General features: G+C 41.0%; 3 protein-coding genes and 1 long non-coding RNA gene across 20 annotated transcripts; 2 read left to right on the top strand and 2 right to left on the bottom strand.

Annotated features, from left to right (window-relative positions):
- The first annotated feature begins 10,263 nt into the window (after window positions 1-10,263).
- On the top strand, window positions 10,264-15,452 carry LOC140649227 (uncharacterized). The gene is made up of 3 exons (XR_012041533.1): window positions 10,264-10,592; window positions 12,119-12,268; window positions 13,457-15,452. It is a non-coding gene; the product is annotated as an uncharacterized lncRNA (long non-coding RNA).
- Window positions 15,453-16,781: 1,329 nt separating this feature from the next.
- ZBTB2 (zinc finger and BTB domain containing 2) lies at window positions 16,782-26,393 on the bottom strand. Of its 2 annotated transcripts, none has more exons than XM_072856104.1 (3): window positions 24,458-24,725; window positions 21,747-21,930; window positions 16,782-19,773 (listed from the first exon to the last, which is right to left on the bottom strand). In XM_072856104.1, exons 2-3 carry the CDS (start codon window positions 21,917-21,919, stop codon window positions 18,411-18,413), a joined length of 1,536 nt encoding a protein of 511 aa, XP_072712205.1. In that variant the 5' UTR covers window positions 21,920-21,930; window positions 24,458-24,725; the 3' UTR covers window positions 16,782-18,410. The 2 variants fall into 2 exon arrangements, with proteins under 2 accessions (XP_072712205.1, XP_072712204.1); XM_072856103.1 differs by lacking the exon at window positions 24,458-24,725 and adding an exon at window positions 26,021-26,393 and having other exon boundaries at window positions 16,784-19,773.
- A 6,516-nt stretch (window positions 26,394-32,909) lies between these two features.
- On the bottom strand, window positions 32,910-58,376 carry RMND1 (required for meiotic nuclear division 1 homolog). Of its 14 annotated transcripts, none has more exons than XR_012041529.1 (14): window positions 56,289-56,578; window positions 55,293-55,470; window positions 54,334-54,851; window positions 49,612-49,720; window positions 46,589-46,664; window positions 46,195-46,234; window positions 42,605-42,705; window positions 41,240-41,346; window positions 39,107-39,171; window positions 38,150-38,226; window positions 36,854-36,974; window positions 36,503-36,673; window positions 35,963-36,079; window positions 35,689-35,709 (listed from the first exon to the last, which is right to left on the bottom strand). XR_012041529.1 is itself a non-coding variant. In XM_072856095.1 (13 exons), exons 2-13 carry the CDS (start codon window positions 55,303-55,305, stop codon window positions 33,289-33,291), a joined length of 1,374 nt encoding a protein of 457 aa, XP_072712196.1. In that variant the 5' UTR covers window positions 55,306-55,470; window positions 56,289-56,578; the 3' UTR covers window positions 32,910-33,288. The 14 variants fall into 14 exon arrangements, 9 of the variants coding, with proteins under 9 accessions (XP_072712196.1, XP_072712195.1, XP_072712194.1 ...); XR_012041528.1 differs by having other exon boundaries at window positions 36,503-36,668; XM_072856095.1 differs by lacking the exons at window positions 35,689-35,709; window positions 36,503-36,673 and adding an exon at window positions 32,910-33,318.
- Window positions 58,029-125,375, top strand: LOC140649224 (coiled-coil domain-containing protein 170-like). Of its 3 annotated transcripts, XM_072856089.1 has the most exons (16): window positions 58,029-58,266; window positions 59,260-59,365; window positions 59,905-60,146; window positions 61,671-61,836; window positions 62,816-63,538; window positions 83,723-83,854; window positions 85,509-85,691; window positions 87,180-87,436; window positions 91,889-92,033; window positions 93,849-94,034; window positions 104,091-104,408; window positions 111,706-111,906; window positions 113,702-113,875; window positions 115,111-115,353; window positions 116,249-116,485; window positions 122,290-125,373. In XM_072856089.1, the coding sequence occupies exons 1-16, from the start codon at window positions 58,217-58,219 to the stop codon at window positions 122,488-122,490; spliced, it is 3,564 nt and encodes a 1,187-aa protein (XP_072712190.1). In that variant the 5' UTR covers window positions 58,029-58,216; the 3' UTR covers window positions 122,491-125,373. The 3 variants fall into 3 exon arrangements, with proteins under 3 accessions (XP_072712190.1, XP_072712192.1, XP_072712193.1); XM_072856091.1 differs by lacking the exon at window positions 85,509-85,691 and having other exon boundaries at window positions 58,030-58,266; XM_072856092.1 differs by lacking the exons at window positions 58,029-58,266; window positions 59,260-59,365; window positions 59,905-60,146; ... (1 more) ...; window positions 62,816-63,538; window positions 85,509-85,691 and adding an exon at window positions 76,212-76,319 and having other exon boundaries at window positions 122,290-125,375.
- The last annotated feature ends 14,311 nt before the right edge of the window (window positions 125,376-139,686 follow it).

Genomic DNA, 139,686 nt, shown 5'->3' with positions numbered 1-139,686 from the left:
GAATTTTGAGTTGTAAACTATGTCAGGAATTGATTAATTGTCCCCATTGAGTGGCAAGGTACGACTAGCAGGAAAGTGGCAGTGAGATGTAGGCCTACTGACAACATGCAGGGAAGCAGAATAGCACAGCTGGGGGACTGCAGGAGCAGAGACAAATGTGCATCAAGTGATGTAAGACTGCTGTTACTGGAAACAAAATTGTTTATTATAAGAAACTTGGCATCAGAAGAGAATCAGAGAGGCTCCGCAATCTGTTGCAAAAACAGAAGAAGACTGAAATGAGTTGAAAAAAGTGAGTGCTTTTATTGAACATTAATTTGTGACCTGTTTGCGGCAACACAAGAAAGTAAAACAGCTCCTCCAGAGCAGCCAGGGGAAGCAGTATGGCATGCAAAGAGTGAGAGCTTCCGGGGGGCTGCCGATCCTGTTTTGCACAGACGAGTGGGAAATGGAAGGGGAAAGGTGGGATCTTTTTTCTTTATTCTCTACCTTTTGTCCTGTAGCCAGGAAATACACTGTACTGGCTATGGAGCTTATGTTTCATGTACTGAACTTTTATACTCTCTGTCCTCAAGCCAACTGCATTTTAACCCAATATGCTTTTCCAGAACTAGAGCCTGCTGTAACCATGGGCTGCTCCTCCAGGCAGAAATGTTCTGAGCCACTCATTGCTATGTACAAACCCCCATTATTAAAAAAACCCACACCTACCACCCCAAAACCCCACACAAAACAAAACAATCAACAAAAATAAACAACAAAACCCCAAAATGAAGTGAGTACCCTGTACATAGTGGCGCAAAAACTAGCTTTATAACAAATAAAGTCCATCAATAAATACTTAACTGCAGCAGATAAAGGCTTTATGGACACAGTGGCATCTCTATGATGAAGTCCTTTTTAAAGAATACATTCATACATATATATGAACATTTGAAGTAAGAATATCTTCACTTTAAAGATAAGTTCCTATCTTCAAAGTAACACTTAGCAATGAACCAAAGACGCTATGAAGCTAGTGCTTTTCCTTTCTGCAGGAGGAGAGGGGGGTAAGAATTTTTAAAATTTGCTGGACAACGAATTATGATCTGTGAAGTGTAAAGTTCAGTGTAGCTCACTTTTTCCCCTCATTACCTATTTTCTTAAGTAATAGAAAGGGAGACACCAAAACCATCTAACTGGCTCCTGCTCTAGCTATAGGACAAAGACTAAAGTTTAGAAGGTTATGTTTGAATTTTAAATGAGCTAGACTAAAATATTAATGATTCTTCATCTCAGAAGAGCTTAAAATAGACTGTCAAATGAGCAGTGCTGAGGTTAGTTTGTTTTAATGTTCCAGCAAAAAATCTACACTTCTTTTTGATTCTGTTGTGAACTCAAAATGTAACCAAGCCATGGGAACAGAGTGTCCCTAAAGGGAAAAGGTACTCTGTTTTTTAAGCAGAGAAAATTAAACCGAGGGAGTAGTAGTGCTGATGCTTGGAGAATTAACATTTCTCACTCCCCTCGGAACGCAGTGCTCCGGGCTGCAGGAGCTGCTGGACCTTCGTGTACTCTGTGTGTGTGCATGTGCACGCGCGTGTGCGTGCATACATGTACACTCCCACTGGCTGGACATGCTCAGGCTCTGTCTCCTCTCTGGAGCTGGGGACAGGGAACTGCAGCCGCCGCGCTCCCAGAGCTCGCATTGCTGGGCTGGGCGGTGCTGAAGACCAAACAGTTACTTCCCCTTGGCCTCGCACTTCCCTGGGGCAGCTGGAACACAGCATGCGGGGAAGTGCCGGTGCTTCCGCCCTGCTGAAGTTTCGCTGCCACCTGCTCGTCAGCTCGTGGCTCTCTCCTGGCAGTGCTGCTAACAGAGTGTGGGGGACACAAAACACCCCCTCGAGGCTCATTTCCCCTTCCCATCCTGTTCTCCTCACTCAGGGCCAGGGGGACCTGTCACGGCTGAGCATCCCAGGGGCTGCTCACTGAGGATGCTGTTCTTGGCTGCTCTCCAACACCTTCTTCTGCCTCCAGCACCACCTTCTGCCTCCAGCATCTCTTCCTGCAGGAACTGTATGCTGAAACCCAGAGAAAGGCTTCCCTTTCTCCACAGAGGCAAAAATTTCAAGAATAGTGATGCATCCTGGAGTTTAGGAAACTATCTGGCTCTGTCTTTCACCCTTCAGAACATCTATTCCCATATGTATTCCTGTCTATCTATCTATCTATCTATCTCTCTCTCTATCATTGCCTCAAACTGCTTACAGTGGGAAAGACAGATACTCATCTGAGGCTCTCCCACAGGTCTTCCCATAGCACAGAGTGTCCTCACCAAGATGCTGAGGACAAGGGCAGGCCAGTGGCAGTGAAAATGTGATCTCCTGCCTTCTGAATGGTTGAGTGACATGAAGGCACCAGCCTGGTCCTGGTCAGCCCTGCATGGTAGGTGTGACAATATACAGAATTTTTTTTCTCTCACTGTGATGTCTGCAGCACTGCCCAGTTAGTAACTATGATCCTGTCTTAAGAGAGTCATAGCTACTCCTGCCAATTCTGCCTACTGGACCAGCAGTCCACCCGACCTTACTCTTAGATCCTCATGATAGGTGCCTTTTAGTTACGGATTCACTGACGGGTCAGTCGTGGGTGAACCCATGGGGAAAATAGTAAACAAGGACAACCACCCCCTTTACCACACAGTTTCCTCATATCAATGCACCCCTGTTAGCCTGTTACAAACAGATGCCGCCTTAGCCCATAGCAAGATGCGCAAAGGTCTCCCTGTTGTGTACCTGCCGCTGCAAGCCTCAGGACGCCATGCTTTTAAGTGCTCTGCAGCCCCCTCCACAAAGCACTCCGTTCTCTGGGGCAAGCCTGCTGCAAGACAGGGCTGCGAGAGTCCCTTTGGCTTTCCAGTGCAGCCCCTCGGTATAGGAGCGCTGTTTCAGGAATGCTCTTTGGGGCATGCAGTGCCTGACCCTGTGATGGGCTGCCGGACAGCGAGCCAGGACGCCTGGGTGGTTGCACTGGTGTGACTGCACCATCTAGTGCTGTCTTCTGCAACTCACTGCTTGTCTTACAGCCAAAAGGAGGCTCAACTGGTTTCTCACAAGTCGACATGGATTGCACCTCAAATGCGCGTAGAACCGTACTTCCTGTTTCATAACACCCCCAAGGCTGGAGAAATTGATGGGGCAGAGGCCGCAGCTTCTTCTAGCCGCTGTCTTCCCTGGTAGGTGAGCTTCCACCCAGCTTGGACAGCCGTGAAAGAGAAAAAAGCATGACACAGCGCTAACTTGCATCAGTGATGTATGCGCATAAAATGCACATGCGAAATACTAAGCTGGTTCAGTGGGCTCTGAAGGGAAAATGCAGATTCAGTTCTAGATTGCTAGCTGTATTCAGTGCCAGTCGGAATCAAGTCAGGAAACAATAAGGCAACAGCAGAAATAAGGCCCAGACCTGCAGCAACCGCTCACTCACTTGGCTCCTGCTCAGGTGCTGCCCTAAGGCACAGCTCCTGCGAAGGCCTGATGTGTGCGGGGAGCAGCACCATTCGGCTGCAGAAAGAGCTGCATGTACGCTGGATACCGAGGCCAGCAAGAGATAAGGTCTGCTGTCTCTGCAGCCTTGCAAAAGTAATTGTTTGGTAGTTTCTGATAAGCCTGAAAGCCTTCAGAACTAACTAACTGCCACAAGCCACAGGAAAGGTGTAGACCAGACTTCCAAGCTGGAAGGCAGGATTATGCCAGCTTACCCCAAAAAGCTTTTGGAAGCGGATCCACCAGCAGCTGGCCTGCTGAGGCTCTCCTGCTTCCTGCGGTGATAGAGGGGACACCTGCAGCGTGATGGAGGAGGAAGGATGAGCACCCTCAGCCAGGCAACTCTTTTGCTCATAAGCGTGTGAGTTAGTTAGTGACTTTGTGAGTTAATGAGCATGTGAGTTGTTGAAGCAACAATTTAGAGAATTGACAATCTAGACTAGTCAAGGATTGAGCCCTTGTTTGATTTTTACCTAATGAGCTCATGAAATAATCATAGAATCATAGAGTATCTCAAGTTGACCCATAAAGATCCAAAAAAGCTTGATTCACAGTGTACATTCCCCTGTGAGTTTGAGAGACCCAAATAAACTGTGACATTTTATTGGTGTCAGAAGTTGGATCTCTCTCTGACATGTTGGTAGGCATAAGCTGCTTCACCATGCCAATTGCAATTAGCTATGTTTGAGTCTAGAGAGTATATGTGTGCATGTGTCACGACAAATGAAAAACTAAATAGTGAGTGACAACAAAACCCACCTCCTCCTGTAATAACTACTCGATTGCCAGCCTTATTGCCTACCATGGCAGCCAGTGTGCAGACTGCCTTGCTGGAAATCCCTGGTTCAGCTGAATTGGAAGCAGCAGCTCCTGTAGTCCCAGGTGCCAGACAAACTCCTCCCACAGAGCCAAATTGCTGGGCAGTTATGCATGAGCAGGGACACTTCTGCCCCATAGGAAAGGGAGCAGAGGGAGCATTGAAATCATTAGCCTTAGCCAGGGTGAAGTGGTAATATCTTCCAAGAGGTCTTCCAGCGAATGTTAGCAGATATACCAGTATATACCACAAATTATAAAAACCAGAGGAGAACCTCAGCTAAAGTAAATGTAATGGAAAAGAGCCAGCCTCTCTCTGTGCAAAAAGGAGAAAGCAAAATGGGGAAATAGAGGAGCACCCGCAATCACTACTGCATGTAAGTGGTTATGGAAAACATGTTTAGCTAAACAGCTCTCTCCGAGACAGTTAAATGGGCTGACGACACCTGTTTTACAGCAATTGGCTGAGTTTGCCTCATCGACTCTTCATGACAGTCCTCTGGGATCCGTACCCAGGGATGGGGGCGACATGGTATGACTTAAGAAAGTAATGACTAACGCAGAGGATTTTAGGGATGTGAGCTCTGGGATACCTACATCTATCAGCACTGACCCTAGACCATGAATATGCAGGAAACCAAGGTTGGGGCTTGATCCTTGCCTTCCTGAGGATTCAAGTACCAAGGTGATGGTGGCAGTTAATGACCACTGCTTTAAGGGAGCCCAAATGTAGATGGTAGATAAGGGCACCTACCGAGGACAGCCTCCACTTAGCAAACAATTAGTTTCAATTGTAGGCGTTCGTGGGTAAGTCACCACCCACCCAGTGGCCAGGGCTAAATTAATTCTGTCTACTGGACCAGCAGTCCACCCAACCTTACTCTTAGATCCTCATGACAGGTGCCTTTTAGGTACGGATTTAGTGATGGGTCAGTCGTGGGTGAACCCATGGGGAAAATAGTAAACAAGGACAACCACCCCCTTTACCGCACAGTTTGCTTCCTATCGATGCACCCCGTTAACCTGTTACAAACAGATGCCGCCTTAGCCCATAGCAAGCTAGTTAGCACTCCACATTGCAAGTTCCCTCCTGATGCTATCCATCCTCTTACTGAATTGACAAAACAACCAATCAAGGAATCACTGGCAAGTCTCCTCCCCCTACAAGTCTCCTGTATGGCCTTGAAGAAGCCTAATAGCAAGTGGCAACTAACAGCAGATTATGGTGGCCTAACGGTTGCTGCCAAACCACTCACTGTGGCTGTTCCCAGTATAGCTGACATAGTCAAACCTCTTAATGATGGATGGCAAGTACCGATGTGAAAGATACGTTTCTTATGATCCCAGCACCGGAGGCAGATAGGATGGATGAGGTTTGCTTTCATCTGGCAGGGACTCCAGTATACATTTACTCGTCTATCGCAAGATTTAAACCATAGTCCCACGACACGTGTAACTCATGCTACATTGGCTAGAGAGCTGGAAATGTTAAAATTTCCACAAGAGGTCACTGTGGGGCAGTGCATCGGTGATGTCTTAAGAGGTGGACACTTCGAGGAAGCTGTAAACGGGCTATGGACACTTGCTGCAACACACCCACAGTCAACTGGGGTAGAGATACCAGAAGAACAGAAACAAGGGCCCAGTCATGAATTCATCTTTTGGGGAGTCAGATGGATAGGTGGGAGAAGATCAGCCCCCGATGAGGTGCTACAAGAAATCCAATGATTACCCCTGCCCCAGAATAAGAAAGGAGTTATGTGCTGTGCTAGGGACTTTAGGATCTCAGAGGGCACATTTTCCAGGTTTTAGTATAATAGCCTGACCACTCCATAACTTACTGTCGTGGTTTAGCCCCAGCTGGCAACTAAGCACCACGCAGCCGCTCTCTCACTCCCCCCCGGTGGGATGGGGGAGAGAATCGGAAGAGCAAAAGTAAGAAAACTCGTGGGTTGAGATAAGAACAGTTTAATAATGGGAACAAAATAATAATAATAATAATAATAATAATAATAATAATAATAATAATAATAATAATAATGAATTATAATGAGAAGGAAAACAACGAGAGAGAGAGAGAGGAACAAAACCCAAGGGAGGGAAAAAAAGAAGGGGGGAAAAAAAAAAAATTATACAACCGCTCACCACCTGCCGACCGACGCCCAGCCAGTCCCCGAGCAGTGATCGCTACCCCCCGGCCAACTCCCCCAGTTTATATACTGGGCATGACATCATATGGTATGGAATAGCCCTTTGGTCAGTTTGGATCAACTATCCTGGCTGTGCCCCCTCCCATTTCTTGGGCACCTGGCAGAGCATGGGGAGCTGAAGAAAAAAAAAGTCCTTGACCAATGTAAATACCGCTTAGCGACAGCCAAAACATCAGCGTGTTATCAATATTATTCTCATACTAAAATCCAAAGCACCGCACTATACCAGCTACTAGGAAGAAAATTAACTCTATCCCAGCCAAAACCAGGACACTTACTAAAGAAAAATGCAACCTGGGAATGGACCCCACAACATAACATGACCCCCAGAGCTGTTAAAGAAAACCACAAATGTGTATCAGTCACTGGGACTCATCCACCCTATGTGGCCCCTCTCACTACACGTCCAGGTGGGAGAGAAGGGATATTGGTGGGGACTAGAGCAAGAGGGGCTGCCTGGATCCACACAACACCCCATCACTTTGGGCTCCAAATCACAGCAGAATTTTGTGTAAGAAGGCAGTAACATATAAGAATAAGACTACTATTAAAGAATTATGAAAAGAAAACCTAATTTTGAATAGGAGATTATGTCTTTGCAGGACGAGCGTGAAACTGGGCAGTGGGGGCATCACGAGGGCAAATACACTTTCCCTCTAATAAAGCTTTTTGAAAATCTGACAGAGCATAAGTGTTTCCATGGTAAGCATGGAGTGCCTCACTCCCAAACCTTTTTGCACTTCAGTGAAATATGAATCAGAAAAGATGATAGGTATAGTCTCTCGCTAGACTATTTACTGTACTTGCTTAACTGAGACCTTCGTTATCTCTATCTCTGAGAACTGCTTGGGAAAATAAGGTGGTCTTGAGAGAGTAAGTTGTCATTAATAAAGCTTTTTTAATTGTCTTCTTTGTGTCAGATGTGCTAAGCATTCATGTGCCATTTGGAGAGATGCCAGTCTTAGAGAACAACTGCCAAGGCTGTGGCAGAGCCAGGAGCTTTATCCACGAGGATTAATTCAGGGATGCTAACAGTTGCTCTTTTGAAGACTTCACCTTTTTGTTATGGTCATTAAAAAGCAATGCCTTTAATGCTCAGTATAGCTACACGTGTGCTCCATGCAAAGGTCTGCACAACTGCCCCAAGATTCTGGCAGATATCTCAACCCACTCCCCTCAAGGGGGGCAGCAAGGACTCCATCATCTCCTTCTCCCCTTTCCTATGAGGAGACAGGGACAGAAACACGGGTGTCTCCTGCACATGCTCTCAGGTGAAAGGGAAAACTGAAGCTGAAATTAGGGAAGAAAGGACAGAAAAAGAAGGGGAGGAAAATGCATTCTGTTTAGTGCTGCAATGCTTGAAATACTTGTTTGGTGTCATTCTAGCTGAACAGGCAGCGTCCTGTGCCCACACTCTCCACCAGTTGTTACACAGGCTTTTTGCAGCCTCCTCCTCCCTTTAGCAGTTCCTTTGCAGCCCCACTCCAGTGAGAGGCTCCCGCTCTGTTTCTCTCCCAATCCTAAACCTACACCTTGGTTGTGAGTTGAGCCTTGTCCAAAACCCCAGCCCTGGTGCAAGGTGAAAAACTCTTTGGGAGGGCAGACTGTGGCTTCTCAGTCACATTTAGATGACTCGTTCTGGGTTGTGGCTTTTCTGCATCAAAAATGCAGTCTAATAGAGCGCTGAGGTTGTGGCCTTGACAGGTCCAGGAGGGGCTGGCTGCAGTGTAAGCCTTTGCCACAAACACCCCTGTCAGCTGGAGAGGCAGTGTCCTTCCTGGACCTAACTGTCTCTTCAGCAGGTGTTTGACTTGCTCAGGTTATTTCCTGGAGCCTCTCTTGGGTTTCTGAGTAGCTGGAGCAACTCGCCTGTGTAATCTTAATACATTTCTTACTGCAGGATGATACCAAGAAATGCACCCTCTTGGTCCTATCAGACATGGAAGAAGGATTTTGCCACTCACCTGGTAGGTTTTAAAGACAAACTGAGGAACTGCCCTTTGCTATAGTGCTTGCAAGCTGGCGCTTCTGCAAAACTGTTTGCTTCAGTCAGCAATTCAATGCTAGCCAGGAGACAGCTTAAAGCCTGGAATGTTACTCTTTTGCAAATGACCTCTCTCCCTTGTGCTCAGTGGCAGAGACATCAGTGCTAAGTGCCAGTGGTATTGTATCCCTGTTGGTCCTCAGAGCCATGTTTAATCGCGTTCCTGGACAGCAATAGGAAATAAATGTGCTCATTTCTCACATAAGAGTCACCACTGAGGTGTGGCACTGCACGTGAGTATCGCTACCAGCAGCTACACGCCAGAGCAAATAAATCCTCTTGGCAGCAGCTGCTGCACTTGTTTCCTCTCACCATGCAAAACCTCAGCTCCTGTAAGCACTCTGGAGGAGACCATCAGCAGCATGTGGCCAGATGCAGAGGAAGCCATTACCTCATCCTCCCTTGCATGATTATCAGAAGCAGGAAAATGTTTTATATGACATTGCAACACTAGGTGACTTTCTCATGGGTCTACCAAGGACTTGTGCTGAGACACAAATACAAGTCTTGAGAACTTCTAATTTCTGTAAGACAACTTCTTTTTGGAGCAGAAAGCAACTCCTTTAGGAGCAAGCAGATCCATCTCTCACAGTTTCTGAAGGGGAAAAAAGCATCAATACAACCATCGTCTCCTATTCCTAGTATGCTCTTCTCTTTAGGATACAGATACAAATCCCACACAAAGAAATTTGTGACCCTCGAGCTAATGAGAACTGAAGGTGGTGCTCTCATTCTCTGGGGCAAGTATACTGCATTTGGTAGCACCTTTTCTTGCCTGCCTGGCAAGGGCAAGGAGAAAGCACCAGCTGTAAGAGGAGCACTATCATTGGAGCACTGCTACCCCCAGGTTGGCAGAGCAGAAGCCATGTGTTCTCAATTCCTTCTGTGAAAGACATTCAAAGGCAGAAGCCCCTGCTTCCACTCTTGCTCTAAGATGGGGGCATGGTCTGATGGCATAGTGAAAACTGTTGTCATTGCAAGCTGCCCAACTGACACATCTGCCTTGCAAAGTTATCGCAGAAACCTCTGCAATGTCAAAATCCTCTATAAATGTAAAATACCTCAGTGTTACTTCTGTGCCTTGTATGTTCCCACTCTCTTAAGAGGAAACACTTAATAGAATGTAAAAATATCCAAAACCAAACAGAAAACCAAACCCCACCCCAAAACAGGAAAGGTGGTGTCCTCAGAGTCATGGTCACAGTTTAGGTGGCTGCTTCCTGAGTCACTGCGTAGTTGTCTTTAATTCTCTCCCCGTTTAGTTTGAGCTGCTGTTTCACCACACATCAGCTGTCCGCTCTGCCTGGCACAGCTCTGCACGCAGATGAAAGCTGATTCCAGATTTCAGCTGATTCCTTCAGCTGATTTTTGCTTTTGTTTCGCTTGCAGTAGATGGGAGCTCGGGGAAGGCCAGCAGCATTGTGGCCCTTTGCTCTGAGACACACCTTTACCCATGGGGACTCCCCAGGGCAGCTATACTCTGGCCTCAAAATCACTCTGGCCTGTGGGAAAGACGATACGTTGCCCCACTCAGTCCAGTTTTAAGTGAAATTGTGGCGTTACTAAACCAGCTGGAAGGACTAAATTTCTGCTACCCACACCAGCAGCAGGTTTTGGGTGGGGCAAGCTCACGAAGCTCCTCAGACACGCAGCACCGGGGGGAACACGTCCGTGCCCTCACACAAGCTGTGACACTGGCAGAAGGGGAAAACCCGCCTCAGGCGGGGTAACGGCCGCCCGCCACCGGCGCCCTGCCGCCCCGCGCATGCGTGCCCTCCGCTCACGCCTCCTCCCGCTAGCGCGCTGCGGCGGAGGCGGCTGCGGCGGCGCTGGCGGCCGTTACAGCTCCTGAGGGAGCCGCCCGGCTGCTGCGGCCGTACCCGCTCGCGACGCGGAGGCGGCGGCCCCCATCGATCCCTACGGCTCCTGCAGCGGCCCCACGCCCTACCCGCCCGACCGCCCGAAGTACCGAGCGCCGCCGGACGCCGCCGAGCCGTGAGTGCCAGCTTCCGGCGGGCCGCGCCCTCCCGCCCCGCGGCCTGCGCACTAGGGCCCGCCGCTGCCCGCCACGCCTCGCCCCCAGCTCCCCTGCGGCGGCCTCGACGCCTCGCCCCCAGCTCCGCTTCCCGGGGGAGGGGAGTCCCCGCCGCCCTGCCGGCAGGTGGGACGCGCCGTCTTAGCTTGCCGTTACTTCGGGTGAACTGCAGCTCTGGCCTCTCAGAGCTGAAATGCAGCGTGTAGGTCGCTGCTCTGTCACCACAACTATCGATGCTTGACGTGGTAGAGGGAAGGAATGTGTTGCTTACACAAACCTCATATATGACAGGAGAGTGGTGCAAAGCGACACTTACACCTTTCAAGTCATACCTGTGCTATGTTTTTTTAAATGCAGATCGTTCTACAGCTTTATTGAAAAATAATAAGTAGGGCAGGAAAACTTTGAACTTCAATAAACTCAGCAAACAATGGTGAAGTTTCTCAGAGGTTCTTTTTCAGTTCTTGTACACAAATAATTACTTGTCCTGGGTCGCTTTCCTTTACCAATATTGCGAAAGATGTCTCGTGTATGCCTCAAAATGAGATTTAAAAAAAAAATCTCCATAAGAATGCAGTCATATCAAAGAATAAGATTCCTGTTGAACAATTATGACTCAGTATTCTGTGTGTCTGTGTGTGGAGGCCTGTGTGCCAGCAACTGGAGTGGTGGTGGTTTCGTGATGGGGCATCACCTTCCTTTCCTCATCAGTGCATGCAAATCGCATGCTTTGAATGACTATTTCCCTTCACGTCCTCCAAGTACTGCTGTTGGGGTGGAAGGACCTGACCCAGTGTGTGTGTAGCCCTCCCCGTTTTCTAGGCTTTACCCTTTTGTAGGGCAGTCAGGAAAGACCTGCTCCTGCTGGGATGGGAAGCTCATGCTGGCAGTTTAACACCAGCACAGAGGCTGTGACCAGCATCAATGTTCACGGCTTCCCAAAAGCATGCGCTTGTCCTCATCCAGCGCTGCACTTGCAGGGGCTAACTAACTATGCCACCACGAAATCAACCCAATTTGGAGTCAACTCCTTTTGAGGGGAAATGGTCCTGGTCAGTCCTGAATGTCAGATGAGACAGTATTTTTTATATTTTTTATATATATATAAAATATATATAAAATATACAATTTAGTAATATTTAAAATTACATATTTTCTTGTCAGTGAAGATGCGCAAAGGTCTCCCTGTTGTGTACCTGCCGCTGCAAGCCTCAGGACGCCATGCTTTTAAGTGCTCTGCAGCCCCCTCCGCAAAGCACTCCGTTCTCTGGGGCAAGCCTGCTGCAAGACAGGGCTGCGAGAGTCCCTTTGGCTTTCCAGTGCAGCCCCTCGGTATAGGAGCGCTGTTTCAGGAATGCTCTTTGGGGCATGCAGTGCCTGACCCTGTGATGGGCTGCCGGACAGCGAGCCAGGACGCCTGGGTGGTTGCACTGGTGTGACTGCACCATCTAGTGCTGTCTTCTGCAACTCACTGCTTGTCTTACAGCCAAAAGGAGGCTCAACTGGTTTCTCACAAGTCGACATGGATTGCACCTCAAATGCGCGTAGAACCGTACTTCCTGTTTCATAACACCCCCAAGGCTGGAGAAATTGATGGGGCAGAGGCCGCAGCTTCTTCTAGCCGCTGTCTTCCCTGGTAGGTGAGCTTCCACCCAGCTTGGACAGCCGTGAAAGAGAAAAAAGCATGACACAGCGCTAACTTGCATCAGTGATGTATGCGCATAAAATGCACATGCGAAATACTAAGCTGGTTCAGTGGGCTCTGAAGGGAAAATGCAGATTCAGTTCTAGATTGCTAGCTGTATTCAGTGCCAGTCGGAATCAAGTCAGGAAACAATAAGGCAACAGCAGAAATAAGGCCCAGACCTGCAGCAACCGCTCACTCACTTGGCTCCTGCTCAGGTGCTGCCCTAAGGCACAGCTCCTGCGAAGGCCTGATGTGTGCGGGGAGCAGCACCATTCGGCTGCAGAAAGAGCTGCATGTACGCTGGATACCGAGGCCAGCAAGAGATAAGGTCTGCTGTCTCTGCAGCCTTGCAAAAGTAATTGTTTGGTAGTTTCTGATAAGCCTGAAAGCCTTCAGAACTAACTAACTGCCACAAGCCACAGGAAAGGTGTAGACCAGACTTCCAAGCTGGAAGGCAGGATTATGCCAGCTTACCCCAAAAAGCTTTTGGAAGCGGATCCACCAGCAGCTGGCCTGCTGAGGCTCTCCTGCTTCCTGCGGTGATAGAGGGGACACCTGCAGCGTGATGGAGGAGGAAGGATGAGCACCCTCAGCCAGGCAACTCTTTTGCTCATAAGCGTGTGAGTTAGTGACTTTGTGAGTTAATGAGCATGTGAATTGTTGAAGCAATAAATTAGAGAATGGAGATTTTAGACTACTTTGTTGAAAGGGGATTGAGCCCTTGTTTGATTTTTACCTAAGGAGCTCCTGAAATAAAGCTTGATTCACACAGTACACTGCCCTGTGAATTTGAGAGACCCAAATGAACTGTGACAATCCACCAAATATTCACTGCTGAAACTGGACTTGCACAATACAGTAGTAACAAGATGGAAAATGCTTTAACCATATGTGGTTGAGAGATTAAGGAACAGGATTGAAGGAAACATGGATTTATCAGGAAGCTCCCATAGAAACCATAGGGGCTGCTTCAAAACCGGGCCTGACAGGGTCAGCAAACTGGAGACAGGCTGTGGATCTGTGCTGAGGCATGCTGGAGCAGCGGGGTACCTCCTCCACACTCTGCAGAGCAGTACAGTAAGCATACATTTGTGTTAACTTGCATTTTGTGGTTCTGCTTCTCTGTTCTCCGAGTAGATTTCCTAAGGTTCCAGGAAAGCTTCGCTTTTGTCCAAGGCAACAGACATGGACTGAATATGAGGAAGTCCTTCTGCTGGCAGCTCCTTTGGCACAAGGGCTAGAATGTTGGCACTGCAAGGAGTGGCACCAGTTACTGAAAGCTGCGCAAAGACCATGCTGAGCTCTGCATCTTGGCACGCCTGATCTGTGCAAAAGCATGGATGCATAGACAGCATGGCAGCAAGGTTGTCCTGCGGAGGAAGCGTGTTTCATGGTTTTGGCTGAATTTCATTAAAATATGTCCTTTTTAATGGCAGGCTTGGTAGAAGCCCACATTTAAGGACAGTGAGTTTCTCTTATCTTCTAGAGATGATCGTGGATCATCTGGCAAATACACCTTAACGAGGCATGCTGCAAAAGACTTCTTGCTTCTTTCTGCGGTTTGTTCTGGTTTTGGTATGAGAGGGATTTCATTATCCAGTGACAGCAACAGGCATTTTTACAAACAAAAACAAATGAACAAAACAAGAGCTGTAGAAATGGAAATGTACTGCCTCAGGTAGGACAACAGCTGGGCTTTTTAAACAGCCAGCCTTTATCACCACTGGTAGTATATCACCTAGATCCCATTATGAAGGTATGCTGCTGTAACTAACAGTGTAATATTTACAGGGTTGAAGTAGGAATGTTAAATGGAATTTGTTTTAAGTAGTCTAAATACTCCTAATTATTCATAGCTACGAAGTATCTTGCCACATGGAAACATTTGTCGACTTTTAGGAAGCAATAAATAAGAGTCAACAACAGACCTCCAAAATGAACTCTGCCTTATTTGTGTTTACTTTTTAAGATTAAAAGGTGGGGAAATACAATGAAGGAAAAATACTTTAACTTGGTTAAGAATGAATCAATTTGGTCTTCAATTGCTTGGGCCAAAGATAACTGAAGAACTATATTACTCTCCAAAAAGGCAAAGTACTTAAAAAAGGTAATCCTGTTGTTAAGCACATAGGGAAAAAGCATTGCAAGGGATTGTGATGCCACCGGGCACCACAGAACCTGCTCTTGTCTAACCAGGTTTCCTTTAATTAATGGAGAAGGTTTTTGTAATGTCAAAGAAGTTATTTAAAGCAAACAGAAAGAAATCTATTTTTTTTTCTTGTGACTGAAGCTATTATTTTATGGGATTTGGAGCTGAAGAGCCAGAAAGCAGATTTTCTAAACATCAAGATAGCAACTTAAGGCCCAGCAGTGTAAACAGGAGCACAGTTTAAACTATTCAATGTTTTTAACACTAGTATCTTCTAATAAATTCTCCCCCTGCAGAAGCAGAATGATTATCAGACCAGTGACCAAGAAGATACTTCATACAAAGTTGACAAAAAATATTGATTGCAGAGGACTGCAATCTTCACTTTCAGAAGTGATAATCATCTGTTCTTTCTACTGAGCAGATATATTTGTAGGTATTTGGTACTTCTGAAGTCAAGGCAGAGGTGTCTTGTCAAGTGACATGCCTGGGAAATTAACTTTGAAGTTACTCCTTTGGAAATACCTGGGGGCTGAAGGTCCAGCCCACAGCCTTGAATGATGGCAGATTTTCACTGATTATTCAGTAGTTCCTGCAAAGCGGTCTCCTTTCATTTGGTAGAAAATTCACAGCTTCAGCAGGTGAGCAGACTGAATGCGTAATGAGCAATTCGGTCACAAACTTGAATCAAAAGTTTAAAGATAAATCCTGAAGTTATCTCCAACTAGAATAATAATTTAGACGGGATTTAACAAAGAATCTTGAACAAAACTATAATTGTGCTGTATTTACCCAAATTCTTGATGCAGCTGTTAATAACCTGAATATACTGTTTCTAATTCATTGTAGAGGAACAAAACTGCTCAAGCAGTGAGAGGCAGTGACTTAAACATCACTATGGAGCATCAGACAATAAAGGGTACTTAAAATAAACCATTATGATAGCTGAACACATATAAAAATAATCTCTTTATTGTGATTTTTTTTGTCTTTACCTGACAGTGTTATTTCTTAAGAATAAATATTAACAGGTGAAAGTATCTCTGCTGAGCCTGCAATTCCACGTTTCTTGCAGCAGCAGTGCTGTCATAACCAACTTCTTCCCCAGCTGCTTGTTCCCCACCCTATGCCGCCCCTTCTCCCCGGGCAGTACACCGGCTTACGAGGCCACACTGCCCACCAGATGAGGGACCTGCCCAAGTGGGCGTCACCGCTTCCCACCCTCTTCACCCTGGATGTTGCCAGCAGCAACACTGGCTACAGTAATCCTCCTCCCAGCTCATTTCTGCCCTTGCACAAGCCCATGAGTAATCTGAAGCCCTCCGCAGAGCTAAAATAGGGAACAGATTTGACAGAAAATTAGCATTTTTTAGGACTGGTTGTTTTTCAGTGGAATCAGTTCACTTGAGCCCGTTCAACATGTAACTGAGCAAACATGTTCTCCAAACAGTGGAGAAGGATAGGTGAGAGCAGGAATAAGGTAAAGACCCAGGGCTGCTCAATGTCTCACAAAAAATGGTGTGGCCATGTGTACCCTTCTGACACAACCAGCCACCTGGGGAGTTGAGCCAAACTGCTGTACTCTGCACTGGAGCAGAGCTGGAGCTCTGAGAAAAAAGAACATCTGGCTATGCAGTAACTAATAGCTGAGGTGGCAGCACCTTTAGCAGCTGTAGTCATTTTGGCAATGAACTTGTGAGTATCCCCTAAACCACAGCTACCTCAAAAGCTGACCTTACTCTGAATGAGGAAAGATTTATTCTTTTTTTTTTCCTGCTCTGAGAGCATTTCAGACTAAGTGAGATGAAATAAAAAACACATTTAAAGAAATTACATTGGTAAATGAAGATCCTAAAAAAGTTTTTAAATGGGCAACACTAAAATAATTCTGTAAGATGTTTCTTTTTTTAACTCAAAACACTTTTATCCTTTGAAGTAAAATCAATTCATTTTAGATCTATTACTCTAGTACAAGAGAGATAATAAACTCAACACCACTCACAATAAACTTTACAATAATTGTCATGTTATAATAAATGGAAAAAATGAATACGTAGTGACCTTTGTGCCAAATCCACTGTTGTGAGCTGTAGTAAGCTATTTGTTCAACTGTATGACGGAGGTTTTAGTCTGATACACAGAATACATTGCTTGGCTTTTAAACCGATTCATTAAGAGCTCTTTCAGGAAGACTGAAAACCAACAACTTTTTACCTTCAACTCAATAAATCATATCCCATTTAATTCAGTTTTTATTCAATGAAATGATGTATAAAAACTTACAAATCTGAGAACTTAACTATACACAAAAAGATGATATTCAGTTTAAACGTATACACAGAGAAGAGCTGTGGTTTGTGACTTGCCCTCTCCCACCCCTCCCCCCAAAACACACACTGTCTCCATTTACGATGGGGCACTTATTCTGTCTGCTTACGCCTTCTGTTGGCCCAGTAATTGCTCGGTGGGCTTCATTGCTGCTGTCAGTTTAGGTTTTTAAGCTACCAGCAAAAAATCTGGGCATCTATATAAAATAATAAGAATCAGCAACTTGATTTTTAACACAAAGATGCAGTGCTACCATCAGCAGTAACTAAAACTACAGAATTCACCCTTTCAGTTTTTGCAGACTTTGCCTTGGCTTTGAAAATAACGGGACTCTCACAGAGCAGAATTTGCCAGCCAGCACTACAGATTCACTTTAAAACAACCATGATCCCCTGTTGCTAGAACGTCTCTGCACCACTTCTTCCTCTTAACTCATGCCATTAGACCAAATGGAATATGGACATTCCTTGCCTAAGGCAATAAAGCTTTTCTCTCTCCTTTCATCCAGAGTGACTCAAACTTACAGCTAACAACACATGCATGTGCCGCACTAATGATGGTACAGTGCTCACCAGTATGTCACTTCTCTAGTTCCCTTTGTAGCTTGGGTGACAACACTTACCTATTAGCTTCTCTTCAACAGGCCAATAAAAATGCACACAGCTCGGAACGTTTTAATTTTGATTAAAAATAACCTGTGCAATGACTAGTTTTGTCAAACAACTAAAAGACTTTCTGGGCTGAGTCTGAGGGTAGATGGCCAGTTACTTAAAAAAGATGTGTGCATTTATTTACCTGTACCAAATATACACACAAACACTTTCTATATATATATATATATAAAAAAATCTTTATACATATACAGTATTTTATATATATATAAAGATTGCCATCACATTATTATTACAGCTACTTAAGTCAAAATTTGACTAAGTAACTACTTTGCTTGACTCAATGATGCTATCTGAAACAGATACCCAAAGGCATACTTGAAGGAAAACATAAGGCTAAAAATAACCCAACACCCTCAGCTCTTTTTAACTCAATGAACAGAGATTTTTGCATTCATTGAGAAAAGTTCTGAGGGTTTTAAGTTATAACCTTAATCAACTCGCTTGTGGACTTCTAAAAAGCACGATGTTTAATTTGCCAGATCTTCTCAAAATGCCTTTTTACCAGGGAAACTAATATATATATATATATATATATATATCTCTTTTCTTTGCTTACCAAACTGATACTCTGTTTCTCATTACACTCATCGTTGTATCTAAATACACTTTTAAGCAATCTAAATTTCATTTAAAAATCTATTAAATTTGGATTAACTAATACTATCAACATAGTTAGCTGGATTATTTTTTCACATGTTCCTTTGTATTAAAATCAATTATGTTGTGGTTTGATGCAAGAGCTTTTTGTTTGTTTTGGTGGGAGAGGCAAAGTCCAATTTCCTAACGTGCCAGTACAGTTCTTGTTGCTGAAGACAAAGGGTGGGAGGAAAGCTGGTGGAAAAGATGGCAGGGGTAAGTGAGGTAAGAGGTGGGGGAGGAAAAAATTGATTTAATAAAAAATGAGTAAAGAAACTTTAAAAAATTGATATAGGTTTCACATTCAGTCTAACAACACTGCTTCCTGCTCCTTTTTGATGGAGGCTAACACTGCATTATCAGTCTCTGTGGCTTCTGTGTCCCCACCACCTAGCAGAATGGAGCGATCTTCTTCTAGTGTAAAGACAGAGTTTTGATTTTGGCACGAATGTTTGACTACTTCATTGGGAGTTGAAAATGTTTTGTCACACAAGTTACATTTGTAGGGCTTGTTGGTCTGTACTAGCATGTTGTCCATTTGACTGCCTTCCTCAAAAGTACAGAGTTCCAGAGTCTGTTTGTCCACCATTGTGTACGTGTCCATGCTCTGGTTTAGGCACACATGTCTGGCAGCCTGGTTCGCCCTGCAAAAGCTTTTGTCACAAGTGCTGCACTTAAAGGGCTTGCCAGTGTGTATGTACATGTGCTCCCTCCAGTGGCTTTTCTGAATAAATTTGCGACCACAGATGGAACATTCGTATTTCCGTCTTTTTACTTCCCTCTCTTGATCTGCCTGCTCCAAGTTGTCTATGTCTGCAATGTCGGAGGGGGGCGGTGTCTCTGACTGCTGCTGCCCATCAATTATTGGGGAGTCTGAGATCTGCTGCAGCTCACTGTCACTAATCATCCCTGCTTCAGGCACTTCCACGGCATCTTTATCCGCTGTGTTGTTACAAAGAGACAAAGAAATATTACTTTCTCCCTGCTGGCTAGATGTGAAAGGAACTCCTGTGTGGATCTGCAGGTGCTCACGCAAACTACTTCGCAAATTGAACCGGCGACCGCAGAGATGGCAGGCGTAGTATTTTGGGAAGCTTCCATTCCTTTTCATAATGCTTGGCTTGACATGTGCTATTGTGAGTGAGGCAGGCTGTTCATCTGAAGAAGATGCTTCCATGTTGGCCTCTTCTCCTGCAGGTGAATTATTACCAGCAGCAGATACCAATTCTGGAGATAAAGAAGATGGCAATGGGTCAGAAGTGGACATATTTGTCCGGGTCACTTGTGGCAGAGTTGTAGCTAACTGCGAGAGCTGTGAGCCTTCAGAAACCTGCTCTTGGTTCATCCGTGATGTCTGTGGCCTTGGTTCTCGCCCGAGTTTGTCAGTTGCTGATGTAACCTTAGTGGGATGTCTTATCTGGTGATCTGCAATCTGAATGCCATACAATGAAGATGCTAATGGAAAAACTTGATCCGGGTGAGAAAAAGTTCCCTGACTTGCAAGGCTGGCCTCTTGAATTAGTGGATACGCATGCAGAAACTTTATTCCCTGTTCTAGTCGAACTGGGTCAATGAGTTGTGGTGCCATCTTCCCAGTGTACATCAAATGCAAGAGATAACTGAAGATATCTGGCTGTATGTCAGTCGCTTTCAAACGGACACATTCACTGAAAGGTGAAACAAAATGATCAGTAAGAGATAAGGAAAATATTTTTTACCAGATCTAGCTTATGCAAGCATTGATAAAAATCAGAGGCATCTACTTAAATTCAAAAGACAGAATCTGCAACAAACAGAGAGAAACTCTTTAATGTAAAAGAGCTAATCTTACTGGCCACTTGAAAGGTGACATTTTTTTCCTCAGGAAAGTAACTGGCTTGAAAGACAAAGCTGTCCCATTGCAATCTACACCTTTGTAAATTGCTGTTATGTTATACATTTGTTGTCACATACTAATGTATTTTGTAAATTGCAAAGGTATTTTTCCCCTTGTTTTGGTTGGATTCAAACACATCTGTAGCTAAATTAAAACCTTCTAGCACTGGACTCTACATTCACAATCCATTAAACTTTTCTCAGTACTTAGCCCTGAAAACACCTAAAATTCACCTGGCACTTGCCTGTTTGGCTTCTATGGCTTACTGGTGTTTACAGCTACAGTTCTGCAAATGTGTGGTATCACCTTGTCTCAACTGCATTACAATTCAGAAACCACGCAGGACAGGGTGTGATCTGATGCACAGGTGTAGCCTGGGCACATCTAACCCGTGGAGGCCAGGCTCCTTACAAAGCAGAACGGTAGCTTCTTTCCTTGAGTAGGGAGGAAGAAACGGTAGCACCGGTGGTACACCTGGTCATCCTAACAGTCCCTTGGTTAGAGTGCTCAACAAAGGGAGACGCTTTGGCTGTGATGCCTTCTTCAGCCTAACAGGACTGAAACCAACACCATCCTCCAGCTAAGAGCATGCCCTATGTATCACCCTTTAGGATACTCTGGACTGAAACACCCACCACTCCTCCAGTTGAAGGTGGATCTCTGTGCAGAAAGAGAGGCAAGGTTCACAGAAGAAGAAAGAAAATCAGGAACATCTTGGTTAGGCCAGTTAGCTAACAGAAGAGGATCTGGGATTCTAATCGTTTTTCAGAGTTGTTTGTTTAATGTAAGAGCTACAAATATTAAATAAAAGACAGAAAACCAGAAATGGACATGACTGCGCACTGCGGTCTGAATGCTCCAACACAGTAGGCTACCAAGCTGAGGAGAAAATTATGCCCAATTCTTCCCTTTGAGACCTTCTTGAGTGTTCTCTCTGACTGCTTTTGAATTCTTATATATTACTCAAAAGTAAATTTTACAATGCCTTCTTCCAGAGATGACCATGTGCTCTTGATGGAGCATCAAGACCGATACATCTGCCTGCAGTCCTGTCTCAGAAGTGCAAATGCACTTGTGTACTTGATGTTTACTTTTGGCTAGGAACTCTTAGCCAAAGAGTTGAGAGTTTTACTCACTTAACATAAACTTTCTAGATAGTTCAAATAATTGGGAAAAAGAAAAGACCAAACATTCTTTAAAACAGTCTTACTTTCGTTGTCTTTTCAATGCCCTCCATGTAAGGCTGCCCACACAAAAAAAAAAAAAAAAAAAAGGAAGAAACACAAACTCCCTTATTTTCCACCACTGTGTAGTATTCTATTATTTAACTGACTTTGGTAAGCTGTAAAAAAAATGAAACATATTAACCTCTTTTATAAGTCAATTTCTCAAAATCTCCTAGCAAATACTTATTGGGTTGTATATAACCTTATGGAAATGTTAAGAATAGCACCAAGACAGAGCAGAGGATAGTGAGCGGGGGAAGGAAAGTGCAAGAGGATCCTCAAATATTCAATTCTAGGAATTCTATGCTTTTTTAAGGATAAAGAACTTACACTAAATTATAACATTAGTGTTAATGAATCACAGTTCAACTTTAACATGCTTTAAAGTGAGATTCTAGTTTGCAGATAAGACTGGATTCCATATTCCTTATGTCATAGCAAGAAGCAAAAAGGACATTTTCAGGTTTCAAAATGTTGCTAGACCTCCTTACCTGAACTAACTGAACAATATTTAAACAGTGAATCTTTTTATAGTTACCTGGTTTGATGAACAAACAACATCTTGAAGTAGTTGGAGAAAGAAGCAAGGACTGATTTGTGTGCCTTGAAGTAGACATCACCAATGGCAACTGTGCAGTCACACAGGAAACCGAACTCCCTCTGAGCATTTAGTTGCTGCAGCAGAATAAGTCCATGGTTGGCCAAATCCATTTTTTTACACTCTGAAAAGCAAATGACTTCCATGTAAAACTTAATAGTAGATGCAGAGATGCAACAGTAGATGTCGCTTAACAGATATTTTCTTCTAATATCTGTATGCCATGCTTTAGTAACACCTCTTAATCCCAAGCTACTGTATAAATGATATCTTACATGTAGGCAAGGATCTCTGTTTCATGACGGGCAGTGTGATTCACACAGGTGCAAGTGATTTGCCGAGGCTTAAAGAGCAAAGCAGAGCCAGGACTAAAGAGTTCTGAAAAGGCATGGGGGGACTTGGATAGAGAAACATAAATAGCTAAAGGAGAGGAAGAAATATTAATAAGTAGTAAAAACACCTATTTGTATGGGAAGAACAAAGTCTTTTGGCTGCCACTCATCTGTTCAAACAGGAAAAATAAATCTCCCTTCTGGTATCAGTCACCCTCACCTAAGTGGGTGGGAGAGACAAGGGCAGAACCCAGTAAAAGATGTTAGATACTTTTAACCTGAATTTTCAGTGTCTCTCTATAGCTTTTACCTACAAGTTGTGTGTCCATCCAGCTGAATCCAAACCCAGCATTAAATAATTAAGCATTTCTGACGGTTATGCCCTCTCCTGGGAAATACCAGATACATATCTGAGTTCCCAGGCTGCAACAATGAATTCATTCTAGGTATTGGCAAGCCCTCTGGACTACCAGAACAGGAGGGGCCAATCTTTTCACTCAACAACTATTTATTTATTTATTGAGATCAGCTACAACAGCATTTTGTAAGGAGCCTGCGTGCCGGAGTGCCTCATGCTTGCCTAGCAAATCAAGAAACCCGAGGGGTGAGAGGTGCGGTTCTGTCCATCGCTGGCCGTTGGCGCAAGGTAGGATAACTGACGGTGAAACGTGGCACCAACCTGAGTCCCCTTAAACTGGGGCTTGTGCAGCCCCCCAGCACCTCCTTGTACCAGCTGCTGGAGGCTGCCCTCAAAGAACTACCTAAGAGCGATGAACTTTTTCTCAAGGATTCGAGGGCAGCCTTGGAAGCAATAATTGATAACTTTGGGGAAGAAAATAGCCAGGGAAACACATTAGGACAGTTGTGTATGGTTGGATGGATGAATATACGGCTAGTAAGATCAACAAGCGGATATAAACTTAAACAAAACAAATAGCGCTTTGGGCAGAAAAAGTGAAAGCATGAAGGTCTGTATGTAGCCACGTAAAACAGCAAGAGAAGTCAACAAAATACCTGGGCACGTTATACCCAGAACAGTGCAGATGTTCTATGAACAGAAAAGAAAGAGATGGTGAAACCAGAAGTGGATCAAAAGCAGTAGATTTATAAGAAGTCTTGGGTTTTTTTCCCTCCATATTTAATAGGAAGTTATCAAAATTTTAGGTAAGGTACAAACAGCTTGTTTCTTCTATACAGTGAGAGCGTGGCTTTTTGGGAAAGAGAATAAAAGTGTATTCCACATATGCCAATATGTTTAGTCATTGGAGAAACATGTAATTCCACTTGCTGGAGAGTGAAGAATGCCCTCGTATTTAAACCAATAGCCAGGCCAACCAAATGCATTCCTTTGCATTCATAGGAGATCAGAACTCGTTTGAGTCTGAAGTGTAAGGGCAAGAAAGAAAGACAACTTAAGATACACTTGATTATTATCTTACAGTTAATAAGAGGAAAAAAACCCAGGTTCCAGCTCTCTTCAGGTCCATCCTCTCCTCCCTAAATTACTGTTTGGGTAATTACATTTGTACAAACAATATGCTAAAATCCTCTCCCTCTCTCTAAAAGAGGGAATACTTGCTGTCAGCAGTAACAAAAATCATGTTGATTGTTATTTAATCCTGAAAGATGCTCCATGCAGGTAGACTTTGTGATGTTATGGAAAACACGCTAGAGTTTTTTTTTTTTGGTAGCTTTAATTTAGCTTATTCTGTGTGTGCTACTTTTTTTAATTCATCAGTGTTGAGTCTGGTTTGTACTTGGACAGCGAAGCTTGTCAGGCAGAGCAAACCATCGATGTGAGGGAACTCCAAGCCAGAAAGGCATTCTCTCTAGTTATTATCATCCTAAATTTGTTTAGCTTATAGTTAAGCTTATCCAAACAGCAGTCACTGTGGCAGTTGAAGCTGTTACCCTTCATCAGAGACCCCAATTAATCTTTGCACAAAACGATACGGTGTTCATACATGTGCACAACGCTAAGTTTCTGTGCGTATTTAAAAGATATTTAAATGCTTTGAACTGAAAGCACTAGAAGAATTACACTCTAAGGAAACTATATGGCAGAGGAAAAGAGTAAGGAAAGCACCTTGTCTCTCTTTTATATATAGGAGGGTATGTTACAGGTACACGTATGTTCAGGAGTTTTACCCTTAGGTAAATAAAATGATGATTAACACCAGCAAGGCCATATTTTAGCACTGACCGATTCAACAACTGTGCAAAACATTTCTCGTGCCCTGAAACCCTCTGGGGACAGTCCTTCCATTGTACGGCTGACAGGCTGGCCTGGCTCAGCTTTATCACAACTTTTGAAATTACCTAATCTGCTCAACGGTGGGTGAAAAACCACGCCAGGCTGAGTCCTCTCGGAAAACCTACGTTTATTTCGGAGACCACGAAGGGAAAAGCGGAGGGCGCAAGTCAAGGACGAGACGGAGGATGAGCCGGTACCGCACCACGCAAGAGGAGACACAGGCCGAGGCGGCAAAGCGCTGGGAGCGGAGAGGAAGGAGAAGGGAGCGGAGGCCGGCAGGCGCTCGGGCAGGGTAAGCCGGCCGCGCCGACAGGAAACAGCTGCTGGCCCGGCTCAAGCACAGCCCGGCGCTTCCCGGCCTGCCCTCGCACGCCGCAGCGGACACCGGAGCTCCCACCGAAGCCCGGCCCGCTGCAGCGGCAGAGGGCGCCAGCCCGGCCCCGGCGCTGACAGAGGCGCCCCACCGCCCGGCAGTGCCCGCGGCCCCGCAGCAACGGCAGCCGCCCGGCAGCGGGCTGCCAGCGCCCCCTCCCCCGGGCAGGCGGCTGCCGGGGGCCCGCGCGGGGGGGGGGGGGAGGGAGGCCCGGCCCGGCCCCGCCCGCCACAACGGGCCCGCGCGCGCGCGCCGGCAGCAGGGGAAGGGAGGGCAGGGGCGCGCGCCGCTCGGGCGCTCCCGCCGCCTGCCGGCGCCGTAGCGCGCGGCGGGGCGCCGCTCGCGGCGGGGGGCGTGGCCTGCCGCCCGCCCTCTCCCCCGCCCCCCTCCTCCCCGGAGTCACGCTCGGCCTCTGTGGCACAGGTGACGGCGCCCTCCCATTGGCCGCCGGGGCGGAAGGCCGGGTGGCCGCGCGCCGCTCTCACTGGCTGCGCCCCACCCCTCCTCCCCTCTCTCCGCCCGCCTCCTCCCCCCCCCGCGCACGCCACGCGCGCACGGACGGACAGAGACGGCGCGAGACGCAGCGCGAGCAGAGCCGCCAGGGCGCGCGAGACGGGAACCGCCGCCGCTGCTGCCGCCGCCGCCAGGGCCGCCCAGCCTGCCGAGGAGAGACAGGCGGGGCCGCCCCCTCCCGCTCCGCGCGGCGCCCTCCTCCCCCGCCCTTCCCTGCGCCGGATGCCGCCGGAGGGGGCCGCCCCGCTGCGGGCGGGAGGGAGGGAGGGCGCGCGGGCCCCAACCGGCCGAGCCCAGCCCAGCCCAGCCCGGCCCGACGCCGGGCGACACCGGGCCCCCCGCCCCCGCCTCCCTCCCTCCCTCCCTCCCCCGGCGCGGCCCACCCCCCGGCCCGGCCCTCCCTTCCTCCCCTCGGCGCGGGCCCATCCCCCCCGAGCTGTGCCCCGGATGGAGCCGCCCGGCCCGGCCCGGCCCGGCGGGGGTTTGTCAGGAGGCCAGGCAGCCCCAGCGGCGCCAGGCGCGGCCCTCCTCCTCCTCCGCGCCCCCCTCGGCCCGCCGCGGCGCGGCCGGGCGCCCCTCGCACACAATGAGGAGGTAGGGCCGAGCAGGCCCCGCCGCGCCCCCGCGCCCGCCCGCCGCCGCCGCCTCAGCCCGGGCCGCGGCCGGTGCGGCGGGGCCGGGCGCACGTGCGGGCGGCGCCGGGATCCCCCGGGGGGCGCGGCGCGGCGCGGCCGGTGCTCACCTGGGGGGCGCGGGCCGCCGAGGCGCCTGGTGCCGCGCGGGCCGCCGCCGTCTCCGCGCCCAGCAGCAGCAGCAACAACGGAGTCAGCGCGGCGGCGGCGGCGGCGGCTTTTCCTGTCCGGTTACGTTAGGGTCACATGACCGAGAGCGGAGCACAGAGGCTGCAGCGAGGAGCCCCCGCCGGGGGGGAGGGGAGGCGGCGAGCGCTGTGGCGGCAGCAGCAGCAGCAGCAGGAGCCACCCAGCCCCCGCCTGCCCCTCCCTCCCCCGCCCGACGCGCGCAGCGCGGGCCGCACCGGCGGGACCGGCCCCGGCCCCGCTGCCGCTCTGCTCCCGGGCACCCCCCGTCCGAAAGCGTCCGCCTCCGGCGGAGCGGGGCGCGGGTCCTGCGGCCGGCGCGCTGCCCCTTTAAAACTCCCGGGGGTGGGGGCCGGTGCAGCCCCCCCCTCCCCGCCCCCCCCCCCCAGCCCAGCCCGTGCCGCTCCGCTCCGCGCCGCTCGCCGCCGGGCGGGGGCGACCGCGCCGCTGCCAGCGCCCCTCCACCGCCCGGGCTGCGGAATAACGGGCCGGGCCGGGCTCTCCGGCGGGCACGGCTCGGGGCCGGGGCCGGGGCCGCGGCGGCGTGCGGGGCCGGGACGGGGCGGCGCTGCGCTGCGCTCGCCGCTGCCGCCTTCCCGGCGCCCTGCCGGCCTCGGCGCGGCGGCAGAGGCTGCCCGCCGCCAGCGCGACCGGTGCCGGCGGGGGCGCCCGGCCTCGGCGCCGAGGAGGCACCGGGTGACTCCTGCCCGGCGGTGCTTGGCGGCCAAGCGAGGCTCGGGGGGAAGTGGCGGGCGCAGGTGCGTCCCTCCGATTCGCGCCCAGCCACCGGGGATGGGAGAGACGGGGACAAACCGGGGCTGCGGGAGCGGAGCAGGGAGATGGGACGCGGTGCCCCGCGTCCCCCGGCGCTTTCGGGCACGAACTGTGTGAGCGGGTGTCCTGGTCCGCGTCCCCCTGGCTTCTCTCCAGGTGTCATTTCTAGCAAGGTCTTCGGTGCTCCGGCAAGGGGAGGCTGCGGGGCCCGACCCTGTTGGCGTGGGGCTTTGGAGGGCCAGGCTTTGTTAAACTGTCCTGGGTTTGCTTCGGTTGAACTGTCAGATGGGAGGTTACAAGTTCACTTGTCAAAAAGAGTGATTTGGTGTACAAACATGGAAAGCTTGGGTTCGCTTTTTGTCTGTTCAGGTGGACAAGCTATTTGAACGGGATATTTTTAACTTGCCTTTTTAACGGGGGACACACATAGCAGTCTTCCGTAAAAATCAAGTCTGCAACTTTGCGCAACAACAGATTCGGTTGTGGCGGAGTGTGGAGAGAAGGCGGCTGTAGCCAGGCCTCATTTTATCCAAATCTAAGGCGTGCTGTAGAATTCATGGGTGCTTATAAAACTGCAAAACTAAATGCACCAGTGGACAGTGCGAGACATGAAAAAATTGTCGGTCTTGCAGAAGTTATTAACTCAAGAGTTGTTAGTGTGGAGCAGAGAGGCCATCTTCGGCAGGTGACCGGGAAGTCCCTGAAGAAATGGAAGGGTGAGCCCTGCGTTGGGCTTGAGCTCATTTCTCCGCGTCAGAAAATCGGTCTGAGCATGGTCCAGATCTGCACCTTGTTGTAAGGTGACATCCGCTAACTGGAGCAGTGGGGCGGACAAAACTGTTTTCGGAGAGAAGCTTTGTTGTGGAGAACCTTGTAGGAAGATATTTGGCCAGCAATAGCTAAAGAGGGTTCCTTTGCACCCCCTGCCCCGGGGGCCTGCTCCTGCTACCCTTAAGTATGCTTTCTGCTCTTCCTTGGGAAGAGCTTATACTACAATGTCAACGATTTGAATTAGGTCCAGATTATTATTACCCTTTTTTAAGGTATTTATCTAAGCAAGCTTGTAGGGACTAGCTGTAGCTGCGATGATTTTTCCACAGTCATTAAATAAGATGTGCTATGGAAAAAAGGCCCAAACTCTTAATTTAGTGTCTTGATGGCAAGTGTGCTGAGAGAGGGAGGAGGAGTCTGGTATCTTGTCTGGTTTGTAGATGAACAGATGATTGCAGTCATCCCAGGCTATTGTTATTTTTACAGGATCTACACTGATGAAGGACTAGACCAGTTTTATGGGAGTCTGACTCTGCCATCTCCCACTGAAGTTAATGGAAGTTTTGATAGACACAGCTTGAGTCTGTTTGCATTGTATAGCTCATGAATATTGATTTGTTTATCCAAGTTAAGCTGCACTTGAAAACTAACTAGTTAAGTCCTTAAAAAAAAACAACCTCAAAACCCAACAACTTATTTTTAATTTTAGTGGAGCTGAAGGCTTAGTCTGTTTGCTGCTGTTGCAGTATTTTGAATAAAGCAGCTGAATAGAACTGCATCTTTAGGACCCGCCTCGAGTACCTGTGATGTGCTGAACTACAAGGGATGCGTTTTTAACAGCTGAGTTCTGCTATGTGAGTGCATCGTAAAAGTTTATAGAGTGTATTTAACTTGGCAGTTTTTTTCCCTGTATATTTCACTTGCATTTCAGCTCTGCAAACTAAAAACAAAGTAAAGAGAGTAGATGGACATTTGAACTTAAGTCGCTTAGTAGTGGATGATTTGTCTCATTCTCATGGAAGATGATGAAAGTGATATAATTTTTAATTAAATTCAGTGGGCCACTTAGGAAAACCAGTGTGTTTCTGGCAGATATCTGGCAGGCTTTGCGGCCTGTTTTTCTTTTCTATGTTGCACTTGAGTACTTCTGTGTCAGCATTCGTGTGGGATTCTCCTCTGTGCTATCTCTGAAACTGGAAAAAAATTAACTTAGTTATGTTTTTTTTATTAATAGCTCATAATTCAGCTTTATAGCACCTTTGTTTGGACCGCAATACTTTAATCCAGTGATAATGGAATTCTTAATTTAAAAGTGTCCTGTCTGATTCAAGGTCCATTGAAATCTGTAGAAAGATTTCTGTGTTGAGTTTAATGCTGCTGAACTTCACACCTTTGATACTTCCACCTGAGACATGTCATCTGTGTCGCAGGGAGCAATAAGCAGTTCATCTGTTGCATTTTGGACACCTGAGTTAAGATGTGAATCTAAAATTTTACTTCCATTTCATCTTTTGAATTTTTTTTTTCAACATAGTTACAATCTGTGCAGCTGAAATGGTAATTAAAATTTATCCGTGTCTCATTAAGTGGTATTATTGTGTTTTTAGGTTTTATATGCTGATTTTTCCCCCCTAGCTTCTTGAGGTACTTGTTTAGGACTCCTTTCCTAGTTTTCTGACTTTTTGAAGGGACTGTTCAGACTGATTCAGATATTGCTACACACCTGAGAGCATTCTTCATTGTGTTGCTGTTGATGATAGGATCAGTCCCTAGGTTTTTGGTTTTGCTTTGGTCTGCGCATACCAAGATTAAAGGCAGAATTTTGTCTGCTAAGATCATATTTTGCATTGTAAATGAGCATACTGCTGATGATTTAAGTGTTAATAGGATGACGAAGGTGTCTGCTAATCTGAGTAAAAATTCACTTGAGCAGTGGGAGGAACTTGATCCAGACCCAAGTCCTGTAAGTATGTCTTTATGGTAGAGTTCAGTTGAAATCTGGAATGGAATAGTAGATTTTTATTGTTATAGTCAAAACTTTAACAGCTCTAGTGATGTTAATCAGGCTCAAACTGCTAAGATTTTCAGTGAGTTTTCAAACTTCTCAGCATTTTTGAAAAATCAGAGAGCAGAGTCCCTGTTCTGAAGAGCTCTGCTTACTGCTCTCTGCGGCACTGCTGACCCACTCCCGCGGGACGGCTGCTGGCTCTGCCGAAGCCGCGGGGAGCTGGGAGCGTGTGTCCTAGGCAATGGGCAGGAACCCTTCCCTGAAGGTGTGGGGCACCGCTTCCACGCTGGTACTGCTGTACTAAAACGTGAGTTTATATTGGTGCTGTAAATCCATTTTATTAGCACAGCTGCCATTTCTAACACTTCCACTTCTGATTTACGTTGGTGAGAAGGCTCGGTGGGAAGCATGACAGCTGCAGTAGCTTCTCGCTAGATGAGTAAATATTGTACCTCTAATGGTCTCCAACCTTCTCATCCAGGGATATCCCCCCTCCCTGTTAGAATTTTGCACACACTTGCTCCAAATCTCGCTCGTCTTTCTCACAGCATTGGAAGCATGAAGCACGTAAAAGTGATCCCCGGGAAAAACCCTGACGTATGGGTACAGTAGCGGTTGTGGAACAGCTCTGCTTTTTCTCGCCTTGGCTTCCTTGGCATGGGGAGGCTGTTGGGGTGCCTTCGTGACAGGTGAGCGGTCAGCCCCCAAGCAGATCTGAGCTTTCACATTTTTGTTGTGACTAGGTCTGGCTGTCCTAGAGGTGAAGAACTGTGGTGTGTAAGCCGCTTTTTGTGTACACTGTGTAAGGTGAAAAATGAAAAAACAGATCTTTGTCATTCTGTAGGCTAAGCTGTTTTTCTGGTATCGATATGTTAATTAGGTATTGTTTCTATACCTAGTGAACAAAGCTTTATCAACAGCTAGTGAGTAGCTGCAGTTTAGACCAGGGGGGGAAAAAAAAAAACAAAACAAAAAAAATCCTCTTGCTAGTACAATTTATTGTCATCTAAGGAAATGGTTTAACTGTATGTGTAGAATCTTTCTTGTTAGGAGTCTCATCTGCATCAGGAGTTGTTGGTGTAACCGAACTGACGCAGCTTCTGCAGTGTAGATTAGCCCTCTAGTTTCTGGCTTTGCCTTAGTCCCAGATTAGCCCGTTACATGGGCCCTGCCTGCTTTTAACGGGAAAAGTTCAAACATGACTATGCATTCTTGGCTGGAGTGACCTTTTTTGTGGAGCATGACTATAAAGTTGCAGTAATATAGGTACTTGCATGTTTTGTTTTCCTTAGAAAAAAGGATTCAAATTGCAACTGTAGTGAGTGCATTTTTAAAGCCCATGCAGCTGAGGTATTCTGTAGAGAAAGATGCTCTAAGTGAAAGAGCATTGATACTATTTTCACATTACTATGTAATATCATCTAAATGGTGACTTGAAGCTCATGAGGTACTTAATAAACAGTTTTGAATAAATAGAGAGTTTGTCAGCATTGACTCAAGCTTAGTTAGGAAAGTGTTAAAAAGTAGTTGGGGGGCAATAGTAATTGGCAGTTACCATTGTTTAGTAGTCATGTTTCACCAGTTTGGAAAATGTGTTTCTTGAATGGCTGGAGCTTGAAAACTGACATAAACAGGCAAATGACGGAGGACTAACAGAGAGAAACAGTGATACTAGCCATAGCTGTGATGCCTTCAACAGCTCAAAATAGAGTGAAGGAAAAAAATGCTCATCCTTGTTTTAAGTTTGTTTAAAAAATCAGAAATGGGGGTGGTTGTCATGCTGCGTGTGCAAGGAGAGGCGATTTTTTGTTCTGTTTCCCCAGTGTGACTAGGTCTGTCCGACGCTTACTGTGTCAAAAACTTTGGAGGACCCCAAACTGTTGGAATTGCTTAGTTTTCTGAGATTCAGCCACCTGGGTTTTATGTGTAGTACAGAGCACACAGGTGATGTCAAGAAGTATGTCACTGGCAGGTACTTGGGGGATTGGGAAAAACAGGCTACCTCATACAGTGTATAGCTATGGCAAAATAATTTTCTAAGGCTAACAAAGATCTTTGCTTTCCTGCCGATTGTCAAGAATTACAGTCTCTTAAAAATCCTTTTCTCAGCTGGGGCTATACACATTTCAAGACACTTTTTCCTCCTCCTAGATAGTTAAGACAGATAGTTAAGCTTTCTTTTTTCCCCCCAAGACGACAAGTGTTTTGGGCAGTGGTTTTGGTTTTTAAACCCCGTGCATATCACTGACTGTATCTGAGTACCTCAGACTCTGCATTTCCTTTTGGTAGTTGTCACGCTAGTATCATAAACCAGTCTGTAGGCAAGGATAATGAGACTCTTGGCAGAGGTTAAATGCCACCCAGTGAAGGAAGGTTGTACATCACAGATCAGTAGTTTCCAGCCTGTAGACTTTCCCTGGACAGTATCTTGATGGCCGAGGGAAAGTGACTGAGAAAAAGTAAACTGGCAAACTCAGTATACCAGTGCCTTTTGCAATTTCTATATTGGTCTACATGTGAAGGGTCCATAAGTTGGAAAAGGTTCACCACAACCATTATCACTACCAAGGACATCCGTCTGTGTCTTGTCTTACTTTCTGGTACATTCCTTTACAAGGCAACTTTGTTACTTAGCTATCAGTAAATAAACTCATTTAGGTGGGCACAAAGTATCTGGCCTTCCCCCCCCCCCCCCTTACAAAACTTTGAGCTTGTTTGTTCAGTTCCTAGGACTAAAGTAGGATGGGGAAGCAGAGACTCTTTTTTACATGTTTTAGTGTTCTTGTATTTTTGTTTCGGGAAGACGCTTGAAGTTGGCGAGAATGTCATCCTTCTCATAGAAGCTGGTATGTGCTGGCTGGACTGAATATCTTATTTTTGCAGGGTGGTGTCGTGTATGTGCAGTTGCTCAACCAGGCAGCACGGCTGATGTGCTGAACGACACGATTGAGAACAGGGACTGACTCTGCAGCCAGTAGAGCTATCACCCCACAAAAATGGGACTGGAAGTCAGGAGTCCTGACGCTCAGCGTTCTTTGCTGTTTTACAAATAGCTAGCCTTATGCCAACTTTCTAGCAGATCTGCCAAAGAAAATTGTCTGTAAATTGTCCTTTACCACATCTGATGGAAAAAAGCAGAAGCAGTCTGCACAGTTGGGATCCCTATAAAGGATGGTCTAACAAGGTTCTGTATTAACAGAATTTTGCCTTTCAGTCTTAATTTTGTTAAAAAGGTTAAAATTTTAGAGTTCTGGATATACCAGGATTCCTCTCTGGTTTTCCTTGTATATTCTGTATTTATTGCTATTGCATCTTTACTTTTTTCCCCCGAGGTGACCCTTACTGGTTAGAATAGACCCATTTTGGTGAAGACTCGAACTGTGCAAACCGTGTAATGAAGATGGTTCTTTTCAGTTACCCCATGAAGGCGTGTGGTTGACGAGGCAACGGAAGACGGGTGTATTCTCACAGCTAAGGCAGTTTTGTGTTGCTTCTGGAACTGCAGTCTCGTCTTGCCTCTGCCATAAAACTTCCTCCTGGTCAGGCCATGCATACACGTGCACAGGGTCCCCATGAGGTCTCCAGGTTCAAGCAGAAACAAAGATTGCAGGCGGGGAGAGTTTCCTAAGTGCTGTCTGGTCACAGGAGGGCTCTGCTCTGTGTATCGTGCTGCAAAAGGTCAAGTTAGGTTCTTGACACACACAGCTTCCCAGCGTGGTCTTGGTTCTCTGTGTGTAACACAGTGAGAATATTCTCACTTCGTGAGAGATTGTTCGGTTAGTTGTTAGAACAAAAACCCCTCCTACTTTGATGCACCTGCCACTGGGTACATTTTGAAAAAGATGGATACAAAGTTTTAATGTACACTTAGGGCTTAACTGAAGCTGAAGAACTGTCAACAGCCACTCAACACAGTAAATGGGGTTGGGGGCTTGGTGGGGAGGAAGAGAGTGTGATTTTATGGCTATGATTTTATGTGCTGATATAAACTGATTTAAGGTTTCATAAGTAACCGTGCTTCTCTTGTTTTGGGCTGTTTGACTTGGTAACTCTTAAATACAGTTCCAAGACAGAACACTTGAGATAATCAAGTCTAGACACTTCATGCTTTTAAAGAGCATCTAAGAGTCCTCAAATGACTTCATTAAAACCACTTTTCCTGATAGATGCAGTTGGCCTGCAAATCTACATTTTAGCAGTTTAGCTGAAATACTGAAACATTAAATATGAGATGAATGGGAACTTATGTTCTTGAGCATAAGTATTACACTCAAATGGGGGGGAAAAGCCTATTTGTCTAAAGGGGTGAAAAATGTTTGCTAGAAAAATTACAATTAAAATGTAACCTAATTCTCTGTTACTGGAATTAAGTGGTGCTTGGTTTTTCTACTGCATAAAGGTTCTAATGGACTATTTCTATAATAACCCTGTGTAAGTCAGGAGATCAGTGCTGAGGAGCTGTTCCGCAGTGTACTGTAAGACTTTGTCACCAAGCCATTCCGCTGACCGATTCACTTCTGTGAGCGGGTCTGATGGTTCAGACCTTCTCAGCAGTTCAGAGCAGTAGTAGTTGAGCTGTGCCAGAACCAAGAACTCCAGGTATGACCTGTTCTGAGGAGAAAGCCTCCTCTTAAGAGGAGCTTCTGCTTCTCAAGAGGTTCCCGTGGCACTCATAACATCATTTATGGCAAAAGGATGGGTTTGTAGTTGGATGTTTTTCCTAGCTCTGCCTGACTCTATTCTCTTCCCCATGTATGTGTTTGATGTATTCAACAGCAGTCTAATATCACACTCGGAAATACTGTTTTCAGGTGAAGAGAGAACAGTAAGCTACTGCAAACATAATCGCACTTCTAGCCTGAATTTAATCATTGTGGCTTCTTAATGATGCTTCAGGAGCTTTTAACAAAATTCTTAGGTTATGTTCCTGAGGCAATACACTGGACTAACCTGATTTTGAAAAAGGTGATAAAATAGCAGTTGTGTAGTAGTTCCTGAAGACACGTTTAGAAAGAGAAGCTGCTGGGGAAAAAAAAACCCCACTCACCCTCTCATAAGAGTAAGTGATAACATTCTGGAGATAGCAGTCTACAGACTTGTACACTAGGAATAGATTTAAAAAAAAAACCCAAACCAGAAAACTTTTACCTTAGAGGATAATTAAGACATCTTACCCTATGCTAACTCACTCCTTGCAACTTGTACTGGTAAGAATCAGGTAACAGGATAAGGTGGACAGTCTTGTAACAGAGAAATTTTGTGAACCTTACTTTCGTTTCTCATTATGCTACAGCTTCCTGTGACCTCGGATAAAGTTCAGCTAGTTCCCCTTTCATATAAATACCTTCTAAATAAATGTATTCCCATACAAATATGTAAATACTTTTTTGTGATGGGGTAGAACATAACATTAAATATACCTGCCAGGTATATTAAGATCATGCCAGGTAACTTAAGGAGAACAAATAGTAGTGCTGTTTCCAAGCTTGTTTCTTGGAAACTAGTTGTCCTTGGGACAGTGTCACGGCTATCCAAGGAGCTGGGGAAAATGAGGGAAAATTTCATCATCAGTCAGAAATGCATGAAGTAGCTAAGTACTCAGCATCTTTTTAACTGTCAAGGGGACAAGGCAGTAGAGTCCTTCACCAAATTAATAGTCAGCACAGAAGGGATCCATCTGTCTGTCCTTGCTTATTAAGGAGACAAAGCTAAATCTCTCCCTGCATCAGTCCGGCATGCATCCGGGCCTACGCACTAGAAAACTTCCCCTACAAATGCATCGCTAGTATCTCATCTTTACACTAGCATATCCATAGATTAAGACTTCTCTAACATCACTAGTACAGCAGTTGGGAATAATGTTCACAGACTGATTTATTATTTTTTTTTATTTGAGTAGAAGATGTACAGATTTATCAAGAGACATAATTCCACTGTTTTCCAGAAGCATATGATAGAGAGGAATTTTCTGGGCCATATGGTCTTTATGATTTTGTCAGTTTTCTTCTTCCTGAGTTTATTCTGTCATCAGAAAACTACCCTTGCAAGTTCAAACAGAACCTGTGGAATGGCAAACAAATTGATACGAATTTTTATTTGATTTAATAATCCTTAAAACAGTTTACACTGTAAATTAGATAATCTGAAAAATCACTAGAGCTGCAATTCAAAAGTTACTTGCAAAGAACTGAAGACTAATCCCCTTGTACAGTACATTACATTAATAATATAATCTTGATTCTCAAATTATAAAGCATATAAATTGCACTTGTTACTACATTTTCAGTGTGATAGTGGAAAAAACGCCACCAACCTCTATGGTGATGAGTATTACTATCATCCACTCGAGGCGCAGAGCGTGCTTTTCATTCAGGTGATTTCGCATTAGGTCTGTCAGCTCCATGCAGTGCTGAAGCTTTTCATTCATTACCTGCAAGAGATTCCAAATATATGGCAAACCTGGATTCCATAAGCGGAATGAGATCACTAAATAAAGGAACACAATCCACAGAAGGGCTCACTGAACAAAACCAGAAAGGTGTTAACACTCTTCTGTGAAAGAACAGAACAGGACGTCCTGCAAGTTAACATGCACAAGCAACAGAAGTTTCAATATAAATGAGTCTGTTATTTCAATAGGTTCATAAAGATAATAGAAATTTAGATACGCATCTGCAGATATTAAACTGCTTTCTACTCATGAAAACAGGCACAAGCAAAAGAAGATGCAGTTTACTGGAATGCCTCAAAAGAAAGTAAATATTTAAGGTTGCTATACCACCAGAAGAAGTAGTTTTTGTGCTTCTTACTCTGGTTCAGCAGTAAGCATTGTGTCACCCTTCAATGAACTGACCTGAATGATCATGCCAGTAAGAAGACTGCTTCACATCTCAGTTTAACTTGTTTTCTTGCACACATTTCAGAACAAGAATTAAATCTCCTCTTCTTATAACTACTTAAAGCCTAATTTAGTGGCTCAGGAAATATGCAATCCATTCATGTGAGGCAGAGTTGTTAACCTAAACTGGGTAAAAGATGTGAGTGGGTTACGAACATATGGAAAAGGGGATAGCGTATAGGATCCTATTATTCTTTATTCAGTTTCTACAATTGAAACAGACAATCATGGAGCAGTCTGTAACCCTGCTGAGCCAAAGACAGCTGATCTGAGTGTGGAAAACTCTCCTAACAGTAAGACACCTACCTTAACTCTGCGGTTAATGTTGAGAAACTGGCAAGTCTTGTCATAAAGTTCTTCCAGTTTTTCTCTATCCCAGTAGAAGTCAGGTGTTATTAGCAGGTCTGAACTCAGATTTATACGGTGTCTAAAAAGAATCGGTACTACAGTTCAAACTTCCTTTTGGTGAATACAGGAGCAAATACTTACATAGCAGTTAAAAAGGAACAGAAAAATTTTCCTGTAATTTTAAGTAAAATATTAAAAGCACCTCCTTTCATAATAAAAACACAGTTGTAGTGATGGTTTAAAATTGGCCACATCTCCTTAAACTTTTCTGAGAATACCGTACTGTGTAACAGTTTTGAGCATAAATGACTTTTGCCTTATGGCAACATTGCCTCCTCAACCTGTCACCTTCCTTAACTTTTGATATCTGCAGAGAAGTCCTTGACTATGCTAGTAGCTTGCTGAAGCTGAAGTAGTACATGAATTTAAGTTACTGGGGAGCTCCTTAACAGCTTGTTTAGATCTCAGAACTCTGAAGTGTGACTGGTACTGCATGCTGGCTATGTGTGAGCATAGCGCACCTTTCAGAACCAGGCTATTGTCTCAACATTATAAAGGCTAAAAGCTGAAATCTCCCACCCTCAACCTACTGCTCACATAAACCTTTGGACACTTAGAACATCATTGTTCATTACTGAACAGTCGTTCAAGTAGGGATATCAAATCCCGTGTTTAAAATAGGAATTGTTTTTTTAATTTACCTCTTTCTTCACTGGTTTTGAGTTTTTTTGTAAAAGTGTGTGTAATGCTCTGTATTCCCAATGGCCAAATTTCACTTGAGAGGGGGGAAAAAACCTCCATTAAATTCTTACAATGCAGCAGTGGTTTCTGAGCAAGTCAAGGGAAGAACAGAACTCTCAGAAGAGTTTTACTAACTCTAGGCCGTAGTTAACAGTTCTACCTACCCCTGTGCTTCCTCCTGGTATCCCCTGCATACTCTAGGATCTACTATAAGTACTGGTTATAAGACATGCGTTGCTGGACCCAGGGAGGGAAAAGGGTGTGGAATTTGGCCATTTCCAATATGCTGCTTAATGCCTGTCTATAGTTGAGATGCCAGTGGTGAGATGGTGAGCCAGTGGGTCCTGTGACTAACATAACAGCATGCACAGTCTCCAGCCAAAAGAAGGTTGAAAGAATTCCCCCCTGCCCCACCCTGCTACGTTTAGTGTGTATTCTGGTCTTTGTATCACGCATAACTTAATTTTTAAGTTCTGTGTAATACAATGTCTTGGGTGTAACCAAAAAAGTTACCTTAATGCAAAGAGTTCTCCAATTTTCTGCATTACATCTGCATGAGACAGTTTCACCTTCCTCCGTGACTTCAGTATCTGCAAAGTAACAAGTTTTTCACTGCTTGATCAAGTAGCACGTACTAGAAGTTAAGAAGTCTGGAGTTCTACAGCCTGAAGTGTGTATACGAGTTAAAATCTGAATGCATATCACACTTAGTAACATTTGACTTTTGTTTGCTTAGTGCCTTGCTTATCTAGCTTTGTAAGAGTATCACCAGTTCATCCAGGTTCTTCAATAAATCACTGAGTACGCCATCAGTTGCAATACAAAATCCTGGAGCATTTTCTATGAATTATTTCCTGAACAAGAGATCATTTGTTTTTTCTTCCTACTATTGTTATAAGTCATGAGAGTGGTTTTTTTACCTTGCCACTACTTAGCCTTTTTATAGACTTCTTCCTTACAACAAACAATGTATTACCATTTATTTCCTCCTTTATTGAAAAAAAAAAAATTTCTCTTTTGAACCCTACGAATCTCATTTTTATATGCGACATCATATGGACTTTGTACTTTAATTAAGTCTCATGAAAAACTGTGGTTTAAGTAATTCACTTAAACTCCTCATTATATTCAAGTTAAAGCACATTACCTTCAGCCCAAGCTGCCACACACTGTTTGGCCAGGTTTTTAAATGCTGCTTCTCCTATTATGCATACACATTCAACAGTGGCAGGTGACAGTGGCACAACATGGGAATATTACTCCCATGCAGAACCCCACTCCCGACCCTTTAAAGACTGATGATTTCTTGTCCCACCACTTTGCATGTGTTCTGAGCTTCTCTACATGGATGGCTTCACCATCAAATCTGTTAAGTATTCAATTGCTTTTTCCATATCCTCAGCTGTATCTGGGCTGATCTTTTACAAAGCGCAGGAGAAAAGGAGGGGAGAGGTACAAACAAGACCTCACCTCAGGAATTGACTGGATAGATTCCACAAAATTATCCAATAATGATTCCCAAATAGCCAGCTTTACTGCAACACAGAGGTGACAAAGCAGAACACTGTGAGAGGTATATATGCTTTCCAGTAATCATTACTTTAAATCTGCCAACATGCTGCCTCAAGACACATTGATACATACAAGCATTATTTGTAGCAAGTTACCGTTGGTATTATACAATCAATGTTCATACATCTACGGACAAATCTGGGTTGGGCACTGACACAGCTCTGCATGCAGAACCACCCTGAGCACACCTCTCTTCAAATGATCAGTTCAGATCTTGGAGAGTTTTTGCTTCAGCTCAAAAGTTGCATGTTTAAGTGCTCTACCACACGTACAAAGCCTTTGCAAACTACATTCCAAGGAGGCTGGAGATAATGAGCCATGCTGACTTCATGTGGTGCCACTCAGGAGTCTCCACTGCATTTCTAGTGCCTGCAGAACTCCCATTCTCCATTTGTCCAGTATTTAATGCAGCATGCTCAAACCATGGAGAGCTGGCTTGTACAGACACACCATCTGTACTTGCTGAAGCTAAATTCAAACTTAGGGAATCTCCCATTTTGTTTTTAGGTGAATATACTCTTCACTGAAGATGTTAAGTTCTCTTCCATGGAAACTGTTCAGCACAGGCAATGGCAACACAAGTTCTACTATGCCTCAGCTTGAGCTTGGAAAGATGTTTCTACAGGAAGATGATATAACTCAGGCCTTTGTTCTTTAGTCTGCAGATTCCCAGACAACAATGAAGTATTAACAGATCAAAAATTAACCCTATTCACTCAGAAAAATTTATCAGGGAAGATTTAATTGTCAAAAGGAACTCGGTGGTCGTAGTAGTCAATAGTATTATTTAGTCAGGACGCTGATAGTAAGTCCAATGCCGAGCATTTTTCACACTCATCTTCTGAATACAGAGGCCTAATCCAAGTCAGTGACTTAAATGACATTTAATTTAGCCCCTGAAAAAAAGCCAATAGGCATTTCAGCTATCACTGATTGTTTGACAGAGGTTGGTTTCTGCTGCGTCATCAATTTGACTTGGACTAGACTTGCATCCTTTATTTTTATTGAACTGTTTTCCTTTATGATATGCGTGTCTCACGCAAACATAAATTGGTACCAGTTATCTCCTGGGAATAAATCCCTTTCTCCATTATATGTGGCAACACTCTTCCATGCAGTGGCTTTATGAATAGGAAAACTATAGAGAACTAAAGGCTTTTTTTCTCAATAGCTCTTCCTTCGACAGTCAAGAACCATTTAGTTATGCTGTACTCCTTGATCAAATGGTCTATCACTTCAAAAACATGCATTCTGTTTCTCGATGTCCCTTCTGTTTAAAGGTGCACTTCCCCAAATACTACAGGAATCCTGTAATTTACCCTAAGAGCTATAGGGCTAGACAGACCAGATTTCCTTTAAAGGTCTTTCTGAGGATGGCCTTACTGCTGCTCACTTCTACTCCCATTTCCTACCTCATCTGAGGTCTGAAGCAGCAGAGATGTGTATTTCCTCAAGCAGCAGCACCACTGCTGAGCCTGACTTCTTCCCAGTGCCTCCCGCTGCCTCCTGACAGACGTACCACCTATGGCACACAGCCATGGCTAATAAGCCTGGAAAACATTATCTGTGACTCTGGTCCACACCTTTGATACTGGTACACCTCCCCAGCTGGGAATCACTTCTTTAGCTGGCATCTAGCTTTTGCTATTAGGGGAAATGGTGTCAGGATGAATTACCTAAGATTACTGACAGGTTTCCAATACTGGACTCTGCATTCATTGCTATCCTAGAGTAGCTCTCAAAGGTGGGGAACAGGATGCTCAGTAGAATGTGTATCTTTTGCACAGTATGTTTCTTAATGTGCTTTGTTCATCTTTAAGACTATTTACATTGAACGAGGTAATTCCAATTTATAGAAAACAAGGTAAAAGCTTTGAAAACGAATCCTCCCACTGAAGCACAATCAATCTTTACAGTTTGCCTAAACCAGACACCGAGTCTTCTCCAACCTGTCACTGTACAAGTCCCACTTCTAATGACATTTCACAAAATCTGTAGCATAAGCTGATATTACAAACAATATTAACTCACCAGAAAGACAAAGGGCATTTGAAAAGGCAAATTTCTGCAGAACAATTTCATCACTATCCAGCTCAGAATTTAACAAGATTTCTCCTTTATGAAGCTTTGACTGACCTCTGTTAAAACAGGATTGAAGCATCTTCATTGATTAAGCCACTAGCAAAGGCACATTTAAAGAACAAGTCAACAATGCAAGAAAGGTTGGTTGGTTACTTATATAAAGCATGCCATATCTATATGGGTATCATCCCCATCCTTGCGTTTTACTCACGTTCAACCTAACAATAATAAAAACAAATCACTGAAAATTAGTTCCTCAGTCTAAGACTAATATTATGCCCAAATTTTCTAGGTTTAAATGAAACTGCAGCAAGCTATGATGGTAACTACCACATTACTGTATACACACAGATAATTCAGAGTAAGCAGGATACTAGCCTCTCTCCTGCTCTCTCCTATATTATCTTTCTGTTTCTGTTTTTCTTTTCTTCTGTCACTTTTATCAACATCACTCCCTCCCTGCTAAGATGTTACTTTCCCTGAAACCTCTATTGCATAGGAGGCCAGCAGGAAAGAAAAGGGGGCATGAGAGTTGTTCAGTTTATCAGGTCAATCTCACTATGAAACTTGCATAAACACAATGGAATATGTCAGGAATCACAAATTACACAACTGGATAGTACATGCAATTTTCAAATAGCCAGGAAAAAACAAAAACCTGTCCTCTTATCATGTTACCTTAAATAAGCTCAACCTCATTAGCTCAGCTCCTAGTGTTATAGTGTCCTGCCTAGGAGTTGTTTTTTGGTGCTGTTGGAAAATTACAGATAATTTTTATAATCATTTACATTAAGAAACATTTCTGTAGAGATCATTCATTCCCCATGATGAAAAAACATTATTTAACAAGGCAAGACAACTTGCCAAGTTTATCCTTCCACAGTATTCAAGTTATAACTTCCTAGGAAGTGACATCTGTGCAGAATTACGTCTTTATATATGAACCTAGAGGGCACTAAGGAAAGCTGATGCAGAAAATCCTCTTTAAAATCAGATTTGTCTCAATAATTCATATTTATTTTTTTCTATGAGGTACACAGTTTCTGTTTGGGATTGCTGAAGAACATGTTCAGTTGTGTGGGAATGGAGCTTCATAATTTACAAAATCTAGTGCATAACCAAGTCACAAAGGCCATTACTTGCAAGTTTAGCAATTCAGCAAAATGTGTCAATTTAGATTTACTGTTTTCTCCTTTCCTTATTTTACTCATTTGAAAAAGAGTATGGAAAAGTATATTTTTACTAGCTGCTTTTGCTTGACTTTGTTTTAGATGTCTATTAGCTTTTATATCAAGAGTGCCTGAAGATACTTACTCTCCTATTCTGTAGTTCAGCTCTTCATTCTCCCAGTGGACTAGTGCAACTTCATATGGCTGAATTTCATGCTGTTCTAGCACTCGCATGATATTCTTCATCTAAGAAAAAGACAATTGCACACGTAGGAACAGTTGCCATGCAGTATACTATCACTCTACAAAGATCTAGCATATAATAGGTTGATGAATGCAACTTTCATGCTGAAGTAGGTATGCTAAGTAATGAAGTGATTATTAACACAGTTTACTTCTGAAGCTATCTGAAGCTGTGTGGAAGAATCTGTGGCTATGAACAACTGCAAGGAATCTGTGAAGACTAAAACGTCATTTAATGTCTGCATATATAAAACAGGATAAAGATTAACCACAGCAGCAGTAAAGACAATGCAGACGTATTCAGTATCATAACAATGAGCTGTACAAGATTTTGGCAGATGTCTGAGTGTGGGAATGAATCTTTAGGATAAGTACATCAGGTGGCTGTTTCTGCTAAAATTACTAGTTTGCTGCTAAAATCAATAGTTTTGTTTCAGCTACCAGAGGTTGGGTTATATTACAGGAATCCTTCACCACTACAGGAATCTGTAAAAATGGTTTCAGCTGCCCACATTCAACCCTGTAAACAGTTAAATGTGCAATTTTACTTGCAGAAGTAATCTCATTGTCATTTTATTCTCAAGCACACTAAAACCTGATGCAGGAAGAAAGAGCCCTTTTCTCTAATAAAACTTTCTCCTCTGACATCTGACTTAGGATCCCTCATCCTTGTTCCCTTCTATGTGCTACAAGGCTCCGCTCATGAAAAATCATTCTGCAATTAGAACAAATTCTGAACTAAAAAAAGCACTCACCTACAGGTTTTTAAAAGGCATTTAGCTACATAACAGCCAATAAACCAAAACAAAACACCACAATATACTTTTGGTGCCTAAATTCTTTGAAGAGGTGAATGTTCTACTAAGTCATACTTAAAACACTTTCTTCAGAATAATAGATAATTGTTTATCTTTTAGTGCAAAACTGTATGCTAGTAAAGTGTTCATGAAGCATATTCTCCAGGTTAAGTACCCTAAAAAAATCTGTTGGATCACCTGCAAGAGGGATTTTCTTTGCAGTGCTAGCTTTCTTCATTGCTTTCAAGAATTTTGGTGGTACTATCTGTGTAAGACACAGTAACATTCTTCACTAAAAAAACCCGAACCCTACAGCTGCAACTGCTTGTTTCATAATCCTGAATGTAATATTAGCATGACTAGTACCTGCCATATATTCCAAGAATTGTGGTAAAAAAGGGTATGAAAAATCATTTTCATTTTTTAAGCAAGGAAACGTCTGCTGTTAGGCCAGTCAGCTATGCTGTGTCCAGGGACAGTTCAGCAATTCAAACCCTGCGAAACCAATTCCAGAGTTAATAGCCAATCCATAATGTAGCATGCCAGACTTCAAGAGTGTATTCACTTGGATCCAGGTACTCTAGCTGGCTTCATGAAGTCATTACTAAAACAGTAATAATTATGCTGTTAATAGACTAACAGTCCCTTCCAGAACTACAACCAGCTCAAGCTTCCCAGGGCCAGTGCAGAGCAAGATTTAACAAAGCTTCACAGACCGTAACCGATTCTGTGAAATTCATGTGTCCTGTAATACGCATACTTCCAAAGTTCTTCCATTGCTCTGGATAATGAGAAATTGCATTTTAGTGGCAGCTTTCTTTTATCTATTTAGAGCAACAGAAAGGCTTCCACTGACTGATGCTGAGTTTCTTCTAGGCCTAGCCTAATTTTGTAGAAGGGACTACCTCTGACAGTACATTTAATGAGAAGAGATGTTATGGATTCACTAAATGCAAACTCTTGCTATTACAGGCAATCACGTCACACAATTTCCTTTTAAAAAAACAGATGAAACTCCACCTCAAAGCTAGTTTTGCTTTTCGCCCATGCTATTTTTGGTGGGGAAGCTGTTGCACAACCTCCCTATTTGGGTATTTGAAAATGGTATTTTACACTTTAAATTTCTATTCATGATCAGTCTGTAGCTACCACTTCTTCTGTTCAGTGTCTGCTAGTTTAAAATAGTTTTTCTTCTCCTAATAGTCATTCTGGAGTGCTTTTAAAAAGCAATTTTGCCCATTCACAGTGATTCTCTACGTTCTGTTTTACTGAATTACTTTCAGTTTCTGTTCTACAGACCAGTTTGGGGTTTTTTTGTTTTTCCTTTCAGTTCATTAAAACGTGTGCATAAAAATACCTCCTCTATTTGAGCAAGTTGTTTGGAAGTTAAAACTTTGACTATGATTTCAATAAGCAGAAAGAGGCAGTTTTCCTCGTCTTTTATAAATAAAGCTAACAAGGGACCAACTAAAGTTACTAGTACTGACAAGAAAAATGTGGTATCAAATTTTCAAAGGTACTTAAGCGTGTACAACAAAATGAGATTTTTCAGAGTACTCCGGGGGGTGGAGGTGCTCAACTCACAAAAGTCAACAGGAGTCAGTCAGCTAGCCTTCAGTGATACCTGTGAATCAGTAGCATAGTTACAGCCATAGCATCCTAAGTGTGCTACAGGCAAGGTAGCACACTTGAAGGGAGAACTAGTATCTTTTTGTAGGCCAGCTGATATACTGAACCCCCTCAAAACAGACAGGAAATCAGGAACATTTCAGGTCTGAAATAGAAAAAGTGAACTTGAATCCAGAAATTGTTCACGTCTGGAAACAACTGCTCTGTGTTTTCATTTACCTTAATAAAAATCGTCCTGTGAACTTCTGTGCATCTCAGTATCATTTATTTAACACAGCATTTAATTTCACTTACTCTGCCTACAGGTACGATCAATATCTTTTCTCTTTGTATCTAGAATCCAGTTTTATTTAACCATAGTAATAAAAATCAATATATTAAATAAATTTATATAAATATATTAATAAAAATAGGTACGCCTGTGGCATACCCTTCTTGGTCAGCAAAGAGCACCAAATTATCCTAAGGGGTATGTAATTTCAATATCAACATATTTTAACAATTATACCAACCAATAAATCTTCCTTCAGGAAAACTGCTAACTGGTAGAAACACAAAACAATATTAAAAAGTTGCTTACAAATTCTGTCTCTTTCCAAGTTATCCAAAAGTAAGTTTTGAATAGTTTTGACTTAAATGGCTCTAGAATGATCCTTTTCTTCCAACGCATTTTCTGTTACATTAGTGCCTTTCAAACAACCATTCACAGGTTGATTTTTCTGATCTACTTCTTCACGATGTAGAGCTGCAAGAATTTTCTTTTTGTCAATCTCACTAGATTAAAATTTCAGATTTTTGGCCTTAAGTAGAAAATGTTATCCACTTTGTATGTTACACATCTATTTGCTCATTTTGTGCAGAAAGTCAAGTTTCAAAGGTGATATATCAGCAATCCACACACTTGAGGGCAGCAGCAGGAAAGCACCTGCACCTCATTAGGAGAAGAATCAGTCCTTTTCCTTCAGGGAGAGATCCAAGCTCCCAAACAAAGCCCAAGAATGCTGGGCTTTGTGGGACTGACAAAACATCCATTATGACTTTTAACAAACAGTTTTGCTTTACTTACGCTTTTCTCTTCCACATTCCAAAACACAACAGCCCCTTCCCTGTGAATTCAAGGAAAAAACTGAGGTGTAATTATACTGTTTTAAATGTATTTCAATGCAATACTCAAATTGTACGGTGGCAATTTTTGTCATTGTGAATCAAGAAACTTAATACTATCTTCACAAAAAACTACACAATAGTTGCTTTTTAACCATACTTTAATGAAAAAACATGAGAAGATAAGTTATTTTTTAACCGTTTAAATAATTCTGATTTTTTTTTAACCATTCTGATTGGACAGTTACTCCTTGAGTTTCATGAGGTAATACGATGCAATGACCTAGAAAGCTGCACTACTTCTTCACACCATTGCTATTTAGTAAATAATGTTTTGGGTATGATTTATAACTTACCTGAAGAAAAAAATCATGCCAGGATCATCTTCTTTTGCAGACTTCTCAGTACCAATCACCAAAACGTTTGCAGCATCTGGTTTGAAATAAAGGAAAAAACTGAAGAATTATTCAAACTTCTAAACATGATAGCTATAAGCATATAATTCCAGTTTAACAGTTACATGCTAACATGTCAGTCAGTCCCATATTTTAGTTTTCTGATGGAAATGCTTGCCAGGAAACAACTACAATATCAAACTACACTGCTTCTCTGAAGTGTCACGCTCTAGACAGACTCAGCCGCTATGTTGAACGTCACTGAAATCTTTAGTTAATGAAATGTAACAGCTTTGAAGAACAAAAGACTTAAGGGAAAACTGATGCAGGGCATAGTGAATAACCAGGAACAGAATACAGAAGTGGACAGGCAATGTAAGGGAACTATGGGAAGTTTGCCCACAGTTGCAGAGACATTACCATTCAAATCTGCTTGCCCAGAAGATCTTTCTCTTTTCTATACAGCAAGGGACTAATCTGCACTCAAATTTTGCTGACTTTGCTTTGACAGTCAGAAGCTTGAAAGAGCATACCCCCAAGACAGGAGAGGGTACATCTCCGTTCTCCTTTGGATGAGAAGTATGCTTTTGAAACAAATCTTTCAGCCACCCTCATTTACCACACTTCTGATGTGCACAGCAGAGCAGTGTCACAAACCAGATTTTTTTTTTTTTTTTGCATTGAATTAAACTGAAAGAGGAGCTCCAAAAATGCACCTGTGGTACTCCAACCGCTAACGGGCATTTGTTACTAAGGACCAGACTTGAGCTAGTGTAAGTAGAATGCCCCAAAACTTACAAAATGTGGATGCTGGGTTCTCAAAACAGGGTTGGGTTTTTTTTTTCCCTACAGGTCTGCTCCACTGTACTCCTCGCTAATATAGACAAAGTTTTAGAATTCCTGATGTGGTTTTGACAAAAAAGGTTACTTTCCAGCATGACTCATTTTGTTGCAGAACTAGTGGAAGCTAGACCAGCAAATCCCCCCACCTCTATTACAAAGTGAGACTCTGCAAAGAGGAATTTGCAGGGCCTGACACCCAAGCCTTAAGAAGTTCAACCCCTTTGCAGAAAGATCACAAGTCAAGCAACAATGCATCAAATTCAGCCTGTGTACGAATTCCACTCTCTGCTTTACTGCTCAAGCCATAGAGGCCAGGTAGACTAAGGCGGCAGAGAGAGATGACCAAGTATAGGCTATACTGTTGCTAATACCTGAATTGAGACCACACAGTTGGTCTGTATGAACTCTTTAAAGACTTCTCTTTCACTTGCTATTCCAGTTCAGAAACACGATTTGATGAATCACTAGGGCAAGTTTTGGGTGTGAAGATTGAGTTCATCATGGAAGAAACATTTGTCTGCATTTTCTCATTTGCCTTTTCAAATATCGCCCTTATCTTCATTTATCCACTCCAGCCAAAACATACACAATTGAAGAGAATTTGGTCCATTGTCAGTGGAGATACAGGATCTGCCTCTAAAATGCTTTTAAAGAGGTCGAAAACAAGAATAATGCTTAGGAAGAACACTACAAAGCAACAAATCCACACACTAATCACTGATTTAGATTTCTATGTGCTAATATTTTTCTATTTTCCAAGACTGAATGTTTGAGTTGGTAACCAACCACTGCTACATGCACAAGCCAACCACAACAACACATCAGATCTGCTGGCACAATCCAGCATCCTTTCATCATTACTTCCTCCAAACTGTTGATAAAGAGTATCTATTGTGAGGGGTCAAAAAACACACTATGAAAAAATGAAATAACTGGCAAAACCCACACTCCCAGGGTAAAATACCAGTAACAGCAACATTTGCCTTACAATAATTCACAGTCATGCTAGGAATTGTACAAAGTTTCTATCCCGAAGCTGTTAAACCAGTGTTGGTTTTAATACAAAGAAACTACATAGGAACATGAACCCTATACTCTACAGCACCTTGTCTTTCCACGTTCATCTTTCTGAGCAAGACAATCATTAGTAAATCTTCTGTTTAAAAGACACACACTGGAGTATTATTGCACTTGGATTATTACATGTTTGAGAGGCAGCCAGATATTTGATAACCTCTACTGAAATGCCCATAACCACTATCTGTCCTTCTCTTAGCTTCATATAATCTGTTCAAAGAAAAAAAAAAAAAAAGAAAAAAGCATTCTACTGCCAACATATGAAAATCACAGCTGTTCTAGGGCATAAGGTTCCTTCAGCTATAAAAAGCTCCATTTGTTTTTCTCTTGTAGTATACTTCAGCTATTTCCAAGACATACTTTCCCAAGTCTTCAGAGACACTTTGTATGGAAACCAGAACCAATTATTTTGCTAAAGCCTAACCAAGTGAAGCATTCAACAATTGCTAGGGTATATTTGGCCCCCCCCCAAAAAAAGTATCAACTGCATTCTCTTTACTACAACTAAGCATTTATGGATATATATTTTTCGTTTCACTTAGTCAGCAAGATTCTCTCTTGCATGCCTTCCTCTCCAACCCTCAGTGATTTACATTAATAGAAGTGTGGGTATGGAAAGAAGATGCAACACTTCAAATTACAAAATTGTTTTGACAGCTGAAGCACTATGATATCACATTACTGAAAGATTAATTAAAATAAAGAAAACTTACAGATTTTTTTCAGTTAGTGAATTTCTATAGAAATTCTTATATCAGAAAATCCCCAAATTTATTTTTCCTGCATGCATCTAATTTTTCAATACTTTTAGTGGAATTGTAATTTTGGGAAAAATTATCATAGGTTAACAGCAAGTGCTGGTTATATTCCTATTCTGAGAGGTTTAGTTGTGGTTTTTTTAAGCAAATGGAATTTTTAAGCAAAGCAATATTTTTATAGGCAGTATGATATATTCCAGGGTATTACCAGAATAAGAATACACGAGTTTTAAAAATGTTATATACCTCACCCATATTTCATCTCCCAAAGTATAACATTGCTTTTAATATGTTTCAAAAATCTACCTCTAGGCAAACTTGTTATTTCAACATATCCATGTGAAGTCAGGTCATGACACAGATTACCAAGATGATATTCATCTGCTGTTGCAAAGGCTGTGCACTGCATCAGATTCTGTGTCAAAGGAATAAAGATTTGAGTTAGGGAAAGGCAAGAAGTTAGTAAAACAATTGTTTGCCTCAAAGTTATCAAGAGTGACATTTTTAATTTATTCACTTTTTTCTACAATATCATTGCCATGCTGTCCACCTGCTGTACAAACAGTCACAAGATTACTTGCTCCCTGTTAAGTGGGAAAGCAAATCACAGACTGAGATCAAACCAGGTGACAGGAGTAAGTCGCACCAAAAAACTTCGTGATAGAGTGACAATGTGAACCCTTCTTCCCTGAATGCCAATCAAATGCTTCAACAGTACAGCTACGCTTGCTACTGCTCTCCCATCCTAAGGCTTATAACATACTCGGCTGACCACTGAAATCAAAAGCAAGACACCTCCAACATCAGCTTTAAGATCTATATTTTAAAGATAAATGGAATTCAGCTATCCCAGCCTGCTTATCAAACAGAAGCTCCAACTGCAAACATCATGTTCTTCCAAGCACAAAGCTCACTGCCCAGGTAACCGCAGGGTATGAGCCACTGCAGCACCGCAGCACAGAAAGTCACAGATCTTCCAGGCCAGTTGTAGAGGCTGCAGATCTACAGCGTCCCCCCTGAGCTGAATCTTGCACTAACAACATGGTCTCAAACTGACACCACAGTCGAACAGTATGTAACAGCCAGAGTTTGTCTCAATATTCCACAATCGTAAATAACTAAAATGCCATATTGAAACAAATGACTGGAAAAATTATACTGACTTGCAATGAGACTGACTCGCATGGCAAAGAAATCAGAAAGTCATCTGTGTAAAGATTTCTTGATTAATGAAACAAGTCACAATAAACCGATTTACAAATCCTACTACTCATTTTAAGTGGGTTTCTTTGTTCTGATACCATGTATGTCCCATGATAATGTTTTTCAGTACAATGTAGTGGAAGATATCCAGAAAGCAAAGTGTCTCACTGTGGATCAGTCACTTCCCAGCTTTTTGTAACTAATACAAATGGGGACGTAACTAACAACAAATGAACAAAAGAACTGTACTCATCTGCAAGCATTTATACCCACAATACACTTCAACTTAAAATCCAAATTATATTCTAGCAGCACTCATGTACTATCAAACAGCAAGGCTTAAAAAGGCGTTCTACTCCTTGGGAGGTCCATTACCAGTCATCAGAATCACGGCCACTCATTTAAACCTTCTTTTCTTTTTTAATGTTAACATTCTGTTATTATTTCCAAAGCTTTTCTTACACATCATCTTAATTCAGTGATCACTAACAGAAAATAAACTTTTAAAGTAATTACAATATTCAGTGAGCAATTTTGTAGGCATATTTCCATGATTGTGCTACGAGGCCAAGTTAACAGTGGAACAGAATTGTGTTTTCAGTTCCCTTGCTGCAGTACCTTTGAAAAGTTGCATTATCACAATTTAATCGGTATAAATCCATTCTCAATCTCTAAACTGCCAATGCAAATATATATTTCAGATTCTTCCAGAAAGCTTTGGTTTTTAGAAGTACATATGCTCTGCCACGAAACTCTTCTGTCAAGAGCTAAGGGAGCAAACTTACATTCTAGCTAGTATATAATCTGAAAATATCTATCCTGCTCTATGCTTCCCACAGTTTATTACTTATGCTTCCCATAGTTCATTACTGTTTATTACTTATTGTTCATTTCAAGGCAGATATACTACAGGACAGACTTTCTGTCTTACTGCTGCAATTTTAGTTTCAATGTAAAGATTTTACGTTTAGTTAGAACCAGAAGTTTGCTGCTAAGACTACATGCCTGAAATAGCATTTTGGATATGCACTAGTTTGGTTTTTTACAATGCACTGTTTCACTTAAATTTTTACTAAAATCTTGTTTGATGAGGAACATTTGGATGGGGTGTAATTTGAGGTTAAGACACCTAAAATATATATGTCCACAGGCACTCTTAATGTCTAAGCTCCCAAGACAGTTGGTGGAGATACAGCCAAAAAGTCTATACTCTAATGAGTGATTCAGCTAATCCTAAAATAGACATGTTAACTGGCCAGTCAACCTTAATCCTGTGCTTTCTGCTATGTTACTTTCACCTGCAAACTTCAAAATAACAGAATACAAGATCTGTAATGGTGCTAGAAAGAAACTCCAGCTACTCACCACCCTCCTCCTTTCTGCCTACAGCTGAGGCTTCATTGAGATTCTATCCGGAGCACCACAACAGTTATCCGAGTAGCCATCCTAAGTACCTCAACAACTCGTTTTCTGTATCATCATGCCCCCAACAACTGCACAGGCTCATGGAACTGTAATTCCCCTTGGCCCATCCCTTCCACTTCAAGCATACAAAAATTTTTAAGAAAGAAAACCTGTAGGATGAACTTAAATCCTCACATCACCATAGGAATCAGTCTTTATCTTAAGGACAGTAAATACTACACCTTTATTTGATTTTCAAGTTTTTTCTAGACTACATGGCTATAGTATCAAACACTAGCTCAGAGGCTTTTCATGCCATCAGACCTTATGAGATTAACTAAACTGAGTAGTGGTACTACTCACTGATGGACTGAATAAACCAGTTAACTGCTTTCAAGTAACTCCTCCATCTATCCTGAAAAACTGGTCTTATGACCATTTATCATTGCTGGTGCTCAGCACTCTGCCTGTAAACAACACATGAAGACCAGTGCTGGAGAGGAGTGGGAAGGACCTCATTCACGGACTGTTCTGCAAAAGAAAGGTGTCAGGCCCTCCCAGACAGAAAACACCAGAAATCCCCAGGGTTCATCTAGCTGAGAATCTTAAGAGTGGGGGACCACAGCTAGGGTCTCAAGGGGCAGGCTGGGAAGGTGAAGACGCAGCAGCCTGCCCCTAGGTAACTGCCCTGGCAATAGGGCCTGCATTACTGGAGGGCTCTTGGTTGCCTTCACACATGCACAGGAAAGCAAGATCAGCTTTTTTGTGACACCAGGATTTAGAGAAAACCGACGGCACACTGAAAAAAACCTCAAGGATTCTCCATTTGCTCTACAACTTGCAGAAATCAGCCACATCTTTCAGTTATTTCTCTATACTACATACCTATAAAGACAGACACAAACCGGTAAAAAAAATGCTTATTCCAAAATACTGTCAGCCTGAAGTCAAGGTGACAGCCTGTCCGTACCCCTGTATATGGGGCTATATATCTGACAAAACCACATGGGGTTTATTAAAAAATAGCAATGTTAGGTCTGAGTTTATGCGATTTCTGGCACAGCATTTTGCCATGTGGAAGCTTCCTCAGAAAGCAGATTATTATTTCAGTGTATCAGGCAGGATTTTCTCAATTTCTTCACAACGGAAGAAAGTAAAAATAGCAGAGCATATTACTTGCACACATATATATGAAATGTCAAACAAAGAAACTGTTTGCATTCTATGCTGCCATTTAGAAGCCTCAAGAATCTAAAAAAATTGTCAGTTCAATTCACCCAACAACAGAAAGAAGCAACCTCTGAATGTAATGTCATAGCATGAGTAACAAGCTTGAAACATTACCTGGTGTTTCAGGACTAATATTCTTCACTTTCGTGTTTCAAAGCAACAGGAAAATGCAAGTGGGAACAATTTAGTTCAATCTAAGTTTAGTCTATAATGGAGTCTTCATGTTACATTAAAGCATACTCCTGCTCATCATATAAAATACTAAACAGAAGCTTAGATGACAAGAAGGCAAGCATTAAAACTTCAGTTTCTGTGCTCACATTCAGTAGATCATGTAACAGACATATTTTGCAATGCGGAAGCTATTTCTGAAAGCACAATACTTGTTTCAATCTCATCTATAATACTGTTTTATTAACAACACCCTGGAAGTAACACTTCTGACACCGGGATTTTCCTTGGAGATCTTATATTCAAGTATGCTTAAGGTCTGCCTTGGCTAGTATTGAGGCTTGCAAAGAACTATCTAAAGGTGGAATAGCCACAGGTATGCACTGTTCCACTTAATCATATCTCATTTTATCCAAAACAGTTTCTTACTGCAGTTACTCTGTCGACCTAGGAGTCTGGAGATCAAGGTGCTATTTCTACACATGGAATAATCTTCCTCAAATAACACAGGCTACATCTGCACCTCCGTTTCCCATCTGAAACTTAATCTGAATATAAACTTTAGACTATTTACTTTCATCTTGATTTCTGTTTGAGTGAAGCCTTAAAACTGGGTAGAATTGGACAAGTAAGGATACCTAGGGAAAGTTAAATTATTCTGAAAGCTAGACTTTGTTTCTCAATATTAAATGTGATTTGAGAGCACTGGTTAAAATTATTTTTAATGGACTTCATCTTTCTGCTTTAGTAACCACTTATCTTCCCTCCACTTTTGTTTACATATTGCTAGTAAATCTCCATTTTGTCTTCAAGATACCAGACACACTAGTTTCTATCAAGCTTGTTTCTGTTTGCAGAATTCCAACCTCTTTGTCGCCACACTAGGGTAAATAATGAAATCCTCCTCACCAAATAAACATGTTAATTTCATTAAAACGTTAATCTAAACCCAAATCTGAATCTAAATTAAATTGATGACATTCCCTTAATGTTATACAGACTGTAAATTTTATACTTTACCTCCATGTCTGACAGTAGTGGCTGGTTAGTTCTGGATGGCTGCTTGGTCCTTGGTGCCTTCGGTGGCCTCTTAACTGGCTGGTTACTGTGTTTTGGAATAATTTTAACAGCTGATACAACCGAGTAAAATCTTGATGGTATGTTCCTAAGCTTTTTAATATGCTCTGTATTGAGCTTGTAGTTTTCCATCATCGCCACACCAAAACATTTCCAGGATGGAATAAAAACCTCCCCACTCTGATAATAAACATTTTTTCCCAAAGCCGATACATTTCCTTGGAGCGACTGCCAATTCTTCACTTGCACACACTGACTTCTCAAACAAGGGGAAGCAGTTTTCAGAGCATACAAATTCCAAGACTTTGCTGTTCTGTGAGCTCTTCTGTCGACTTCATTATCCAGCTTTAATAGCAGATGTCCAGTTTTATTAAAGCTTTTGCATTGGCGTATTGTTGTTAAAGCGTGGAAAGATCTAGTCTGAAGGCGCAGAAGTTTCAGTCTCATTGCTTCCCTCAGAACTGTATTTAAGACAAACAAACAAAATAATCCATCAACCTTTGGAAAGAAATAATATTATTTTCCCCTTATCTAGAAGGTGACCCATATGCCTTTTGCATGTGTTAGTACTCCTAAGCACATAAACATTGGTGGGATTAAACAGCGCTTTTTTAATGCTATGGAAATACTCTAATTAAGATCAAAACACATTATTGAGCTGTGGGCTTGCAACACATGGTGCAAAAGTAGAATTGGTTGCTATGTCAATATGTAAGCAGGCATCTTTTCCTTCTGTTGCTCATTCTGTGTAGCAGTCTGCACCCTCAGTAACCCCACTGACAAAATTACTCACGGAGCAAGCACACACCTTAAAGAGGACATCAGACTCTGGGAATCATTATTTTATACACAATAAAAACAACAATTAGATTACTATGTGCTTCTATGGGAACATCACCTACAGAATACACACATCGATCAGCATCAGCTCAAACTGCTGTATCACAAACAGCCAAGCAGGGATCCAGCTCCGTTTGTCTGTCTTGACTACAGCGAGAGCTGAGGCAATCAGGTTACGGTCTTGACCCTGCTAGTACATACTGGTGCAACAGGGATCGCAAGGCCTGCTTGTAGATCTACCTGTGCTGACGGAAACAGGACAGTGTCCTTATTCTGTGATTCCAGACTAAGAGCAAGCTTATTATATTTACTATATATTTATTATATATTATATAATACATATATATTAGCTCATTGTATGAGCTAATCAAATAAACTTTAAAAGTATTCACAGACAGTAGACTGAATACCTCAGTGGGTGTGTTTCACTAGCTGAAAAATCGCAGTGTCATCTGCTTTTATTAACCAAGAACATTTCCCTCCTGACAAAAAAATCCATCTTCGGCAAGTTATTAACAAAAAAAAGTCACTAAGTTGTATAGTTTGAAAAACTGCCAATTTCAGAATATTTTTCAAAAACTGTGTAAAGAAGGATCTTCAATACCACCCATACTTTTAATGTAATAATGCAAATAATCATTTTCTTGTGAGAACAAACCATTGTGTGCTGACTGGAACAAGGCCTCCATCCTAACAAGGACATCTAGATGCTAGCACAATACACACACAACTTGAAAAAAAACCAACAAAACCAAACCTCACCCCGACATAACTTAATGGAAGGGGAGTATGCTAATTTTGGTGAAAAACACATACAATTCTAAAAAAAAAAGAAGATATAAAACACTTTCAGGCTACCACAGAATAAGTAATTGATATTGGGCATAATTTTATATGCTCTTCACTTGTAGCTTTTTGCCCAATTTGTAAGCCTGTTATTCGCGTACTTACTACAATAAACTAATTATTATTTTCATTTTAAACTTGTCCCGCACTTAAAAAGCAACCCAGAAGACTCTGCCCCGGACAAGGCATTTACCTTTTTAAAGGCCTTTTACCTCTGGATCATGACGAGAGCTGAAAAACTCAGCAACTGCAACCCAAGGTGGTCGAAAGCCAGGACAAGGGGAGAAGTCTCCGGTAGCACGGGGTAACTAGCAGAAAGAGACTCACTAATGCCAGGTAAATCTGTGCTTTCCTGGCCAACAAAACCTTGTGTCGAATCACAGTGATCCCAGGGGTGATTTTTCAACTGTACAGGCTTACAGAAAGCTACAAGGAAGCAGTGACCATATCGACTCAATTCCACTGAGGAGCCTTAACGCCAGATTTGTAGCAGCAGAGGCACCTAGCCAGGAAGCACAGAACAGAGCAATCCAAGAAACACGCGGGATGAGGAGCTAGCACAACGAGACAGCAGGTGCCATCTCCGAACAGCAGAAACAAATCTGCGCTTTATTTTCCAACGTCTCTGTAACACACGACACGCTTTATTCACGCCCGTTGCCTTTCCAGCCGGGAGTCCAAGCTTACTGCGGCACAGACAGCAAGATGTACGAATAAACAGGGCCCACCCTGCCGAGCGGACAGACCGGCCCGGCCCTGCCCGGCCCGCCCCCCCCCGGGTGCTGCGGGCCCCGCAGCGGCGAGAAACCCGGGCCTCATCCGCCGCAGTCCGGCTGTCCCCGGGGCCCCGCCAGCAGGGCGCTGCTCTCCCGCGCCTCGCTGCCGGCACACTGCGCTCCTCCCCAGCCCCCGCCCGGCGGCGGCAGCAGAGCAGAGCAGGCCAGGCCAGGCCAGGCCCGGCCCGGCCCAGCCTCCTCCCATCCCCCGAGGGAAACAGCCGCGGCGGCGGCAGCAGCCCGACGCCGACCCCCACCCCCGGGAGCGCCCCCCCCCAGTATGCGCGGGGGGAGGGGAGCGGCCCCGCTCCCATTGGCTGCCTGCCGGGGCGGGCGGGAAGCAGGCCGCCAGGGAGCCAATCGGGAGGAGAAGGCGCCCCGCCCCCGCAGGAAGAGCAGGCCAGCACCGCCCCCGCCGAGGCGGCAGCCGAGGCGCTTGGGCCCCGCCCCGCCCCGCGGCGGCTGACGGGCGCCCCTGGCGGGCGCGGGGAGGCACCACCACCAGGCCGAGCGTCAGCGCGCGGGGGGCCCGGCCCCCCTGTTCCGTAACGCTCGGCTTCCGCCGCAGCTGCGCCACCGCCGGGGAGCGCTCGGCGGAGCGGCCGGCAGGCTGCGGCGCCGCAGTACCTGAGTAGGAGGGGGAGGCAGGGGAGCGGCCCGGCAGCCTTCCTGCTCCGGCGCCGGCAGGGGCAGTGCGGGGCGGAGGAAGCGATGGCGCAGGAAACCGGCCACCCTCTCCCTCCCGCGGCCGGGGCTCTTTCTCACCCCCGAAACTGCCTCCCCTCGCTCGGCCTACGGCCGTGCCCGCGGGGGACGCGGGCCGCTCCCACTCGCGGCAGGATCCGCGCCGACGGCAAGGGCGGGCGAGGCCGCCCCGGCTCGCCCACGTCCTCCCGCGTCCTCCCGCGGGCGCTGCGGCAGGCCCAGCCCGCAGGCGTCCCTGCCGCCGGCCCCCCGCCGCTCCGGGGGCTCCCGGCTGGGGCCAGCAGACCCCCCTCCCCCAGCACAAGCTCCCGTCGCAGCTCTGACCGGCGGCGGGGAGCCGCCGAGGGCCGCCGCGCCGCCGTCTCTCCCCGCCCCTCCCCGCGGCGCGCGCCCGGCCGCCGCCGCCGCCGCGGGAGGGGCGAGGCGGTTCCCGCCGCGCGCCAGCACTGACCTGGGGGAGGGGGCGAACCGCTCTCCGCCGCGCGAGCCGCGGCCCCGCCCACCGCCCGCCGAGCTCCGCCAGGGCGCGCGGGCCGCCAGGCCCCGCCCGCCTGCCCGTCGCCGTGCCGCGCGGCGGGCGCGGCTGACTCACCAATAACGTCCGGCTGCCTCGCCCCACTTCCGGGGGGAGGCCCGCCGGCTCGCGGGGGCGGAGCAAGATGGCGGCGGCGACGGGGCTACCGGTGTCCCTGTCGGGCAGGTTTAAGGGGTGCGTCACGGCCTGGCGCGCTCGTGACCGGCCGCGGGGTGGGGGGGCAGGAGGGAGCTGAGGCACCGGCTGGTGCCGCGCGGCCGGGGAGCGGCTGCTTTCGGGCGCCGGGCCGCTCTCGGTCGGGGCCTCCGGCCTAGCGGTGGGCGCCGGGCGGGGCCGGGGGCCGGCTCTCGGCCTACTCGTGCGGGCGGGGGCAGCGCCAGCGTCGCGCCGTGGGCGGGCCCGCTCGGCCGGGGCCGCGTCGCCGGGAGGCGGCGCTGTGGGCGCTGTGCTGCCGGCTCCGCGCCGCCGCCGCTGCCGGGCGGGCGCCTCTTCGGGCCGGCGTTTCCTCGCCTCGCCCCCGCTCACCGCTGCGGTTGTGCCTGCCTGTTAGTGAGCGGGATAGGTCTTGGGAGGGCACGAGTTGTGCTTCGGCTTTTCCTTGGGTTCCTTTGGGTTCACCGTTCAGTTCCGAGTCCCTGAGAGCTGCGGCCCCGAGGGACGGGAGGGAAGTCTTCAAATAAAAATCGTTCTTCGGGCTCTCTGTAGGGCTGGTGGCGTTTTGCTCGTTGTCCTTCTCGTATATAAATAGCGTTTGGGGAAAACGTAAATCAAGGATATGGCGGAGAGCAAGTAGTGTGGATTTCGTTGTTGCTACAAGATGCACTTAAACTTTAAACAAATCTTAATGCTTTTAATTTTAAATTTCTTTGACTTTACATCTGGGTAACTGAGCAATGAGAGAATGTGTTTTAGCCTAGCATTAACTGCAATTTTCACTCTTTTGGCAGGGCCAGTCACTTAGCATTTTCTTCTCTGAAAGGACTGCCATTGATCTTTTTCTTCAAAAGTAGACCTAAGAACCTGACCAATTTGAGATTTGTTTTTTATTGGTGTTCACTGTTTTAAAGGCACATAAAGTTACTTTTAAGACCTTGCATTTATTTTAAAAAGATAGAAGTTATTTATCATTACCTCACAATAATAAAAGTTTGATCCTCTCCTTTTTAGATCCTTTGCATATTTTACAATTAAAGACAGGCTGCCCCAGATCCTCACAAGAGTTATTGATACCCTGCATCGACATAAAAATGAATTTTTCGAAGAACATGGTGAGGTAAGAGCAAGGTCTGGTTTTGCCTAAGATTTTTTTCCCCCTTGAGACTCCTTCTCTGCCTTGTTTTTATTGGTTTCTTACTACAGTCACTGCTTGTCTGTTTTAATCTTTTTGACTGTTGGGTTTTTTTATCATCTCTTTCTTGTAGCTATTTTTCATTAATTTTGTAACTCACCTTTCTGTCTAACCTTTTTCTGATCTATCTGTTCTGCAACTGCTTTGCTTTCTCAGGTTTTTGTGTTGATGCAGTGTTTAAGAGACTGTAACACCTTCTGAACATGGCAATGTTTCAATGCTCTGTTCCCCTCTAATCAGCAAAAAGTCCACTCTGAAAAGAAGTCCCACGCACGATTCATTTTAGGATGTTAGGTGTAAGATGAGCTTCATTCACCAAAACACGTTTGGCTGAATCAAGCTCTGATTTGTTGGGGACTCATATTTGGCAATTAAAACGTGTCACATCTTTCATGAGAAATTGATCTGTGTCTCTACAGGAATAAATGTTCAGAATAGGAACTTTTGTTCTCCACTTATTTCAGAAGGGTGTTGAAGCAGAGAAGAGAGCTATATCTTTCCTCTCCAAACTGCGGAATGAACTGCAAACAGACAAACCAGTGACCCCTTTAGAAGATGAGTTGCCTGATGCTGCACTGTGGAACCAATACCTGGACTACCAACGAAATTTATCAAATGGAAATGGAGAACCGAGTTGGTTTCAGTCCCCTTGGTTATATGTAGAGTGTTATATGTATCGAAGAATTCATGCAGCATTAGCACAGAAGTAAGTATTTACTAGCTTGGTATATTACTCTGCAATTACTTGGTATATTCTTTCCCATTTTTATTTTAGGAGAAAGGAAGACAACTGGGGAGTAAGCTAAAGGAATATCGTAAGCTTTTACCATATTCCTTTTCCCTCGTCTCACACCTCAGATTTAAAATTAATACTTTTTCTTCTTTGAGGCAGCAGAATTTGAAGCTTATTAGGTTTTTTATGCTTCAGTTTCTGTGACTTGGTCTACACGAAAACTCTTAAGCTTGACTGTATAGCTTGACCTTCTTGCAGACTGATGTGCATTGTGCATTGAGATATGAAAGGTATTTAGCATTTCTAAAAGGTTTGTTTGTCCAGAATTATCTCTTAAGACATATGTTAGCCTAAAACACAGAATGTGAGAGCCACTAATCTGTTGGGTGTTCTAACTTGTTTTGCTGCTTGAAATCTGAAATTACCATTTGAGAACTGTTTCTCATAGCAGTAGACCCAGTTTAAGCAGCCCCTGTTGTTCATTCTACACCATCTTCTTAATAACCGCAGTGTTTGCAGACCATGTGTTGCATCGAACTTTGGGAGCTGATCCTGGTTAAAAATAACTTGGCAGGAAAAACTTGTTGTGCTGGTACCATGGAGAGGTGCCAGTACAATGTAATGGGGTAGGAATGAGCGGTTTAATTTCCTGCTGCTGCCAAAAAAAATTGAAAGCTCCATGCATACTGGATTTGCCCTTAGTATTACAGAGAGGCAAACACAGTAATAGGGCTCTGTTTCTACTGGTATGTTGCGTAACTTGAACTCTTGTAGCAAAAACTTCAAATATGAGATGGATCTGCTGGATTGCATTTAAAAAACTGAGCAGATACTTTTCATTAGTAAGCTTTAAGTTTCTTGATCTCCATTATTTAGCTGCTCTTAAGCATGCACTTGGATGGAAGTTCAATCATTTGTCAAAAGGTGTACGTGCAAATATGTCTCATAGTAGATGAGTCTATATTTCTTATATATTACAAGAACTGAATTGTTTTATCATCTTTGTCATGATAATTTTCTAAAGTCCTAGTTAAAAACTTTCATAAGAATAACTTCCTATCACCGTAAGAGACTTTGGTATGGGAAGTACACTTGAGCACACACAAACACGCTTAAAATTGGGCCGGCAATTCACTACGGTAGTTCACTCGTATGTTACAATTTTAATTCTCTGTGTCTGAAGACTGGAGTTCAAAATTGTCACTATATGTGCAGTTCCCAGAATTGTTGTGACTGAACACTTGCTCACTTTCAGAATATATTGCTAGAAATATAAAGATGTCTTGTATACTGTCTTTCAGCGAGATATGATATCAGGCTGTTATTGAGATGTGTGAAAATCTAACATGACAAATTAGAAGTGGAAAAATCTAACTAGGGCCTGTAGTACGGCCTAAAAAAGCTGAGCTTCAAGCTTGCATTTTCAGGCATGTTTCACGTGCTGTCATGGAAGATGTGGCAAATATGTTAATATATTTGTTCTCCTTCTATTTTTAGCCCACCTATTGACAACTTTGATGTATTTAAGGAAGGAAAGGCTCAAAATTTCTTTGAATCCCAAGAGGCTGTTACTGCCTTATGCACTTACTTTCAGGAACTTCTTAAAAACATCAAGGATCTAGATGAAATGCAACTTCAGGAGGAACTTTTTAAACTATTGCAGGTAAACTAGTAGTGCTTAACATAAGAATTAAAAATATCTCTCCAATGTAACAAACAAACTTGATGTTATAAAGAATCTGAACTTCATATAGAAATTAAAATGTATCTCTTTTGTTTGTAAAAATGCGATGAAATCCTGACAGTGATACTGTATTGCTGCTACTCTGGAAATATTTAAATTTTGGTTACTTGTAGTAAATCTGACATTTTCATTATACTGCTGGTCTTCAGTATGTATTTGAAAACTCAGCTTATTCTCCCTCAAAACTAGTATCTCTAAAACATTTTAAGTCAAGTTCCAGATGGCCTTTTTGTTATTTAACTATAAAATTTTAAAACAGTTCATTTTATTGACACTCTAAAAATTTTTAGACTCCTTTGGAAAAAAGTTAGAAGTCAGTCTGGGCCAGAAGTGCCCAGCATGGTAACTGCATCATTCTTGGAGGACAATGCCTTTGGGTAGAATACAAAGTATCATAGGATTACAAATAAGTCCATTAGCTGGCAACAGTGCACACCAAGTACTTGATGAATCTTTATAAAGGCCTCATTAGTGTGTACTTAAAATACAAGCTCTTACTTGGCTGCATGTAATAACAAAATAAACCTGCTTTTATTACTCCTTTTTCTGTGTTCCCACTGATAACTTTCTGGAATTACAGTATGGAGAATATTTGTGTTTTAGCTTTGTGATCAGTGTATTTATGATGATCTAAATCCTCCATCTTTGTCACTTCTGATGCATGTTTCTGATGCCTGCATAAATACAGAGCATTGTTTGGTTTCTTCCACAAAATCTTGTCTATATTAAGATATCTGTACAAGAAGTTGAATGTTATTAAAGCTTGGAGGAAAATGTGGAGTTAGAGCCTTCATGTCCCTAAAATAAAAACAAACAAACAAAATCTTTAGTGTATGTGAAGTTTAGAACGTAACTGCAGTGAGACTTAGAAAATGTTTTTGTTTTTTCCTCCTTCTAGGTGTCATTGTGGGGCAATAAGTGTGACCTTTCTTTTTCAGCTGGTGAAGACAGCTCTCAGAAATCTAGTCCTTTACAATCCCTGGAAAACTTGATACCTTACATCTTAGTGAATGATATGGAAAAACTTTGGTCGCTACTTGTAAATGCCAAAAAAAGAAATACAGAAAAAAGTAATGTTAGAGTTGACATAATCCTGGATAATGCTGGATTTGAATTTGTAAGTGATCTTGTGTTGGCTGACTTCCTGTTATCGTCAAAGCTAGCTGATGAAGTCCATTTTCATGGAAAAAGTATTCCATGGTATGTGTCAGATACCACAAAGGATGATTTTAACTGGACTATTAAACAACTGCAGTCAGCTAATCATAGGTGGATGTCTAGGTGTGGGATAAACTGGGAGGGCAATTTGAAAAAGGGAGTTTGGGTTTACCACGATCACATGTTTTGGACTTTGCCACATGACTTTTCCAGTATGGCTGAAGTTGCTCCTGACTTGTATGCTGACCTACAGAAGTCAAACTTGCTTCTTTTCAAAGGTGATCTAAACTATAGAAAATTAACAGGAGATAGAAAATGGGAATACACTGTTCCATTTCATCAAGCCTTGAACAAGTTTCATCCTGCACCCCTCTGTAGTTTGAGAACGCTGAAATCTGACACTCAGGTTGGCCTAAAACCTGGACAAGGTGAACAAATTCAGGCTTCTGAACCTGAATGGATGGTAAGTGGAAAATATGGGGTAGTTCAGTTTGATGCTGCTCTCTAGTTAAATGGTTCCTAATATTCTGAAAGAGAGATTCAGTCTGAGTTTTAACTACTTTCTCTGTTCCATGCTTGGCTTCAGCAAAGATTCTTTTTGTTTGCACTTTTTCCTCCCAAGTGATTTGTTGTTTTTGTTCCACAAAAGACTTTGATGTTGTGCAAAAGTTTACAAACTGTCTTTGTATACATAAATCAATCTGCATTTCAATATATTCTGTTTTCCTAATGTCCGATGTCAGCAGATGTTTCAGATGAACATTTGGTTGTCCATAATATTTTGTTCTTCATCAGTGGGTATGAGAGTTTATGGCTAACAAGTGAAAAATCTGCTTCAGAAACCATTTCCTCAGTCCCACATTGGCGTGTATTTACTTATTTTAGGATAATTTGTGCTCCACATGCCATGCATGCATTGCATGAAAGCTAATATTTTAGAGAATGCACAAATTAATTCCAGATAGATTCTTTGCAGCCCATTGCAGGATCATAGTTTAAAACTGTTGGAAGTTGAGTTGACTGCTACCAAGACTTTATTACATAAATTGTTTTTTACTTGCTTTTTGTGTCCATGGACAAGTAACTTTTGATGTTTCAAGTATAGTTTGCTGTACATTAAGAGAAGAGTTCTTGGGTGATACCTTGTAAATATTAATTTAGAATTTGAAAATTAAATTTTAATTTTAAAATACAAGTGGATGTTGCTAGCCGGTTTGCCTGTAGGAGGGGACACATCTGGTAGGAAGATTAGTGGGAGAAAGGACAATCTCATTTTAAGAATATGGAAGATATTGTTTATCTAAGAACCTACCAACCCCACCCCCAACCAACCAACCCAACCAATTACATTAATTGGATTTTAGATTTAATACAGATTTGAGGTAAAGGTGGCCTGTCAGCAGTGTTTGTGGTTCAAGCGCTGCTGCCTCTTTCCATTGTGATAATTCTCTTTATTTGTCAAATGTATTTGTTTTCCTAAGAAGGATGCCATAATTTTCATGGGGGAAATACAACCCTAGTTGCCCTGAGAAGTATATGCTAGAGAAGCATATGCCATACAGGTTGTTGCTAATTGGAGTTGTTAGATGCCCATTTCTTCTCTTCTACCCTCGTCTCAAATACTCAGATTTTTTGGGGAAAATTTAGGGATATTTTAGTGGTTTTTCAGAGTGAAATGAAATAAAAGAGGAAATGCATTATCCCTTTATAAAGGCAAAATTAAAAATAGATTCTGTGAAGTCTTAAAGTCCTTCTATGGTTTGAAATAGGGCCTTTGATAGGGGACTGATGTGTAATGCCAGTGATAACCACAGGTTTGTTAGAAAATGGTGGCAGAATTACCCATAGAGTCTGACTGGATTATGCTCTTGTCTGGAGCTGCTAAAATTATGTGAGCTTGCCCCTGGTAGCCAAGGTGGCTATGTTATAGAGAACAAGAGTAGATAGTAGAGAAACTTTGTTTTCCATTTTACATACGTCTTACACAGTGAAAAGGAGGGCACAGAAGTGGCCTTATTTGAGTATGTTCTGGAAGCGGTGTTATGGCAAGGGAATTAGAAGGACTGTGTGGTAGCAAGTGAATTTAGAAGGACTTTTGCGCTTACGATTAACCTAAGACAAGGGTAAGCCTTGGCAGGCCTAAAGAAGTGGGAGGGGGAAGATGGGGCAGTATTTTGTACCTGTTACAGGCTTTGAAAATGAAGCTGGATTCGCCTTCTGGTCAGTGCAATCACTGGCAAAGCATGTCTTCTGAAGTGGAGAGAATCAGCTGCTGCTTATTGTGTTCATACAATAAAGATCTATACCGTGGATAAATATGCTCCAACTGCTGATAACTTTGATTATTTGTGTTTGTGTTGTTCTTCTTACATCTGAAAGTATATTAATATTTTAAAGTTGCAAGGTCAAGTATACAAAAACTAAGATGCTAGGAATTTCAGGAGGCAATGTGATACTGTAGGTAGGGTTCTACTTTTGAGACCTGGGTTTAGTGGTCTCATCTCCTTTGTATCTCTGGCTTAGAATTCCTAAAGGATGAATTCATGCTCATCCTTAGGCACCTGATTAAACTGCATAAATTAGAAATCCAGTCAAGAGAGCTGAACATCAGACTGCTGAAGGTCTCTTTGACTGGAGAGACCTCAGGAGGACTCTGGTTTTGGTGCTTTGACCAAATACATAAATGACATAATGAATCTGGGCACTGGTGCCTCAGTTTCTCGTCTGTGAAAATGCTGTTAACTTGTTTCAAATGCACTTTGAAGCAACAGCTTTGGGTCAAGAACAGAGGGATGGAAGTTGTGGAATATGTACAATGAAAACTTCCCGCCTTGTTCAGAGACACAAAATGATTAGGGGAAGAAATCTGCTTTGCCTGCAGACAGATTTTAAGGTGCTGACTTAATTTGCTGGAGAGGTTTAAAAGTGCGTAATAGACAAGAAGAGAAAGGGTTGTTTCACTGTTGAGGCCACCCTTGAAGAATAGCTTTGCCTCTTACACATGCCAAGAAACTTGTTTTCATTTTTCACTGGTTATTAATCTGTCTCTCTGTGCCCAGGTTGCTTTCAAGCTGTTACTTCTGGGAACTCACAATGCAGATTAGTGAAAATTAATATTCTGAAGTTATGATAAATAGACTCCTACAAAATGCAAAGTCACTTAGCAGATGCAGCGGTATTCGCTCAGTGTTACTGAGTCATCTCATTGGAGATTGTTGCATTAATGTTTGTGAGGAAGTAGGGTGGTGATTTCATGAGTACCATAAGACATGTAAGTCTCAGATTAGCATTTGAATGCTAATGTAAGACATGATGTCATGCTGAAAAAATAAATAAATTAGTTCTGTTCTCCAGTTTATTAAGTGAGCACTTTTCATCTTTTGCCCCTCACAAAGGGAAGTTTATATGGTAATGTACAGTGTGACTACATAGTTACGTCAGGAATGCACAGCTGTAACTTCCAAATACTTGATTGCTTGACTTCTATAGCTGTCACTGCAAAGTGCTATCTATAGACAAAACTGAATATGCAGCATACTTCTCTGTTTGTTGGTTGGCTATATTTTTGTAAAATTTGGATTGATTCTATGAAAAAAAAAAAAATGGTGCTGTAATGCCAGTGTTATGTTCTCCCATGCCACAAAGAAGCAGTGAAGACAGATATTCCAATGAGGCTCTGTGCTCTGCTGTTGGTTTAGCTACAGTTTAGTTGAAAACAGGAAATGCTTTTGTAGATACTCAGTGTTAATTACTTGTGTAATATAGCTTCATGAAATGGCAGCATGTGCCTACTGCATTTAGGTGGAATTTACTGTTACACAACATAAAGCATATGTTAAAACAATAGCATATGCTATAATATAGCATAACTTTTTTTCTTGAGTATTCAAGAAAGTTGCTTCTGTACATCTGTGTTACAATTGATTGCCCAAAATGCTTGTACAGCATAACTCAGGAGCTACTGATTTGTATACCCAAATTCTTGAGATTTTCCTTTCATGTGCCATTTGAATATTTGTAGCAAAAACAAGGACATTTTCAGTAATTCTGAGGACCACCACAACAGGCCAACATCTTTTGACTTTTTTTTTTTTATTCTACCTCTTGAGTAAGTGTATTTGTAAATCCATTTTTGATAGTGATGATTTTCATTTGTGGTGAAACAGGAGGAAAAGTAATGTCACAGGCACAGCGAAAGCCAGTACACACATCTGTCTGAATACTTGATAATTCATTAGATAAGATATATACAATTATTCCGTATGTATGTAAGGCTTCTTAAAATAAATTGATGTGGAAAATAAGTTGATTGTATGACTGGAAACTGTTGCAAGAATATTGAAATAAATTATATGACTTTGTGCAAAACTTGGACATCATTATACTATTTCAGTGGCTGGGAAAGCCAACTTAAAATAATTCAGGTCTTAGTTCCTGAAGTTTTTTTCTCTGAAACAGATTTTATAGAAAAACCTGTAAAGCATATTTATCCAGTGAGGTTTTGAAAGATATAGATGCAAGAGATGGGTATTGTAAAATGTTCCTCCTCATCAAAACAGGGCAGTATTAGGGAAGTTTCTACCTTGTTACTCTACCAATATTCTTGTTCAAATTTCAAAACCTTAAAAAGCATTGAGAATCTCTTAAAATGTATCTGGTAATTATGTAAGGTTGGTGCAGCTGATGGTGTCATTATGAGGATCACTTCCCAAACTGATAGGTGCTCCATGTGTTCTCAGCAAAAATGGAAATATTTTAGTGTTATGCTTGCTGTAACTAAAATATTTCCAAATAACTTTGTCTTACACACCTTACTGATGTCCCATAAACCCTAACTACTGTTGTTGAAATAGTTCCTTTAAAGTTCATAGTGTATTTGCATTCATGGTTGAACTACTCAACTACTTGTTCCATGTGAAGCATATTTATCTCCTGTACTCTGTCAGGCAGCATAAGAAAAATATTCACTCTATTGCATGAAAATTACCACATGAAATGTTTTTAAACTAAAAAACCCAAAATCATGTCTAAAATAAAAATCCAAAATGGACTTTTGTACAGAACTGTTATGGTTTTTTTTTCATTAAACAGTTTGTTTGCTTACAAGCCTTCTGTTTACCCAAAATTACAGAACAAAAGGTTGGGATGATTTTTATTTAAAGCAAACATGTAAGTTCAAAATCACCTAAGACTTACCTAAAGATTTTAAAATGAAACTGAAAATGTGCTGGTTAAAATGGTCCTTTTATTTCTTTCCAATATGGCAGTGGTAGAAAGCATGTGGGGAAAACAATTTCCTATACCAGGGACTGTTTATGTTTTCTTGTTTGGTTGTAGTTTTTTTCCTAAAACAGATTTTCAAAACTTCTGTGAATTTTTATTCTAGCTGAAAACTTCTGTGAATTTTTATTCTAGCTGATACAGATATATTTCAATTTCTATCAATCAGCCCTGGAAATAAAAAGGCCACTTAAGTAAATTTATATAGATGAATTAATCCACATTCCGTCTCAGCTTTACAGTTGTGAATTCTCCACATATATTGTGAGAAGGGTTTTTACTTACACTTCTTTTTGAGGTTTGGCTCATTTGGCTTTGTTTCCACTAGGAAAGAAATATAAAATATCATATTATGATCATATACAATGAATAAACGTATTTGGTACTTGTATGCTGCTTTTGTTTTATCCCTTTTCAGTAAGCTAATTAATCATAGTCTTTCAAAATTCCTGTGAAGAAAAATTTTCATGCTTGTAGGAAGTTTTATCTTTCCTAGGATTCCCCTTCTTATTCCAAGTCTTTAATAATGTAAAAGATTAAAAGCTGAGCAGACTAAGGTAAGATATATCAAGGTATATATTATGGACTTTTATGTTTGCTTTTTTAATGTTAACTAATTGATTATGCTCATACTATTGTGGTAAGGCTGATGCTTTCTAAGTAACTATAATTGATAAAGGGCCTGATGATACACTTAGTTGCATCTTTCAATGTGCAGTTCACACTGAGTTTTATCTGCAATTGTGGTGTTTCGCTCAGGGATTAATTTTAAAGGAGGATTTGGTTGTTACCAGATGTGGAGATACAGTGCCTGACACCTAGGCAAATGGATGATGGAGCAGAGGCAGAAGGCATCCAGGCCTCCCATTCCATGTATGGAAATGGCTGTACAGAAACCCTGTGTATTCAGCACAGTGCTGCTTAATGCTGACACAAGGCGCAGGAACATCTCCAGACTTTCACCCCTGAAGTTCAGGCACCTGCAGAGAAAGGCTTTCTGCCCCCTTACCTGTTAACATACAGAATACTGTGCCGGAGGTAATCACATAGAGCTTCCGAGAAATAGCTGAGCAAGGCTCAATCTCTAAAATGCTTGTGTATATTAAAATAACACAGCAGAGAAGGACCTGCGAACTGGTAAATCCATACTTTCCTTCAGTGGTGTTGCGTGTAGAAAGGTTGTTCTGGAAACTGTGAACTGGCTTTTAACAGCCATTCAGGGCCTGGAATAGGTTTCAGCTCTTATCTCCCACTTCACAAGAAAATGTCTTAGCTGTCATAGACCAGGAAATGTACTGGGTTCTGGTCCTAGATAGTTTATGTACATATGTAATTGTTATTCTGGTCTAGGATCTGTGTTTGTAAAATACAAAACAATTCCGGAAAAAGGGCTAGGGTCCAGGAGTGCTCCCTCAAGTTGGCTGTTCTTCCCTCACCTGCTCTTCACCTGCTCTTCCCTCTGTCCAGTGACTCTTGTGTTATCTGCATAATGGCTCTATTTCAACCCAGGGAGTATGTGTACCCATGCCCTAAGGTTAGGGAATTAGGAGACATAAAGTTCAAATTCCTCCAGGCAGAGAAGGGCGTACAACTTGCTGTGAGGGCTCTAGTATCCTTATGTGAACAAAAAGTATCCCCATTTCTCTGTAATTGGCTGTGTTCTTGATTTCAAGCTTATCACTTGAAATCAAGCTCTAACCCTGAGTTAAAGCTACACTTGATTGCCTTTGGGATGCATTGGGTGTGCAGCTTTGACTGCATCAGTGGCATTAGATTTGGCCCTTAGAAGTTCTGCTGCTACTTTTCTGGATCGTGATGGAGCATTAGCAGAAGCTAGTTGCCCAGTGCAAATCAGGGAGTTTCCATACTTATGTGGAAACCCAAGTTTCACACACAGAGAATTTCTAAAATAACTGCACGAATTGAGTTTAGACTTTCAAAGACTTTATATCTGGTTTAAGTTCCCCAAACTGAAAATGACCTAATATGTCAGCAGCAGCTTGCAAAGAAGAAACTCTTAGATTTTCAAAGAAATTAATTTCTTATAAATTGTCCTGACTTTTTTTTTTTAACCATACTTGTGTTTTGATAGCTGCAAGTATCATTTAATGGATTTTTTTGCCTTTGCTTTAATTTAACATTGTGCACTTACTGCTGATGTCCTGAGCTGGAAAGCAGCTGTGCAAAGTGTTTTATTCTGTGTCCTCTCTCTCCTATGTCTCCATACATAGATAGATAGAGACACGTTAGTCTGTGCATAAAGTATTTTTAACCAAATATTTGCTTACATGGACACTATCTTACTACTCCTCTTGTTTCTCCCTCACTAAAACATAGCTTGTATTTTGGATATAACACTTGAATTTACAAGTAAAAATGTTCAACTGTAATTTCCAAAACTTCAGAACATATTCTTTGGGAAGTGTAAATACAGTGTTTGTTACACCATGGAGCTTTGCATTTTCATTATTGCTGTTTGCCTTGTGTTTCAGAATTAACTTTTTGTTTTCAGTCTGTGGTTATTCTGCCCTTACAAGATAAGAAGGCGTCTAGTAATGCTATCATAAAAATATTTGGTTACTGCCTTGTCATCCAAAGATATTTAATATCTGCTCATGGGCAGGCTAAACTGTTTTATTGCCACATAGGAGATCTTCAGGAAAACCTCTCCAGAAGTGATGTCTTTCCCTGATGGTTCTGGGAAATTACTTGCTCAAATGTGAAATATGGGTGGAGAATCATGCTTAAACAGATCCTGTGTTAAAATCTCACTGATGAGTCTGATAAGTTCCCCCATATGCATATTGCATTTTCACCACCCTGCTTTGTCCCAGTGGGGGAGTCCAGGGTTGTGAAACCAGCTGGCTTATTTCCTTCAGAAGATTTACTGACCCCACAAGATGTCTCCATCAGTTTAGCTGAGCTGTGCAAATTCACATGGGATGAGGACAGTGTTAAACTCAATGTTTCGGGGGGGGAAGGACTCCCATTTTGGTTAGGCAGAGGAACAGCTAGAATTAATCAGACAAGTTAATCCATCTAAGCTTGTCCACTATCAGATTTACAATAGTAACTGGTACCAGACACAATTTACACACACACAACTTACACACAGAGACATTTCTTAATCATATTAGTTAGTGATATTGTCTCTCCGCTTTCCCATAGGAACCTGTTTTTTCCTGATAATATAATTGCCTTAATACCTTTTCCACCTTGAAGTCTGTAAATGTGTTATGAAATTACCTCCAGGGAGGCAGTATCTCCCTTTGTTAACTGAAGTTGTATTTTCAAGCCTATGTTTAGGATCTCCATCAAACCGTCTGTCACTGGTCGTGAGCCAGACTTCTGTATCAGCTCACAAAAAAGAAATGGGAATAAGTCCTGTCTTTCTTCATTATGTTTTTGATGTAGGTAAGCTGAGGATAAGGCACTCCTCAAGAAAACTTTCTCTGCTACTGGATGGGATACTAGTGATTTGACAGGGCGGAGGAGGAGTGCAGCTTGGTGTTGGGACATACTGTGCTTTTGGAGTTGATACCTTCTGAAAGGCAAGCAAATGAGAACCTTGGCAAGTCATGCCTGTGACTTTCATGCCAAGTATTTGTAAAAATTTGGCTGTTTTGGTTATTCTAGCTAAATTTGTAGATAATGAAGTCCTGTGGACTAAATTTCCCCTGAATCTCTTTTGGAGAAACACATTTCATCATCTTTTTTAATGTTGCTAGTGTACAATTCTTTTCTACCTTAGCTATAGCTGCTTTTAGGTAATGAGTGTCTGAAATGTGTATATGCATTCAGGAAATCATTTGGAATTCGTGTGCATGATAAAACACAAATACTTCACCTTCTCAATATGGTGTTGATGTCAATGGCTTGAGGTTAATAACAAAGCTTTTTTATAGTGTTAGTAAAAAAAGAAATTTTGTTTTCAAAACTAGTATTAAATGTTTTTATTCAGTCTTTTAATCAATTGTTATGATGTATTTAAATTACAAGACCTGTGAACAGTAGAATTAATGAAGCAAAACTTTCTTTTCCCCCTAGATTCTGTCCCATGGGTACCTGAAGACCTGGTAGTTTGCCTCACTTCCTGATGGGGCATTTGGGGAAAAAAACAAAACAAAACAAACCCCAAACAAACCAACAAAAAAACCACCCAAACCAACAAACAAACTTCAGTACAGATTGTAATAATGCACAGAAGTGTTTTGATACAGTTGGGGCATCTCAGTGTTCATTCTGTGCTTGGCTGTCTGTGTTTCACAATATTAGCAGGAAATTAAGCATCATTCTGACTTAACCTCTTGAGATTTGTCAAGGACTCGGAAAAAAAAATTGTTAAAGTATATATCTGCATGCTTAAATACTATGATTGCACTTGGTTCTTTTGAAATCAGTTTTAAAATACAGTGCCAAAAGATGCATTTTTTCATAGTGCTTTTGATTTTTTTAATTAATGAAAATATTTAAAAGCAATTTAAATAATAAAAATAAGATCTCACCTTTCATTAAGGAGTTAATCATTCCATTCTTAAGAATGTGTTTGGCTCTGAGGACTTTGTGAATTCTTTCTTGAAGAAATAGTGTTTTAGGGGCCTCTTTCCTAGATCAGGTCTGTCTATGACAATGTCTGTGCATCTGTACATATCACTCTTGCAGTGTTCCTGCAGGCCCCAGTAAGCAGCTTTTTTTTTTTTTTTAAGTGGGGCTCTTATTGTATGTTACTCATTTCAGTTTTATTTTTATTAAGTTCTCAGAAGTCTGCAGACTGATTTGCTAGCAAAATACAGATACTGGTACAGAAATGCCATTTTAGCCTGTGGCATACTAAGCACTTTGAAAGGTAATCTAAGCTAATTTCTGTCACTTGCTAGGGAATCTCTGGTTCAAGTGTCCAGAAACATGGAACCGTTGGGGTACTTGGAACAATTGTTCTCCATCCATCCATATCCCACAAGATACAAAGGATGTCTCTTTCATCGAGTGAGGGGCAAGCTGTCTGCATCATCACAAGACTTTTAGCTTTGAAATTATTCTCAAAGGTCCATTCTCATTTACTTAACAGAAAATTCAATTAGGAGCAGATATTTAGGGACCTGCAGAACTATCTCAATTTTTAGATTTTTGAGTGTACTGGCTACTGGAATTGGGGTTTCATATCCCAGAACAGTTTTAGCGTCTTTCCTCAACACTGAGGTCTTTCACAGAAAGGAGAGATTGTAGTAATTTTTTAATTATTATTTTCTGTTTTAAAAATTAGAGTGACTTTATTAGGTACATACATTCAAGAGATTCTGCATAATTCTTTGCTCAGAAAGGCTGAGAACATCCTGTCCATGTATTTTCAGTAACACAACATGAAAAATCTTATTCATGAAAATGACTCCTTTAAATTATTTTTAACTAAAAATCCTGAAGTAACCCTTCATAAATCGTTATTTCCTGCCCCTGTTAAGGAAAAAGAAACACGGAGTCCTTTTGAGAACTCTACCTGTAGTATTTAGCAAACAAGCCTAAAGCACTTTAAAGTGCGCATCCCCTAATAAGATACTTTTTTCTTAGTCAAATGGCTTGAAGAGTGGGTATTGCACCCCCTCAAACTGCCCCATTCTTTTCAGTGTTATATGAAATTTCTGCTTTTCTTCATCCTTTTTTTGTTTCCTCTTTTGTTGTTACTCTTGCTACAGTTCATCAGATTCAGTGGGTTTTTTTAAAGCCAAATAACTTTATAGATCTACGGTAAGATACAGCTTCATAAGCATTCTCCCCCTATCCCTAAGGGCATAGAAGTGGCTGAAGTATAGCTCTTGAACCAGCTGTGGCACTGCAGGACTAGCAATGGGGAAGTGCGCTCAAGCACATGCTTAAGAAAGTTAGGACAAAGTTTTGCAATCATTTCATCCTGCATCTGCATGCTGCTGTGGTAGTGGGACAGAATGCTGGACAAATCCAGGATGATATTTTTGTCCAAATTTGCAGAGGACATTAAAACATGTGCCAGATTTATGCTGGTTTTAAGTAAGACTGCCACTACAAATTTAACCTGTCAAAAATACTTAGTAGATTTGAATTGCAGAATGAGTTTATGCTAGACCAGCATTTTGCACCATGCGGCAGTAGCAGCTTTAATCCACCATGTTTGAAATTCTAAAAACTTTTGGTTGGGCTCCCTAGCCAGCAGCGTAATGTTTTAGGTACCTCACATAATAGAACAGTCACAGACATAGAAGAGGCAAAAAAAAGGTCAGGAACATTGTCCTCATAAAAATATTAAGGCTTTGGGTTAATCAAGATTTATACCATTTTGGCATAAACTTTGGCTCGGGAACTGAATGCAATTTAACTGGGAACTAGGGATTGCCTGGGCGTTTCTCTCTGAGCCGTAGGGACACAGCCTGGGCGCATAGTTCCCCTCTGGCCACTTTCTCGCCTGGCTCCTTTTGAGAGTTTAGCACTGCAAAACTAGGGTCCCTCCTCTCAGGCAGCGCTAGCTGGGTTCAGGGAATGTCTCCCTTCAGAGAGATGCCTGCAGCACATGCTGCTGGCAGCTACCTTCTTTTCACCCCCATCCGCTCTGTCAGCACTGGATAATTTTGATTTGGAAATGCCCTGCTGATTTCACTCCTCTACTACAACAACAGTAAGAGCATTTGTGTAGACAGTCCTCAAGAACAACGGTTTTCCTAATACGTTTTTATACCCCCTGTGCCATCCTGTGTTGCTGTTAGCTCACCCTTCACCTGTGAGGATGAACTGGAAACGTGCCACCAGGGAGCTGTCACCACCCCACGCACCGACGGTGACTGTGTCTTTCCCCAGACGCTCCCCGAGATGGAGGCCAGTGGCTCCCGCCACTCCCGCCACCTGTGCTGGCCGCAGCCCCACGCGGGTCTCCATTTCCCCTGATCTGTTCCCAGTACTGCTTCCTCACATTAAGGGGTTTTTCTCCTTTTCTTTATGAGTTTAGTGGCAGATTCCAGCCAAGGTATGGCATTGTCTAGCTCTGTGCTTTAAGCGATGCAGCATTTTAAATAGGGTGATGATCCACACTGGCACCCCTCTGCTTGGGCAGGGGTCTTCTCTGTCTTTGGCAGCAGCAGTGAAACAGCATCAGGCACACAGAGAGGAGGACAAAAAAGTCAGTCTTACCTCTAACTTTTCCTCTCTGGAAAACATGAATAAGTCAGTGTTCCTAGGAAAGGTAAGATACTTTTTGACTTGTGAGTGAGTACAGAAATGGTGCAAGACCGCACTGTCCCCAGAGGCACTGGGGCAGGCCTGATTAAGCAGCTCACGGGGTCTTCAAAGCAAACGATGTGCAGCACCGATACACCTGAAGGTTTAATTTTCTTCTACTGCTAGCTGCAGTTCCTCTCTTCCCATGTTTACCTACCTTGCTCGGAAGGGAGGCGAGGAGGAGGAGGTCCCCTTTCAGCTGGGGGTACTTCAGCAGTATTCAAGGCAGGCTGCTTTCCCCGGGCTGCGGGAGGTGCTCGTGTCGCAGGCTCTGGGAGGGGAGAAGGTAACCCTGCCTGAGTAAGCACGCTGCTGTTCAAATTTCATCTGCTCTGCTTGCCTCTGTTTTGACTTTTTTGAGGAAAATTTTGAGGTAATTTTCTCAGGGTTATAAAGTTTTGTTGTGTGATGCCTATTTGAAGTGGAAAAAACGTTTCTGTCAGCATCCCTTTGTAAAGACTGTTCACCTTCAGGCATCGAGCAGCGTCACCCCCTTCGCTAACCGGGGGACCCCACTGCGACCCCCACGCTGGAAGCCCCGCGGCCTGCCCGCCTCGGCTCCGCCGCCCGGGCAGAGGGCGCCGGCCGCGCCGCCCTCTTCGCGTTGCCAGGGGGACGGCGGCACCGCGGCGGCCGCCATGAGCGGCGCCAGGACCGGCAGTGGCAGGCCCCGCGGGGCCTCCGCCGCCCCTCGGCTGGCTGACCGGGGCGGCAGCGCGGCGGAGGTACCGCGCCGCTGGGCGCTGGGGAGCGGCCCGGCCCTGCGGCCCGCCTGCGGGGGCGGCGGTGGTTTCTGCCGGCGGGAGGCTGCGGCCCGCCCCGGCACCACGTTCCCGGGGGAGAGTGGGGGGAGAAGGCAGCCCGGGCGCGGAGGAGGGGGGCGGCGGCCTCGGGGACCGGGCCTGGCGGGCTGCCGTCGGCTGGGCTGGGCCGGGCCGGGCCGGGCCGCTGCAAGGCGCCCGCGGGCTCCCGTGAGAGCCCCCGAGGCTGGCGTGCCCCGCTGTTCGGCACAGGGCAAAGCTGGGCGGTAGCAGAGGGACGGGGAGGAACTCGGAAAGGGGAGAGGGTGTTGGTTGGTTTGGGTTTTTTTTGCTGCTCTACTACTAGAGAGTAAAGCCCCGATTTTGGAAAACCCCCCCCCTGCCACCCCCGGTCTCCAATAGCTTTCTGTAGGCTGTTTCTGTGGAGCGCGACTGACATTGAGGCTGACTGTAGTGAACCCCCCTTGCAAGTCATCTTTTTCATTTTAATTTCGCCTTTTTTAAAGAACAGCTGCTGCAGCTGCAGAGCTTTACGCGGCGGTAGATGTGTGCTTCAGCTGTAGCTCAGTGAGGTTCAGCGGATCGTTATAGCTTATCTTCACAAATTCAAGGACGAAAGTTTTTCTTATTAAGTGTTGCAGAAGGGAGTATCTTTCATGGAGTAGGAATTTATAGTTATCTAAGAATTTCTTCTTTGCATTTCTTCTTCCTTTGAAACTGGTTTGCTGGCTTTGATGTGAATTTAAAGGAGATGCTTGAGGATATTGCTTAGAAGGATCAAACTCTTTTGTACTAAGGATATTGTAGAAAAGTCGTAACGGTTTCATATTCCAAAGGACAAACAATTCAGTAATGTGTGAACACCTCAGTATCTCCTTAATAGTTGAACATCAATTTTATAATTATGCTGTATTGTTCTGAGACAAAAAATACAGAATTTTGGTAGTTTGTCATGGCAAAATCAACTGCCATTATATTAAATACGACGGTTTTGACCCGATTATGAAGTTTTCGTTATCACTGCTTAGTTACAGAGTTGACAGTAACCTGCTTCGCATCCTACTGACCTGAAGTCAAATAGTTCGTGAATGTTACCTTCGTGACTCAGCAGCACATTAGAAACTATGTATTTATAAAACAAGGATTACAAAAGGCAAATCAATTACAGCACTAATCAGTCTTCATTGTGTATATACCAACACAGTTAAATATATTTAAAATATTTGCCTTTCATTGACTGTAGTAAAGTATAGTAGGCATTGTAGGAAAATTACAAGAGTGTTGGCATTGCATGACGGTCTTTTTTAAATCTCTCATTTAAGCTATTCTCTTACAAAAGTTATTTAACTCTATTCAGCATTGATAAAGTAAAAAGAGTAGAACAACAAGTGGTTTGCAAAAATCCCTGCATAAGCACTTACTTTTGTCACATTTTTCTCCTAAATTCTGTCTTAGCAATTACCCTTTTTATTAATTTGAGAATAAACATAGCAGCTCCTTCTTGTTACTCCTTTTGGAAAAGCTGTGAGACAAAGTGTCAGGGGAGATCCAAATTCCTTAATTAAGCCATACAGGCAAAGGATGAAATAAAACAAACAACATATTTAATAATGTTTACAGTAGGTGATGTGTCTCTGTAATTTTCTTGAGATGACTGCTGTCTTTCATCATATTAAACGCATTTATTATATTTAGATGCAAAGTCACCTCATCCTAACAGAGAGGAAAATGAAAGATGAAAATGCTTTAACTGCTGCTTGTAGTAGTAGAGGGTAAGACTAAAATTTTGATTGTCATGAAACTTTCCTTTGGGCCCATTACTCAAGCTTGAAATTGGCCTCTTCAGTAGGTGAACAACACCAGAGAGTGATTTTTATCTTTCAGTAATACCTTTCAATGATTACTGCAAAGGGAGGAGGTTACTGCTTAGCAGTACCCTCCTGCTGAAAGTCCTTTTGAAAGGAATTTGGAAAATCTCTTTGGTAATTTATTTGAGCTGTTGGGAACACTTTACTTAGTTTTACGTGTTTCTGGAACAGTATACTAATGCATAAAACCTCCACAGGCATATAATGACAACAAAAAAAGAACTTTTCAGAATTGCATACACAAAAACTGCAAGCAATGAGTTGGGCCCAGTTGCAGGCAGAAATCAGAGAGGGGAAGGAGGGCTTCACTGAGCGGGAAGTGATCAAAAGTAATTGGATATTTTTAGCATTTTATAATCTGAAAGAGAAACTGAAAGAACTGAGATGGTTTTGAAATGTTACTTGCAAATTTTGAAATTGATGTTAATAAAGCATTGTCAATACAAACGTTTTGAGATCTCTCATAGGCAAATTGGGCAAAGTATTAGCTAGAAAGTCAACCTTACCCAAAATATATATACAAGATGGTTAATTTGTGAACAGTGGGGTGGGTTTGTTTTTTTTTTTTTCCTAAATTACTCCAATTCATGTTAGTCTGTTTTCACCTGAGTTAACAAAATCTGGCTTACTGTGTAACAGTGACTTACCCTTCTCAGACTCATTGGTGTGTGTAGCTGCTGTGGCTGCTCTGAAGTGTTGTGTGGGCTGGCTGGCTGGCTATTTGCTGCTACCAAGCAAAATATGCAATAGCAAAGTGCTACCTGCCTTCCCTCCATTTAACTCAGAAATGAATCTCTAAAAACTGTCCAGTGCCTGACTGTCATGTAATTTGCAGTTATTTATATAAAGATTTGCTTTTTATCCTGCAGATCTTATGAAAAAATGATATTCTAAAACTTGTCTGTCTTTATCCTAGGATAGATTATTTTGCAAAATAAAATAGAAATTGAATATTCCGTGCATGCTGAAGTAGAATTTTATTTTCTTCTAAAATCAATTTATACAAGACAGTTTTGAAAACGGCCTTTTTAGAACATGTTTTGATTATTTAATCAGAAAATTAAGCTAGTTAGCTTCTGGATGGCAACAAACTTTTAAGTTTCTAGCTGTAGTTAGAATAGTTACAATCAAAACATAATGTTTAAGATCCCTTTTCCAGCAGTTCAGCCCGTACAAAATGAATTCCTCTTCGTCCCCGTTGTCTTGAAGGGCACCTTAGCCTCCCATGGATCCAATAGCAGGTTTGGGGACTAACATTTCCTTGTGATTTCTTAGGGAGATAAAGTCTGCATGGAAATTTTTCAACTGCACGTTCTTCCCAGTACTTCATGTTGGATGTCATCTTAATTGTGGTTGCAGCAAATAATAACAATAAACCGTGCTGCTGCATCGTATTTTCAGAAATTATAACAATTTTTATGCACATATACACCCATGAATATTAATTTGTCTTAGGAATAAATATTTCAGATTCAGGGTATCTCATTTTGTTTGTTTTCAGAATATGAACTGTTATGCAATGGGATTTATAGAAATTATTGAATAGTTCACTGAGTCCAACCAGTGTACTAAGTCCTGTATAAATATGTAGGTAAAAAGGGCCCACTAGTTACCTTAATATCTGAGGAGAAAAAAAGATGTAGTTCAGTTAAGATAAATCACATGCTTATTGCTCAAGTTTCTTTTTTTTTAAAATTTATCAGTGTAGAAGAGATGCAGGATGAAAGGAGAGGTGAAATAAAAACTTGGAGCACATGAAAAGCAGTGGCAAAAGGAAGCGATAACTGCACAAAGCCTGACTCTGCAGCTGAACCAGTGAATGTAACCCAGAGAAGTCAAATTTAAGATGTCTGTTTTAGTTAGATGTGGGTTTGAATATTGTGGAGGCCATCAAAGCTCGTAGGCTACTAGAGAAGGTTTCCTATAGTGTTCTGCTTTTATGTCCTATTTTGTTGATGGTAACCTATAATGTAGTTTAGTAAAGCAGGCCTGTGAAAAATTAATGTCGCATGTCATCATATTGCAAATCTATTTAATTTTCAACCTCTCCTCCCCCCCCATTTGTTCTGTAGCAGCAAAGGAAGAACGGAGTCGACAAAGGTTCGTGAGTCGTTATTTTTGGTATGCCAACCCCAATGTGCTTAGGCACTTTGGAAACAGGAAGAAGAAATCCCTGCCCTGAGTAGTGTCCATCTGCTATGGGAAAGAGGCAATGCATTGGCAAGTCACTCAGGGTAGTGGTCAGTGCTTAAATGCTTACTGAGGGCTTTCTGTTTCAATAGAGATTTTTTAAATATATATTTTGGGAAAGGGGGGGGGCAGTAGTAGCAGCATTTGCCAGGGCTGAAATAAGAAATGTATCAGGAAATACAAGAAAAGCTGACAAAACCAGAATGGGAGTGACTCGAATAGTTGGCCGATTTCAAAGTATATGGTGAGATGTAAAACTACTGAATGTTGTTGAAGTTCTGAATGTTGAGTGTTGTCTGAGTGTTGTTTCTGAATCAGGTGAAGTTGGCTAACTACAGGCTGGATTCCAGGGAGGTGAAAGTAGTTATCTGTTAAAAAATGAAAACAAAAAAACCCACAATAACAACAATGACCGTATGTTGTTGATCTTCTAAAGAATGCCTATTGCTAATAAAGGCAAAGTCCAAGTAGATATTACTCTTAAGTATTGTAAATAAAGGTTTAGCTTCTGTTTAGCATTTGAAGTGAAATGAAGACTTCATTTTCTTGCAGATAAGTGGAAAGGGATCAAAAAAGTTAGTAACGTGAATGGGAGGAACACCCAAAAGCTAGATTATTTAAAGCTGATTGAGTGATAATATATTAGGGCTTCTCCTATCTACCGCCTCTTATTCTTTTAACACTTTATTAATTATTTTTTTTAACAGTAATCAGTATAAACTACATAGTACTCATGAAACATTACAAATCTGAATTTTTCCAGAGATACAAAAGTGCCACAGCTGCATTACAAATTTTACCCATATAGTAGAGTCATGCAAAATTAATTGCATTGTTATCAGTATGATTAATGATCAGGCTTGTGAATGGCTGCTGGCAAAACACAGAAAACTATTTACTTAAATATTAAAGCATGCACATTCCCTGCCAAAAGTATGATAACCATACCAACTTTCCTAGCGTGGTGTCACCATGTATGATTAGCTTTGTATTTACTAAGCCACTAGAGGATGCAGAGGTCTGCTTCTATAAATCTCACTAAGACTGTAAATAAGTGAAATGGTAATTCCCATTGACTTTTGCACCTGGCTTCATTTAAACTTCTTTTAAATGCTTCTGGATGTGTATCTGCATCTTTAAAGTGCTCATAATTTTAAAATCTAGATTTGTATGACAAATGTAGGTTTCAGAAGTTCCATCTATAAAGGGTTTTCTTATGTTGATTATTGCTGCTGAACAGGGGACTTCTTCAGCTATGCTCTGAAATTTTTTTTTATTTCATCAGTCTTGAGATGTATCCCTTCTTTCTGTAGAGTCATAAGTGGTTGTGTGTGTTTAGGGAAGAAAAAGAAAACATACATCAATACAGTAGTATAAATATAACAACATACATAAATAACATACACAGTGTTACTGTTTGCAAGCTCCAGCCATGGTTTTGGAGTCCTGGTGTATTACAGAATGAAAAAACCCTCTCTACATCAAATAATTTTGTGTGGTTGTACACTGTGAAACAAGTGTAGTAAAGCAAAAAAGAAGACAAAGTAGCAAAGAGATGGCACATGCCTTCCCTCACTCCCTCAGAATGGTGATAAAATGTTGAGGAAATTAGCAGCCCTTTTATCTCAGAGATTGTGTGCTATGTTGTACATGGCCGTGAGCTGTACTACATGTATCAGTCTGTCTTGATGAGAGTGGCAACTCCTTTGTGAAAGAGCACAGCTGAGTGTCTTTGAGGGAGATGAATGTGCTTAACCTTGAAGGATCTAATCCAGTGTGTCCTAGTGCATTGAAGAAAGATTAAAGAAAAGAGTTGACAATATTAGAGAAACTAATTCAAGGTAATTTATCTTCTGCGACAGTCCAAACTAGTAGTTTTGCCTTATTCCCCAAGGATTTCTGTGTGTGTTTCAGTAGAGGCTTATTTTACTGGATGTTCACCTATTTAGAAAGCTGTTCATTTTTTTTCTATTTAGAATGGGTAGGAGCTGAACTTGTAATTTAGTTCAGCCTGTGCTGATTACACCAATGCTGATGCAGAAGAGCATGAAGTGAAGACATCTTGTCTCTGTCTCCATTGGAAAGCCTTGTTTCAACAGCAGTCATTAACTGGGGGAGATTTGCATTTTGTAATGTATGCCTAAATGCACTAGGATTGCAGTTTTTTTTGTCCTGTGTGGGAGCTGATGGAATAAAAATCTCATGTTCTCTCCTCTGCCATGTGTGCTCCCAGCATCATGTAAACACAATCTTGTTTTGAAGATGTTAAATTTCATCATTTTGTAGTCACTGTTGATTGAAAAAAATGTTCTAATGAAAATCCTATCAAGACCTCAGGTCTGACTTTTCATATTGAAAGGTTTAAGTAACAAAGGCCAAGAAATCCAACGCGTTTCTGCTCTACTGTAGAAGAGCAGAACCACACAAGAATGAGAAAGCTTACTATAAAGAGTCTAAAAGGCACAGCTAAAAGAGTTACACAAGTGGTGTGAAAGAGACTGTGCTAGAAGCACAGAACCAGTGCTTGCCATCTATCAGAAGGGCTTGAAAAAGGGTGAGAGGAAGTCAGTGTGGTGATTGCTGGGGACGAGAAAGCATCATTCAGAAAGCCAAAGTTATGTCCAAGTGACGGAGTTCAAAAGGACCTTTAGCCTTGGCAGATTAGAAGTAAAAGCACAAATAGGCAAGCCAAAAAGTGCCTTTGAGGAGCAAGCAGGAGTGTCTGAGTAGGCATGGACTCTTCAACCTGGTAGAGAGACTGTGGAGGTGAAAAACGATAGAAATCTGCAAAATCATGAGTGGCACGGAGAGGATTGACAGCTATTGCTTTTTTCCACAATTTCTTCCAACATAAAAATGAGGGGGTGTGCAATGTAACTGAAGTCTAAAACCCAAAGTAGTTCTTTGCATAAGAGTCAACTGTGGACTCCCTTTGGGTTAAAGTTTACATGGGTTGAAGGAGTGACTGGATAAGTTTGTAGAAGAGGGACCTTTTGAATGTTGCCAAAAGACATTGAAACTGCAGGAAACAACCTGAACTGAAAATAGTGGGAGGCCATGGGATTGTTGAGGGGGAATATCTTACGTGCCGATATACTTTAGCACTGATGTTGATGGCTGAATTTGCAGATGAAAGTGGTGACTGGCAGAAAAGTGTTTATCCAATTTTCCAGTAAGGGTCAGTTACTCTGGGAATAACGTATTTGGAATAGATGCCCTTGAGCAGCTTAATCAAGCAAAAAAGCCCTGAAGCAAAAATGTTCAAAAAATGCAATGTCTAACGGTTTTATTTTCATGCTGTCTTCCCAGGAATCTCATGATCACATTCTTTTGGATATTCCTGTCACTAGAGAGCAAATGAATCACTATCGAGCTGCAGCTGAAACTGCTCAAAGTGAACTTGCAGCACTTTCAGTGAAGTATGATTGTGCCCAGTCAGAGGTACATTTAAAAATATTTCCGAATCCTTCTCCAAACCTGAGGATTCTCTACAGTTGCTTTCTGCAGAGAATAGAAAGTTTGCAGAAATTCCAAAACTACTTGCTTTTGATACAGAACTTTTTTGCTTCTAACAGAATTTCCATGTGATTTTTACTCTGCATGCTTCTGTGTTCAAGAACTGATTAGGAGCTTTTATCGAAAGATTTGAAGCAGTCTAGCTTTTTATCATCATCATCTAAATGCAATATTTTGTAATTAAACCTGAAAGTTAATATTTCTAAATTGTGGTTGTATAAAAGTTCTGATAGATGTCCTCCTGTTGCTGGTGAGTTAAGATATAACTGCCCATCCTCACCTATTCCTCCACTTTATTCAAGTTACAGGTCCCCAGATTTGCTTTGCTTTCATCACCAGTGAAGTTGTGATTGAGCTAATGAGGTTAATTGTAACTAGAGAGGCTGAAGAACACACACGCATCCTTTTCTGCTGTCCCGGCTGTGGGAATGGTGGTTCTTGGGAGAGAGGATTTATTAGAGGATAATTTTTAGAGTTTCTGTATTTTCACACTTAATTTTTTTTTTTTTTTTAAACATATGACTGAATAAGATTGATTTGATCCAATTCACCGATGCGGGCAGTGGTCAGTTTTAAAACAGAGTCAAATTTGCCTTTAGGAGACATGAAGTGCTTACATTTATTTACATACATAGATTTAGGTGTACACATTCGTAAATATTCATAGATACACAAAGTTCAACAGAAACTTGTGAGCATTCATCCAACTAGCACTTTAAACATCTGTACATTTTACTTATGTGTATTTCTGTTGCACATTGTAAAGTACTTTGCAATATACTTGCATAGCACATGAACGTTAAGGAAGGCTCTATCAATAAAATAAAATTTATTTAATTGTGGATAGCTGAATATGGGAAACAGGAAGAACATGTAATATTGTATGAGAATGAATTGTTAATACAGTATCCAGTCAGAACTACAGGGGTGAGTGTCCATCGTCTAGGCTTGAATTTGACCAGTTGATCCTGAAATTACTGCAGAGGCCCCCTACATTTAATGGCTATCCAGGATCAGTACTTTAAATTTAAATTCTAAAAAGCCATGCAGAATCTCATGTTCTCATAGAAAGAATTTATTACTGGAAATGCTGAATAGCTTTATTGCCAGCATGACTGACTGATTTATAGATTCTTTCAGCACTGTGCTTGCAAAAGCGAAAATAGTCAAGAAAGCAGCTGTTCGTGCTCTTGTTAATAAAGACCTTCATGACCCAGCTGAGGTCAGAGCCCTGTTCTGCTAAGTGCTCTGTAAAACTCATGATATGGGATTATTCTTGCTTTTTCTGCTATTGGAACTGACCACAAAGACAGTGGACAGAGGAAAAAATATCACATTTTGCACATAGGGAGTTGAACCACAGAGAAATTTTAAAGTTGTGAACTCTTTAAGCTACCATAGCTTGGTCCAGCTGCCAAGCAAAGCAATGCTATTGTTCCTTCAGCTGCTCATTCCCTTCCCCACACTGCCCCACCCCTTGTGTTGGCACAGATGTTATGTGTAGTTTTATGATGCACTGTGTTGTTGGGGAACTGATGCAATTGAAAAATAAAGCCTCTCCTTCTGGGTTGTTTTTTAGCCGGATCAGTTTCCCAATCTTATTTCATCTCGTAGCCATATAAGTGCTTCTGCTAGCACAAAGAAGAAGAAGATGGAGTATGGAAATGAAGCCCGTGAGCCTGGGAAAAGGCAGAGCTGCTTTTCTCAAAATCAGTGCTGCTTTATGTCAGCTCCAAAGTGTCTGATAAACCAGTGCTTACAGGTGAAGGATAAGCTCATCAGAGACTATGGTGCTGCTGCAAGAGTGATCCTCCTACCTGACGCCTGAGTGTTAGCTTTTTCTCTGTGATGTGGCCAGCTCCCCTTCCTCCACCTCCTCTGTAGAAAGTGAATTATTTTCTGTCAGCTGCATTAGTTAAGTTGTTTGTGGAGTCGGATAAATGCCAGAGCTGATGCGAGGGAGAGGACAGATGTGCGTGGCTGGGAGCAGGAGAAGCAGGACCTCTCTTTTCCAAGGCAGTCACTGTTCAGTTGGCTCGCTGGCCTCCTGGAATTTCTCTGAGTGTCTTGGGTTTGGTCACACTGGAAGCCTCTGGCAGAGCCGTGAATTTCCTGACATCCTGAATTGCAGCTTAATGTCTGAAATATTTATTGCCTTAAAATGTTTGCCACAAGTTAAAAGCCCTAGCACATGTCATAAAGGGCAGTTAATGTGGCTTAATTATTTGCCTGTTAATTTTACGTAGTAGGAGATAAATGCTTCAGACTGTATCTTGCTGCTTATAATTGGAATTGTCAGGAAAGCTGAAACATGCCTTAACACTTCTTGTGGCAAAAAATCCACTTTAAATTACTCGTTCCTTTTAACAAAATAAAACACACTGACATTTTATGTGCCTTGTGTGTCTGCCTCAAGCTCAGTCTTTTAGAGAAGGTTGTAACAGAAATAGTTCAATGGAAAATGGTATTTTTAATGAAAAGAGAGAGGGGAAAGTAAAGAAAAACAACTGAACTCCATGAACAGTTGGGAAGCTCTAGCATCATCTCTGGAACAGGTCCTTGACTTTTGGTGGTGATGTCCCTCCTCTGACCCTTCCTTAAAAGGCTCTCTTGCTGGTTCTGTGTAAATCCAGCTACATTTGGTTGGATTATCAGACCATAAAATAACTATTTGCATAAGCTGATAAGAAGTTGCCTACACCACAACTCTCCAGAAATTTCTTTGCCTCTGAATATGCTGCAAATCATCAAAAGGCTCTACCCTCATACAACAGGATACTTTGCTGTTACAGCTCCCCACAGCTATAGATTATCTGTGGAATTGTGCACCAGAATTGGGACCAGGGAGGAGGCAGGCAAAAAAGAGGGAGTAGTAGTGTTAATGACTGTATTGTAATGCAGATGCATAAGGGAGGTGAGTTAAGGCTGAGCAGCAGAACTTAAGGTGGGCTTTTCCTAAATTCTGAATTTGTAAATAAATTTATCTTCCTGTAAGAGGTTATCTTGAAAAGTTGTATTGTATTACACAACAGCAGCTTTTACAAACCCCTTTCTTCCATTGCTTTTTCCTAGTTATATGAAAATAAAGTTGTGTGCCACCACTCAGTCTTGTAGCGATAGAAGTCTCTGACTCTTCTGTTCCAAAATGTGTTTCTTGTCACCTTACTAAACTTGTAGTGCAGTCACATATTTCAGCCTGGGCAAAATTATTCTTCCTTTTTTTATGAGTTTTCTCATTTTCTGTCTATAGCTTCTTGAACTCAGGTCCAGAATGGTCTCTAAAGAAGCCTCTTTTCAAGAGCTGAAGGCTGAAGCTGAAAGCTACAAGGAAAACAATGCCAGACAGATGTCTCGCCTCCTCTCTTTGCAAACCCGAATTCAGGAGATGGAAGAAGAGGCATGTGTGCTTGCCACTTCTAAAAAACAGGCTGAGCTGACAGCTCAGGCGGCATTCAAGGAAAACTGTGCGCTGAAGGAGGAGCTTCATGAGCAAAATGCCAAACTTAAGTAAGATTCATGTGACACGAGAAACAATTTTTGTTTGGGATGACAGAATGGTGCAGTTGTCAACACAGAAAAATACGTTGGTGGACAGACTTTACTGCAGATCTGAATTCTGTTACAATGCCTTGCACAACTGTTGTACCTGAGTGTGTGGAAGGTATTGAAATTTGAATTTTGGTTTGAGTTAGCCCATAAATGGGATTTTGAGAATTTTGTCCTTTGGAGGAGAAATGATGATATGAGTCAGCTTGGTGTAACTGCATTGTTTACAAAAAATGAGCACAGAGGGCTGTTTGTCTGAACGCAGTAGAAACGATAGGTATGGTTTCCTTGTTCAGGCATTTCCACGTATGGCACTGAGGCAAACTTTGTGCCCTTCATAGCATGCTTGTGATAGACAGTACCTGCAACTATGGTCTAGTGCCCTGGTCTATCCTTATCACGTGGCATCTTTTGCAGACATTTACCTGTCACTTGACAAGCTGCATGGGCCGTGCAGTGGTGAGTGAATGTGCTGCTGCTGTGCCACTCCGGTCTCTTTTACCCTCTTCTGTGTCACAGCTGGAACTGGAACAGCGTCAAGTGAATTTCTTCCTTTGTGTAAAGCTGTCTGTTAGGATCAGTGTAATAAAGAAAATATGGTATAATTCCTAGTTAGTATCATCCTGAAGGGAGCGTGTTAATGTTTGGTTAAGGTTTGTTCAGCTTTCAGTAATGTTACCTTTGTCTGACTTTTGTTCTGCTTTCTTCTGGACATTGCTGTGTGGTGGTGGTTTTTTTCTGTTTTGTTTTTTGTGGTTTTGTTTGTGGGTTTGTTTTGGTTTTTTTTAGCATGCATGTGGATTGCATAAAACTTTTATTAAAAGATAGTATCCTTAACTATACTGTTCTTTGCATAGTGTGTCAGAGCACTGATCTGTCAGTTCTGCATAACTGCTAATATTTCAGGTCTGTGGGATGGAGACTGATAGGAATGTTGATCACAAATAAAATTGATTGGTGTGAAAATATTCTGAACTCTAAAATTCCAAAATCAATGTCTGTCATAGTATATTAATAGACACCTTATAGACTTCTGTAATGGATTTTTTTTCACCGTTACAAGGCTAATATCCATGTCTCTCTCAATATTGTCTAGTTAAGAGCAAGGTGAGTGTTCACCAGATGTCTGTATTTCCCAAATCAGTATTTTGCACAGTTCTTCCAAGCTTTGTGCGTTAGAAGCGGATAATTAAGTTATTTTAAAATCTAGAGAAATCCATTGCAGTGCACTTGTCTATTACCAGCTGATTTGCCAAAAGCCCTGCCTGGAGAGTGCTGATGTTGATCGCCAAAGATTTTAGATATGATCCCAATATAAGTGAGGAGATAGTTAAGCCAAGAAGTGTATGATGCATCCTAGCAACATAGAAAACATCACAGTCTCTGACATAATGGTTGTTAAGATTCTTTAAAATGCTACTTCTGGGGGAAAAAAAAGAAGAAAAAAGGAAGAAAAACCTCCTATCCTGTTTGCCTGACTCACTGGGAGAAAACTGCCAAAATACTGTGTATCATACTAGCCTACCGTTACAGTGATATGATCAATTTTATGTGGCATAAATCTGTACTGTCACTCCCAGTGTGGTCCTGGCTGCTCTGTTTTGCCCATGACACTTGTGTCAGCACTTCCATTTGTGTTGCTGCATGGTGATCGGGACCAGGGAACTGCTCCAAGAGAGAAGTGAGCAAGATAAAAAGCTTAATTTCCAGCTCTACTAATCCCAGGTCTGGTTCCTTGTGCACCTGGAGCGTACCACTGGAGTGCTGGCAAAAGGGAAGGGACAAATGGAGGGTGAGTCTGCTCCTCTGGGAAGGAACAAACATGCTGGATTGGTCATGAAGCTACAGCGTATGCTTTCAAAGCTTTTTCTCATCCTCAGCTGATGGTTACATGTGCCACAATACCAGTCAATGTATTGACTTCATGAACTTTAGTCTCTTAGTCTGGCCACCTTAGTAGTACGTGGCACATGACTAGTCCTAATTAGGTATTCAAGAAAGATTTTTACTGAAAACCACTAATAAAAGGGAAGAGCAAGCCAGTAGGCGTGAAATGCACATTTACATTCTATACCTAGAGATATAGTAAAAAATGTTTAATGAATTCTGTGATTGGTTTCCAAGGTGTACACCTCTCCTATTGAAAATGGTGCTTTTCTACTCAACAGGTCTATTGCCAAAGTATTTTTAGAGCCTGAACTGTGAAAAGCTTTTTTTTCTTCCCCCCCCCTTTTTCCTCCTCTTCTCTTTGCTCATTAGTTCTGAAGAGCTAGCAAAACTGTGAAAGAGCTGCGTTCTACTTTTTTGTACCTGATCGCCTATTTTCTAGGTGCTCACACCTTTATGGCCCTACTGGTGGTAATTAGGTTATTCGTAAAGTTGTCAAGTACGTGTGTTGTACTTCAGATTGTTTATTTTTAGAAGCAGGCATGGTTCTCTGTGTGATGTGCCTCAATTTTTCAGAGCCACAAGAACAGTTTGTGGGGTTGGCGGTCAATCTCATACAATATTCTAACATATAGGCGTGCATGTATGGCATATCTGGAGTGTCATACCTTTTAACTTCTGACATATACCCCTCCTCAGGACAGCAGTTTGGCGACCATCTCACAGCTTAGTTTTGCTGGGGCTATGGAGGAGAGGAAGGTGCCCGGAGGTGAGAAAGCTGCGAGGCACTTGTTTTCTGAGGGCCAGTGCCTGCTGCAGAAGGCAGAGGTCTTTTGGCTCACGGTGTGTGCTGTGCAGTAGTACATGGAACTATCCTCATCCTGTCCGGAGCAGTAATTATATTTTCCATTCCTCTCTGTTATTCTTCCACTGTCTTCCACTTTGCAGCATTGACAACAACTGTGCTGGTCTCCCTCCTAAGGCAACATCTTACATTTTTTCATGGACCATCTCTTTTGCTTAGTGATTTATAACTATGTAATGTACTGTGTTCGCACTCACTTTTGTGTTTCTGTAGGAGCTCGTGCTGCTTTTTGATTGTGGAGTGATGCTCTGTTGCCTGTTTGATTGCCATCCTAGAGAGGAAGAAATCAGAAGTGGAAAAGAATGAGTCCAGAAATGGCTAGCGTGCCTATCTTGAAAACTGAGAATAGTGCTATGCTCTGATAAGCAAATGAGTTTCAATAAAATATTTGCTCTAGACAGCTGTTTGGTGATATCTCACATCTCGTTTCATTCTAGTGTTCAAACCTTTGTGAAGAACTTGCTTTAGAAAGTACCTTATTTCTCAATTGGAAGCTCAATATTTTTGTCTCTTGCACTGTATTTTTACCATGGAGTACCTCTCTCATGGGTGTTATCTGAGAGGTATTGGAGTTGATACGTGGATTACACTAATGGTCATTTTGAGCTTTGTTTGGTTGGCTATTTTTGTTAATCAATTTCTTTGTAGTTTTTCAGGAGTGATGTTCAGCGTTGCAACGTCATGAGCAAGATTTACATCTATATGTTTGCTACCTATGCAGACTGTTGCAATGTTTGTTTACTGGACTGGTCTTTGTCCCTGGCAATGGGAGGGATGTAACTGCATTTATGCCAATGAGTTAAACTGACTGCTCTGTTATTTGGTTATTTGTTCTTACAGAGCATTTACAAACCAATACATGCTGTTAAGGCTGATAACAGATGTTTCATGTGGGATATGTATCTGTATGATAGACACCTTTTGAGTGTGATGAAATTGATGACAAAAAGCTGCCTGTTCTTCATACTTTTGTGGTAGTCCCTTGATATTTTCTTTTTTAATGGATCCCTTTAGCCTGCATCTAGCCTGCGTTTTTTTCCCCCTCTTTGCATCCATGTCCTGTGTTCATGGGTAGTGTTATGCTGCAGAAGACTGTTTGTACAGCAAAGTAGCATCTCTCATCTCTGTTTGCTTCTGCTGGCAAACTTCCCTTCGCAGGTACTCTGGATGCCCTATGCTTCCATTAGTCTGAAGGGGCTTCTCTTTCCCTGAAGTTTGTTGATCAGCACCATCAGCTTCATTAGAGAGAGGGGATGTGAAGTGCTTTTAGCATATTTTTACTATAATTTGATCTCTCTCTCCCCCCTTACTTTTTCTGAGCTTTTGCTTGCAGCCTCCATGTCTAGTATCTTGAGGGCACTGTTTATTGATGTTACCTGGTTCTTGTGTTTTATTTAAATCTTGTGCTGAGAATGAGGTTGGGATCGTAGAGGATTCTTTAAAGTGCTAATCAAAATCAAAGATGAAGAAATGTTTACTCATAAGGCAACAACAAAAGTTATATGTATTAAATAACAGATCTAGAGAATTATATGGAACTTTAAAAATTCATTTTGTGGTATGCAGAAGCTAGCAATAATCTTGGGATAATGTCTTTTGCCTAGAATTCTGTTTCAGAGAACATTCATCCTGATGTGTGTATTTTTTTTCTGTCTGATTAGTAAATATTTGAATGAGTGTGAAGAAAGCATGACTCAAGCTTCTAAAATCAGCAAAAAGTATGAAGAGCTCCTTACACAGCTTTCTGGATTCTTGGACACAGACATCACAGAAAAAGAGAAACCACAGGAACATTTAATGTTGAAGGTGATTATGTGTAGGCAAGGGTTTCTGTATTTAATAGAAGAATACTTGGTTGTAAAAGAAATAAAGCAAGTGATGAAGACAGAAATCTTTGTGTTAAATAATGATTTGCAGACAGTGCTGTCATTTAAGACAGATTTATTTTCATATTGGGTTGATTTTCAAAGGTGCTGAACACTAACAACCTCAGTGAACTCAGTCTGGTCTTATCTGCATAAATATTTTATCAACCTGTAGTTCCTAAGTACCAGCCTGATTAGATACTTGGATGAAAGCTTTCCTGAAAACATTAACACTGGGAGTCACTAGGTGACATGTAAACTGTACACTAGATCTTAACACTTATCTTGAGCCGGCATGCCATTAAGTAGAAACATCTGAAATGGCATACCCTAAAAGAACCTTAACTATGCCCTGTAACAAAATGCTCTAAATCACTGTGGTGTTTTTGAAACCTAATCATAAAACTTTATTATTTCTCTTCAGAATAGGAACTTCTTCTGAAGTTCCAAAAGCTAAGCTTCCGTTTAGGAAAGGAAAATTGTTCAAAGACTCTTCTAACCTTTATCGATGCTGCTGAAGAGCAATTTATCCTAATTTTGTGCATTTTTCTCATGTTCTGTCTAGTCTTTGCTATCCCTATTTTTCTTCACTTGGGATCATACTAGGTATTTTGGGAAATTTTGTTTCATTATATTCATATTATTATAAGAGTTCTGGCTATAAGGAATACTTAATAAATTAAGATTATCTAGGTATGTATCACAGTGATTTCTTACAGTCCTTGCCCTCATAATATTGCAAGCACATTGAAATTGTAAGAGATATCTAACAAAACTTGGCTAGTTGTCAATAGAGGCAAAGAAATTTGTATTAAGCTGTAACTCTTACATGCTTTAAGTTAAGGAAATAACGAGTTTAGAAAAAAAGTGTATGTTGACATCTTGTTTTAACAATGTAGTGATAAATCTAGTTGGGAAATCTAATTTGTGCTGAAAACTGTGTACATTAGGAAAACTTAGCAACTCTTTTTTCTGTTTGGGGTCATGGCATGTCTGTTTAGCTTCTTTTCCACAGTATGGTTTTATTTAAGACAGAGTTGCTCTGGCTTAATCTTAATAAAAGTCTTGTCAGTAGGAGTCAGGGTACATTACATTTTGTTTTTACCTTACACACTCTTTGAAATGCCCACACTCACCTATTCCACTTCTTGGAAATAGTGTAATGTACCAAAACAGCCTCAGAATCCTTCTGGAAGCGACTCCTTTTTCCAAGGTGTCGGCTGCTCAGAACAGCAGACCACCAGGTATTTGGCCCTGCCCTTGAATATGCTTATGAAATAGCTGTTACTAACTCAAATCTCCCCATGCCTAAAAAGTTGCAAGCATAAAATGCAGGTTTCAGTTTGTTGTTCCAAATGAGACACATAAATCTTAACAAGCCAAATTGAAATGGTCTGCTTTTCGCATGAAGCTAATTACGTGATCTGTTTTCATTTTCTGACCTGCTTCATATCAAGTGCAGATATGCAGTGACAGTAGCTCTCCACCTGTTTAACAGATCATGAAGATTGTGTAGGAGTAAATCTGAACCACATAACACTAAGGTGTGGGTTTCTGGTGGGAATATGGTTCTCATTTTAATTGTCTTTCTACTTTTTTTAGAAAGGAATAGTAGAGTGCAATTATAAATCTGACCTAGCGGTCACGAGAAACACTGTGTCTTTATTGGAATGATGAGGAGCAGGTGTACTGGGATGAATATATGTCATTGTTAAGTGCTTTAAAAAAGTTACTACTATTTGAATTATTTCTTTAGGTCTCTGAAATATGTAAAGAAAATCTGACCTTAAAAGACCAGGTTGCTTATCTTCAAGAAGCTGTCAATGTCCATGAGATGGAGTCCAAAGCTAATAGAGAAACTATCATGAGGCTTGTTTCAGAAGTGACCAAAGAGCAGAAAAAGGCAGCAGGATACTATCAAGACATGGAAAAACTTAGTAAGGTACATAATTGCGTGATGTGTATGTTTGTCTAGTTTCCAAATGTTTTCTCGAAATTTCAAATTCATTTTCAATAGGAGTTGTATGAGAAAAAATGCTTCTGAAAGACTTCCAGTGATTAGGGTCTTTCCTAAATAGGACATTTTTCTAACGTTATTCTCAATTTTTTGAAAGCTTGAGAATATATGGAGATTAAACAATAATATTGTGTAAAATAGGTCTGATTTGATGTCTTCCGATGATACTTGCAAATTTATATTTTTGCTTCCTTCGTATTGTTGTAGCCTTTGCTGCGCTTGCACAAACAGCTAAATAAACAGATGTTTTTTAAAGTGGTGTAAACATATAGAGTTAATGAGTATATCTGAGGCACAAGCATGGAACAATGGAAAAATACTCTTTTAAATAATATTTATGTGATATTGCAAGTTTTCTGAGGATTCTTCTACTCAGTTTCTTTAAAATTCTAATGAGAAATTGAAAGGAATTGATAGGACACTATTTTATTCTTTCTCTTAAGGAACTGGAAGTAAAGTATCTTGGCTTCCAGGCACCCTAGATTATCTTGTTTCACTGCTATAAACTGGTATTTCATAACTGTAAATATTCCGTTGACTCATACCCAAAAAGTTGTAGGCAGTAGGATGGCTCTTGCAGGAAAGCACTGTTTTGCTGTAGGGAACCCATAGAGGAAATCCGTGCAGCAGGAATGATGCTGAAATGAGAAATGTAAGTTAAGTTGTAAGTCACGTATTCACCAAATTCACCTAGGTATGATTTGGAAAGGAAAAGGATGTGATTTAAGGATTTAATTGCTCTAGGAGAACTCATCATTAAGAGTTTTTATATAGTGGAAAGGACAGATGAACAAAGTGAGCTTCTGTAGCAGTTTTCCTTATTACTTTGTACTTTGCACAATAACTGTGGAAAGGGAGCAGTTTACTCAAACCATAATGAAAATTTACTGCTGGTACTAGAGCAGTGTGGTTAAAGCTGATGGCCAGAACTTAAGAAAAAAAGAGAAGAAACTTAGACTGACAAATATGTAGCTGAGCTGTGCGTGACTGAGTTTGTAGAAATTTTTAACATAAAGGCAACCTTGTGCAAGTGTTTTCAAATGTAATATAACATTTTCACCACCCGCCTGGCATTACTTTTTTCCTGAACAGAAGACCACCACCATACACGTTAAAGGATAAAGTGTTGTGATTTGGTTGTAGGCAAAATACTTTGGAGATGAGAAACAGCTGACAGTGTGCTCTGGAGAAGAAAGAATTTGTTGTAGGGAAGATAAATTTTAAGTACCACAAGGGTCATAAATTTTACTTACTGCTGAAAATACTTCTTACCAAGCCATGTAAAATTTTCTAAGACTCAAATGGGACTGAGAGAGAACCTGTACCAAAAACATCGAGAGGTCCTTTTTGAGAACATTTTGTTCTCGTATTTCACTTTGAACACAGGAGTGTAAGGGCAGAGTGTAGGTTGTTGCCACAATCACGATATGTTTTAAACCAAGATGAGGGCTTCATCTGTGACTTGTTTTGCAAGTTTGCTCTGACTGCCAAAACATTTCCAAAGTTGAACTAGTTATACGAAAAATATTTTCCTATCATTATTGTGCATGTGCCAAATACATAATTTATTTAACCCATTTTACAGAAATGTCTGGCTAAATTATTAGCATTGCCTTTCAAATGAAGTGTGTGCCATCAGAGCTTATCTAGGGGCTGCAGATTCCTCCAGTGCTGTTTCAGTTTAGCTACTTAAATTTGCAGATACTGAGCAAATCTGTTGAGAAGGTTTCGTGTTCACAAAAGCGTATTAAGAAATTCAGTATTAAAAAAATACGTAAAACACCAAAAATGCTTTAAATCCATATATCTAAAGGAGGATATATGGCATCCCCTGTTCCCCTGACGGGTGTCTTATTAGGTTACAGGAAGGGCATCAGTGGTATAAAGTTGGTTTGACTTTGTAATATACTTTGCTGCGCAGTTTAAATAAGCACAGGAACAGAGTTGCACATGTTGTGACATGTTTCTCTGTGAAGGTGAAAAGCAGAAATCCATACTGTTCCTGTGCCAGAAGATGCACGCTCATACGGCACCGTGTTCCTGGACTGTTTTCTGAGCTTTAATTAGTGGAATTGCCTGTAGCAGAGTTTACCCAGCACAGACTGAGTACAAGTGATTCTTGCTCGTGTTTGCCTGAAGCTCCCAGGGCCAAACATATTGGCCATCTTCTGTATTAAGGACTGAGATGATGGCCCGTTTCCCCTAGTTTTCTCTCAAAATTCTTCCTAAGTGTACAGAGGCCATCACATTGTTCTGTCAGCCTTCTGTAGCAAGCCTCGGCCACAGCACTGTTCCCTGACACCTCTCTGAATCATTGCCAGTTTTTCTTGCTAGGTAGTTCTTCACTCCTGCTCCCTGGGATTTCTCTGAACTCCCTCTCTTAACCAGGTGCCTTTCTTTATGTCCCAGGAGGAGGCAGCTATCTAATGATCAATTAAACAGATTGTAAATTCTGAAATTCTTGATGGAGAAAATGAAAGCCAGGTTGGTTACGTTCAAGCAATATTTTAGCAGGTTACAAGGTTAATATGTGAGAGTAATTCAGAATGTTCTTTAGTATATTTGATACTCTAGTATTTGTTGCAGTTAGCTGGTTTTCATTTGAGCAGCACTAGCAAGCGAATGATAATTTTACCTATTCCCCTCTTAGCCTCGCTGTGTCACAATATCAAACAGCAAACAACAGAAACTAATATAATCTCGAAACTAATATAAGTAACAATAGCAAGCCATCAAGCTGTTTTTGTTGTAATTTATTGCTTTTCTTTTAGAATTCTGAACTTCTCACATTTCTGAGTGAATATTGCAAGAGCTTGCTTGTGGAATTCTGTAAATATTGTGCCTACCTTTATTCTGGCAGTGCTGGATATTGAATTTGCATATGATGGAAAATAACTTTTAGATGCTGCCCAGATTTCTAGACTGAGAATCAGAATACCTGTTCTTTCTTTCTGTATGCCTAGACAGGGATTATTGATTATGGTAATCATATTAAAGAATTATGACATTCTTTAAGAATGTCTGTAGGTCTTCATAAAATGTCTTATTTGCTCTAACCAAGTTTCTTTCTAGTATTTAATAAATTCCTATATGGTATTTATTTAAGATATAGAAGAAGATGCATATATTCTTTTTCCAGGTGAATTTGCCTTTTTTACAGCATTGCCATTGATGAACCACAAGAACTAGTAAACTGGCTTGTTCTGTTTCACATCTTCGCTGATGATTCAACCTGGAAATATTTGTGTTTCTCTCTGAAGTGTTAATTTAAACATCTGTTTTACAAAGATATGCACCATGCAATGTCTTTAAATAACATATTTGAAATATAATCAAGCAATTTTAATTAATACAAATATATCTGCATGTACTAGTGATGCAAAATTAACCATGAAAATGCTCTTCAGTGTTCAATACTGACTTGTATGAAATTATGTTACTAATGAATAAAATTTATCTAAGTAGCATCTAATCAGTATAAATTTATCCAAATAAATTGATTGTATGAAAACATAGTTAGTTAAAAAATAAACTTATTATTTAAGGAAATTGAGTAAACTTGAGAAACATGCCTACACTTTGATTGTAGGAGACACAACCAAGTTATTTTAGGTTTTTCTTGTCCCAATAGATAAATAAAGTAATGAGTTTCTCAGAACCTGTTTTTTTTTTTTTTAAAATCTCATTAAGAAAATACATATTAAGGACACGTTTCAGCAGGCATCACAAATATTTCCAGGTTGAATCATCAGAGAAGATGGGAGATAAGAGCAAGCTAGTTTAGAGTCCTTGTGGTATAACAGTGGTAACTGGAGATGTGGCTGGTATAAGAATTCATCTGGAAGATACCAGCATTCTCTTTTATACCTTATTATTACAGTTGATGTAATGTGGGGGTTTTTTTGTATATATATGTGTAATTGACTTAGTATGTTGAAACCCTGATGCTGACTGAGGTGCTCATTCATAATGATGAAGTAAGTTCAAATATCCTTCTCTGGTCTAAAAATCCTCTCAAATTATTTAATATAAATACTCTGCTCTTCAAAACAGATGAAAGCCCAAAAGCCCAAAGCTTCCTCTGGAAGGGTAACAACGGCATTGGTTAACACATGGCTCCTCCAAGAAATAAAACGGAGGAGAGGGACTTGTGGTTGTGGCAGGGGTTGTAGAGTGATAGATGCTGGTGAAGGATGGCAATTATGTAGGAATCTGCTATGTCAGGCCGAATAACTGTTGTCTAAGCTGTGAGAGTTGCCAGTAGCTTGTGTATGGGCAAGCACACAGAAATACTTTTGGCCATATATCCTCTGAGCTTCCATCGGTCTTGGACTTCCTGATTCAAAGGTTGCATCTCTATGTTAACAGCTGATGCTGCTACTATATGATACAGTATGAATGTTTCACATTAAATCTCATGAAAGCCCTTTAGAAAATGGCCCTGTCATTATTAGTGAATTTTGACCAAAAAGAATTAGTAATTCCTTCAGTTCTGTATGTGGGACAGCTATATTGCCAACATCCAGGTAAGGCTCTGGACACTGTCTCTGTGTGTCTGTTGCTGTTAAAGGTCTGAACTCTCCGTGCAGAGCCTCAGCTGTCTTCTGAGCTTTAATGTCTGTATCCACCTTCTTACAGTGTTGTATTTCTCTTTATCTCATTGGAAGGGAAAAACGTGCATTTCATTTATCTGCTAAATTTTTTGCTTTTCCTGTAGCAAATCTTTGGTTTCATGTTTCCATAAATTCTGGATTGAACTTACTATATTTTAAAGTTCTAATTATTTTTAAATCTGAGAAAAAAGCCAGTGTCTTTACAGTAAGCATAACAATGTTACTGTTACTAAAAGTGCCTTTGAATTTCTTTTCTTTTGTTCTATAAACAAACAGTGGGGATCTTGACTCCACAGAAGTCAGTGAAACTTTTGTCATCAGTTCAAGTGGGCTTGGGATTTCCCCTACCATGTGTTAGGTTCAAAGCTGATATCAATGGAAATAGCTTTCAGAAGAGTAATTTCTCTTATAATGTTTCTGTGAAAATTATAATTTTGTTTGACATTTTAAAAAATTGCATGCAGTGTGCACAATCAATACAATGTATTTTAATAACAGAACTTAAATATCATTGTAATTTTGATGGATAACTAATTAAGGAAGAGCTATAGAGGCTTGCCTAGTTGATAACCTCTTCTACGAAAAGCTTTACAACAGTTTACGTTGGATCAGGAGAGAATGAGTTCCTCTAGCATCTTTGGTGCAGCTGCCCATTGCTTTAGCCACGGCTGAGATAATTAATGGGGTTCAGGAGGAGTATGTCCACGTAGTTTGTCCACAGCGCTGCTGGGTAATATAGACTGTGTGATTAGGTGGCTGTGGTCTATGTGCAGTCCGTGGGGAAACCTCTCCATTTTAACTTGAACAGCAAATGATAATTCAGTTTCCCTTCCAATAAGAAATTGTTTTAGGAGCTACTCCGTGTGTAGGAACAGTGAAAGACAGAAATGAATGCCGTTGCTTCCTGAAAGATTGTTAATTAAAGCTTCACCGCTCTTCAGAGGGCTCAGTGGAAAGGGAGGCCTTCATGCTATCCTCTCTTCTGCAGGTGTTTTGTGGGAAGACCTTTGTGGAGCTTCTGAAACTAAATGTTGACAAACTTGCAAGCACCTGAGCTTGATTCCAACATGTAAATGGATAAGAAAATGCGGTTGGATACTTTTTAGTATTGGAAGTCCACAAATGGTAAAAAATTTGCTCAGCAGTTTAAAATGGAACAAAGCCATTCCTAGGGCCAAAAATTTCAGTACAAAAAGAGAGGTTTTGTACCTTCTTTGCTATTTTTTTTTTCTTTAGAAGTTAAGATGAAAGCTGGTGCTGGAGATGAAAATCAGTATTATCATAACCTCATCTGCAAAGCCACAACAGTGGCTTTTTTAATAGGGTATGGCATACTTCTGCAATGTCATACATGCAAAATAATTAGAGAAAAACCATTTCCACAGCCTGTTTTAATCTATTGGATTAGGTGAAAGTAAATATTTTCATTTTTCCAGTGTATGGTTAGGTAAATGAGCAATTAAATTTGTGCTTACTTACAACCATAATAAAATGCTACAGTGCTTTTGGGATGTGGACCTGTTGTGTTTTCTCTGATTCGGCTTCAGTTGTGCTGGTGGTTTTGTTTGTTTGTTTTGTTTCTTGGTGGTTTTTTTGCTTTAGGAAGGGAGAACTAGAGGAGGTAATTCAAAGCTCTGGAAAACTGAATTTGAACACCTGAATCTCTTTGGAGTAGGTAGTGTTCACTCATATGTTCTAAAGAAATTCAAAGTTGAAATAGATTAATTATTAGTTATAGTATGTAATCTGACACTTAAAACTGGCTCAGAAATAGAGACTAATTTGACTAGTATCCACTTTTAAAAAAATGATTATTTGATGAAATGACAGACCAACAGTCCTTATATGTGTATAGGACATGCTAGTTGAAATCTTGAGAAATATGAAAGAATACAGTATATTAAGGAAGAGTTATCACAGCTTTAAAAAAAATGCATTGTAGATATTGAGATCAACAGAGTGAGGATATGTATTAATATGTATTATTACTTAAAAGATCTTATTCTGTCTTGTTTCCTCTCTTTCATTTGTCTGCCTCTAATGTGATCATATCTCCCTCATTTTGTTTTGCAGTGTTAAATACAGCTCTTTTAGAAAAGAGTCCCTCTTTCTCTGCTTAAGACAGAAATAATTTTCCCCACCTGTTACAGCTTGAACGCATTGTCTGTGAATGCAGCTGACCTCATATTGACCACATTTCTGATGAGGGAGGCCTTGCCAGTGTCTTGTGCAATGGTCTGGGTACTTTAACATCTTCTGTAGTCTAGTGCAGGTAGGGTGCTAGCGGGTGAGTGTGGGTAGACTGCATCTCAGCCTGAGTTGGGTAACTTTAAGGACAGCACTGTGCCGTATGAGCCCTTTTGCTCTGGTCTCGGATAGTTGAAGAACCTTTGGTGCTGCTTTCTACATCCGCAGGTGAGCACGGCCATGGTAGATCTGCCATATCTCTTGTGTCTAACAACCAGTCATTGACACGGTCTACCCTGGGTAAATCCACCTAATGTCTAATTCTGTTTTCTTTGAACATCAATTTGCATAATTATTCCTGTTTTCAAAATTTGTTGTGTGTCAGTGTTGACCCTACAAGCTGCATACTGAAACCTTCATATAATTCAGAGCCATGGGACATTAGCCATAAATGTTGAGGAGCCAAAGAGAAAATACGAGCTGTTGTGGTTTCATCCTTTCACTCTTCTGGGGTGGAAATTGTTTTATCCGTCTGCACTGATCGCTTAGGCCCTTAGGGGTTTGCTTCTAGTTGGGATACCACCTTTATGTGTCACAGTCTCTAAATTTCTGGATACTGTTCAACATTCAGGCTGACCTTGCTGAAGCTAGCCAGTGTAAATGCTCTCCATTCAAGACAGGTGTCAAGGAGGATTGTTCAGAATTTTAATGTTTTGAGTTTTATGGCTTTTCATTCTGTAAATTGCTTGGGCGGTTTTGGGGGGTTTTTTGCTGTGGTTTTTTGGTTTTTTTTTTTTTTTTTTTTAATGTTTAGGCATTAACAGGCTTGCAGTTCCTTATTTTATACCTTGATCTTTTGATTCAACTGTGTTTGTTTGCAGATGTTCACCATTTGAAACAAGATTGTAATTAGGTAAGCTCCCTGGTACTGGCAAACTACTTTTGCACTGCCTTTCTGAAAGGAAAAATACACACTGCTGAAAACTGTAATTGAAATAAACCACTCTTTATTCTTTGCTGTAATTATCATAGTGTAATTCTGAACACAGGTGGGAATTTTCTATTAGTAGGATGTGTTTAGAATAAAAAAGAGGAAATGGCATGGAATCATGCCAACATTTGTTTCCAAGAGAGTTCTACAATTACTTTAGAAAGGAGTAGTAACAAATAATTTCCTAAATGACAGGGTTTGTTTTGGTTTGCTTTCATTTATGTGTTTGCATGTTTGCCTTTTTGAAGCTATTTAAAAATTTTAGTATTTTTAGTATCGTATGTTTATATTTTATTTGCAAGGGTGCCTCCCAAACTCCTTTTTTTGTCCGTCCTCACTGCTGATCTACATAAATACTCCCAGATTTACTACTTGATTGGCATGTATTCCATTAATACAAATGACTTACTATGCTACACAGCAAGCACATCTAGACCCTGAGAGACCCCTGAGTGGTCACCATATTCACCAGCTTCTCCAGGAACAATTCTTTAACTCCAGCGTATACAATCTTGGTTCATACCAATCCACTTACTGAGCCTCTACTAAACAACTGAAACTTCCAGAGAAATTCAATCACTCTCTATAAATATGCCATCCTCTGGCATAATTTTGTCTTGCGTGAAGTAATATTCTTTCCTATTTGTTTCTGTCAATCAGATAATACCCTGAGGAATGAAGACTTAGTCTTCGCTGTACTTTTAGTTGGTTTCACTGCAAATTTTATTCTTGTATATGAATGTGTAAGCACTCTTAATATTGTTATTGTGGGGAAAGGAAAGAGGTTCACAAGCTGACTGAATGAGAGAGATTATTTTTTCTTTGTGTTTAGATGGGTTATTTTTCTTTCATTTTTCTATCATCATTTGCTTTTGTGTCATGGGTCAGGATACATAGTTCTGTCTGTCTGCTCTGCCCTGTTGGGTCAATATTTTATACACAACTGATAGAGATATATATGTACCGGCTGTTTTTCCTTCTTTCCAAACTGAGTCTTGATTCATCAAAAGGTAAAGGGAAAATAACTTTTAAAAGCTTTGGGCTAAGAAGAAAGGGATCATGGGTGTCAGGGGCTGAATGAGAACCATGACAAAATGCCAAAGATCTGAGGATGCCCCTGAGCAGTAAATCCTATGGGCTATTCACCAGGTAGCCTTATCTTACAGTACCCTGTCTCCCTACTGAAGACAACATTGTCTTTGAGTGTATTACTTCTGAAATGCAAGGGACTGACTTCTTAAAAAAAAAAAAAGTTATAAGGATACTAGATAGAACCGCCATCCCATTAATCCTTCCCCAGTCATGCTTCTGTACAGCAACAGCCCAGCTGAACAGCAGGTGGAGGCAGTTGGCTCTGTGGAAGGACACAGCTCTTCATTGACTTTCTTCCATTCCTCAGGCAAATTTGATCTTGTAGTAATAGGGATTTTGCTTTCTTCAGAGGATGACATAGCCCAGAATAATTCCCTTTTTGAAAATTTTTCTGAGTGTTTCAAAATCTAAAGATTTCTTCTTTGAGGTGAAATTGGTATTTGAGCATTTCCACATTCTTTTATGCTGTCTTAACATCATCATCTTTTTTTTGTTTGGCCCCTCACTCCCTATTTCTCTGTATAAATAATCTCAGGAATTTTTGTCACATTCAGGTAAGCTTATCTCAGAGATTACCTCTAATTCTGCTCTTAACACTATATTCAAAAAGTTTGTATGTATTCTTTTGGTCAGCCCTGAATTGGTCAGGCAGTTGGACTAGATGATCATTGTAGGTCCCTTCCAACAGAAATATTCTATTATATTCTTTCCCCTCCAAGGTGTAGTACTTTGGCTTTATTTGTGTTACATCTTGTTCACTGTTTGTTTTTTAAGTTATATTATCTGAATGAAAAAATAAGATAGCAATAGTTTTACAATTAAAAATTGTTTTTTGTTTACTTGCAAATTTTATTTATGTATCACTTCTTGCAGGCCACTGCAAGAGGTTACTCTATAGTATGATTACAGCAGGCTTTGGGCTTTCATCAGTTTCAGTGGGAGTTCTATGAAGCCCTGATGTTGAGCCCATATGAGCAATATGGGTCCTAATTTCTCTATCTGCAGTACTTGCTTCTGAGTTACTCCCTGCTTTGTGTGTGGAGGGGGAGGGGTTATAACAAGTTTTAAAAGCCTGGTTTAATCTTTCACGTATTTTAGGATCTTGACAGCACTATAATAAGGAAACAAAGTGTGGAGATGGAGATCAGAAACCTCCAAGATAAAGTGATTGCGAACCAGAAAGCTTTGGATGCCTCAAAGCGGGAAATGTACAATCTGAAGAAATCTTCCAGTGAGCTGGATGGAAGCTTGAAGAGCAGCAGAGAAGAGGCCAGGACTGCTCAGAGCTCTTTAGTGGCTTTTAAAGAGCAAATTGCTACCCTACTCAGCAGTGGATCTGCAATAGTTAAACCTTCTGAGAAGGCCATTTTGGAGAGGATCCAAGAAATAAATTGCAAAGAGGAGAGCAAAGACGTAGTAAGTTAGCAACTACTGCACTCGCCTAATGTGTGTATTTATGCTCTTTGGATCCTTTTTCATTTTATTAATCTGTTAGAGTGTTGTTTCCTTCTGCTTAGGTTTTGAAATTACAGAAACCTTTAATTTTGTTGTCTACTGATTTGAGATAATAGGTGAAAAGCATCTATGTCTTATTAAGTAGGAAGAGGTCAGAAATGAAATTAATAATAAATGCTGTTAACAAGAAAAGACATGGAATGGTCTTTCAATTAAGACATTGAAATTCGGTTTCAGTACCACTTAGCGGACATCGAAAGTGGCTGCGCGGTCACTATGATTTAGTGGAACATGTGAACAAGATTGGATTTGCTGCTACAATAGTGACTTTAAGGACTGACCTGTTTCTCAAAGCAGACATAATTGATGAGTTGCCCCAGGCAACTTCTTTCCCTCCAATCCTCAAAACCTGCACCTAAAAAGAAAAAAGTATTTTTACATTTACAGTTAAACATTGTTGAAACCGTAACTGTTCACCATCCAGGAGAAAGGCAGTAGGGAGGCAGCTTGGTATTCTAATGCTCTGGCTCGAGGGGTTTTGGCTGGTGGTGTTTGCAAAGGTGTGTTTGCATGTACAGGTAGAGAAGGGACAGCTCAGGAGGAAGGCGAGCCAGAATACAGTCTGACCAATGTCAGTATCCTGACACTGCACTGAAATTTCTCACTTGCTTACATGGACATATATTAATTTTGTCAGCGAGGACTATTATTTAATTAAGTGTCACACACTAAATCAAAAGCTGTTTTCACTGAGCCACTGAAAAACAGCTCCTGTGTCCTTGCCAGATTTTAAGATTCTAGCATCTCCTGCTGATGGGATAGTTTTTTATGTTAGCAAATGTTTTTGTATTCTGTCCAAGACTGGAAATAACTCTTGAAAATATCCCTGTGCATTTTGATTAAATATTTTGTAAAAAAATACAAACAGCTCCCCTGTACCTTAGTTTGAGAGTCAGTATGCCGAATTTCAATGAAAACAAGCTTTGTGAAAATTATTAACATTTGAAAGTGATACACTGAAGAGGAAGTGTGGCAGCAACTTTTTAATATAGAAGCTCTTTACAGTTTTGCTATATGTCATGCAGTGTTGTTTCCATAAGGAAAATGCTTTCAAATAGAAATCTAATGAGAATTTTATGTGCTTGTGTGTTTGTACTATTTGGTGTTTTGGCATACAGTATGCTCTGTTGAGATGTTGATTATTTTGAGAACTGCTGAGAAAGGGAAATTTGACTGGTAGCTATTGAGTAAAAAGATTTTGCTCCTGCTGCTTTTGTAAGATTTAGTAGCGGCTAAGTCCATTTGTGTACTATGTTGAGCAGCTGTTAGTCTCTGTAGATACACTACAGTACCTGCACAGTGCATGCTACTTAGTTCTAATTGTTCCTGATTTTATTCCTTAATATTAGCTTTACATGCTGGGTTGCCCACTTGATCATCCTGCAGACTGGTAGTATTGGGGAGGATTCAAACTTGGTCTTTATTTTGTTGCAGATACGAACTTTTCCAGCTGCTTGAGAGGAATGTGACTGGTTCTCCAAGTAACAGCATTGCTTGGAGAAGTCATATTCTGTTTCAGAGAACTACTGTAAAATATACAATAATCAACTATTCCTTTTCTAAACAGCTGTGATTATTCTTATTTTAGAGGTAAAGAAACTGATGTTCAGAAAACCAGATAGTTTTCCATAACAGTGTTAAAATTCATTTATTTGGGTGCTGTGCGCTAACCTCTCTCTCCCCCATTTACCCCCCCAAAAGACTTGTTGACTCTTGCAGTGGAAAACTCCCCCCCTTTTTTTTTTGGGGGGGGGTGTCTAAGGACAGAGACAGATTTGTTTTTCAGTATTATTGCTATAAAAAATAAATTTATGTGCTAAAAGGAAGCCTTTGTTACTAAGGCAGAGCAGATATCAGCTCCAATCTGCCACTGCCTAAATCTGTGCTTTGGAACTAAAATGCTGGTCTTGCAGTTGCCAGCTTTTGTTAGTTTATTTTTATATAGTAGAGGAGCTATGTCAGGTACGTCTAGGGTAGTATTCTGCCTCTGCTAGCAAATACAGCAATGGCCTCCTGTGCTTCTAGCAATACTCCCCCAAAATGCTAGTCCTTTCTAAAAAAAAAAATTGTGGCTCAGTTTCCTGAACCATAAATATTAGCTCTAAATTTAATATTGCTTGGTGAGTTTGGTCATTGTAGTTGAACGATGAAGTTCTGTGGATCATTGTATTTGCTAAGTATGTTAAGTGATGAAGCTTTAATGTTTTACTGCTATGACCCATTTGGAAAAATTTGCATTTTAAAAATATAAAATAATATATAAAATAATTTAATATATTAAAATATTTGCATTGCCCCAGAGTGAACTATATTACTAAAGCAGTGCTGGCACCTATTCTCAGAAGAGTTTCACCGTTAAGATTAGGGGTTTTGACATAACTAAGCTAAAATGCCAATATTATGCACCTATGAATCTGTTTCTAATAGAACATAGACCTTGTCATCAAAAAGTTCTTTTACAGTGAACTGCTTTTCTTTCTGCAAATCAGAATTAAAAAAACCATTTTCTAAGGTTCCATTTGTAAGGAATATACATGTTGGTATATATGTGTCTGTCGTGGTTTAACCCCAGCCGGCAACTAAGCACTACATAGGTGCTCACTCACTCCCCCCCGGTGGGATGGGGGAGAGAATCGGAAGAGTAAAAGTGAGAAAAACTCGTGGGTTGAGATAAAGACAGTTTAATAGGTGAAGCAAAAGCCGCACATGCAAGCAAAGCAAAACAAGGCATTCATTCACTCCTTCCCATGGGCAGGCAGGTGTTCAGCCATCCCCGGGAAAGCAGGGCTCCATCACGCGTAACGGTGACTTGGGAAGACAAACGCCATCACTCCGAATGTTCCCCGTTCCTTCTTCTTCCCCCAGCTTTCTATGCTGAGCATGACGCCATATGGTATGGAATAGCCCTTTGGTCAGCTGGGGTCAGCTGTCCCAGCTGTGTCCCCTCCCAGCTTCTTGTGCCCCCCCAGCCTACTCGCTGGTGGGGTGGGGTGAGGAGCAGAAAAGGCCTTGGCTCTGTGTAAGCCTTGCTCAGCAGTAACTGAAACATCCCTCTATTATCAACACTGTTTTCAGCACAGACCCAAAACATAGCCCCATCCTAGCTACTATGAAGAAAATTAACTCTATCCCAGCCAAAACCAGCACAGTGTCGATCAGATTCCTATTGCATCTCTGAGTGAATTTCTTTCCAGGATTTGGATATAACATCAGTGTTAGGATATGTATGCTTTACTATCAGTCAATCAAGAAAAAGTTTAATTGTCTTCAGGTAGAATTTCTTATTGACCTTTCAGTAAATTGTCCAGCCTTAAGTCAAAGACCTACAAAAGTGAGTCATTAAACTTCTTGGCAGGGTAAATTAGCCTGTACTGTTGCTGGTGCCCAAGCTAGCTTGTTTCAAAATGGCCCCTTTGTGGCTGCAATCCAGCAGCAATGCCAGGACAGCTAGGTATGAATCCAGCAGCTGAGTGCCTTGCTGCTGGAAATTGGAAATGTGCTAATGAATGCACTAATGTATAATGGGAGGAGGATTACAATTAGGTCTTCGCTTTCCCTGAGTAAAGATTGTTTGATTTCTGTCAGGATATTGCTGCAAGCAACTTGCCTTTGCAAACTAGATTAGTGGGATCAGGAAAAGACAATGCAAGAATCTGGGAGAAAGAGGACCCTCCCTGTCTGAGTGTTTTGATGCCTTCTCTAGACAGGTCTTGGTTTTTCATTTTTAAATCATCACTGCAGCTCCTCTGGGAGTTTTGTGTATAGGATGGCATATGCTAGATGAACCAGCAAAACGTTCATCTTTACATCCAAGCCCTGTCGGCTATGTCTGGCTTACCTCTGCACATGCACCTGTCAGACAGAGCTGTGAAAAGTTTAAATTTTAAAAGGCCTGTGAGAAAATTATTCACTGCAACTGCTACAGTTGGATTTTCTGTGATACTGCTGTAGTCAGATTTTCTGTGAAATCTGAAATGCTCTTGAAGATTGTCTCCTAATTATGGTGATTTTGGTATCTGGAGGACATATGATTAAGTCATAGTCTGTATACTAGCCCTTAGCATTAACATTAGCAAAAATAGTAATTTCATTTGAAAAAAGTCAGCATATACTTTGGCAATGTCCAGTGATAGGTATTCTATTGCAGGATTAAGAAACTGCTTTGAATCAGTGTCCTAATGATCTTTTCAGCAGTTATAGTAAGATGTGTATCATCTGAATATGTCTGGACAGCTCTTGGGTGTTTTTGTCACTTATTATTTGTAACATACTGGAGGGGTTCACGGGCATCTGGAGTCCAAGGCAGGCAAATGTTCTCAGTTCACTCAGAGCTCAGCCCTGGTATGAGGTCTGTGGGTTCAGGTCCTTCTTTTGTTGCAGATCTGTTACAGCAAGTTAAATTCATATGGCCAAAACTGTTTTTCTTGACTACCTACCCACCTGACCTGGGATAGGAACAGCTGATCTGATTGTAGATTGTTTTAATTTTATCAGTTTTTGTCATTGCATATTGATATACAGACTCTTAAGTGCCAAAATTGATTAGGTTCTACTACTGCTCCCATTAAAATTTCCTGGTGTTCTCATTTCTTAATGATTTTTATGGCAATGTCATAAATGCATATTTAGTTTTAGGGATTTATCCACTTTACCCTCCCGAACAAAAGAATTGAGTGAAAAATAATTTGGGAAATTAAATTAAACATTGATGAAAGCAGAGTAATATCTGTACTGACTTAGGGCTGACGAAGAAAACCCCAACCAACTAGAATGTGAGAAATTATTAGGAAAAAAGTTGAGAAAATGAAAACCATAGTTATGCCACTGTATAAATCCATGGCTGCTGCATTCTGACTAGCACACACAGTTATGATAATTTCATTCAAAAAAAGGGCCATGAGAGTGTCTAGAGGCTTCCATGCAAGGAAAGACTCAACAGACAAGAACTTTTCAGCTTGGGATGGTGAGTGCAATGCAGTAAAAGAAAAAAAAAATTGCAAGTACCCTGATAAGAGATGTGGCAGCTCTAATGCATTCCGGTCGGTAGGGATCTTAAAAAAAAAAAAAATTGTTAGGTGCACACGTGTGTGTGTGTATATGGGTACATATAAAACAGTGGAAGTTTTAAGATAACATCTTACCAAACCAGAATAGTATAGCTTATTGATTGTCAAGATAATACTAAGAAGATGAGAATAATTAGTTGTTATTTTGGAAAAGAGGAAAAAAAATTGGCACTATGATGTGAAGGACCTTGTAACTTCATCCTACATGATGCTTTTTTGTACTCATCTTAAGCCCACCATGTGCCTTGTCTCTGTGACTTTTGGGCTGTTGATGGAAATGCCCTACTGACTGTATAGCTGTAGCCAGCTTTCTGTTCTGGTGTGCTGTGGGGCTGGGCCTGGTGTTTGCACATGCCCTCTTCTCAGCACAAGAAAAAACAACAGCTTAGCACAAGAGAAAAATAAAGTTCAGGAAGATTTTACTGAGGATTATTTAGTTGCAGCAGGGATGAACCCTGTTGTCCCCAAGGTAGGAGCTGCCCCTGGAAATGGGCGTTTGCAACTTGTAACACAAGAAATAAAAGGTCTTAATTTGAAATTATCTGATAGCCACATTAAAACAAAAAGTAGAAAGTGTTTTTTTGCAGGCTGGCTGATCAAGCCGCACAAGTCATTGGCACAGGAAATTGTGGAGGTCAGAACTGCAGGACCAAAAATGCAGCCTTTGTAAGTCGCTGGATACAGGCATGGGTGGGTAATAAGGGTGCAGCTCTAATTTAGGAATTCCCTAAGTTGTTGATTGTTCCTAAGCCAAGGATGAAGGTTACTCCAGGATGCTCTGGAAGATAAACTGACAGCTTGGTGGTTTTGTGGTCTCACCTTCTGTGGTATGATCCCTCACCTTCTCATGTTTATGGACCTTTGAAGCCTGTAAAAGCCCCACGTGGCTGGACTGCCCCAGAGCCGCTCTGCAGCCTGATAAAGGTGCTCTGGGTTCTCCAGCAGCAGCGCGACTCTGTGGGCACAAGTTACTGAAAGCTTTTTATTTTCCTGCTGAGTGATATGTGATGCAGAAAAGCATAAAATGTGTATGGGAGTTCTAGCAGTTCTATTATTGTTTAGTGTTTTCTACTGCTGTACGAGCAGCAGTAATTTCTCAGTGTTTTTTAGGCATGTTGGGTACAAACTATTGTTTGTATTTAATTGCAGTCTAAGTTGAAAACCTTTCTGTGCCATTAAAATTAATGGGAGTTTTGTGTGCTTATTGTTCGTTTTACTAACGGGAGGCAAACAGATGCTTAAAATGAAGAGGCTGCTTGGAGATGAGTGTCTGAACACTGAGTTACAAATGCAACATAATTAATTGTGTAACCAAATAATTATATGACAGTAAGAAGAGGGAGAGAGGGAAAGAGGGAAGCAAGCAACTTTGTGGATAGACCTGTCTTTCAGTATTTGGCAGTAGTGTAATCAGATGCTTTCAAGAATTTAATTTATAAGTAGTTTACAACATAAAATCCATTACATTATATGTAGGTGTTGCAAAGTTAACTGACTAGAGCTAGAAGTGTTTTCAGAATTGTTAGCCTAGTTTCTTGTGATGAGATTTTATCCTTTTAGCCTTGGGTTTTGGCTAGATTACAGATATTTTTTTTTTTTTTTTTAGCAAAATCTTTTATTTAAACACTCTTTAACAGTTAACAGTTGGGAAGCACTCCTCTGAGATTTAGCTATCTATATGTACATTCTCACCTACATGCTGCATGTATTTTCTAAATCACTCTTATCTGTGTTTTCCACTCAGCTCCTTGATAGACTAGTGATTTTATTGGCTTATTTTAAAGAATGTTAGTTGACTGCCAGGTATTGCTGGTTTGCTAACATTTTTGGAAAGTTTGTGTCTAAATCAATTTGTATTAATTTTTTATAGATATTAGCCCCTTTTAGTTGGTTGACTGATCTTAAATACGGTTTCTGCTGTTCACTTCTGGGTGTCTCACATGTCACTACTTCTGCCATTTTCTCCTGGTGGTTACAGCAGATTTTTCTCTTTTTGTCTTTTTAAATGTATGTATTTTAAAGATATATATTTTACCCTCTTTTTAATAATTTGAGAATACATCTTTCATATTTTTCTAACATTTCCACACCCACCTAACCCCATATGTTTTGTTTGTTTGCTTGCTCCCTAGATGGTATCAGAGCTTGAAACCCAAATAGCTAAATTGACTGAAGCTTTGGAAAATCAGACCAGATTGCACCAAGAAGCTCTGGAGAGGAGCAGGAAAGCTGAAAAATGTTCTGAGACTTTCCAGGATCAACTGAAACACTTGGAAGAGGAATTACTGTCTGTAGATCTGACACAAGACAGATTGAAGCTTGAGAAACAAAAAGTAGTTGCATGCATTATTTTCTTTTGCATAAAAGTCACTAAAGACAGAGATACAGCTAATTGTATTGCATTGATCAGCTGGAGTATTACTCACAGTACTGCAAGTAATGCGAATTAGCAAAGTCAGGCATCATGCAGGGAGTAGTAATATCTTTTCTTTGACCAATAATTTTAGTTGGAAAAAGTAGCTAAGCTTTTGAGTTTGAAGTCCATTTAATGTGAAAAATAAACCAGACTAAAAGAAGTCTCTGTAAATACATCAGGAGTCCATCAAGGATTCTCTGATCTCAAAGCTTTCTCTGACCTCTCTGTCTTTCTCTAATATATCATCTGGTCTGCAGTCTCTCAAGATCTTGCAGTCCTTGATTCTTTTATATCCTTAGACCGTCAAGGCTACCGAGATTTTTTTATTAATTATATGAATGAACACACTGTTAGCCTATTACACATCCTCATACTAAGAGTCTGAAAAATTACATAGTACCTGGAAAGTTAAACCAGCCATCCAATACAGCTAAGAAAGACAAAGTTGTAGCATGTTACCAGGCCAAGATCAATGCTTAGAAAGTTGAATTTGCAAAGAATCAAAAATTTGGTGCTGTCTGTTTTGCATTAGTCTATGATACAATAACTTTTATGAATGAAGCATCCACCACACTGGGAGCAAACCAGAAAATGGAGCTGTTCCTTCTCCTCTGCTTCCTCTGTGAAGAACATGTGGCCCTAGTTTCTTAATTTCTCTCTAGATTTTGCTGCAATTAAGAGATTTTTGTTGTCATTTTTTTTCTGTTAATGAACAATTTCAGTGCTTTCTGCTGCTGCTGCTGCTGTTTTTAACTTTTTGAACCAGAAGCATCACAAAACAAAAAAAGATTCTTGCTATGTTTTATTGTTTTGGACTCAAGCAACAGTTATGGAACTGGTTCGTTGGGGTTTTTTGTTTGGGGTTTTTTTTCCCTTTGTTGTTTGTTTGCAAAGATTATGACCGGCAACAGAAGTAAGAGAAAACAAAGGCAAACATAGTTCTTAGTGAGAAGGAGAACTTCGGATTTTGCAAGAGAGGCTAACTGAGACCAGGGAACTAATGCCATTTTTAAAGAGCTAGCAGGGCAGGACAAAAGAAGGAAAAAAACATTAAATAATATTTGATATCTGTATGTATTCACATCAGTAAACCAGATGGAGGTGCAATTAAAATAGTCTTTAAAGCAATTTGTAGACCAATAACTGTTATCTCTAAAACCTGCTGTTCCAAAGAAGGGCAAAAGACTGACCATGTTAACATTCCTACGTCTCCTCAGACTACATAGGATCTCACCCATGGCATCCCCGGTACCAGTTTTATCTGTTTTAGAGCTCACAGCAGTGAGCAATCACAGCACTTGCAATTAGTTGGGATGTAGCTGTCCTTTCTAACTTGTCCCTGCCAATGCATGGTCATATAAAGCAGCAGAGCCACAGACAAGAACTGGAGTCAGAAGCAGACACACATACTTAGTGCTCTTACTGCAGAGGAGCAAAAACCAATCTGGTCTTGCTAAGAAGACAAATACAGTAGGTCCAGGGATTAGTGAACAAAATAAATGTTGACTAAAAAAGGACAAATGGAGAATTTGCAATTGTGTCAGGAGCGTATACTATAAACATACCCTTTCAGTACATCATTTCTTTTGGATAGTGGACTTGGCTATATATAGTTGGTTGTCGGTGTAGGGGGAATTGCTTTTAAATTGTACTTCAGGACTTCTGATGAAGTTTTATTATTCTTTTACCCACTTTTCCACATCTTATCTTAGTATCTGAAATTTCTGGAGCAACTTAATGAGAAGATGAAGCTGGATAGCCTAGCAGCAGAGGTTGGATTTGATATGAATGTGGATGCGATTCTAGCCCGGATAGAGCAGTTAGTGAAACTGGAAGGTGATGCAGTGATTGAAAACAAGACTATGGCATATAACCTAAGAAGGAAGGTAGGAAAAAAAGACATACCGGTACTGTTTGTTTCAAAGATAAACATTGTTATGGCTATATTTCTATAGTGGCTTGCTAGAGGTAGCAGATTGGAGCTTCATATATGTACAAGGAACTTCAAAGATGTCCATTACATAAAAAGAATATGGTAAACATTTGCAAACTGTGCAAACAGACTGCATATTAAAACAACTAAAACCACCATGATACTGGTTAAATACATGATACTGCTTTTCACAGCTTCTTAAATAAATGTATAAAGTTATGCATGTTTATATGTGTATACATGTCCGCTTTTTAATACACATTTATAATATACTTCTGTAAACAACTACTGTTGATATTTAAATCTAAAAGGACCTGCTGGGAAGGGGGACATCTTACACAAACTTCTCTAGAAACTAGTAGGATGTCGGTTGTACTTCACCAAGAATTTAAACATTTCCAACAAGAACTGTGCTCCTTTAGGAGCAAATTTGTTCAAATTTGGTCAGACACCCTCTGTCATCCTGTTATGGCAGAGTGAAATCTTTTCATTTTAGGTTTATCAGAATGGTTTAGAGCTTAGAATTAGGTCTGTTTAAGGTTTAAAACAACACTGTGTTTTTTTTCTGGAAGCAACTGCCTCTCTAGCAGGGACTCTCGTATGTATGTTAATACTCCTCAGATGTTCCAGAGTAAAGCCTAGCAGCTCAGCTCAGGTAAACTGAGAACAGGTAGCTCCCTGAGCACCAAAATTACAAAACTAAGCTGCTGGACCTTGTATTGGAGCAGTGGGTGAAAGTTTTCTTATTTCTCTATGTTGATTCTCCTTCTTGCACACGAGCCTTAATTAAATGATTAAAGATGGAAATATCTTTACTATCACTGAAACCACTGCCTCCTTAATGAATCTCTTTTACCTCTTGCATTTGACTAGTGTCTTATACTTCAGACAATCTCAGATGTTGTGAATGATGCACAAGTATTTATGTTCAAATAGGCTGCAGTCTATATGTACATTCATTCTAAAAGGTAGTGCACAAATTCAGGGGTGGAGAAGTACAATGAAGAGGTAATATAAGAATTGTCAAGTTAGCATATATATGTTTATACTGCTTTACAGAGTTTTCAAGAGGGGAATAGGAGTTCAGGTTAAATATGCAACATGGGGATTAAATTTGCAAAACAATCTGTGTAGTACCATTGTCTTTCACATATATTTTTTCAAATATCCTTGTGTTTGGAAAACTAGTTGAAAACTCAGAAAGAAAAACTTGAAAGCAAAGAGCTGCACGTGAACCTTCTGCGGCAGAAAATAACCCAGCTGGAAGAAGAGAAGCAAGTGAGGACCGCCTTAGCTGTGGAGAGGGACGAGGCCAATCTCGCTGTCAGAAAGTTACATAAGATGATAGAGAGGTTACAAAAGCAGCTTGATTTGGCAAGGGAAACGAATACTGATCTCAAAGCCAAGCTGTCTGAAACCAATGAACTTAAGGTGAGTTAAAAGGTTACATTTGTGCATCCATCCATTTTTCTCTTCCAGTTGGATACAGCTGGAGTTCATTTACAATAAACGTGTTCACGGAGAACTGCTCAAATCTATCTAGGTGGGCAAAGCAAATATAATATTACAATGTTTTGGGTATTTTGCAATTTGTCTTGATATACTAAGTAGCATCTGTAAATGTACACAATGTAAATTTTCAGGCTAGTGTAAGGAAAATACGATATATGCAGCCCTTTCTTTCCTGTCGATATGGCTGTAATCTTATATTTTCCCATACATTGCTCACAGAAGATCTATTCTGATAGGTATGGGGTAGAAAAAGGTTTTTTTCTGCATAAACCAGGCAAGAAACTAAATTTTCATTGGTCCTGTGTTTTATTACATTGCAGCAGTAATAAATTACCTGCTTTGACTCAGGTGAAAACAAGTAGTTTGCAGTCATTGATAGCTTGCCACCACTGGAAGAAAGAAAGATTGATTTTATGTGAGTTTTTGTCTTGTGGCTGATGGAGTGAAATAGATAAGTAGGTGCATGTTCCAACTGGAAGATTTTTACCAGCAAAACATTTGGCAACTCTTTTTCATACTATTTTTCCAGGGGCTAGCAGAGAGTGAACTCTCACTGTGGGTTTTTGTCTGTCCAGTTACCTCTTTTCACAGAACCTATAGAGAATTAACTGTCTTTGAAACAAAAATCTTTTTGTTAACTGAGTTGAAATTGGCTAATCTCCTTTAATAACTTTTCAGTTCATATGTATATGTGATTTCAAGAACCCGTAAGAAACCACATTAAAGTGCTTACTTATGATTACTCCTGATTATCTTTATTATTTGTTCCTGTTAGATGAAAAAGAGTGACAAATTTAACATTATGCTATTGCAGATCAAAACTTTGGAGCAGAGCAGAACAATAGAAGAACTCAATAAGTCTCAAGGCAAATTGGAAAAAATGAAAGAAAAGGCTGAGAAACAACTTACCTCTGTCAAATCAGAACTTCTTTTAAAGGAGCATAAAGCTACTGAAGATAAAGAAAAAAGCAAAAATATGTTAGAAGCAGTTACCAATGAGATGAAGGTGCTTAAAACAACCCTTGCAGAATTAGCAAAAAGAGAGAGACAGGTAGGTTTATAGCTATTTGACAAGTGCTAGCTGTCACTTAGAATGTAAGAATGTGGTATAGGTGGACCAGCTCTCCAGCTGTGCTGAAAACTTTTGTGAACATTATTAAACAAGGAAATTTTAGCTCACACTTGTGAGCCAGAGTGGCAGTTGTGATTCTGAGAGGCAAACCTATTCTTCAAGTTATATATGCAACAGAATGAATAATAAATACAGGCATAGTTTTCTTTGTTTAGTGCAAAATATTATATCACCTTTTGGAGAAATATAAAAATGCTTTAAAATCCTAGTATCTTTTTAAAGTATGTTTTTTCCATATATCTTAGGTATAAAAGTTACTTGCATGTTACCATGTATAGGCCATAAATTCAAAGAATGTTGGAAAAGATCAGAAAATTAAAAAAAAAAAAACCAAACCAAAAATAAAACAAACCAGACTTAATATTGAATGTAACTCTTTTGGATCGATTTGTGACATACAACTTTATTAAAGTTTAGGTAAGAAAAATTTTTGTGGTAACTGACTTTGGGGAGGGCATAAGGAGTTTGTAGGAAACACATTAGTAATGTGTTCCATTCCAATTTAAAAAAATTGTGAAGTATGTGTGTAATTGCCCTGCATATTGTGTTTTGTAGCAATATTATAGATGGCATAATTGTTGAAAACTAATGGGATACTTCTCTAAAGTAAAAAATGTGTAATTTTAAATTCCTTATTCCAACTGCTTGGAACTTTGTTAGTTTTTTACAGCTAAAATTTTTATTGTTGGCCTTAGCAATGACTCTGGGTGAAATTTAAGAATGCATTTCAAAAAATGAGTCTAGAAAAGTATTGTTTTGCTCACATGGAGAAAAAAACAAGCTGGGGATCCTTCTTCCTGGAAAGCTTTAGCACTGTTTTGTTTTACAATGAAGGTTAGAAATTTGGCAGGAAAATTTAATTTCTTCAAATGCTCATGAGGAAACGAAGCATCCTGCTCACAGAAGAAGGTATGAATTATATTCAGGAAATTATTCCATGGAGTCATACATTGAGTACTTGCTAAAAACACACAAATGTTGAATTTTTACTGACTGAACCCAAGGCATTTCAAGCTATTTGAATACTGTTGCAGTGTTCTTTGGCCAAATTTGAAGAACATGGGTTCTTCTACCAAGTGCAGAATGCTCAAGCACAGCATAGCACTAGTTCTCAAGCTTTCTGGGTTAGTGAAAGAAAAATGTCAACTTGTATTTCGCCAGCATCCACAATCATCTGCATCACAGGAACATTTCAAATATCTGCAGGTGGAACTATACTGCTAAACTGGGAGCAAAGCTGTTTGCAGAACTGATGCCTGGTACTTGTGCAGTGGTGGTTAGCAGTAATGGCATTTTAAGAGTATGAGAATTGCCAGTAATATTCCTAGCATACTATGCTGTATCTTAACAGTTTACTTAGCTAAAATCTGCCCTTAAAATAAAGATACTGTTGCTAAATCAGAGAATTTGTTCTAAACTCTCTCTCTTACTAATTAATACATGAGTTTTTTTTCCTGACTTCTCCCAAACCATTACCCAAGGAGAATTCTTTCCTTATCCCACCCTGTGTAGTTCTTCATGTGCTTTGGTCTTACTCATTATTCCTTCTTGGGGAAGCTAAACAAGACCAGACTTCCCTCACTCTCTGTAAAAGGTAGTGAATGAAGATGTTAAATGCTTCTCTGAGCATGTGTGTATATATTTAATCTGAATATAAGCACAGCCATGTCATCTGTGTGTGTACACATACAGAAACTGAAATTGCCGTTACCTGATGGAGTTGCCGTTACCTGTTGATGTGGCCAGGTTGACTGCTTGTACATACATTTGCATGTTTTTTTCAGGTATAGTCTGCTTTCCATGGATATCACTATGTGTAATGTTAAATAATATCGTAATATTGCGTGACTATTTTACATGCTGTCAAAATTGAACTACTGCCAACTGGTTAAGACATTAATTTGTCTTGTGATCATAAAGAAAGGCAGAACATACCTAAGTGAAGTCAGAAATTAAGATTGGATTGAAATAATTTAAAATTGACTCATAATTGGGATTTAACACAGTGTTTCTGGTTGTTATTTGCTCTTTAGACTAGTAATTCCTACTGAGTTTAAGAGGAAAAATTAGCTTTGGCATTTCTGTATTTTGGTTTTGGTTTTTGTTTTTTTTGTTTGGTTGGTTTTTTTAGAGAATGCAGAGAATCAAAGTATCCAAATTGTTAGAATTGAAGCCCTGTAAGAAGGGTGAAATAAGACTGCCAGTCTGCTTTAGGATTAACAGTCAGCTCTGGTGACTGTAGTGAATAACAGCAAAGGGTGCATATTCTTGGGTAGACATATAAAACCATTTAAAAAAATGGTGTTCAAAGCATTATTAAATCATACTGCAGAGTGAAAACCAGAGAGGTGAAGCTATATGTGAAGAGTCAGAAAAGTAGAGATTACTAGAATGGATATATAGTGGGGAATTATTTGGATGTATTGAAATTTTACAAGAGTAAGTGTAAGTTTATTGACACCCATACTGGATTTCCTCTGTCTACAGGGTGAACAGAAAACCTTTCTGACTTCATGTATCATTATTGCATATTTCTGAATATAAATAAATATCAGCATAGCCGACTTTCATTTTAATAAGACTAAATGAAAGGTATGCATAATGACTGATGACAAAAGGGTGTTCTCAGGGACTGATAACATCAGTATGTGACCACTGCAGTCAGCTACAGATTAAAATCTGAATATATTTTATTTTTATATCAATTTAACTCAAGTCCTTATTTGCAGTAGTACTTGGGGTAAGAATATAAATGTCAATGTTTTGGTTGAGTTTTTGATGGTTTTGTTATAAGGATTTTTTCTGGTCTGAGTTTCCCTTTTTTTTTTTCCTCCTTTCTATTGGAATAAGACCCCTTCTACTTTCCTGTAGGTACAGGGTGAAAACAAAATGTAGTGTCTGTTTTTTACTTCTGCTCCCCCCTCCTAATATCTTGGGTTAATGCTCTAAATTGCATTCAATTCCTCTCTTTTACTTCAGATAATTTTACTCACTGGATGGAAGGTACAAAGAAAATTTATCATGAGTGCTTACTGCTGTAGCAAACCTTTGGTTTTGAGTCTTTAGTGATGTTTGTCTTTTATTATTTCTCTCCTTTACTTCAAATTGTGACTATCTTAGAAATATTAACTGCTATTAAAGAAAGCCTTAAACAGAGAGTTAGGTGGTACTTCTACTAGCTTGTAGTATTTCAGCAGAACTGTTGTGTTAATACTGCTGTTGCATTGTTTTTAAAGCTGAAATACATTTCTCATCTAATTTTTTTTCTAGGTCTTAAATGTTTTAGTGCAAGATTTTTAAAAGTTGTTCATGATGTGCTTACAGCACTGTATCCACTTAAGAGTGTAAACATGCATCTTGCTCCACGTGAGACATGCGATAGCATTTTAAAGATTGTCCAGCATGCATTGTTGCTTTTGTTTGGAGTTTTTAAAATTCAGATTGATGTCCCCTGGTGGGGCATTTTTGCATCCAAGAGCGATGGTTCTCTTTGTCAGTTTTTGTAGAGAATTTCTCTTTGTAGTCAACCCTTCTTCTGCATTTTCACTGAACTACAGCTTTGTCTGCACTGTACTTTATATGCTACAATGTAATAATCGGAAAAGTTCTTTTTGTCTAAGTGTTATTCCATTAAAGTGGAAAAAAAACCCTCAATTTAAAATGCACATAAATGAATGGCTTAAAGGATTCATTTAAGGGTTCTGTGTGCTTTCCAGTTTCGGTTATTTGCTGATGAAAGTTATTGAATTCTTAACATATTTATTGTCCATTCAGTATAGCTATGACCTGCTTTTCCCATCAGAAACAGAGTGAGATGGTTGTGTATAGGTTTTAATTTGTATCTATTCCCTCTGGCAAAATTCTGCTGGATCAATAATCTGTGTCAGTGCAGTAAATCTAATTTGATTGCATTTGATACATGGTTGTAGTGCAATTTGGTCTACTCATAGTTGCCGTAATTAAGTTGAACAGCTTGCAATAGCAAAGATATGAGAGCAAGAAATTTGGTGCAAAGTGCAGACCCTAATGTGCTCCCAGGGGATCAGTTGGGTTTGCTGTATAGATGTCTTGTGGGGGTTTAATTCATCCAAAGACTGGATCTTTGCAGAGGGCTGCCTTGATCTTTTAATATAAAGTCCATATGGAAACAGATTCCAGCTGTGCTGCCTGCTTGTTCTGTCTGTGATGCAGATGTTTAAAAAAATCCTTAGCTTCTGCTAAATTGTACTTGCCTAGCACACTGCCAAAGCCCCACATCAGTGACCTCCCGACATGGTGTTGAAGAGAATATAGGGGAACTTGGGGGTTTTGGGTGTTACATTGTTCCAACGTTTCATCCAAGCCATTGCACTGCCTTGGTAAGACAGATAGCTGGGACTGAATTCTCAAATCCTTCTGCCCTATACTGTCTTGGTTTCCATATTTGTTTTTCTGAACTGATGGCATCTCCTTAGGGTTTGGACTGGGATGAAACAAACTGTCTTTGGCAAAGTCTTGGAACTGAGACCTTGTTTTCAGGGTTTTTGCAGCTTGCCTCACAGATGTTGTAACTGCTTTAGAACTCTGCACAGTATTCTTGGGGATGGACACATATTTCAGGAGTGCTTTTATCTCCATTTCAGGAGTGTGTTTATCTCCTCTTTACCATCAGCCGTCAGCATGATTGGTGGAGTGAGGGTGCTGCTACACCAGAGCGTGACGGCTTCTTGATGGTTTTGATGTTTCTGTGACATTTTGAGTCTGTGTCATGCTTGGGAATGGGGATCTTGACGTTCAAATAGATAACAAGACAAGAATATTTCCTCAAATAGAAATGTTTTCCTCTTAACTGTGTGTTGATGATAAGAGATATTAAGGCATTTGTCATTTGGGCTGTGTAATGCATTATCCATTGAAGAGGCATTGAAGTTTGACTTACAATGATCCATATTGTGAGTTGAGAAGAGTAAATCAGCATTCATGTTAATCTGATCATAAGTTTTTAATCTAGTTGCTGGCGGGGTCATTAGTGATGACAATTATTTGTGGATGTCTGTCCATTTGGAACTGCAGAGAGAAAGCTGGTTTCTTTAATTACTTTGCCAAGTGCCCTTCCTATGATATATTTTCAGCAGCTACACACAGAAGAAAAACGAGCGTTTCCCAGACCGCATCTTGAATTTTGCCTGCAACCTGATTCCAGTCAAAGTCAGACCGAAGGATGTGCCAAACCTCCACCTTTCTCTTAACTTCCTCCTTTCCGCTGTGGTTTCCATATGAAACTGTAGGGTGGAGGGGAGCAGTGGCAGGCAGTGGTCAGGAGCTTGAGGTCAGGACCAGCACCTTAGCCCATGCTGTGGGATGTGCCCACCAGAGTTGCCAGTTGTTTGTACAGTTTGCAGTCATCCAGGTCAAGTACAACTCCTCTTCCTGTCTTTTCCTCAGTTTTCGCTGTTGAGTCAGCTGGGAAGATATGCCTGTGAAGGATACTAAAGAACACTTGAAACTGTGTTTTGTGTTCGCACCTCCGCTGTTTACTTGGTTTGTTGTTTGAGGTATGCCCCAAAAGGCTGTTTCCATCCTCTTCAGCTCTCTGTATTGAGCAACAGCAGAAATTCCTATATTTTGCACTGGTAATACAAATGCTTGGTTTTGTATGTATGTACATATGTATATGTTTTTGCAGGCATCTCCTTTGCTTGGTATTTAATTTATTAGTAATACCTTTTTGTTTGCTCTTGCAGCTGGCAGACTTTCGAGAGGTGGTCTCGCGGATGCTGGGCCTCAACATTGCCAGCCTGGCTCTTCCTGACTATGAAATCATTACACGTCTTGAAGGGTTGATTCACTCTCATCAGCACCACTACTTCCCCTGTGTCTGCCTCAAAGATGTGGCAAGGGCACCAGAGGAACACTCACAAAAAAACATACAGCTTCTTCACTGAAACACATGTTTTGTAAGGAGACAGAACAAAGTAAAATTTCCTTTTGTGCTTCCCTACCTACTAGACATGCATAGAAAACATATTTATTTCTGTTCCCTACTCTACCGACTTGGATACCGACTTGGGCTGGTTTTTAGTGTTTCAGGAGGGAGGCTGAGCCGAATGGATAGTGTAAAGCCAGCAGCCTACAAACAGCAAACAGAAAAATCCCTGGGCAGCATAATACTTCAGTTATGAAAATGATAGGCAATATGTGAACAATGTATAGCCGTCTAGTTTCATTGCAGAGGCATTGAAGGCATGGGCCGCCCAAGGTCAGTTCACAGTTTTGGGAAGTACTTGCTAATGAATGTCAGCTTCAGTGACATTCCTTGTGCTTTACCTCTGGGTGACAGGGATGAAATAAAGTGAGGGTTGTCCGCTGCTGTTCCTCTTGCAAAATGGGACCTCTCTCTGCATTTTTTACGCATAAGGACTTTAGCTTCAAGACAGTTACCTGGAAGTTAGAGGACTATCACAATTTTGGAACAATGGATTTTTTTCTTCTGTTGTTTTCCTTAGTCTGCTCTTGTGCCAAAACAAAAAGTTACGCTTTTTCAGCAAAGGCTCTTTCACAGGGTCCAGTCGTGCACCTATTGTAGATATATTTGGTAAAATTGCATGTTGCCCTTGGTCATGGTGCCTTGAAAATTTTTCTTCTAGCTGCTGTATTCCTTGGGCAGTTAATCCATAGGCCAAATAAGTGGCAGTTCTTCTGAGTTAATAAAAAAGTTATTTTAAAATGCTTATCGATTACAGAAAATAGTTGAATTACTGAAGTCTTTATTTTCAGAAAAGCAATGATGAGGTGTCCAAAATCACCTCTTAATCGTAAAATCTGCTTGTCTATCACCCTTTCTGAATGTTGTTAAATGTCACGATTTTTTTTAGAGAAATTTGAACAATACATCTGTTCTAGTAGCACACTCAAACATGATTCTGGTTTTTTTAGTTGTCTCTTCCCATTATGTATTTTATATGGATGTGTAGAACAGTAAAGAAGACTTACCTATTTATGTCTGACCATTACGGACTTTCTACAGTATCTCAGAAAATGAAAACCCACTCACTAAAACTGAGCACACTATTTTAAGAAAAATGAGACTTTTCCAAGTAAGTGTGGTAATTTTGGTATCTGGCTAGGGACTCAAAGCATTATAGGTTGCTTTTATTTCACTTGCCTCCGAAGAATCATTTCTCAGCGACTCGTTAGTAAAAAACCAAAAAACACCCAAGCTTTTGCAAAATCAGCCATTTGAGGAGATATGGTAAATCATATATTCTTATGCTCCTGTGGCTACCTGGATTAAAATCAATTCCCTTTCTTGTTTTATAATGTAACATTGTTTTTCGGGTAAAGTTTAATAAATGGGATAAAGGAAAAAGTTAATATTAAATTATATAGACTTAAACTTAGGAAAGGAGCACAATTTCAAAGTAAAATAAAAGATTGAAATGTAAATCTTTTAGGCATGATATGTTGGTTGGGAATTTAGAGGGTGGAAAAGGATGTAATAATTTTCTAATTCTTTGTGAGAGAATACAATTAGTTTCAGCTTGTGTTTTGCTGGTTCTATAGACACTTCTCTTCTGCTTGAGTTATTACTAAACAACAAAACCTGGTTTTGTCATCCACATTAATAAATATTATACAAAGCATTTTTTTTCCATATTTTGCAAGTTAAATAAACTGCATTACAAAATTAGGTCCACTCAGCCCAGATAATACATTCATAACTTTAAGAAATAGTCTCTGAGAGTGCCAATCATACAGTATGCATATTTGGCTATATTTTATGGTTGTGAGATGATTTCCTAATGTCTACCAGGAGACTTAAAATCTCCTGTCATGCTCAGCAGTCCTATATCCTGCAGCCCCGTGACCAGCCATGACACCAGCAGTGAAGTTCCAGCCCCACAGAAGCCACCAGCAAAGTTCTCCGAATTACTTCAGGGAAGGCAGGTTTTCACATGAAGTTGGTAGCAAAGTTTGATTACTGTCTTGTGTGTTAAGCCAACAGAAAGTAGAATAAGGGTTTTCTAATGCCTCTTTTCTTTTTTACACAGTGGATCTATAGTTTTGGAAATATTAATGTTAAAGTTCATCAAGGAATATGACCTCTTAGCTGACTATTAATATTCCCTGTATTTGCTTTACTTTTAGAAGAGTACTGACATCTTTGTTCATTTAGCCAAAGCAAATACAAAAAAAAAAAAAAAAGCAAAGAAGTTATTTTTGACCCATGTAATTTAATTAACCCCTGAACAAAGTTTAAACTGACTTGCAATCTTTTTTTAAGGTTTGTTTCATACAGCATTGAACTTACTCTTCCTTTTGGAAAAAAAAAAAAAACAAGCCAGGCTTATGAATGTTTTCAACATTTGTTTCAAATATTTTCTTCTTTTTTAAATCAAGATGTATTCAACACAAGACGCATCTGATGGAAACCTGAAAGTGTGTATTAAGGCTGTGTCAGCAGACACCCATCTTTCAGTAGCTTATTTTTACTAGGTTTGTTTGCATTAATAAAAGGTAAGGGATTAAGAGTTTGCTATCTGTTCATAATTACTCTTTTATTGTGGTAAAGAATTCTTGATTTATCAACAGAATACAAATTAAAAAAAGAAGTAATATGTGTGAAATCACAGAATGAAACAGTTACAGGGCTAGATTTTTTTTCCCCAAATAATAGCTGAACCAACCCTAATGAAGACAACTTCATTATTTCAGATTGGCAATGTTAAAAAAAGGCAATGTTAAAACTAAAATGTTGCAATTGTAGATATTGAAATGAAATAATTTACATGCCATAAACATTGTACTAATAACATCACAATGCAAACAGAAAAATGAGTGTTGTAACATTATGAGTGTATTAAAAGATATGCAACTGAATTTTTGTCTATACAGCATGTTGTTGATAACGCATTCTTCGAAACACAGGAATTAATGCAGTAGAACCATGATTCCTGAAAGAAATTAAGTGCACAAGCATTTAAATGCTTTGCTGAATTAGAATTAGGAAGCATAAAGACAGCTCACATTAAATTACCCTTCGACTTATGTTGCTCTGGAGTTTATTATTACTGTATAAAGCAGTCTGCTTGCTTTTCCACATATTCTTTCTGTGGATGATGTGTGCATCATCCACATTTTCTAGGGCTGTTCAGTTACTGGATTATTTTGCACATTATGATGGTGCAGGGGAGGGGAAATATGGATGACACAAGTCATAATAGATTTTAAATAAAAAAAAGCGGGTGGGGAATCAGGCACATTTCTAGAGAAAAAGACTACTGGATCATGTATTCTCCCAAACTTTTTCATATGAAATAGAAGTATTTTTTTAAGACTACAGATGCTGACCATTTCTCTTGACCATCAATGAGAAAAAGGGGGAGGAATGGGACAAGGTGAAGTGAAATTCTCTATGAATTTAGAGAAAAGGGATCTCTGGTATTACTGAGGCACAGAAAACAAAATTAGTTAACTATGTGGGAAATAGAAAAAATGATAATTTGCCAGAAAAGAAATTGGAAAGAATGTTCAAACAGAATCCTTTTCAAATGGAAGATTTCAGATTGCTTTGTTCTTCTGTCAAAACAAGTAAGAATCCTCTATCGCAATGCTTTTTTTCCTAGAAGAAAAGGAGGATGAATTTATTAGACTGTACTCATAATTAGTCAAGAATAACTGAGTCAGAAATAAAAGATCTACAAAACAGGGCAATTTGCTTGAACAAAATAGATGACTGTTCTGACAGTTTTAGTGTCAGCTAATGAGCCATGAAACAGAGAAGAACACTTCTTTTCAGAAGGCAATAAATAAGCAGTTGAGGTATGTTTTCTTATTTTTTTCCCTGTGATTACTTACACTTTTGGTAAGTACGAGAAACAAGAAAAAGAAGATTGCAGTGTGAGCAAATGGGTTCCAAACTGTTAACTTCCAAGTAGTCCTAGGTAGAGAAACCAACTGTCAGATGGCTTTTGGTAATGCTGGGGATGGGACTAGAGGGCAGGAAGGGTATCCGAGCTGAGAGCTGAATAGGTTAGACCCCTGGATATGTATATGTGCACAGGTGTTTTTATAAAATGATGATTTGGGCTGTTTTTTTTTGGAATGGAATGTTGGTGTGTTGAGTGGGGAAGATGTGTGCTTGGTTATAAACCAAACATTCAATTTACTATTAATATTATTTTTAAATTGGCCACTGTATGCAATTCAATCTGAAAAAAGAGCCTTGATCTACAAAATATTCTTGTTACCACACCTCAGTAGTGACAAATGCTCTTTAGGGCGCTGATTAAGAGGCCTGAATTAATTCTAAAAGAATGAATTAGCTTCCCCTTCCAAAATCAGGCCACTGCCTGCCGGGGGCAATTGTTCCTGCCAGGCGGGGTAGCCAACCTCTGTCCGTGCCGTGCAAGCCGCCCTGCGGGCAGCAGAGCCCACCACGAAGGGCTGCCCGGGTCTGGGCAGCCTGTCTGGGTCTGCTCACGCTGGTGCGTGCCGTCTGTCTCCCCATCGGCTGCCAAGTCCTCTCCTCAGCCATGACCCTGGCCAGCTGCGATGCTGTACTGCTCGTCAGGCTCTGCGCTGGAGCTCTGATTGCAAAACAAATATGTGGTGGTAGCTGTGGGATGCTGGAAGACCTTCCCCAGTGTTTGCTATGAAGGCAGCAACATGCCAGCAGAGCTGACTCAGCCCTTTCCCCTTCTGGGCATGTTTTCGTACTGTGAGGAAGAGCACGACCACAGCGGCACTGCGGGATGCGGCAGGGCGTTAAGGAGAGCCTTGCAAATGGGGTTGTAAATCTGGGCAGATCGAAGAGCCACCTCTGGTCCTGATGGGGAGCATCTGCAGTCTGTAACCTGCACTTTGGCTGATGGCCAGACTCTTCTTGGGCTCAAGCTGGCACAGTGAAGAAGTAAGAAGCACTAAGACAAACGTTTCAAAGCATTTCTTCTGTATATCCTTCATACTTCAGTAACAGTGTGAAAATATGCAGTATAAATTATAAAGTAGCAGTATAAATTTCTATGGGCAGCCTCTTTGCCTGGCTTCTTGCCCTTAGGGGTGCTCAGAGACTCACAATTAGCCCAATAGGCATCCTAAAGGACAAGCAGAAATACAGTACTGGCAGGCAGCTCTCAGACCTTTCTTTTGTTGTGGTTTAACCCCAGCCGGCAACCAAGCCCCACACAGCTGCTCGTTCACCCTCCCCCTCGGTGGGATGGGGGAGAGAATCTGAAGGGCAAAAGTAAGAAAACTCGTGGGTTGAGATAAGAACAATTTAATAATTGAAATAAAATATAGTAATAATAATAAATTGTAATGAAAAGGAAAACAATGAGAGAGAGAGAGGAACAAAACCCAGGAAAAAAACCCAAGTGAGGCAACCCCTCACCACTCGCCGACCGATCCCCAGCCAGTCCCCGAGCAGCGATCGCTGCCCCCCGGCCAACTCCCCCAGCTTTTTGTCATTTACTGAGCATGACATTGTATGGTATGGAATATCCCTTTGGCCAGTTTGGCTGTGCCCCCTCCCAGCTTCTTGTGCACCTGGCAGAGCATGGGAAGCTGAAAAGTCCTGGACCAGTGTAAGCACTGCTTAGCAACAACTAAAACATCAGTGTGTTATCACATTGTTCTCATGCTAAATCCAAAACACAGCACTATACCAGCTACTAGGAAGAAAATTAACTGTATCCCCCCCAAACCCAGGACACTTTGAAGTAATTTGTTGGTTTTTCTTAGTCTCCACATGCTCTGTTAAATTTGCTGTCATTAATAATGTCTTTCTTACCTTGATCTTTCACAGGTCACTTACTTATCTGCAGCAAAATCTCTGTGGCCAGCCCTGTTCTTCATCCAACGAGGTTTCAAGTCCATCCCCTGCAGGGAGCCCCAGTGTCAGCTGGGTTGTGTAGGGCTGCTGGAGAAATCTGTCCACGCTCTTGCTCCGCTGCCACTTTCTGTCCCTCAGCCCTGGCAGCATCCTCCTGCGCTGTTCACCTCACCTCTAGCCAGGGTGTGATCAGCCCTTTGCAGCGTTGCGCGGAGTTCAGCAGACACCAAGATACAGTTCACTTTTTTGTGTAAGACTGCAGAGTCTTTTAGACTGCTGCAGACACTTGAAGATGCTTCATACCCCTTTTAGGTGGTTTTCTGGAGCTGCTGGGGTGGGGGCAGTAAGTATGCTCTTGTGTGGGGAGGACAAAGAGCAGAAAGGTTTTCGTCAGCCGAAAGGGATCCTATGAAATAGCAAGCCTATGTCAGGCATTTGACCACAAGGGGACAGTGGTCATATGTGGTACGGCTGGTTCGTGATGGGGGAGGTGGAGCTGCAAGAAGAAGGAATACAGCAGGGTAAAATGATGGCAGCAATCAAACCAGACAGGTGCAAGTGCAGATGTTTGTGAAGCAGACTGCCATCATTTTTATAGCAGAAGTACTATGGCCATCAGTGTAGATGAAGGAATCGTGCAGGTTATGGCGTAGAAGTCCCTTAGAGCTTTCCTTGGAGATCAGTCCAAGCCAGGCTGCGCAAAAAAGTCCTAGACTAGTGCTGAGATTATCACAATAATATCAATGTCTAATCATTTTGACATTATTTGGTATTACAGACACTTAGAATAATACTTCTGTGGTGTCATTTCAGCATGTGACACTGCTAGCTAGGTCTGGCTGCCTTTGAGAATACAGATTGAGAACAGTAGAACAGAGGATAGACGACAGTGTTGGGGAGTGTCCAGCAGGAATGGAGAAGTAGTGTGGCTCATATAACATTCAGGGATCCAAACCTGAGCATGTATTGATGACATTTAGCTGCCTGATGGTTTGTGGAAGGAAGTGAGGACAGAGAGTATTTGAGATGCATCTCACAAAGTGACAGAGCTAAAATGGAGTGATTCAAGTGGCTAAAGATATGCTTGAAGATGACTTCCCCTTTTTACTATTAGCAACTATTCGTCTCAAGACGTCAAGATAGCAGGTCATGGAGAGCATAGGAATCAAAAAAGAATAAATATTTGAAAAGCAACCACTAAACGGAGATGGATTTAGACTAATGACCTAAACAGAAAACAATGTCATGGGTTCAGAGTTGCGCAGACTAATTCTCTGGTGATAAATCTTAACTGCAAGGCTTTATAAACTTCTCCTGACTTGTGGATGAGCTTCAGGATAGAAACAAGAAGAGCTAGTTGCCCTCAGAAATCTACCCATGGTGTAGAGGGAAAAAGGGAAGCTGGAGCAGGAGGAAGGGCTGATGAAGTGCCCAAGGACTGCTGCACAGCTGGTTTTCAAATCAAGGTAGGTAAGCTTCCTTCCAGTCTCACGAAGCTCTATGAATGGCAATGGCAATGGCAATGCCAGCAAGTGACAGGTATCCAAAATCCCCCCAGTTAAGATAACAGCTTTTTACAACAGCTTTTTTATTCTTAAGCAGTGTGCTTTCAAATACTTCTAATATAGTCCTTCATAGTGGTTTCCTGGCCTGAAAGTCAAAGAAGAGGTTGTATTTCTCCAAAGATGTTCTCTCTGTGGTTTTCCTAAGAAATTCTTGGCTGGTTTGGGAGTTCAGTTTATATATGTATCTGTAGCACTAATATCATTGCCTGTAATGCAATGTGATGCTTTGCTTTTATTTACAGTGGCAGTGACGTCTTCCATGCCAGCTGACAGAATTTATTCATTTGAAAATTCAAGCCAAAATGCTTCAGTCCTTCCTAAGAACAAGACTAATGGAAAGCCCATCATTTGCCTATATCCATAAATAAAAATCTGGCAATTTGGAGCAATTCAGGCCAGAGTAAAAAATGGCCTTCTTTATAATGAGTGTTCCTGGCTGCTCTGGGCCAGAGCAAAGGTTGACACATCTCTCTGCTCCCAGTGCTCTTTTCTCTAGAGACAAGTGGGAGTGGAAGGAGTGGTCTGGCTCAAAGCCACAAGAGAAGAGAGACAGACTCAGGAAGGAGCTAGTTATGGCAGGTTTCACTGGGAAGCGAAGAGAAAGGAAGTTTCATGGGAGAGATGCAGGAAAGGTGGGCTGCAAGGGAAAAAAAGAAGGGAGAGGTGTGAGTAGCTGGGTAGGGATGTGGGGATGAAGGTTTGGGAAAGCTGAAGCTTGGGAAGTGAGCAGTGGGTAGTGGTGAGGATGGGAGCAGTTCGGAGCTTCCTAGTCATAGGCCGGGATGAAGGACGGGGGGAAGCCAAGGGAGGGAGACTGAGGCTGAGGCTGTTGGGTGCAGTAAGGTGAAAACCCAGGAAAGGTATGAGAAAATCAGCACTCACATGTCCAAGTGAAGGAGGAAGAGTGGGAGGAAGCAAGGTGACATAGGGTGGGAAAAACTATTCAAAACAGCGTTTTGTTGTGCAGGGGCTCTCTTGCTTTGTGTGCATCACTGAGGTTGCTAGTGCCTTCTAGCAGTGGTGCATGCCACCGGACTACTGTTTGGCAAGTGCTGTTTGCTTCCTTGTCCACCTCTCACAGGGTCTGTCTTGAGTCAAATCTGTTTGCACGAACCGCACTACTCCCAGCATGTCACAGCAGCAGGAGACTAGGCGTGCGGTCTTTTTGAAGTTCTTCCACTGTGTTTATGTACATGCGTTCTACATATCGGAAGAGCTTTAATATCTGATTTTTGGATGTGCAGAGAACCCAGAATGGCTGTTAAAGATCAGTTGGAGTTATGAGGGTGAATATCCTCTGAAACTCTTCAGGGACACAAACTGAGTCTGAAAAACAGATACAACCAAAACTAAAATAATCTGCTTTCCTGCCTCTGGCAGACTTCAGCAATACTGTCAAAATGGGGGAAGAAGAAGTTGGTTTGAAATGTAAGTTTTTGAAATGTAGGAATTCCTAAGACAAATAATTCTATTTCTCTCACCTAGCACTTTTCAGCTTCTTGCTTACTATAATGGCACCGCTGCTTCATTTTGAGAAAGTCAGAAATCAATGGGAACCCCCCCCATTTCTCACTGCCATGGTCAGAAGCCTTTTGCCCATTAAGACCCAACAGGTGACTAAGCTACAGTTTTACCTCGTGATGGCAGGGTGCTGTGGTTTGACTCCCCAGCAAGGCTTCTGGTCCCTGCCTGCCCTCCACTGCTTGGCCATCGCAGGAGATGAGTGTCCAAGGACACAGCTAAGATACTGATTAATCTATTTGGAAAACTGCAAAATGTTCAGAAGGTGGCCTTTTCCATGAAAAAGAGTTATCATGAAGAAAAGTCACTTTTCCCCCTGGAAGAATTCCCAACCCTTCCCGTTCCAGTGGTGGGAGAAGGTGGGGAGAAGCAAGAGCATAAAGACGTCGCTTTTGACTTGTGGCTGGTGTCTCGGTGAGTTCGCCTAGATGAAACACTTCACCAAAGGATCTCCATTCAGTATGTTATTAAACCCAGAAGATTGGAGGAAGTGCAGCTTTCGCTGGCAGCTGAGAATCCTGTGTCTCCTCCATACGATAAAGAAATTTGGTTTATAGTTTCTAAATGAAAGAGGATTTTAAAAGTCTTTTCTATGTGTATTGAATGAAAGATAATTATACCATCACAAAGACTCTACTCAACAAAACAAACTAGTAAATTTAATAAATTAACACTTCTTACAGGAAGAAAAAATTAGTGGTGATTACCACAAGTCTTTAACAGCATCAATGGTGTAGTTCACACAACATACAATTACTGTTTGCACTACTGTTTTGAAAAGGAAAACTTCATGAATGTCAAATATTTTACTGTTCCATTTTACAAATCCCAGTGCTCTAGTAACTAGATATTACCCTTTGCCACCCCAAATCCTGCAAGTTTGCCAGCTATTTAGTTACAAACATGTTTTATGACTTAGCACTTGTATAAATCAGATTCTGCAAAACTCTGTGAATATCAGAATTATTTTACATTTTAGAACGTGTAAGAATGTGGGTTTTTTACATACTTTGGCCTTTATCTCTGTCATAGTTAAATTCCCAAAATACATTCGCAAGCTACTTTTTTGCCAGAGAAAAATGTATTTTTTTTATAGTAGGAGAATGTTCCTTTCTGCTCTATGGTCCAAGGCTCCAGTTCTGGAAAGGTTAAGCACTGAAGTTTTTATTCTCTGTTTAAAAGGAAGGTAATTACAGTTGCCCACCCACCTTTAGAAAGTTCTTTAAAATTTTTGTAGATGAAGCACCAGAATATTATGATTTTATATTTGGTTACATATAAGACTCCCTATAATTTGTTGAATTTTTTCTTTAGAAAAATTTGGAAATACCATTCTATGTTATTTGCTTCTAGTTTTGCTTTTAGCTTACAATGAACTGTAATGACATTTATTTCTAAGATGGACTGTAATTTTCACATCCCCAAAATTGCAGTCTTTTAATGTTAAAAAAATCCTTGCTTAAGCTGTTCTGAAAAGTCTCTTATAGATGACCACGTATTTTCAGTGGCAAATTGGGCTACCTTGGAGAATAAATTTCTGAACACAGTACACTTCAAATAAATATTTCACAAATGAGACTGTGCTTGTCTCAGAGTTGTAGTCAGAAGTTAACACTTCCTTTGGTTTTACCACTCCGCTGTTTCTCAGCTAGGCACAGGTTAGTGATCTTGTTATTCAACGTTAGACAGAAAAAGCCTTCTCCTGATAGCATTCATATTTTTTTTTATAAAAATAAGAGTGAAAAATTGCAGCAACTGCCCAAGCCTCTGCCATTTCTTCCTGTGCTTTGGGAAGCTGGAATTGTGTTCCTGGAGAAGAATAAAGGTTTACAAGGGACTTGGGTGTGACACTTGCCAATATTTTCCTTTTAACCACCTTGATTACTTTTTGAGAACCTACTGGGAGAGCAACTGTCTAACTAATGAACACCACGGTAATGTACTCCCTTAATCGGTGCCTATCCTCTAGACCTTAAGTGCAGGTTTAGCACCATTGCCCATATGTAAATTAAATTAACATTGTAAAGAAAAGTGTCAGAATACAAAACTACTATGATGTGATGAACAGAAAATACACACTGTGCTGTCCACCACAGAATAGTCATATTGATGATGATAACAAAATGATAATGCTGACTTATTTCTAATAAACACATTTCTTTGCAAATGTTTTAACAATAACTTACTAATAGCTACAAATATAATTAGACTATATTAAATTGCAGTAAAAGAAATCCTTAATAATTACTTGTGATTTATTAATTATTAATAATAAGACTATACTCTGACATAGTACTTTCCATGGCAGGATCTCAAAGTGCTTGACAAAGGACTGCTGACCCATTGTTTCTGTCTTTGCAGACAGAGAAACTACAACAAGGTGAAGTAACTTGCTGAAAAATGCAGCAAAGTGCAAGGCAGCTGGATCGCTGCATCCTCTGGTTGTGTCCTGGTGCCGAGCTGCACATCTGTGCAGCACCTGGACCTGATCCTTCACCGCTTTTCCTGGGCTCCTTTTTCAGCTGCATTTCCTGACATGAAATTATTACAGAGCACAGATCTTCCTGCAGTACAATAAAGCCTCCAATTTAACAATTGCTAAAGGAACTACAAGTTTGCTTCACTGAAACAAGATGCATTTCTCAATGAAACATATGAAAAGCAGTTCAACTCAGGTGCAGTCTGAATGCCATCACTTAAACTCCAGCCTGTTTGGTAGACCATGTAGAACGGGGATTGGAATTATGCAGGAATAGGATTTAGCAATTTTAGTATTGCTTTCACTCTCCCTTGTAAAATATCTGAATAGCATTGTCACACATATTTGTAAATAATCCTAAATAGAGGGTGTTTATCAACATCAGTAGGCCCAGAGGAATTAGAAATATAAACAGGAGATATGATAAAATGCAGTTCATTAAAAAAAAAAGGTATTTATGCATCTAAGAGAATAAAACTGAAACAGGATTCACAGTTTAGTGAAAAGAGGTATTTCGTCACAGACAAGAAATTGGAGACCAAATGATAGAGAAATATTATTTCTAAAAATCAAATATGTATTGGTGAGTTCCATATCATGTAAAAAGTGACTCAGTAAGCATTGGTAAGTGTAAAGAGTCTGCGATACATCTGAAATGAGTACAAGCTTGTATAAGGAGTTCTAAGACAAATGTCAGAAAAAAATTTACAGGCATTCTTAAATCAGAAAATAGTCTTCAGAAAATTTTGGAAAGCTTCATATTTACATGCAGAAGTGCCCTTGAAGGCAGTGGAAGCAAGTTTACATTTCATAGTGGAGTTTACAAGCCACGTCCAGCAACGAAGGGGTTAATTCAGGCAGCAATTAATGACCAGGTGATAATGGCCCAAGCAGCCTTGTGTAAAAGGACCAGAAGAGGAGAGTGAGGGAATAAAAGCGAAATGCATTTGGAGAGATGAAAGGCAAGTGGACCTGATCTTCAGAGAGAAGGGAAAGACGCTCTGGGATGCGGGGAGGGCAGCGGTGGGTCGGGCGGCGCAGGTGAGCCTTGCATGGGCAGCCAGGTGAGCCTTGCTCCCACGCCGGGCAGTGGCCACTCCGGCAGCCGGTGCTGCTGCACGACACGCTGGCAGCAAAGAGAAAACTCCCCCATCTGGGATGGTCTTAGCTGGAGCAACCCGCTTATAACCTACTTTAATGGACTTTGAATTTATAATTAAGAATAGTCAAAATATTAAAATCCCAGATCTTCTGATTACTTCAGAATATATTTGGCTTTGTCTCTCCTGGAAGCTTACCATAATTTTCCAGCTGGGCATGTCGGTTTTCACAGTTCCACATGAAAAACAACGTAATTTTAATATACGAGCTCTGAAAAAAATGCAAAAGGTCCAACATGTTCAATTTAAAGAATGGGCTACATCTTTCACCCCAAAATACGTCTATAAAAAAAAGAAGAGTTGTAAAAGCCCCAAAGTATCAGCAAGCAGGAGGTAATCCTCTAATAAGCGCTGAGGGATGGGCGAGAACAGTTTGCCTGAGGGATCAGGACGCTGGTGGCATAGAGGTGTGCAATGAGGGAATGGGACCAGACTGCGAAGTGACAAAATCACGCTGGTGTAGAAGACCCACCCAAATTACTGAAGTCTCGACATGGTTCTAACGTATATTCCTTATATACATCCATATACGTGATGGTCATTGTTTTCTAATATGTAATGATTCCCAGTCATGAGACTGTGGTGTGTGCTCATCAAATTGGATAAGGTGATGTTTGCCATATCGAACTCAGTTATTGTCAATTCACATGTAAAATTAATTATATGGTGTTTTATTATTCTTGAAATCCAGATAAAATGCTTTCTTGAAACAAATGACATTTTTTTCAGTAATTTGTGGTGCCTCAAAATGCTTTCATACTCCCACTGAAGGCAATTCATTTAGTAATGGTCAATTGTTATTTCTCTTTAAAAGACTAGTAGTAGAGGAGTGGTAACAACTTGCAAAAAGTTTGGTAAAGAGCACACTGGCAGGCCAGCAACAAACAGGCAGAAAAGGAGGGGCTTGTTTACTGAAATGGTCATTAGGCTGGAAAAATCCGTCACGTGAACTCGTGGTAGTGCCTGTGATCCAGATGTGACAGGACTATCTATCAGTGGGACAGATGTGTACAGGCCTGGAGAGAATCTGACCATTCCTGTCACAAGAAAGGGACTGGAGTAGATAGTTTTCAGTTTTTTTCCATCCAGAAGTACATAATTATGTATGAGAGACCTGTCTAAGGTTGGTAATATTTTCAACAATATAACCAGCTATAGCACTATTTTGCCATATTGTTTCTATCTTCAGGTTTGCAGTTAGAAGCTATAGTTCAGTATTTTATTTATAGTTATTTTTAAAGTCTTAGCCATAACAGAGCAACACTCCAGCTTTTTAAAGAGCCACAAAACAAGCTGACACATTGAAGGAAATTATATTCTAGCAATAAGTTAAATACTTTGTCTATTCTGGAATTTCTTATTTAACTGCTTCTAAGTGTTCTTCCCTCTGCTCAGAAATCTAGGTAGTCCAAAATAAGTGAAGTACAAAATCCCTTAAATTTTCAAATGCAGTTTCTTTAACTTATTACATTATATGTGTACTTGTATGTTTTAGTCTGTTACTAAGTACTAGCAGGAAAGTAAAATGGGTACTTACTGCAGATGTCATATTTTACTGGCTGGACTAGTGTGAAGAGCTATTGTGAAACAGGAAAATGTGCTAATAATGTAAGAAATGATGTAGGAAGATGAATGCCAGTGCATAATACAATTTAGGAGTTGGCTGTGTAGGAAAAAGCCTGAGAACTCTTTTGCCTGATATGTTTTCAGAGACGATGCGCACATTTGTGGGAATTTTTAACTCAAATAAACCAGCTAACAGGTACAAAGTCAGCATGATGCTATTATTGGGAAGCAGGCAGCAGCTGTCAGTGACACAACGCAAATTCAGAACAACCGAGGGGAAAATATTGACTGTATAAATAAAGAACAGCCAAAAGAATCGGGAGACAGAATGCTACCGGTGCTGTTGCTATCATGCAGCGAGACTTGGAGGCTGTTGCCTTACAGTCTCGTGTCAGTACTCCTGAGGATACTCAGTCGGTCCTTCAAAAGGTTGCTGAACTAATTCAATCGGTTGCTATCACAGAACTACAGGATCAACATATTTTACATGACGTATCAACTAGCTGCTTTTTCCATTGCCATTTGGTTTAGCTCATCTACCAGATGCAAAGAAGCGAGTCCAGCATGGTTAGCCAGCAGTGGCTGGCCGCTTAGTGCGTGTACATCTGGAAAGAGCAACATCCTGAAGAGCTGAAGGCATTCAGTCCCAAGGGTATCAGAATTTGCCCTGTTAAGGCCAGGTGAGTTCAACCTGATGAAAACATTAAACTATGTTATGTATCAATGTAGGCATTGAAAAGAGTTCAGTTGTGGAATCTTGTTCCTTGTGCTAAGAAAATGTGGGCATTAATAAAAATAGCCCAGTTACTAGTGGGGTAGAAATTTTCTTTGAGTAGCCTGCATTTTTTAGTCCCTGTTGGAAATAGCCCATAGGACTGGGTTCTATTTATAGCTTTGGTATAAATTTTCTGAACGCAATTATTGATTTCAATTTACTTCAATTTTATTGCTAGTAATTTAGCTAAATACCAAGATAATCTTGATTCTAGCAACAACAACAACAAAAGGGTATTGAACTGAAATAGTACCTGATACACTGTTAACCAATTAACATTTTTATTCTGGGGCCAAGAAATACACATTTGCCTTTAACAGAATTACCGACCAAATCGCTGTCAGTCAGCCAATCTGACAAAGGTCAACTATTGAAAACCCATTCTGTCAGTACACAAACTAAGTGACCTGGGCAGTCATAAGTTCCTTTGTTGTTTTGAAAGGAAAATACACTGTATTCATAGATGCAGCTGTTGTGCATCAGTTACAAAACCTTTAAGGAAATTTTATGGCAGAAATATTAATATCAACATTCCTAGTGATACTTCTTGTTCATCGGGGGTTCTTTGGGTATCTTGACAGCACAAACTTGGTTTAAATAAAATGATATGTTTTAACCCCTTTAAAACGTTGTTTACTTTTACTTTAGTCAAACAACTCTTCCCAACAGTTACACTGGCTGAATAAAACTTAGAGGGGCGGAAAAGAGGAATGTGGAGACTATTCCTAAGATAGACAATTATTTTATGTAGAGATTTACATTTCAGATCATAGAATAAAACTTTAACTGCTTTTTGTTTACCTAAATTTGAAAAGATTTTAAACCGCTTTAACTCTCTACGGAGAGTTGGCCTAGAAAACACAGCTGTGGGACCTGCTGCAGCAGAGCCGATGGATGCTCTCTCATGGCTGGTGCTTACTGAAGGAAAGGGCCAGCGCTGGGTGCCACAGACAGGGGACAGTTGTAGAGTAACTTTCCTACGCAAGGAAGTTTGCACAGGAATAACTTATCAGTACAAAGAAATTCCCTCACGTTCCTGGTTAGGAGTTGATTGCTTTATCATGTTCTTGCTTATATCCCTTTTAAGAAAAGAAGTTTAAAAAATGTCATCCTATAAATGCGATTGCCTGCGATACCATCAACTGGACACGTTTAACTCCAGAGTCAGCTTGAATAGTTGCGTCACCACGCTGATCCAAATCTCTCCATGCCATGTCTGCCCTGAGGGAGTATTTTGTGTCTGTTGCAGCATTCCTCATACCAGGGAACAATAGTATTTCAAGATGTATGTAGCTCTTGTTTTTGTAGAAGTTTCAGGAACCCACAGCTCCCAGTAAAACTCTCACGCAAACTAGATGGTCTGTCTTAATAGGTAAATTATGTATGTATTCTTTTCACATGCATTTTTCTTTTACAAAGTACCGGAAATGTACAATTTTCATTGGAAAGAGTGAAGCTGCTCCCCCTGCTAAGCTGCGGGTGTCTTTAGCCATGTCTTTTGTCCTCTCGCTTTCCACAGTTCTGGCATCTGTTATCTGCAGCCACTTCTTTTATAAGGACAATGGTGTTACATCCGTGCTCTCCCTTGCAAATAAAAGTGAAAACCACTGTCATGATTTTACAAAGATCTTAAAGGACTGAAGATTTACTCTGTCTTTAAGATAGGATATAATAATCTCTTAATAGAGATGCGAATTTCATGTGTGGCTTCACAGAATAAATTACGTAAATGCAGTGTGAAAGCACTGCACAAAAATCCTCAGTAATAATGCTGAATATACTGCTTACATGATTCCTGTAAATAAACATGATTACTGAAAATGCCTGCTAATTCTTCCATTGCTCAAATGGTGCCAGTTTCAGCAGCTTGAAAATACAAGTTTATTGTTTGTTAAATCCTGATTTTATGCTTGTTTTATTTTCTGCTTCTGTTCCCTTATTAAGCTGGAGACCAACAGAAGTATTTCTGGTTTATGTGCTTGTTTGTGAGCAGAATCTTCGCTAATGTCAGCATTACTGAAGAGAAGATCTTGATACCTCTAGGCTGCCAAACAAGCAGGATGGTATCTTTCCCCAGTTTATATACTGATGCTGTGCTATGAATGCATACTTGAGTATATACGCACATAGTAACAGTAGTTGTATACATACGTGTGGCGCTGAGAGAATAGTGTGTGTGAACCTACAGTTTTATCAAAGGAGATGTCAGCTTCTCTAAAGTGGTTTGGCAGGAGTCAAGCTG

Source organism: Ciconia boyciana, chromosome 3 (genome assembly GCF_034638445.1).
Source record: "Ciconia boyciana chromosome 3, ASM3463844v1, whole genome shotgun sequence".
Lineage (NCBI taxonomy): Eukaryota > Metazoa > Chordata > Aves > Ciconiiformes > Ciconiidae > Ciconia > Ciconia boyciana.
This window is presented reverse-complemented; position numbering and strand designations above follow the sequence as displayed.

Excerpts from the sequence above, each read along its gene's own strand:
- ZBTB2 (XM_072856103.1), bottom strand. The coding sequence starts at position 21,919 with ATGGATTTGGCCAACCATGGACTTATTCTGCTGCAGCAACTAAATGCT. Across the intron at positions 19,774-21,746 it reads TTGTTTGTTCATCAAACCAG|TGAATGTGTCCGTTTGAAAG; the intron begins GTAACTATAAAA and ends TTCACCTTTCAG.
- RMND1 (XM_072856094.1), bottom strand. Across the intron at positions 42,706-46,194 it reads GGAATGTGGAAGAGAAAAGC|ATGAAGAATATCATGCGAGT; the intron begins GTAAGTAAAGCA and ends TCTTTTTCTTAG. Across the intron at positions 38,227-39,106 it reads CTATCCAGTCAATTCCTGAG|ATACTGAAGTCACGGAGGAA; the intron begins GTGAGGTCTTGT and ends GTTACTTTGCAG.
- LOC140649224 (XM_072856089.1), top strand. The coding sequence starts at position 58,217 with ATGGCGGCGGCGACGGGGCTACCGGTGTCCCTGTCGGGCAGGTTTAAG. Across the intron at positions 60,147-61,670 it reads CATGCAGCATTAGCACAGAA|CCCACCTATTGACAACTTTG; the intron begins GTAAGTATTTAC and ends TTCTATTTTTAG. Across the intron at positions 87,437-91,888 it reads GAGCAAAATGCCAAACTTAA|TAAATATTTGAATGAGTGTG; the intron begins GTAAGATTCATG and ends CTGTCTGATTAG.